Genomic DNA, 108,985 nt, shown 5'->3' with positions numbered 1-108,985 from the left:
GTCGTTCACTCTGCCCAAAATTAAATTGACCTTCCAGTTGTGGGTGTGAGGTCGTCTCTTTAGAAAGACAATAATAAAAAGTTTTACTTTTTGTATGTATATTTCTAAGGAGATACAAAGCAGCAGCAAAGGTTTACCCTTCCACTAAGTCCTCTTTTGTCACTGGAGAAAGGACACAACTATTTGGCAGTAAAGTAGACAATAAGACAAGTGTGATGCAGGAGTTAGATTTTGTGACAATGTAGCTGTCAAAATCGAACTTAAACGCTACAGTGTATTTATGTGCAGTCTTGGTACACAGAGCCGAAACGGGGACAAGCATAAAACCTGCCTGCAGCTTAAAGGATGTATGCTCTCCTCAGAGGAGCTGAATTCACTTTCCACTGTCTTTTTATTACATGTAAATAACCATGTTTTGTTTGTCTTGTTGTTGGCTAGAACAATCCGATTTCTTTGGAGGAATATTACTACTTTCATTTCACTGAGATGATAATTACTTTGATATTTGTGTTTATTTCCTCTTTTCTAAGGGTTTTATCAAACAGTATACCTCATTTTGGTAACTTGTTTATTATTTTATTCTGATCAGTTTCTTGATACTGCACATTTTTCTAATAAGTAGAGCATCTAATTGTAACTGTCCCGTTCTGTGAGCCAAGAGAGGACAGGACTGACTCACTGTTTCATTTTACCTCAGTGAGAGTTTCTACTCATCACAGGGGCCCCGGTGGTCCAGTCAGTGGTGACGGGGTCAATGGAAGTTATCTGAATGGACTTACTTTGCTAATTGCAATATGAGTTATTACTAAGCTTTGTAAAAAGTGTAAAGCATGGACTTACTCACGTAGCACTCATACTTTAAACCAGAATCATATGGGGGAAAAAAAGTATCTGCTGTACTTGTTGAGTAAAAAAAAACACAGGCAGAACCCAGACGAATGAAGTGCTAAGCAGGGAGAAGGCTAAAGGGACGTCCTTCCCAGGCCGGTCATACCTCTCAATGCTAACTGCCGTTTAAACAATATTTGTCTCTTCTCTACTCAGGTGAACCATCTTTGCATAAAACTGTAGAGGATCATGCCAGCATATTTGACTCAGTTACGTTCCATTTGTTGTCAAACAAAGCCTCATTTTGTACTTTTGGACAGTAAATCAAGGAAACCCTTATGCATACATGAGATATATAATTCGTATTTCTGTCTCTCTGGCTTTTCTTAGTACATTCTGGTGCTTTGGTGGTGAGCTGCTTTGTCCAGTGATGTCACAGTGTCTTCTTCGGTAGTATTGTGCGTACCAGCGCAGTCGTGCTTTTCAGAATGTGCAAGCTCAGTCTTTACTTTTTAGCTCTACTTTTTGGACACAACAACACCTTTGTAGTCATTGTGTGCACAACAAGAAGAACTTATCCATGTTAAAATGTGCTACATTAGGATCGGAACTCTAGGAGCACTTAGATTGGTAGTTATTTTTGGGCCATGAGCAGCGTTGGAGTGGCATCTTTACATTGCTAGAAGTGCAATTTTCTCCATTAGTGAAAAACAGGTTACTCAGTGTTAGTCACAGCGGCCGTAGTGATGACTCGTGATAGAAACATTGCTTTTCAGCGCTATCATCCCAGGATAGGTAGTACTTGTGGTTTGTAGAAGGAATTCCACTGTGTTGCCAGATGGGAAAATGTCAAAACTCATCGTAAACTTAAGTTGTCTGTTGAAACTACTCTTCTGTAAATAAACATCCAAGAAAAAAAGCAAGACTCAGTGTGATTTTTGAATACATCTTAGCCAAACTGTATATTCCCTTCAACCTAACTTGAATTTAACTTTTATAATATATATATATATATATATTTTATATATATATATTTATATTTTTTTTATATTCTATATGATATTTTATATCAATAGTTAGTTATTGTTATTGTCATTTTCTGATGAGGTGCACCATCATGTTATAGTCTATATACACTCAGTGTATCACATTGTGTAGGTTTGCATGCATCTGTGTTTTCCTTTATCTTTGAGTGAGTCTGTCATATCAGCAGTATCAACAGTCCTTTGACAAGTCGTCTGTGCAAAGTCCACTGGAGTGCTTTGACATGGTGCAACAGTAGGCTCTAAATTGGAAATACAGTAGCTACTAGAGCCTTTGATATTTTTACTTTACCAAAATAGTTCTTTGACAATTTTTTTGCAACGATGGTCATGTGATTGAGTAGAGAACCGTATTACCGCGAGCCGCTGACTCCAGTGTTACCTGGGCTAGTTCTTCCTGCTGCTAAGCTACGTAGCTGCTGACTGCAGCTTCATACTTAGCATCCCAGTGTGAGAAGGATCATTAGTTTTCTAGTATGTCGTTAAATGACTTGTTGAGCTTTTTCTAAGTGAAGAACATTTACTCATATTATTTTACTCAATGTGAGATTCAGAAATTGTTATTTGTGAAATTAGAAAATTGTCAATCTTCACTTGAAGGAATCAAGGATATATTATAAATAAAACAATATAGTACAGCAATACAAAGTGTTTTTTAAAGTTACTAAAAAACATATCAAACTGCCACTGAACAAATCCTTGTTCACAATAACAACAAACATTAGTAAAATTCTAAAACCAACAAGGCAGAGGTTGTTTTTGTTATTCCCATTTCTTTATTTATTTTAGTAAGTTCTTGTTATTGTGTTTTACTGTGTTTTTGTAATTGAGAGCAAATTTAACTATGCATGAGCATACAGGGCAAATAAAGCTGATTCTCACCATCTTTTTTGTATGTAAAAAGCTAAATATAAATAAAAGAAAATATTGATATATAGTTGATGGAGTGAATTGTTCTTCATTAAGCAGCCTGAAGGCTCTCCTTGTCCCTCACAAGAGAAACTCTTTAACCAGCCCATGTGCTTCACAGCATGACATAACACAGGGTCATCTTTTCATGCTTTTTGTTTTCCTCCTTCTTAGTACTTGTCGGATTTTACTAACTTTAACGGCTGTCTTTTCCTATCTCCTCCAGAATTCTCCTTCACACATTCCCTTGACACCACAGTATATTCCAAATAGGTTGAGGAAAAGTTATTTGAAATAGAGTTGCGCAGGCAATATTTTGACTTTTCTTTACGTTTAAATGTGTTGTTCACGTTGTGCGCCACTCGAGGGCAGTGTGATTCTTCCCATGGGCGCAGGAGGAGCAGCATTGTAACCTGGTACCACTCCCATTTGGAGGGATTGCCTCCAGCGTTTTGGACCTCGTGCTGACTTTAAACCTACCTTGGCTGCAGGATTGTAGAGGACATGGAGGATGATAAAAAGTATTCCACCATCGCACCACTTTCCCCTTAAAAATGGTGTGAGAAATAAGCCTGCATGTTTACACATTTGGGTTTTTTTTGTCAGTATGTCCATTCTTCTTCTAGTCTATGGGTGTGTGTGTGTGTGTGTGTATGCAGGATGGGATGGGTGTGTGTCTGGGGGGGGTTTTGCGTGTGCACAGAGGAGACAGGCTGACACGGGAGAGGCAAGTGATGGAGATAAGGGGATGAAATAAGGGCACAGAGCTAAGACAGGAGCAGTGAGGTGACATCACGTGGCACAGAATTCCCTGAGGAGTTGGATGAAAGCTCTCGCTGAGCGTCAGCGAGGTCCTGGTCACTATCTTCATCCACTCATCACTGTTAATCAGCGTGTCGAGCTGTGAGAGAGGACACATATGCACAAACCTACACATGAACACACAATAACATGCATATAGACAAATATATGCATGCATGCATGCGTTCTCATACTTTACTGCACTCGACAACACTTCCGTCTGAATGCGTAATTGTGTGAATTGTCTCTGCGTCCTCCAGCAGCAGAGTGGTCTCCTGACTAGTTTATCAGGCCTCATATTTCATCGGAGAGTCAGGTGAGGGACTCATGAGGCACAGTTCAACTCACTGCCTGTGGGGAAATGGGCCAAGCTCTTGAATCAGTCCAATCATTATGCCTCCACCGCTATGGTTGTATTGTTTCGTAGTACTACATCTCCACATCCGGCCTCAGTTCTGCTTGTCACTGAACTTTATGTGCTCTTCGAAAAACAATCCATTAGCAGAAATACCACAAGTTTCACCATTAGTTCCCAGTGATACCTTGTATTTTTAGACCCTATTTCTTGAACATGAACAGTGTGTGCATTAGGTTTGAAAAGTCAGTTTATTTATCGTTTAATATCGGATCGTTCAGGTTCGACCTCTTAAACTGAAAGCACTGCCTGCGTTCCTCTCCCTGGTTTACATCCCATTTAGAAGCTGCAGGGGTTTGTGTAGGTGTACGGCGTGAGGATGGTGTCATGGTAACCGGTCTGGCGTATGACTTTAGCTCTGCTGTTTGCATTTAAATGAGACAGAAAACAAACCGGAAAGAAATAGAATAAATTCCTAAGAATACGTCCTTTGTATATTGTAGTCGGGATACATATTCTGCCATGTGTGTCGTGGGTATTCAAGCCTTTTTCTTCTCATCGTGAGAAAACTTTATCCTGAATGATTTCAGAAAAGCATATACACTCCACTTCAGGTACTTCAGGTTTACCTCGCTGGTTGCGGGTCGGACCCCCACTTTGCCTTTAGAACTTGAAAATGCCAGTAGAGTTTTTGAAATACTCGGACCAGCCCGTCTGACACCAACCACCATGCCACTTCCAACGTCACTAAAATCCCTTTTCCTCTCCATTCTGATGATGCTCGGTTTGAACTCAATCAAGTCGTCTTCACCACGTCTAGATGCCTTCATGCATTGAATTGCGGCCATGTGATGCGCTGATAAAGTGGTCGGTTCAATAGGAGTCTTATTGCATCGCCCTGTTTCTGTCATCGTCAAATCTCTCCGCTCGCTCTCCTGCATTCGGCAGCTTTAAAAATCATTGTATACCAATTCTACATACTGGAACATTGTAAAAAAATAAAAAATCACACTGTTATTTAGAGTGAGGAAGTGGTGCATCTGTCAGCAGGTTGAATGAAGAGGTTATATTAAGTACAAAGACAAAAGGTCCATTGTAGGATTTGAAAGATTAATATAGTGTTGCTTTTCACGTCCACCAGTCTTAACCTTTCTGCCATCTCTCCTTCAATCTAAACCACACAAAGGTCGATGGCTGATAAGAGAATGTCTTGAAAGGGACTGACAGCATGCCTGCCTCTCTGGCGTTACATAGGGGCCAACAGTGAGTCGATCCAACTAGAGCTGCGAGCCAACCATCGGGATGAAAGCCGTCAGCTTTGGGCGACGCATGTGGCATAAAGCTTGCGTGGCGCCCGCCGGTTAGGGCTTGCTCAGAGTAAAGTGCTGGCCCCCAGCCATCGGTCATCCGACAAGGCTTTTACTTGTCCTTACATTATAGCTGACTCTGACCTGATGTTAAAGCTGCGAGAGTTCACATCTCCGTGAACACAGAACCAGGCCCGGGCCAAGTCATGTGCTCAGGTCCTCCAAACACGAGGGATGCAATTGTACCGGCAAAGTTATGTATTTGTTACCTTTTGCATTCAGCTACAGCAACCTAAAACTTGTGGCTGTGTGGCTAACTCTTTCTCAAATATGGTGCTTACACGAGAGTTTATTAGCATATTAGCATTTCCCCCCTTGTTTTCGATGTTGGCTTTGTTGCATAGAGGAAGAAGAAATGCGACAGAATGCTGCTGAAATGACTTATATTGTTTAACTGCCAATGAAATAAAGTCATAAAGCAATTCCTCAGAGAAAACAAAGGCTTTATGGGCTTAGGTTGCATCCCTTGACAATAACCACAATGTCAAATAATTGCATTAAAAAAAACAGATTAAATTTAGTGCACAAGCCGAGCCTGCCATCCATTAATGGTGGATGGTTTATATGGAGTATATCCACTAAATAGGAAAACAAAATGAGCCAAGTTGGCATAAATGCATGACTCTTTTTTATTTTTATTTTATTTTTATTTCAAGGATGGACTTTCTTTCTTGAGTAAACAGCCTGGAGCACCACGCACACAACGCAACGCCCTTTAAGCACGCGTTGAACATTACAAAACAATGACTGTGGTGCCGCATTGTAAACAAAGATGTGGTGAAGATGAGACTGTGTCGTAGAAAGCCGCCTGCTCGTCGTGGCAGTGTTTGGTACTGCAGCCCTGCTAGCCGGGCCGGATGAAGGAAACCACATTTCCACATCAGTGAACGCTGCAGACTGAATCTCAGTGGGCTGGTTGACCCACTTTCCAGCTCTCCAAGTGTGTGTGCGAGCACTCGGCCGTTATCTAGATTCACTCGCATGTTTCTGCCTGATTGTCGTGGCAACGGGGACAACAGCAATTATCGTTGTACCATAAAGAGCACCAAGAATGTCAATAAAATGCATTTGTTGTATATCTTGAGGGATTTAGTGTGACCGCAACAGCGCTGATGGAGAAGCTTTGTTAGTGTGGTAGACTGAATTTAAATCAAAGAGCGACGTCGGGAGTTGGCTCATTGGTAAGGACACACTATTCTGCGATCGTTGGGATCTACTGGATATCTCCTGTAGGTGATACATGTATGCCAACTACCCGACTGCACGTGAACTGTTTAGAAAGTACTGTTAAAGTTGTATTTGTACACTGTTACTGCAACTGGACTGAAGCCCCATGAGCTTCACAGGAAGAACCAAAAGTGTTTACAACAAAGATTTAAAATAGTGTTTTATTTACATTACACTGGCACAGCTCTCTTTTCCGTGGTCTATCAGAGAAGTCCGAGGCACAAAATAATTTAGCTAATTAGCATAGAGACATGAAGCCGTCATTGAGATTAAAGAAAGGGTTCACAGTGATGCAGGGCTGTCTAAATAATGCATATAAAATCATTCCTTATTCAACGCTGATCCTGAAATGATCATCATACAAGATGGGGAACAACATCCGGAATTGTTTCTGGGAGTTTGCCCTTCGGGGCAGAGAGGGAATAGGCACTGGTTAGTCTTTCAATGTACAGTGGAAATGGGCATGGGAGTATTGTTTTGATATAGAGTATGATCCTGTTGTTAGTTACATATTAGCTTTATCTACTGTCACTCAATAACCTGAAAATACCAAGCCGTTGTTGCTGAATAAACGTCTGTACAGGTTGTCTGTGAAAGCAGATTATTCCGATGGTTGTTAAGTGCTGGCTTTTAGTTGGTGTATTATTTATTGTGGAGCAGAGGAAGAAGTCGGTGAAATGATCAAGTCTGAGGCGGGTCATGGTGACTTTCAACAAAGGGGACTTCTGTTTGTGTCCTCTGTGAAACCAAATGTCAAGTGTTGAGTTATTGTCAAGTTACGTACGTAAGTGAGTTACATAACCACCTGATGTCATTCTGATATTTTAATCCAAACCTAAATCTGTTCCTGAATGTCACCAAGCAGTTCTGTCACCTGAACATTATCAACTTACAACACAACAAGATGTTCCATCTAGAATCATCATTTAAAAAGGTTGAAAGGCAAATGTTTACAATGAAAGATGTAAACCTCCCAAGAAGAAAAGAAAACTGGGCCACAATAAATATTACTTTCTATTCCATTCTATGAAAAGGTATTGCTGTGATATCTCACGAAAAGCAGTATAGATAAGTGGAACTCATTTCTAATTCCACAGTCATTCAACATATTCTTACATTAGGAAAGAGGTCATTTGACGACATTTCAACTTAACATTGGAAAAGGGAACTTTCAAAAAGACTAGAAGACGAAATTGCAGAATTTGTATCGGGTTGGTCTGAAGAACTAGGTGGTGTGTGTTTCCACACGGGTTGTAACCCTAACCCTAACCCTAACCTACCATATCTCTACCAGGAGATTTGAGGTAATGTATTGTGTGAATGTATAAAAAAAGGATATTTTCAGTACATGTGGTGTGCGGGATAATGCATCCAGACTCTTTCCACAATAAACACATATAATCAGGATGAGGGAAAATGAAATGATGAAATACACCCCACTCAACTGTCAAACGTATCAATAATGCTTTATCAATTTCAACCCAGGACTGAGTGCACCAACTCAAACGACTGGAATTAGTATAAAAGTTGAAATTGGAACATCACTAAATACAGTAAAAGATACATACATTTCATCTCTGCTTGTTTAGTAGTGGCATGTTTTAGAAAATATTTAGTACATACTAATTATGGATACAGGCTGTGTGTCGGCCGCTGTCATGGTTCCCGGCAGGAGAGAGCGTGCTGGATGGTGAATTTATATAATACTTACAGCTGTATATGTGGTTTAAGGTTTATTGAAAATTAAAAACATTATAAGCAAAAACTATAATGCTATAGTAAACTATAATTTAATTATTAAGATTTTAGCATAGAAACTACAATTCAATTTCAGATATGATATTGATACCAACAATATGACTATGGTATAGATTAATAATACCTTCAATTCAGGTTTAAATATACTGGGGGGGGGGGTGCAGGTGCACTGCAGGGTTCACTTAAAGGGCGGGGTATATAGGCAGGAAGTGAAGTAAAAGCTACAAAAGAAGAGAGTAAAATGGGACAAGGAGGCGGGTGGGAGGAATAACCGACGAGATGAGTCTCATTACTTCATGCGTCATTGACGGTAATGACAATATGGAGGCAATTTCCTATAACTGTTTTCTCCTTTTCCCCCAAATTGTCACAAGTGCATTATGGTTGACAGACAGACATCAATATTTTATTTGGTTTGGCCAAAATGTATGAATAAATGAATAAAGTACATTAATGAGGAATACCTCCAAATTTGGAAAGTGATTACACTCACTCAAGGGGAAGAGGGTGTAATTCAGATCTCTGAGAACAATAATAATCTTTGACATCCATCTCTTATCGGTAATTATTCTGAATCTTTACATTACATTTGGGATTCAACATAACTTCAGTGATCAATTCAATTTCATTGTTTCACTTCTAATTTAGGAGGAGTTAGAAGGCTGCAACAAAAGATTAAACACAGAGGCTGGGGGATGTGAATCGTGGTCATTTGGGATGCAATTTAAAAAAAGAAATAATTCTGATCAATGTCGTTTCTGCTGCAATATTTGAAGGTAAATGGAGTTTCATTAAACATACTGTTTGAAAGCATTAACACATTGCTACTGTGCATGAAGCTCAGGGGTCAAATACACAGCATACTGTGCAAAATGAGCATCATTATGTTGATGTTTTGGACCCCCGTTCATTTGCATAAATTAATGCAACTTTAACCCGAAGATGTTTTGATTTCATCCCCCCGACAATCACACCAAACAAAAGGGAGCGTATTTCAAAAGGCTGCCGCAAAACACCGGCCACCATGAAGATGTTACATCATTCTACCAGAAACCGCTGAAAGCAACACGAGCACTGCGGCGGCGGTTGTCAGGTACGGCAAGCCGTCAATCAAAGAATCTTTTATTAAATTGACTTCCATATAATACAATGGCTTAACCTCGTCCCAGTGGATATAAAGCATCTGCAGACACTATTGGACGTAGGTCCGCACAGCAAGATGACAACGGCGTATTGAAACGCTCTAATCATTTTAAAAGCGTCCCATCTCAGACTGATTCCTGAGGCGGTGACATTAACAGAGTACCATTGTCCACGAGAATAAGCTCTAAGATGGCCAGAGATTACTTGTGCCCACAAGGCCACCTGGACACCAACGCTCAGCTGATTTATGATTTCAACGCTCCACGAGCCGAGATGATCATCAGTTCCTCGCGCCCCGAGCAACCATAAAGGTTCAGCATAAAGAATATTGGTTGATCTTTGACAAGTTTCTTTTTTTTTAAATTGAGTTCTAGCTTTTCAAAGTTTCCCCTTTTCACGCTATCTGACAGCAGCGGAGCCCAACCAAAAACCTGAAACCCTGCGAGTAAGGACAGTGGGGAGAGAGGGAAATCCATACGGGTTTGACTCTCTTTCCTTCGCGCTGTGTCTTCAGTTTATTGATAATCCAATATCTTCTTCTTTAGGAAAATTTCACCTCATTACTCTCCATGCTTTGTGAGAGGATTCTGCGTTGAACAAATGAGCAGACGTGTAAAGGCAATGAATCTCTGGCCTTCCCGATCTATTTATCCAACCGAACACGTAATTACATCTGAGCACAGGTTGAACCAATTCGTTAAACACTCAATCATATTTAATGACATATTTAATGGTACAATACTATGATCATTTGTCTTTGAAATACTGTAATATCAGATTTACGAGATGTTATAGCATACTATGCATACTAAGCATACTATATTTACTATAGTTACGCGACACTTTCATGGATAAAGTACTACGCTGTGATATTCTGTATGATGTTTAGGCAATAACGGCTTAAGAGTTGTTCAGTATTATTGTATTCATTATTTATAATGAATTAATGAATTAATCCCCATCATGAAAGTTCATTGGTGCATCAGTACACCCTTAAAATGCATTATTCAGGCATTTTGTTGTAGTAAGCTCACTTCTGGCTGCAAGAAAACCAATATGGAGACAATCCATCCATCCAATGGATCCAATCCAAGGAATCGAAAGCCACAATGCTGAAGTCAATGCTTGGAAACAGGAGTCCACGCACAGACACAGTAGCTTTGTTCACTTCCTATGGTATGTGAATCATATCTATATAAACGGTAGAGCGCTTTTCTCGTCTTCCAGCGGCTCAAAGCACTTTTACGCTACGTGTCATTATTCAGCCATTAACACCCATTCGTGGACTGATGGTAGGAGCTACCACACACATGAGTGACTAACAATCTCCCACTGCCATCACAGCTATGGGGGGAAGTGTCTTGGACACCGACATGCAGGAGGACTCCGCTCAGCACGTGTCTGTTAACTCGGCTGTGATTTACTCAATTCACGTTACTCCCATTCAGTGCTTCAAATGATCCGATAGCCGCTTGACACTGAATCAAAAATATTTAAATGTGGAGAAAAAAAGCATTGTCCATTCAATTTATTAATAAAATTCTAATAAACAGCAAGTCATCGGTTCAACTTTTTTGTAAGCGGCGCTGGAAGCAACACAATGCAGCCGTCCTCTCTAGGGTCACGTTTTACAACTCATTGTGGCATCTTTCCAAAGCATTTCATTACTTCACGGCAGTAGCAGCCCCCCGTCTGATGCAAGCGATATCTCAAAGGACATTCTAATGAGCCGTCACTCCACCAGCTGAAACAAACACGTTGTCATTAACAACTCACCGTTGTATGACATCACCTGGCTGGGTTTCTTCTCTAAAGGAGAGATAAAGAGAGATACTTTATTTTTTAAATGACAATCCGAAGGACCACGAAAGCAGTATTCTTGTATATACGGTTTTCTGTATTTGTATAGTCACTCTGAGTGTGACGCACCCCCCTTTTGGCTTCAGCCATGTAACACTTTACATTAGAGTACATGACATTGTGAGTGCTTACTATGGAAAAGGGAATGTTATGTGTGAACTGGCACTTTCTTCCTCATTAGTTCTGGATTAATGAGGAATCAACCTCTGAGTGCCGCAAAACCACCATTACTTAAATATTAGATGATCATTAATTGCTTGTTCTTCAGCTCCCTTAAATAAAGTGATGCATCAAACTGAAGTGTTAGTCAGACATTCCTTCATGACAAAAAATATAGATTTTAATGCAAGTAATTGCAGTAGCATTAGAGATCTATAAGCCTTAAAAATGTCGCAAACAGCACCTGTGAAAGTTAGCTTAACGTTTTGACCTTGGAAACGTATCTCTGAAATCAGAAACTTCTTTTACAAATCCAGTGCAATGAAAAAAAATGTAATACAACATAGTTCAACGACAGCGGGAGTATTTATTGTTTTTCGCGGTCATCGCCACCGGCCCGTTACGACTGGACATTTGTAGGTCTGTCTGGTTGATTTTAATTAAGCTGGAGACGGTTCAGGTCATATTAGCAACAATGATCCTGCTTACTGACAAGCAGCATTAGAGGCTCCTCAACAAGTCTAAATGTGCATCGCAGTCACATCGTTAACTTATGTTGTGCCCTACATTTACCGTCTGCCGTCACTATTGCGTTTGACGAGGGAGAAACGTCTAAGCTGTAACATCCGATGCTGTATTGATTGCATTGTTCTTCCTATGTGTTAAGATGGAGAAAACCGGAGATTGCCGCGGTTTGTAATCGTAACAATTACCTTTGAAAACCAGGAGGGCTCGTTTTACATTGACGTCTTTTTTTTTTCTATCTTAAAGCCTGATCCAGTCACGTACCGTCCAGTATCGCAGTAACGAGTCGTCCAGGTTTCCGGCCCACTTCCTCTGCAGGGGGCGTGTGTGACCTGCATGCGGACGCACTGAGCACGTGTTGTTTCCCCATTAACTACATATACAGTATTTACTTGACTATGTGTTTTGAGACTGTCCTATGGGTGCCCCCCCCCCCCCTCTTCCTAACCAATCTGGCTGAGCGTAATTACAGCTCTGTCTCAGTGGGCACAGGGAGCCTGCTCCTCCTCCAGACATTAAATTAAAAAAAATCTGGTCTGCAGCCCCCAATGGGGGAGAGAGCGAATTATGAAAGCACAGAGGTGGACACTATAATTATAGAGCACGAAGGGACGCACCACCCTGGAAGCACAAGGCGAGGTGAGGTGATTAGACACGACGAGGGAAATGAAAGTGAGCACCGAACTGGCGCTAACAGTGCTGTGTTACTTCTGCCGGTTGACACTTTTACAGCAAACACACATGGCAACAAGGGAGGGGGAGACATCATTTATTTTCCTCTGTGATACAGTCATCTGGGTGTGATTTTCAGTTGACTGCGCACAGTTTCATTTTGCAGCTTTTGATTAAACGGAAGTGCCCGCAAATGGAATCTGGTCCCCAAATCGCTCAATGGCAAGTACATCATTTTGATTTGACAAATCATTATATTTTAAAGCCTTGAGGTGTCTCATTGCAGGGTCCTGGAAAATGCCTCAATTTGGGCCCCTGCAACGGAAAATATCTACAATCAACCTGTTTGCACTTGAGCTCTGGGGCGCCTGAATCATTGGCGAAAACGCCCCTTGGCCCTTTGCATAAAACTTTGGTAAACAAGAAAATACATTATGTACGATATTTGGGGTTTTGTCCCCCTTTGTTGTCCTTGCCTGAAAAATAGCTTGAAAGGAATGTGTTTCTGTTTCCGTCTGCACTCGGCCACTGATACACACAGCAGCATTATTTGTATTCCCGAGTCATAAATCACAGAGAGAACACAGGACGTCTTTTTTTTTCATCTATTATCGTTTCCCACAATTTTTTTTATCTCACGGGAGGCCACAGAGAGACTGTTGATAAATAACAAGAACCCTGGACTGCGAACTCTGGTTTTGTTCTCACTGCCGCGGTCAGTGAGTGCAGTTAGAGAGTCAAAGCTTTCCACGTAATGTCCAAGAGGCGTCTCATGACTACAAGACATGCACGCATGTTTTTTTCTGAAGGAATTTAAAGAACCTCTTTGTGGCATGTGTGTAGGAGCAATAACACAACATAAAGCTGCCGGAATCAAATAGTTTTACATACCGCCCAAAGACGGTTAGCCATGCAGTGCCTGTGTCGGTGATGCAGCTCATGGCTCCTGCTAAAAGAACCATCTCCGCAACTGTAAAATCAACCTGTCAGCCCCCCCTTTCATGTGCAACATCATGGATGTGCAACAACGCCTTGAGGGCAGCGAGAGACTCGGTGCGCTACAGGTAGCCGCTGTGAGCAAAGCAGAGATTGAGGCAGCGCGGTCCTCCACCGTGGACATGTGTTCATGTGTGATTACAGCTTTGGGCCTCAGTTGGATTGTCCTCTTGTCAGTCTGAATCCAGGGTCCCCGTCACAGACCTGAGGCCTGGCTGAGAGGTACGTGCTGGCTTTGTCTCCTGCTCTGCAGCTTATGGTTTTAAGTCGTGGAATGAGCTGTTAAATACCTCTCTAGTTGATGGGATTCGCGTATGATGGAAATCTATAAAAAGAAGAAGAAACGTGGTTTCAAACAAGAGGTAATGTGGGTTTGTTGGCCAATCTATTCTGCCAATTTATGACAAATATCTCATTGATAGTTGTTGAACGTCATGAACTACCTGCCTATTATGTCGTTAATAAAATTCTGCGTATCATTGAGGGCTGTCTAACATGATGAATGTTGTGATGTGTGAGACGATTGTATTCACAAATTCCCCAACAGTGGGACAAATCTCATAAAACCTATACGTAATATTGTTTACCAGGACTCAGCAATAGCTGTTACACACGACAGTTTTGCTATTAATCACGATCACTGGAATATACCAACCTGTCACACTGTCTGCTCAACGTGTGTCATCACAATGAGTAATGGCTGTTCATTTCTAGTGTTTCGCTCATATCTCTATACAGGGTTAAGTCTACATTTGTATATGCATGAGGCCATGACTGTGTTAGAGTCCGTGTTTGTGCAGCACGGCATCTTGGACTCAGCCAGGCCGTCAGACAACAAATCTCAGCTGTGACAGTTTAAGATGTGCAACTTCTCGGTGGCGACGTCTCCGACTCCGACCACCAGTAACCAGGCGAGGATGCGCCGTCCGGTTTGAAGTCTCAAATTCGACATTAAGGCCACCGGACGGCCTTTTGCTTCTGTCCAGACCGCAGAGTACAGATGAAAGCCCTGCGGCAGATGGTCGGAGAGAGCGGTTTCATCGCTTTCCACCAAACAGATTATGCGTGTGTGGTTCTCTACGTGGACATATGGCACCAGAGCGTCCCGAGCCAATCGCTCCGACATTTACAACACGTCTAATTCCACTCCACAAAAAACGTGCACAGCTACATTTACGTAACATAGATTACATTCCTTCACCACTTTGCACAGATGCTGTCTATAGCTCGCGCAGAGAGGTTCAATTGGGTATTTTAAGGGAAATATAATTGTAACTACTTCACAGATGGCAGACTTTCGTGGCCCACTCGGGAGGAATTATGGAGACCTTAGTTGTCCTTATCAAATGCTCGAAAATTGAGTCTGACTTTTTGCTCAAGCACCGCACCTAAATACACCCTCACCGAACATGGCGAGCATGGCCGTAATATTGGTTGTTTTATGATGATGTCTGTACATTACTTTTTGTGGTTTTAATTGTAATATCATAGCACGAGTAAAATAATAAAAATAAAATAATCAGCTGTGTAGATTAATAGCCAACACTCGCACACTTGTGTATCATATCGCCAACATGAATTCAGCAGCAAGGTTTTTGAAAACCTTTCTCTTTGGCTCCAGTTTACATGATATAATTGTTCAGTTTACTGACTGAATTCTGGATGCAGCCCAGGTGGGATTTGTCACTATGGAGACTTAGGGAACCTCCCGAGGCGCTTGATCACATTCATCTTTCCCTTCGATGCAAGTAGAGAGAACACAAGACCATATCTCTGAGGAGAAAATAAATTTCCTGTCCTTGACCTTTAACCTTTTAAGCCCTAGCCCGTCTTTAGCCCTCTGTTCCGAAAAATGCATGCGCACACTATCACATTTTCAACATCAGTTCCAAAGGTGACCAGCATTCCTGATTGTGAAGCGATAATGTGATTTGTGTGGCTGCTGTTTGTTGGCTAATATCTCGGCGATGGCCTGACTGAGAGAGACGTTATGGACATGCGTGTAATCTCTGTGTAATCTGTGTGTAATCGGCTTGCTTTCTGTTGTAGCTTCGATCGATAGGTCCTGAAATGTGCCGAGTGTGCTCAGTCTTGGCAAAATCAGGACCCGATGTTTTGGTAACTCTGTTTGTTGTTAGTTTGAGTTGTGTTTGGAGCAAAGTCAAACAGTTTAGCTAGTATTTTAGCGCAGGTTCTGATGTATTTGTTGTGTGAAACATTATTTATATTCGTTTGCAATGAGTGCCTTTTTGTGGTCGGTACGTGGTCCTAGGGTGCAAATTTTGACTCATCCTTCAAAGTAAAGACAGAGGTGTATCTAATGAGATTACTGCTCCATCTGATTTAAGTGAGTGAAACAGATTGCACAGCGTAGAACTTTATAAATGTTATTAAGTCAACATTTAGTTGAGTCAGGATAGATTAACCACTTGCCCGTCCAGAACTGTAAAGTTGTGCTTTTCATTCTACGACAAAGAAAAATAGTCTGGTTGTATATTTTGAGGGAATTTAACGAATTCTATTGCATAAACTTTCTCTTCATGAATATAAATAGTGTTTTTCATGCCGAAGCACTGTTTCCCCTTTCAGCAAGACTATATTTGCCTTCTAAAACCCTGAATGTATGGTAATTGCATTTGATGAAATTTTAACACTGTAAAGCTGGATGAGCTTGCATTTTCTCGCTCTTTGTATCATATCAAATTAGGTTACATGAAGTGGTGATAGAAGTGATTTTTATTGTGTAGACCATATATATATATATATATTGAACATTTATTGAATTTCACCTTTCCACCAGTTTGGATATTTGACCTGGATTAAAATACATCCTGCTGTGGGTGGCGGCTTGACTTGTCTTGGTACGCTCCATTCAACCAATCACAGCCCATTTAACGACACGGTCATTCACACCCATTAATCGCGACTATCAAACTATTCATACAATGGAGGAACAGCCTACGGGAGCATTTTGGGCATGACGGGGACTAACAGCTGGGGATCGAACCGCCGACCCTCTGATTGAAGGACAATCCGCTCTCTCCCTCACTTGCCACCGTAAAGACTGATCTCTCTTTTGAAGTGAGCTCCATCAATCGTGCCCTGAAGAATAAACATCCCTCCGGTTTGAAGGACACAGAAAAGTACAGGTTGTTCATGTCTGTCATCGGTTAATCATTTCCAACAGCTGGCTGCATCACATCATCACCCAGTTGGACACAGTTCTTTTGGGCAATAACTTCTGGTAAATAAATTGTCCTCTTGTTGAGCTTCATCCTCCTGTCATACGCTCGATCAGTTGCCCTTTGGAAATCCTTTATTAATCTAAACCAAAAACATCATGGGAGAAATCTGCATCCAGGTGGACAAACACACACACACACACACACGGACCATGAGGTTAACAACACGGATGTCATCCTTCCATAAATTATGTCAACCGGCTCCTCCTCAGCGATCGGTTTGTCCTTTGAAACGTGCCACAGATGACTACAAATTCCTGGAGGAGTTGACAACATGCAAATCAAGGGTCAAGGTCGTGGAGGAACGTTGCACCTCGGCTGCTCTACTGTTGTGGATGAGTCAGGTTAGTGTTTTGCTCTATTTTTCCCACCTTCTGGGAGTACATGAGTGACAGTGCCCCCCCCCTCCTCCGCCTCCTCCTTCCTGCTTTATCGGGCTCTTTGCTGGTGTGGAACATTAATATTGAGTGCAGATTTTCAAGTAGGCCGGAGGATTGAAGGTTTCTGGGATATATTTTTTTTAAAACAATGATGCAATTCGCTAAAAGGGTTAGAATGGCATTTCAGACACATTCAGCCGTACTTAACGCCTCTGTGACACGCGATTAGCTAAAGGGAATTCATGTACTGCAGCTGCTGAAACAACCAATATAAAACCTACAATCTATATTAAATGAAAGCTTGTTTTTCTGTTTTCTTATATCATCTTGAATTTCAAACATCTATATATAAAGCATACATTTTAGAGGTTGTGGGTTGAATGTTGCAAAATGTTGTGGCTGCTATCTTCTCTTGGGGAGAGTTGGTTGAAAAGATAAACACCTTTCTCATTTAAAGTGGTCAAAATTATGTGACTCAAAAAGGTTGTAATACTGCTCATCAGTCTTTGAGGAAGACTCTTTGTTTAGCTGCTTTTACTTTTTCTTGTGTGTGTGTGTGTGTGTGTGTGTGTGTGTGTGCGTGTGTATTTTAATGCTTAAATAGAATAACGCCATATCATGACAGACGTGTTTAATTGTTAATAGCGTTAATAGTTTATTGTTATTGATTACACTTTCCTGCTTTGACATTCCAAACTGTCTGCTGTGAAAAAAAATAGACTTTTCTTCACAAACCGAAATGTTAAAAATAGGTTGACAGCAACTTGGTTAAAATGTTCTTTGTCGACATTCTAACATCAAACTATACCGTCAACTAAAAAGTAAAGAAATACTCACCACAAACGTGTCTTTATTAAATCTGTGTTGAAATCCCTGTGGAGAAACAAACAGTGTTGTTACGTCTGCGTGACAGTAATTGATCTGCCTCCCGGTGCATTATAACTAAAAATATCCCATCCTTTTTTTGTTTAGATCTCCTCTCTACATCTTCATTGCGCTCTCACAAGCCGTATTTTCTGTCGACCTCTTGGTAACTCATTTCCTTTCTTTCCACTTCTCCTCCAGTGTTGGAACGCTGTAGTAAGAAACAGACAGAAGGCGACACTGACAAATGGACTCACTCTGATGTGCTGGTTCCAGGTGATTAGATTCACTGTGTGGGCTTTTGATCAAAGGACTGGCTGTTCCTAATTGCTTTCAATAGAGAACAAGTTATTTCCACCATTGTTTTCTTTAAAATAGTAGTAAAATGTGAATATTTATTGTAAAATGGACCTACGTTCATACAGTTGGAATTTGCAACTCATTACGTTCTTCACACATTTACCCAGAAAATGAAGTGCTCTTGTGCGTCTCTGAAGAAACACCGACGGCCCAAATGAACACATCAAAACGTGACATTAAAGTGTTTGGCAGGTTTTTTAAAGATCTTTTCTTGTCACAGTTGTGCATTTTTCTGGCTGTGGATGGGGAATGATTGACAGTGAATAGAGCGTAACTAATCTCAAAGCAAATGTTTCTTCCACACACACTCATCAACACAAGACGTGTGAACAAGGCCCACCGTGGCCGTGGTATGGAGACCTGGAGAGAGTCAAATGTTCATTGTGAGGGACAATTAAGAGGACAATTAAGAGGAAGCCTTTACAGGACAAAAGTAGGAGTGTATGCTGTGTGTGGGTGAGAAACGTGTTCTACCAGGCGACCCTCTAAGTGTTTATTATTATTCTATCTATTATTCACCAGAAAAACATTAAGCAAACATTTACCTTTTTTTTACCTTTACCCTAATTATCCACTTGAGGCTACAGTATGTCAGTTGCTACTTGCACAACCCACCCAAAGCCTCTGACCGAGCTGCCGAGCTCTTTCTTCTATCCCCAAAAAACAGTGCAAATCATTTTTTTTTCTTTCTCAAATATCAATATCAATTGGTTTCTCATTTGGTGTGAGATGCATCTCATTATGTCTCGGGATGTTTCTCATTATGTCTAATGTAAGCTATGAAGCTAAAGGGATGCTTACAGGACAATTCTTCCAAAATGACCCAGATGTTTTAACATATTTGCACATACTTTATGCACATTAAAGAAAAGTAGACTTTTGTACAATATCTCACTAAATATATTTACATGACATACAATTCGCCATCAGTGCAATACATAGGAATGTTGCATATTTACCAAATGTTAGACTCTTTCCTTTATGAAGAAAAATAATTCCAATGACAGAAGCTGATATAACTAATGTGTACAGTAACATGTGCAACTTTCATATTGGTTAACAGCTTCACAAGAAATAAAAAAAATAAAATCTTAGTACCGTCTTATCTATAATCAAATATTAAGCATTGAAAAAGTAATAGATCACATGTACATATTTATCTTCATACATGTAATGGATTGCTTTTGTACAAAGATTTCACATAACTTTGGCAGTTATCGGAAAAATATGAAACCATAATATCAAACTGTCAGCAATGTCATGTAAGCTTGCCTTCCAAAGCTCATGTTCACAGTGGTCATTCAGAAAGGCTGGAAGCCGATGGTCAAAAGCAAGGGAAAAAAAGCCACAAAAAAAAGAAAAAGGAAAATATTTCCATCCTTTCTGCTAAGACTGTTAGTACTGGAGGCTGTCGTCATTGTTGTCATGGTTATAAAATTACAAACACCTATGAAGGTTCACATAGCAGTCATCGCCATTTAAAAAAACATGGTCTATTTTCAGGTCGACTTAAAATACAAACAGTTTGAAGGCAAGGGGACAGGACCCTGCTCGGTGGTCACTGTAGAATCATGGGAGAGACATGACTGAGAAGAGGACATGCACAACAGTGCTTTGTGGAAGAACGTGAAGCCAAAAAACGAGGATGCAAAATGAAAGACTTTGCAACAATCAAAACGCCACACTGTCAGAAAATGACTTACACCGGACAAAATAATCGAGCAAATTCAAACATACAAAGTTCACCATAATTCATATACGTTGGTTTTGTTCTTTTTTTCACTGGTTTGGCACTTTATTGGAACAAATCTCTGTTCAAAAAAGACTAAATGTTGTACAAAAGGTATTTCATGTCTCGTTAACGTAACTCGTAGAATATAGTACTTAATAGTAAGCATACCGTAAGTAAACACTTGTACATACTGTAGATTTAAAATGAACATTCCAACAGATGTTTTACGCACATGCACAAAAACAAACAAACAAACACAACTCTCTCTCTCTCTCTCTCTCTCTCTCTCTCTCTCTCTCTCTCTCACTGTGATGCTGCCTCGCCCCATTTTGGGCCTCCTGTGCTCCTCTTTGGACAACCTCCCTCTCCAGCTTTTATCCAGAAAGAGAATCTGTTGCTACAGCTCCTTCTCCCTTTTCTTTTTTTTTATCTCCCACTAAAGACAACACAACTTTTTTTTTAAACACTGCAATTTCTTTGCACATTACGATACTTCCTCCGTCGAGCGCGTGTCTGTCTTGAGACGCACAAACTCTTTTGCCACCTCGTCATTGGTCCTTTGGGAGAGTATCCTCATGATGGTCAGGCCAGTTTCGTCCATGGAGATGCTTTTCACCAGCGGGTAGCCCGCCGAGCAGCTGCCCTTGTCCGCTAGCTCTCGTAGCTGGATGACCGCCATGCCGATGATGCGGTCCTCGCGGGCGAAGCAGTAGTCCTTTACTGAGACGTGCAGCTCGTAGGCCTCGGGACCGTGTTCATTGCTCAGAACACTGGGAGAAATGACACACAGAGATCAGAAAGGTCACACTCAAGAATTTAAATGGGTTCACGTGAAGCAAACTCTGTGGTGTTTTACTACACTGTGGTACTTCAGTATTAAAAAGTTAACTATTCGTATACTGATACTTCACATCAGACCACTCGCAGGTGCTCCCCTTTATTCTGACGGATAAACTTTTTCAAATGGACAAATCACTTCCAGAGATGTACTCCTTTTTATCGTGGGTATGCAATTTTCGGAGCAAAGGCCCAAAAACCGCCTACAGGTTAAACCAGTGTGGATGAGAGAAATGTGGTATTGACCTCATCGTGACAGTTAAGACACTGTCACGATAATTCACTTAAATAATAATAACGTGACTTTAATCTACTTTCTTAAAAATTGCCACGATAAAGAAATTATATACGAGTGCTAATGAACACGTCTTCAGGACAGTGAGATTTTGCATTTGTTTCCAGTGAATATAAAGAGTCAGACTTTGTCTGCGTGATATTTTTCCACAGCTTATTAAACGTGTGGCTGTAATGAGACAATTTAGTCGTGTTTTTTGCGAGTAAAATGAATCTTTCTATTTAAGTGAGCCATTATTCGGAGGCAGATTGTTGTTGCGAGTCACAACATTGATTCACCTTCCACCAGTCATGTGTGTGTGTGTGTGTGTCATTGTGGGTGAGCGTTGTGCGGTCCTATAGCCGCGCTGAGCTGAGTCTGCTCTGAAGTTGCAATCTGGCATGGATGGACCCTTCAGCTCAGTGACCTAGTTTTCCTGGCTCAGAATGACTAACTTCAACTGTTCCATTCAATGTCTAGAAGTGCCGGAAAGCCAAATCCATTCCATTCCCCCAAATTGAAAAATTGAATCCAAGTTTGAAGATACTTCAAATATAGCACAGATACTTAATGTCCATTCATCTTCAATGGACAGCTTTTTTTGGGCTGTATGCAGCATAATATTACTAATTACAGTAATAACGTAGCCTTAGCTCCCTGTGAATAGGGTACATGGTTACTCACTATTGGAATGTTTCATTGTACTTTGGTGACCAATTGTTGTTCTTGGTCTTGGTGCTGAATTTGCGCTTCTTGTCAGCCAGGTGGGGTCCCACGGCGTTGACCTCTACAAACGGCCGGAACATGGCGTTGGTTTGCCAGAGGAGGTTGTTCACCTCACACACTGAGAAATACAGAGAAAAGAAGAATCAGCAATATTGTAGAAAGTGTAATATGATGCATCGTTACTGGCAGAACAAATACAACGCAGTTCAATAGCTGAACTTATCTGGAACGTTAAAAGTAAACGTCTTTGGACGTCATGTTTGAGTCACACTGAAATGGTTTGTTGGAAGAGCATTTTGAACGCGAACAGTACGCACGTATTAATCCATTACACAGGAGACAGAAAAAATCTCACCCTTAACGCTGACTTTGTGCTCTCCTGTGCCAGGGTGAGAGATGAGATTCACTTGCATTGACACCTCCCCCACGGATCCGTTGGATGACTGACCTGGACACACACACCGAAACAACGAGCGGAGGATTGAAGAAAAGAAGCACAACAACAATCGCTGAGAATAGAGCGGAATGGAGAGATGAGGAAGTAGAAATAAAAGAGATTGTAGAAAAGTGAGAGTAGAAGAGAGCAAGAGAGGCAGAGTGCTGTGTGTGGAAGCTTTACTAAATGAATGAAGAAAAAACTAAACCAAAAAAGAAAACAGTAGGGGAGTAAACTGGAATTCACCATATGGCAGCCAAGTTGCATGCAAAGCTAGGGTTTCCTTTAGCTTGACGCTGAACATGAGCCACAAGAAGAAGAAGAAGGCAGATGGGGTCGAGGGATGCACGGAAAACAAATATGTTCTGCAATAAAAATCCTGTTCCAAACAACAGAAACACGAAAAAAACCTTGCATTTGACTGTAGTGAAATGAAAAGTGAAATGAAAAGCAAAACAACCTATAAGAAAGAAGGTAGAGGGGAGAAGTGAGTGATGGCAAAGATAGACATTCGAAGACACCACAGCCTGCGCAGGTACATCATCACATACACATGTTTAACGCTGGAAGGCAAACTGCATGTGTGGTTGATGAGTGGGAGATGTTCATCTAATAGCCAATCAATATGTGCCAAATATGCAGCGCCTATTACGGCTGGTAATGGAAAATAAGCCCCTTGATTCAGTGTAATGAAAATTAGGTTGAGGACATCCAGGGGAAATGACCTGGGCAATGCACCCTGCACAATTACCTCAGCTGTGGGCAGACGTACATTCTGAATAGATTCTGCATGTTTTCGGACTGGATTTGGAGACAAAACACTGGGATGGGAAGTTTGAGGCAAATGGGAGAGCAGAGCGTGAACGCTGTGAACGGCGCATGAGGGAGATGAAAGAACGCAAACACGGATAAAAAACAAAAGGTGGCAGTGACGAGGGTCGGAAGATCGAGGGAGGAAAATGCCAACGAGAAGAGGTAACAGATAAGAGGGGCCAGTTGTCGGAATTAATTGTTGCGGGGTGGAGGTTTAATTGATTTGAATTCCCCCCCTCGCTGTTTGGAACAACCAAGATGGTATCTCGAACCAAACAAAGTGACTAATCAATAGACTTTTTTTTTTTTTAGCACAGTCCTGTATTGAAGCTTGACGCCGTTATGGAGCAAACAAACACACTCATCTTGTGTGCAAAGACACACTAGTGCAAGCAATGGTCTGTGATTAATGAAACAGTGTCCGCCGTCAGCACATCTCCACGCTGCTTACTGACCTAAAGCACTTCATCCGCCACTTCACTAGCTCCACTCACAAGCGTCACATTAGACCACCTCAGATGAAGAGAGACAACGTGGTGTCAACTCAAGAGAGAGGGGCCGAACAGAAACACATCAAGCAAATCTCAAAATAGCACACAGGCGGAAGCGTCTGTGCCCATCTGCTGCCTGGCCGCCTGTACACACTGAGGCACCCAGGACGCCCGACCGGGCTGAATCCCCTCTCTCGAATCTCCTCGTGCCCCTGAAGCTACTTCCGCCTCGTTGTTCAGAGCGACTGGAACAATTGCCGTATGGCGAGAGATGAACGAGAAAAACGACACATTAAAGTGGCTCAGCGATGACGGAGGGAACAAGAGAGAATCTACACGTCGACACGACACGTGTATGTCATGAATTTGTCATGGGAACGTTTTGTGTGTATAAGGGATTGGAAGACGTGCTTGTTTTTTATGGATAGTGAAAGAGATAAAGGTGATAAATGCTATCGCTGGAATGCCACTGCACGCATAGGTCAAAGGTTATATAGAGAAATCCTCGGAACACATTAACCGCTTAAGTTAATACTTATTAGACCGATTATTCCCATTATTTTCAATCACTTCTAATTACCAATAGAATCAGCTTGTGATTTGGTGATAAAAAAAGCTTTCCCTCTACTATAAGCGTATAAATGTTTAATGTTATAGAAGTAAAAGCTGCAACTACAGCAGCACCATAAATTCTGAATTTAAATACCAGAGTTTATTAGGTTTATTATGTTTATTAACTAGTATCTGAAGTATCCAGCCACTTCCACAATTTAAGCATCTTGTTCTTGCTTACATTTGTTAAATAAAACTACCTCATATATCTGGCTACAGAAAGCCAGCTCTTAACCTTTAATTAAGTTTTAATTACCTGACTCATGAGCTAATGTTCATTACCTTGAGAGGTTTGGGTGCATATATATTTCTTGATCAAGGCATCTGTAGGTTGAGTGTAAAGGCTGAGAGCGTATTTGAGGGACTTCATATCGGGGCTTTTTTCGAGGAAGGTTTTCTTCAGCCCATTTCCACCAGCATGGAAGTATTGCTGAAAAACAAAGACAGAGAAAAAAAGCAACTCAGATTTTAAAATGTTCCAAGGCCAACAGAAACTTTGGAATAGCTTTGAAAATGACGGCAACCTTTTTGTTGTTGTTTGTAAACGCCAGCAGGTTCTAGTTGCCTGATTGTAGCCGAGGATTATGTGGACAGGATGCATTTAAATAGGAGGCGAAAACACTTACAGACACTAGACAAGAGGCAGCAGTAATAGCCACTTTTGTAGCTAATTACATGCATTTACAACTGAAACCCATGATGGTTAATGCACCGTTGTGCTGATAAGCCTGTGTCTGAGGATAGAACGCTCCTTGCTCTGTTTTGAAGTGCCGTCACTCCTACGTGTGGAAGGTGAAAGTACTCGGAGACATATGACTAAACCCTGTATTCTTTATTATGTGTTAAGCTTTCTCTCCTCTGGGACGAATCATCGTTTTAGAAACAAAACTGAATTTGTTCAGGTTTTTGCAGAATTAGTTTAGGATTTATCGCTGTGATCCACGTCAGAAAATTGAAACACTATAATCTCATACCCTTAGAGTATGAAATAGCACAGTAACATTTGAGCCGAATCATCTCATCACTCACTGAATAACGGCCCCAGTAGAGACTGGTTGGGATGCTCCACAGCAGTATTGACTGGTTTGGTTTTGTTCAATTATTAGTTTGTTCAAATAACAACAAATCCATCCTAATACTCTTATCATGTTATTGCTGTTTATTGGTCCAGGAGTGTGCTGCTGTATGTTGGAAGATGCCCATAGTGTTTCTCCCAATCTGCAATGCTAATATCTCCTTCTGACAGGCGACTGGGCAGCATCGCCCCACATGCTCCAAAAACCTCTCTTCCTCGGGCAAAATTACCTGCCAGACTGCAATGCTTCACACGCGTGCCAATATTTCTTCTATCCGGTCTCTTTAGGACTAAATGTCCTTCTTCTCTTCCTTATAAATGTAACCTCCATCCTTAATCTCATTCTTTTTTTCCTTCAGCATTTATTTTTTCTTTTGTTCTCCTCCATCCTCCAGGCTTATCAGCGTTAGGCATCCTGTGGTGAACCACTGGAGGTTACTTTCCTCTCCTACACAACCAGGTACTCCCATGTATTTCCCATTCAGGCTGCTGTATTTAAAACCTATATCTGATTATGTAGGGAAAAAACGGGTATGTTCTTAAAAAAAAGGCGTAGTCCGATGTGTTCTCCATCCGTGTAGCATAAATGTAGGGAAAAACAAAACTGTATTTGGTGAAAGAAACAGCTGCCTTCATTTTACAATCCATCACAAGCCAGAGTTCAAAGAAAGCAGTCCATTAATGTGACTCAGTTGAATGTACGGCTTGCCATCTGCCGTCACATATTAACTCCCCTATATGGATCAGTGCATTTACTCATTATCCTACTCATTACGTTTTGCCGGATCAAGGTTCAGTCTGGAAAAAGTATTTTTATTGGGAGAATCACTAAATACACTGAAGGCAAAATGTTCAAGTAGATATGTTGGGTTTCAGCCACTCCGTAAATGTGCCTTTAGGGTAACATTTGGGCCCATTAGTGAAATAGGAGAATATTTATATTTTTCCCCTTTCAAATGCAGCACATTTATTTTTTGCCAGCTTTAAAACTGTTGTGCACACAGTGTGAAAATATGATGTAAATAATTCAGAAAATTCAGAAAAACATTTCGTTGGTCTGATCATCTAACTCTCCTAAGGCTGATATATGTTAATTGACTGTTCTCATTGGAATACTGATACGACTCCAGCGACATGATTGATCTAAACCAGCAGGTAGTTTCCTTGGAGACAGAAGAATCAATTAGTTCTGTCTGCACTTTATGATGCAGTGTTCCCCTAGTGGCACCTCAGCATAACTCTCTTCTTGTCCCTTTATAATTGAGGCTTGGTCTTGAAATGGTCTCAAATCCCTTTACGATAACTGAGAGTATGGTGGTAAATTAGCAGCGGCACATCTCATACTTCCTCCTGCCGAGAGGCTGAGGACACTTTTCCTTTTCCCTGAATGTGAATTCATTACACATCCTCTCACATACTTGCATGTATTGAGATCAAACAATAAACATCAAGGAAATAGATATACTATCGAAAAGAGGACATTTAGAAAAATGTATAACAGCTCATTTGCAATTGGCGAGGTGACACTGTAGGATTAAATCCTCATTTAAGACCATTTGCATATGTCTACTCCGCTTTCCCCCATGGAGGCTCTCCTGTCTTTTCTAAAGGTCAAGTTTAGCCAGCGAGGTGGCTCTCGCTGTTTAACCAACGCTGCATTCTACATAAAACTCACCTTGATGGTGGGAAGCACAAGGTCCATGGCTGCACACTGTCGTGGAGTCAGACTCCTGGCTTCCTCTCGGATGACATGCTCCTGCAGGGAAAGCAGCTCAAGTCAAACAGAGTTGCATTCAAATGATGATGAAGTATTAGAGTTTCTGCTAAAAACCTATTTTAATCGTGTCAATCTTAATGGAGGTTTTCCTGATTTGGGAATTGATTAAAGCAAATACCTTATTTCACATGTACTTGCCCTAGAAATATCCTTCATGTTCAATGAAAAGGGTTTTGCAAAAGACTAAATCTAAACACCACAAGCATGGTCGTAATCTGCAGTGTCATCAGCCTGGCAGCTCGAGCGCACAGAAGCAAGTCTCGCTGTTTGTTGGTGGCATTTGATAAACCTATTCAGAAGAGGCCGTAGAGTTAAGAATGCACATACCGTCCCTGAAACTAGATAGTGAATACGAAATACACATGAACTGTATTTCTTCTGCATTCAGAATATGACATGTATCTGGCACTAATCTGTTTGAAACTCATTTTAAACAGCTGGTGTGAGACAGTAAATGCGTTAATCAACATATGCTCTAAAATTTGGAGTTGTTAACGGGATTCATGATTTCTTTACTCATAAATCTATTATTGAATGTTAATCTTCTACCATATTTAAGGGGGGAAGCAAATAAAAGACTACACTTGACATACTGTATGCTTTAAAAGAGCAGCCCTGGTAAAAGGATTCGTGGTCTAAATACTAAGATTGAGTTAAGTAGCGTTTCTTTGGTCAAAGTTCTTTTAGTATAGTAATTTGAGATGTATCCATTTTGCATTTAGGAAAAGAAGTTATATATTAATGTAATGTTAATTGCATTAATAGCACAATACAATTTCATATTATATCATTAGGAAGTCATCGGACAACACGGCAAGTGATATAATGCACTGAGCGACATAAACAAATTCTGTGAATTGAGCTGAAGATTATAAGTCATAAGAGGATGAGGAAACCCTTTTTTAATGCTTTGGGAGTGAAAAAACACTGACGCAAACAAGTATACATTAAAAACACTGTTTGGATCTCCTGCATTACTGGGACGCAAAATATCTTTGTGTGTAACTTTCATGCCGCTGTTGTTAGTACGACCACAGTCGAACCGCTGATCCGTTGCATGCCTCACTACACAGAGCTCGAGGGATTACACATAGTGGGTCACATGAGCAATTAGATATCAGCCTGACAAGTATTGCACCGAGTTACACTGTGCATGTAAAAGCCTTCAGTGGCTTACATAACAATGCTTTCAAATTACATAATCCATCCATCCAAATGTGCACATAACGGGACTCAAAGTGCACAATTGGGCGCAGGTGGTAACTGATCCTTTTTATACCCTACAAACTTTTTGAGATGAAAGAAACGTCAATCTGGAAAGCTACAAAAAGAGTGGTTATTCTGTATTATTGAATGCCTCTGTTATCCTGCCCACAATATCACACTATAACTCCAGCATAATTACAGATCATAATTACAGCGGCCAAATTTTAACCAAGATAAGCGAAGCTTGACTTCGGTTCATCCAAAACTAACCTTCAGTTTGGACAGCTGTCCCAGGTCCTTGGCGGCATTGAAGATCATCTGAGCTCCTTGCTGTTGGACGGACAGATATTCTCCCGTTAATTCGAGGAAAATGAACACTAATTGGATGAACATGATTTTTTACATTTTTTTATATAAAGTAAATCAAGGAGACAGAAGATAAAATGGGTAAATGTTGAACAACAACTCATTAAGGTAATTGAGTTTTAATGGTGGAATTTGTAATATATAACGTCCATGATTTGGTTTGGCGCAATATCTAAACTGGAACTGTCACGCTCAACAGCTCAACCCGTCCTGCTCTGTCCTGCGATGCCCCTTGATATTTGAGAGGCTCTAGTGAGTTGCAGTGGAGGCCGACCCGCCCTTATTCCAGAGAACAAAGAAGTAGGGCAGCGCCGAGGTCTTGTCAATAATACATCCACGCTCTGTGCACGTTTTACTAGTTTAAAAAAAAAAAAAAGTAAACCCCAGCCCCTGGGTTTCATACAGATGGCTGACCTATAGGCCGTTGCCACACATGGAGGTTATAAAATAGCAGTAGTGTTATTTTGTTCACCTCTCAGTGTTACAGCAAATTTGGTCCAATGTCAAGTGGTTGGCTCCTTTTAAAAAGAAAAAATCTTTTGGATTGTTTGGACCAGGGAATAGATGTGAAATATATATCCACATACAACAAACCTAAAACGTTCCGGAGATGAAAGATGTCAGCCGAGCTTTAAAAGAAGTACTAACTGTTCACTCCAGGTGTGTGAAGATTTAAGGGATGCCATGTTTCATTTCCTGTTAAGTCATTTGTATCTCATGCTGAAGTATGAGAGAGCTGAACAGATGGAGGGATACGGGAGAGATACCGAGAGAGAGAGAGAGACAGGCGGAGAAGAGGAGGGAGGTGGAGGGCATGCCGAGAGATAGAAGAGTAAGAGAGTGAGGAAAAGACTGATGATTGATCAAACTCACACTCTGGTCATTCAGTGGAGGTAGAACAATTGTTCTCTCAATGGTGTTCAGCACAATTTTCCAAAGCTCTTTGAGGACCCGTTTGAGCACAGTCTTCTCACAAATCTTGGCAAATAACATCAAACTGCAAAGCGGCAAAAGAAGGACATTTGTCAGGTCAACACTTGAAGCGCGTGTCACAGACTGAGTCAACGTGGCTAAAGACAACAACAAGGGATATGATGAAAGAAAAAAAAGCACCTGTGATTCATAAAACTAAATGCAGCAGCTTTAGGATTTAATCTGAACCTATTGTGCAAGCAGGGTCACACGGACAAGAGGAAGGATTTGGTATTTCCATATCATTAAAAGGATTCCCTGTAATACCCCATTGGCCTCAATGTTCCTTTGACAAATGGTTTGGAGCGATTCCTTGACTTCAGCTGCAGCGTTTCAGCACTATGGCTCTTTCAAGAATAACAGCAAATACAGTCCTTGAATAATGATTACTTTTCCATGTTATGTGTCTAGAAATATAACATGGAAGTAATCATTATACTGCTGTATTTCATTGTATTGGATATTATATTTGGACTGGAAATATTGACAACAATAACATAACAACAATATCATTTCTGAGTACCTATTGATTCAACAACACATGCGCTTCTTTAACACAGCACCATCACTAGCTACAGTAGTGATGGGAATCATCTTATTGTAAAATGAAACCGACAAGCCATGAACCAGGAACCTTTGGCCTCTACCAAAACTAACATTGATTAGAGGAACGATTAGTTCAATCTGACTTCCTTTTGATACCAGTTAGTTTGAATGATGTGGTGGGATCGGACAACCTGACTCACTAGATGGATCGTTACATAGGAAAAAGGTTTTGAAGCAGTAACTCCTCTTTGGCATGCAGATGTAACTGCAGACATAAACGCATCAATAGATGTCTGACAAGATGGACTTTCTTGTGATTTGTGATCCTGGCGTCACCTAATAGCGTCCCGATCCTCCAGCTGCCGTGTAAGATAAGGAACTGGGACCTTCTTTTATCATGTGTGGTAAAACTGAATCAATATTATTACACAAATGCAGTGGGTTTGATTTTGAATTGGTTTGCAAAGGGGATCTTGGGTGAGGCAGAGAGGATAAACTCAGACCTTTCATCCAGTGAATACTAACTTTTTATCCAGGAGGTCCATGAGAGGCCGAAGAACAGTCTCTGCATCCATGGCAGCATTGCTCCCTTTGGCCGTACCTTTCATCTGAACCAGCTCCTGGTTCATCTGCTTCACACAATCCTCGATCACACCTTTGAAACTGTGAAAAAATAGAATCTCTTAAATCCTTCATATTTTAGAATAACGTTAAGGAGGTGCTCCCCCCCCGCTGCTGGAACACTGGAAAAGTGCTAAGAGCACGGGTGCCATAATCACGATGAAATGTTTAGCGATTGGCTGTGTGTTACATGACTTTAGCTCATATGTTCTGCATTCCAAATGTTGTTGGAGCTCCTGTACAAATGACTGAGATCTGAGGCGAACCCGCTTTCAAAAGACGCAAGCAGAGATGCTCCCCGGTGCATCGCAAACGCATTCCACATATCCAGTATGCTAAATATCAGAATCTGTTGGGGAGGCTTTCGGGGACAAACAGCCAATGATGCTTAAAAGGAAACCTGGCGGGGGTTTGCATTTGGAGCATGAACTAGAGTTGTTGTTGTTACGCTCTCTTGCAGACATTTTGATCCCTTCAAGCAAAATTCCTCTCAACCTTCCTTTCTGTCTGAGGGAAATTACCCACAACTCACAGCGTTGTGAGGACAAACACACAGGTTACTGTTAAAAGAGAAGCTCAGAGACGGAGAAACACGGTGTATATGTGTGTAAGTAAAGTAGACTCGTAAGGCCAGAGATCACAAATGCTTCATGATTTCACACATTACATGTCTTGGTGTCATCAAGGTAACGTGATAAGACGGCAGATGATGAATGAAGCAGGTGAAATCAGTCACTAAGGGTTCAGGTTCATTTGGGAGGTGTGATCAGCAATCAGAAAACGTCTACATATGAACTCGACTTAAGCATGGTGCACAGCGAGACTTCAAGTCAATTATATCGTAACTACGAAATAAGAAACCAGGCAGTCTTTCAACACAAATTCTTGAAAGAATTAACCTTAATGAAAATGATCCACTGTGAGTCACACTAATGCTCACCTGGAGCCGAACACTCCGCTGAGCTCATCCAGCACTGTGTTGAGTTTATTCTGCAGCTCCTTGAGTAGATCACTGGCCTCTGCATCCAGCTGTCAGGGGGGGAGGAGGGGGGAAATGGACAGTTACTACATTGTTACGCTGCATGCGGTTAGCTCACACTGACTAGAGCTCTGGATCTCTGCCTCGACTTGGGTGTGGGTGTTAAATGGCAGCAGGACATTGGAGAGGTAACCTGCCTGGCTGGTGGCCTCCCACACATTTTTCCTGCCATCTGTGCCCGAGCGACGCTGTAAATACAAATGGATGGCTCGCCTACCAGCGCCGCGACGACGACAACGACTGCCTGAAGAGCCGCGAGACGCGGCGAAACAGGCAGTGTCTCAAACGGAAATACGTGTGTGCACTACTACACAGTAGAGAGAGTTTACTGTCAGGTAGACTTAACATTGTAGTATCTTACTGTGATTTATACATGAAACCTGTTGCTGTTTACATACAACATATGTTGTGACAATTAACTCCTTTTCTTCACTGTTTTGATCAGAAAGGAAATTGAAATTGATCGCATGTGTTTGTTTGACTTGATTATTCGAGCCATACAAATTTCCAGTAGTTTGTTCGTTATTCAGGAGATGTTGGTGTGACTGGATAAATATCTGAAGCTTACATTACATGTTATACTTTGTAATCATAATCCAACGTGACCGTGCAAGGAAGAATCTTCCGTGCATCAGCTCAAACAAACACATTTACAAAATAGATTCACACCGTGTGCAGTACATGCCAATGCATGACATGTTTTGGGGTTTCTGCAACGCCGTCTTTATGCAAGTGCATGTGATGCATGTGCAGATGCTTGTGTTCTGTGGTTTTGGTCCACAAATTATTCACGGGCAAATTTACGGGGGGTATATCGTAAGTTTGTGCGTGCAAGTAAGCAACTGCATTGTGTGAGTGCATCTGTATCACAATTTGTGTCAGTATTTATGGCCAATGTCCAAACATTGATGTTTTGGATGGGAGTGGAGGACACGCGTCGCAGAGGCTCAGTGCCTGAGATGGATGTGTCAGGCCACATGCATGACAGATCGCCAGATTGGAAACGGTAAGCTCGGCCATGGAGCCGCTCATCTCGCACGTTATAATGGCGAATGGCTGAGCTGGGAAGCAGATGTGTAAGCTAAACCTTCGATAGACATCGTTATTATGAAGACATGCCTCTATGTGCGGAACACAAGGGATGTTTGTGTATTAGTCCCTTTGATTGCAATGATCGCAGCATTCAAGATTTTCCCGAGCAGGACGGAAATTGACCGTAGGGGTTGGAGGTTTGAGTAACGGATAACATCTTTTCTAGTGATAGCAGAAACAAACTGGTCTTTTCTCGGTTCTTCTTGGCCAAGGGGAAGGTTTGTGTCTGGGCTCTACTCGGCTGCTTGGCAGTCTTTGAAATTGAGATTCTCTGTTTCATTTCCAAGAACACTGTGTTTAAATGTGAAGGCTTCTGTAGGAAATTCACCCGGCTTTATAATAGAAAATGTAATTCTGTCTCCACTCAAAGCTACTGTAACTTGCCGAGTGAGGTAGGGTGTAGTATCAAAGGTTCATCCTCTGAAATGTCAGGTTAATGAAGGTCTTGGATTATCTTGAAATGGGATATAATATTGAGAATATAATGATACTTATATTAATGTTTTTTTTATAGCAGAATGGATCTGATGTCTCGTTCACTCGCCATGTGCACTCGAAGGAAAGTACAACAAAACATTCAAATCGTTGTATTGCAATTAGGGATTACCTATATTTTAAATGATGGTGATTTGTCATGATGCAAAGGAAACGTATGGAACACCTGGCGCTCTCACTGGACGCTGTCTGATTTCCAGGTACGCCCAGAGTGCACCGACTCTCTCCTGGCTGACAGCCTATCAGCAGAAGCCCAGCTTTGCTTCCCCTTGCCTGTTTTAACAAGACAATATCTACTCTCCGGCAGGATGGCTTTTTATTCGGATATACACTTTGTGCTGAACAGTGCCAAAAACATACGTAACTGCCATAACGAAAGTGAGAAAAACATATGAGCAAACATCCCGAAATCCAGAATAAAGCCTGATGTAAATCTAAGGAGATCAGTCCACGTTAATTCCGTGATCGTGGGCAATGTGAGAGATTATTGCTAATCTCAGTTATTGGTAATGCTATGATAACAGTTCTTGGTAATTACATTTGCTCTCTCGGAGTTAATTGCTGATAGGAAAGTATTCTGTAATAAATAGGCTACTGTTCGGAGAGGAAACTAATGAAAACACGTTTTAGCTCTTAACTTAACACCTCAGCTGCATAATATGATGATGATGTTCAAAGGGAGTTGAAGAATTCTGCTGTCCTTATAATACAGACAATAATGGTCGACCAGGACAGGTTTAGAACTGTTAACTGTGGGGAGGTAGCAGCACATCCCGTCAGAAACATTTAGTGTCTGCGGCCTGGGGAATGGACAGAGACGACCAAAACCACACCCGGCAACGCGATCAGCCTCTCACTCCCTCTTTGGCGCCAGAAAAAAAAAAGAAAAAAGAAAGAGGAACAACGGACTAAAATAAATACAGCAATTCTAAATTAGCTGTGGCTAAAGAAGTGGCAGATGGGGGGAGCAAGCTAAAAATAAAGATGGGGATCGGGTTGGTTGACCCACTATCCCCAGAGCGCTGGGGATGGTGAGCTTGAGCTGCCTGTCCAGAGGGATAATGGGTTATTCAGATTCCATATGCTCTGTGGCACATGCTGCCGAAGGGGTTTGGGGGAGTGGGGTGAGAAGCGTGTGAGGTGTGGCGGGGAGGAACAGGTGGGAGGGGGACGGGGGGTGCTTTTTGCTATCATTTGGTAAATGGCGGAAAGGGGGGTGTTGACGGGTCCTATTGCACACACCTTACAGAAGGACACAACCCCCTCCTCCTGGAGACAGAGAGAGAGAGCACAAAAAAGGAAATGGGGGGGAAAACAGAAGACACAACGACGGGAGACAAAACGCAGGGCGAGACAGGCGTTAGATACTGGAGAAGAGAAACATGCTTGTAAGTCATGAGAAGGCTTCTGCTTCTCAGGTAAGACAACACGAGGGGAGCCAGTGGAAGGGGAACAGTGACTAGGTACAGAGGAAGGTAATGCAGAACTTTACCCGAGGCAGAAGTCAAAACGGTCATTTTAGCAAACATGTCCGATTATTCTATTGAATTGATGATTGCAGAACTGAGGGAAGGATTACAGCGGATCACTGTTTGGGTCAATTCACTTTCACTTCATATAAACGTTGTGTGTGCGTGATCTTTGTGCATGATGTGTTTCCCGGCGCAGCACACGGCTGATCTGAGGGTGGAGGTTCAAGTGTTCTTTTGAAAGACACTGAAACCTTTGAAGGCCCTTCAGCTATAACCCTGCAGTTTAACCTTCCGGTGGAAGAATGCAGGTATTCGCATAACTGCATTGTAATAATAAATATATTACCCCCCCCCAAAAAAGTTTAGGTGAGGATGGAAAACCTTTTTTTAATTGAAAGTGAATTGGCTCAAAACGTGAGACGGATACGGATACACTCCAGTAGGCACAGACCTGTTTGCCACCCATGGACTCAAACATCTTCTCCAGTTGGACACGGAGCTGCTGAATGTTGTTGAGGATGATGCAGGGCTGCGAAAATAGATTGTTTTGCATATTACAACCAACTGTAGAAAATAAATTCTACATTCTACAGAAACCTAGACAGTGAATTTCCGTTTCTTTCTTTTACAGCTTATTGACATTGTACACAAGCCCATATAATTGCAACACATTGTCAGACGGGTACGACAAGTACAATGGTTCTGATTTTCTGGCACTTCCTCTTTTGCAAAGATGGTAGGTGTCAGCATGACAGTCAGCAGGGAAACGCGTTACATAATGAAATGGGGAGAGGAATGTCTGCGGTATGTCAAGCATCATCGATCCTCAGCTGCACAACAAGTTTAACAGATGACAGACATTAATCACGTTGCCTTTTATGTGAGGAATTCTTCAGAGCTTTCAGTGCATTATTATGTCCCCCCAAAAACAAATGACAAACAAACAACCCCCCCCCCCCCCCAAATGATGTTATGGATGGTACTAAAATGATTAGTAGGTGCCCCACAAGACATGATTGGTGTATTTCAAACCACAAAGCAGCCAATAGAGTCTCTGTGGAGGCACAACACGGCTTGTTCTCCAATAAATTGATCAACATATTTGTACGGGAATGATAAGATATTTACGATTGAAATAAATGCAAATGCGATCTCTGGCGTACATGTTTGTAGCTCGAGAGAGGATGAGCATCTGGGCCAGCGGTCTGCATGTTCTGTTACTGTCCATCGTGTTCCCTGCCTCACCCCCAATGCCTAACTGCTGCTTTCTTATGACAATCATTGTATACTTGAGGCTTTTGAGAATACTAAACTGAAACCAGAGCAAACCTTTTGGCCTTTGTGGAAGCTTTCGGAATTGCTAAAAATATATAGACCACAAACAATGGAAAGCACTGCTCCAGATGCTCAACTGAACCAATGCAATAACCGCGCTCCTTTAGTCTACGTGTGACAGTTTACCAAATTAAAGCTCAGATTTGATTTCATCTGCCTCTTATTTCCTTCTTTCCATCATCTGTCTGTTCAGAGCTGTCCCGGGGGGGGGGGGGGGGGGGTTTAATGCTTTCTCTGGAACAATTGTAATGAGCCTGCAAAGTAGCAGCTGCCTCCTCCGCCAGCATCCTGTTTGTTACCTTTCACTTCAACCTCAAAGTCCAGCAAGGATAGCAAAGCAACAGTGACTTTTGGACTGCGAGATGAAAAATTTGCAATTTGGTTCAGAATGTTTTTTGCTTTTCAGTTTACATTTTTGCAAATCTTTGCTACGGATGCTGGGGATGCTAACTGAAATTAAACCCACACACACACCACTGTTATGGACCGCCATCATCATTACGACGAACCATATGAAATCTATTTGTACTAGCATACTTAGAGTGGGGACTTACCACGTTCTCCTTACTCAAATACAAAGGAAAGTCCTTGGATATGATCACAGCATACTGCAGAAGAACTTTGTTGATAGTCTGTAGGGATGGACGGAGTTGCTGTTGTATTATTTCATTTCTGGAACTCATTAAAATCATGTAAGCAGTCACAGCCTAATAACACGGTAATATTAAACAGAGTAAATAAACCACAGACGCTCTTCACCTCGATACCAAACTCTTTAACCAGGAGTTTTTACTCTCCAAAGAGCCTAACCTTTGCGAAACGGCACATGAAGTGAGCCAGGGCTTGTGGATTCGGACACTCCAGCTTCTTGATGATCTCAAAACTCTGGTTTAGTTGAGTGAACACGTCCACCACCGAACACGAAAAGAGGGCGTGCTCTGAGGTTTGCTGGAACTGTTGCAGGAAGAGAGGGGGAGAGAAAGAGACAGGTGTCTGATCTCAGGAGCGAAGCCCTTAAAGCGCCTCAGAATTTATGAGACGAGTTATTATTCCCAGGAAAGAGAACATAGACCAACTAACCAATTACTTATGACATCACTCGCAAAGCAAAACAGACCACGTGCCACCAAATACCAAGTAGAACGTGTGAATAGTCAGCTAAGGTGCCCTGTAATCGTTTGTCATATCTTTGACACGTTTAAATGCCTGCATCAATTCATGACTGAGATAAAAGTAATGTTTAATAGCGTGTGTTAAAGTAATCGTGGTTTTAGCTATACTGTATAGCAGTTAGGAGTTTAGGTAAGACAAATCAAGATGAAGTACTCATCAGAAATATACGGTGCTGTGCAATGATTTCATTTGATTAGCTAGAAGATGCACCAATATATTGCAATGATGTCTGTGCCAAACTTGATTTGTGAAAATTGGGCGCATTTCATCTCATCATATGCATTTTATTGGCCCAAAAATGTTTTGCCTCATGTTGTTATCACGAATGATACTCATGGGGGATACATGCATACACGCACAAAAGGTGAATTCAGTCCAAGTATTCTTCTGAATAAGTAAACGTCTTAAGTGGCTTGGGTGGTTAACTGAAAAGTTAGATATTAAGAAATGATTCAGGGCGATACTCACGCCATCTTTCTTGTCCCTTTCCAGTGCTCCGTTGAGGAAATCCATGGCAGCTTCCTCGTTCTCATCAAGCCACTGAATTACAAATGGCTCGAACCACCTAGAAAAGAAAACCTTCCTTAATTGAAGAATCAAATTCTAGTGGAGAGTTTTTGTTGTTATATTTGGCCCCTCTCTACTTTCAGGAGGACCAGAAGAGTCAGGGTTTTAGTATACAAGGACATTTTAAAGGCTCTTGAGTTATTTAATGGATTTTAGGAGAACCCTCTGTATTCAAGCAGATTTTAGTGTGGCTGAAATCCATCTAGGCATTGATCTCAGGTTTCAGGCTGTGGACGGATTAGACTGCGAGGCTCAGACAAAGGACGGCTGAGGTCAAGCCACGGGGGGAAGTACATTTCAAAGTGGAGTAATAATGCCGTTCTGTCTGTTTCAATTTGCCATTTCCTTGTGTTATATGTGGCCTGAGCTTCTCCCTCAAAGCAACGGATATGCCGCCCAAAACCGCTTTGAACTTTGGCAAAGGGCATCTGCTACAGGAGGGACAACGAATAAACAGATTTGGTGCGGTGACAGAAAAACAGAAGAGACAGACTGTGTGTGTGTGAGATAGTCTCTTGGCTTTAGTTATGTATATAACTCTGGAAGCAACGTTCGGGTCTCCAAAACCTGTTCGTAAAAATGTATACAAAATATTTGACATAGAAATTTGTAACAATACATACTAACTGGCGGTGGTTAACCACGCCCCTTGAGTGAACGTCTCTCCGCCATGTTGGATTTTTTGAGGGGGTTAGGGTTAGTATTATATTCTTACAATTTAACATTGATTTCTCGTTAAAAATGCAATCATAACACGTTATTTTACATCGTTAGACTTCACGAAGTGTGTTTACGGGGTGCAGGTCCGCATTCACTTTGAATAGGGTGACGTCATCAGTTGCAGTCCGTATTTATTTAGTATGTATCACTACGAATTTGCACCTTCAAGATTTTTGTATACATTTTTACGAACAGGTTTTGGAGATCAGGCTGCTGGAAGAGTCCATCCTGCAAGATATGGTGTTTGAGTGACTGGAGAGGGGATCATTAGATTGTGTTCATGTGTTCATTACACATGTTTACATCCTGCTTTTTGCACATGAGTATGCACGCACAGTGGGAAACAGGTATGTAGGTAATAAACTGTTTAGTATAAGCAGAGAAAGTGTGACCATTTTAAAGATTCAGTCCCGAACTGCGGGTTAAGTTGGCAGTTTGCCGATTCCCCCGAGCTCAGTCATGTTGAGAAGATAAGACCAACACATTTGTCATTCATCTGAGCATCGCCACGTGTTTCTCCTCTCTGTGAAAAGAGTGTGCGGCTGTATTATTTAGTGTTTTTTTTCCGTGTTTTGCTTGGCTATCAATCCACTATCAATCAACGACACTTTGAGCCGTTACACACAAGTGTGTGACTCGCCCGCCACAAGTGGCTTTAGTTCATAGGCGATTTAGCCCGCTGCATGTGGGTGAAAAGAGAGGATACTTACAGAGAATACTCGGGCGGAACATTCTTGAAGGCCGGCAGGTCACGAACATACTCATTATGGAACCATTTGACTTTGAAGTGGAGATTCATGTATTCGGTACTTTTGCATAGGCGGTGCTTGTCGTGCTCTGTAATTTTGATTAAAACATGAGAAGCATAGATTAGCATATGAAGTGTCATGCTGTGGATTGACCATAAAGCATAATAAATAGTCCGTCTGTAATATGGTTAACAAGTGCAACTCCCTCCAAAGGAAAAAAATCCTTGTATGAGTCCAGAACAACTAAAGCTAAAATGGATCAGACTGGATTTGCAGCAGAAAAGGCTGCTGAGTCATTTAATTCATCTCAGAGTGGACATTTCTGAACGAGATTCATACATTTCCACATCAAAGACTTTAAATCCATGCATTGCAACCTGGCTGTTGTGTCTTAAGCCTGATAGGAACCTTTGTGCTTACTCTCATGAATAGTGAAGAGCTTACCAGCCTACACACCTCACTAAGCTTGGAGGGAAATATTTACATATGTGTAATTAACATATATACCTGTGGATAATTTATTCAAATGCACAATGCAACATTTCACTCTTGGAATGGATAACATTTGGAATACTCCATTCAAGTTACTGCTTTTCACAAAACCGCTTTAACACCGAGGTAAGATGGTCCTTTACAAAACAATGCATTATAACAACATGGCAGGTTTTCATACAGAGCATGTATCTGTGTGAATGTGTCTGCACACATATATGCATGGTTTTGGTCTAGTATTTCTTTGGTAGAATTTGTGGAAGACAATTTGTTAAAGGCATAGTATTAGTAAATGTAGATTGTAGGAATTACACACAGATAACAGAGTGTCAGAAGCAGAGTATTGATTGGCTGAAAATTACAGTCTTATAGAAATGCATCACGGACTAACGTATTTAAATATCCCATGCATTGCTATAAAATTAATATCCACGTAGCCACTGCGTGTCCCATGTGGAGTTTGCTCAACCTGCACATTATATTCCAAAAATCCCAGGAGCCACACAGGGGACTGTCTAACGTTTTGCAACGTCTTGCCAATGGCTGATATGAAAAGCCACAAATCACATCGGCACCTCAGAGTCATTCATATTTTTTTGGGGAGCCAAACAAGTGGAAATGTCAAAGTTCACTTCTTTCATCAAAACTTTAACCTTCACCGCCAAAGTGGTTCTGATGGCTGAAATTGCCACGGGATTCATGGTTTCACCCGGATTCACCTGGTCAGTCTGTGTCACCGGAGGCGCAGGTGGCTTAAACACTGTGAATATTGAGTCGAGATTGTTTCAGACGGTCTGCAGGTATTATTGCCGCAGCGGTTGTGTAATACCTGAGCTGAGCCGTCAACTCCGGCTGTGCCACATATGGAGGTCAGTGGGGAGACAGTAGAGTGGAGGTCGTTTAGTTGTGGTGGTGGTAACGAACTGTGTATGTGGAGTTGTTCTGTCTACGCTGCATCTTCTCAAACACCTACTGACAGTAGTACATACCTGTACATTATCAATGTAGTACAAGTTTGACTAACCCATCTTACAATTTGTCTATGTTTCCAAAAACTATATAGCACTGGCTGACTTGCCTCAGAGTTAAGACTTGTTTACAGATAAGTGGAATAAACATACTATATATGGAGGAAAGATTCCGTTTCTGTAACAGCAAGAAAAACAGCATGAAATGAGTTGGAGCCGTGTCTTTGTGTATGTTACAGTAACAATGGCCTATTTTGTTTTCAACTAGCGTCAATGTAATTGTTTGAATAGGGGAGATAATGCAGCAGGGGGCAGTGTTTAAAAAATACAGCAACAAACTAACTTCATCTGATTGCTTTTTTAAAAGTGTTTTTTTGTGTGTTAAGAGTTCATATAAATCCAGCCTCCTTGTGGTGTTACATGGATTCATCACGATCAATAATGCAAGTTTAATGTAATTCTAGCAGTAATGACCTTATGATCCCTTACAATCGCTCCATATTTTCAGCCAAAGATATCAGCTTACTGGCTGCAACAGCTGCGTGCCTCATCGCCATCTTTCCAAAAGATTTGATTGTTGAATTGTGAATAGCTTCGTGATGTGACACAGCAGCATTTTTTACTGTAATTGCAGAAAGGAAACTGCATCATAATGGTGGTTTCCTGTGTGTGTAATTATGCGAATGGCTTGTGGCGCCATACATTTGCACCTTACCACTCCACCTCTTCCAGAAAAATACTGTATGGTTCATCATTGAGAGATAACATTTGTTTCCATTAAGGGCCATTGTTCTCAGAACAGCTAATTAATAGATAATGTGAAGATAATGATTCATCTCCATACCCATCCCATTTATTTTTTATTAAACCTGCGCTTTTGCTAATATAGTTACACAGATGTATATGAACTAAAGTCTGACGTGTGCTTCAATGCGCTCCCATTGTTTCTTAGGCATACATTATATAGCATGCAATCAAATGCTGCTTATCGGATCAGATTATGCATGAAGCACATCTGTGCATGCATACAGCATGTGTGTGTGTGTGTGTGTGTGTGTGTGTGTGTGTGCCTTTGTGCCCAGCTGGTGGTAAGCAGTGTGGGCGGTCCTGAGGGAGGAGTCGGCTCAAGGTCCCTTGTGAGGATGTCATCTTGTCTGACTCGGCCCACAGGGACGGACAAACTCAGAGGGGACTCAACCACTCTTCGCCTCATTGATTTAAAAGTCGAGGATATTATGATGAACTGCAGAGGATCTCCACAGCCTTTTCATACTCAAATGACTATTTAGTGAATGTCTATTAGGTGCATGTGTTTGGACAGGATCATTCAAAGGTCTAAAAGGTCGGAGGGCACACTGGCCTCAGTGGCAGCTGGATCTCCTGTTGACATAATTCCCTCATCTTGATTTCTGACCCAGTTCTGTCAATGGACTGTGTAAGATGTATTACAGGGGCGGACACACACAGCTCTGCTATAACACCAGAACGCGCAGAGACACTAACTCCTGTTGATGTGGCTCAATCAGGGAATGCAATAGGACGTATGACTTAATAATACATGAGTCCATTTCAGTCGGATGAATCACCACAGCACAGTTATGTTTTATTACAAAGGTCCACACCAAAATGTAACATTTGGGAAGTTAAGCTAAACGTATTCAAAATAAAAAAACAATGCACAGAAAGATCAAAATAGAATGTGCAGTGTTATGTAATGCTGGAAAGATGAATTAGAAATTGTTGTCGAGCACAATAACTACGTATGTATCTTTTTTCTGTAGGAAAACCCCCAAAAAACTACCCTTGCAGAAGCAATTCAATTAAAATGTTCTGAGTAAAACTGTTCCAACAGGCTGCAGATGAGTAAATGGGCTGCTGGAGCGTTGGATCTTTAATGACTTGCTCCAGGGACCACAGTCATTAAACAACTATACAGTGGATGTGCATTACGTACTGTAGAATCTCTTCACAGAAGTCTAGAGGTATTATTACTTGTTCTACATTATATTAAGTATAACTGTGATCATTTCTCCACTGTCCCAGCAACTCCTGCAAGTACAATCTGTAGGAAACCGTAAAGTGTATCTCTAATGCATGATGTTGGGTGTAGGATTTTGGCTGACATTTCTGAACAAACAGATATCCACTATCTCCTTGCATCCCAGGGCTTTTGAAGCGTTCCCCTTTGGGTGCTTCTCGTGTAGGTAGTAAAGAATAGAACAGATGATTGATTTCAGCTGCAGCCCTGTTCATTCACTCTCTCCCACCCTCCTTTTCTCGCTTTCTTATTTTATCCTCTCTCTTTTTGTCTTCCCTGCTACGTCTTGCGATGTCTCTCCTCTCTCCCTCTCATGCAGTCAGAGATTCACAGAGAGATGCTAAAATTAGCAGTATCCACTTGTGCACCAGCTCTGGCACCAAAGCCCTCCGAGCAGGAAGCAGACGATGCATTAGTGATTTTATTAAGTAATGCACATGCAGTAGTGCATACGCACACACACACACACACACACACACACACACACACACACACACACATAAATAAAGATTCCTCTGTTTGTCACATCAATTCATTCGTTCTTACTTACGTGTCCAACCGAACACGGGGACACAGCAGAGAAACACGGACCAACAAAGCACAGCGTTTTGGCCCCGCCTCCTTTAGGTGGTCTGTGTCAGCTGCATCACCACTTACTTATATGTGCCTTCTTATGTAGGCAGGTCACACTGCACTTCTGTCTGTGAAAGGCTCAGTCTACCTGCACACTATATTTTCATTCACTGCATAAAGAGCCAATATATATATCTATACACACACATACATATACACACATATATACACACATTAACTAAAAACAAAGGCACTGATATTTATTGAAGAAAAATCCCAGAAGGAAAGAAGTGGTAACTTTTTTACACAACCGATATAAAACAAAGATGACCTAAGCAATCAACTGCTGCTTTTCCACAGACAATTGATATTTACGACTGTTTAACCAAATACTTGTTTTGGGACTTATCCGTGTTGAAAGCAGTGAGCCATTGTAAATAAATCTTGTCTGGTTTTCCTGATTTCCGACAGAATAAAAGAGAATTTTCTTTTTCGCAGCCACATCTTTGGTCTCTACAGCTTTAACACAGACACACATGCACGAGACGGATACATGCGTCTCTGATCCAGATAGTTTAAAGAATTATCTACTTTTCCTTTAAAACTAAAAAACCAGAGACTTCATTTGGATAAGATTTGCATAAATTATATTACTCTGCGTGTCAATGTTATCAATTCCTGATACAGAATCATTCAGCTGCACACTGTTGCAACCAAGTGCAGCAGCATGGGTCTTTTTGAAAGTTGATGTGACCTAATGTGCGACTGATCTACAGTAAAAACAAAACAACTACAAAAATCATGTAATGCATACTTTTCTATTGTCGCAAACAGAAAAAAAGACCATCTAGTGATGAGGCACAATTTGAAGATTAAAGGTTTTTTCTCCATACGTAATAGGACCCCTGAAAACCGCTGATATGTAGCCATAATCATCACACAGCAGCAATATATTATGAGGCCCTCTGTAATGTTTAGTGGACTGTATAGTCAGATTTTGTTGTCAATGTATCATATACTGTAGGTATATCATCATATTCTGCAACCCAGACTATATAACTCACATATTTGTGATATTACGTAGACAGATTGAGCGTTTGAAAGTGTGCTCTCTTTTTAAATTTGCCACCGGCGACATCCCTTTTGGTTTTTTATAACCCGTTGAGTAAAACATTACGCCGTTACGCGGTTTCTGAGCTGTCGTTTAACTATTAACCTCTCGCCACCGAAATAAACCTAGGACGCCACCAGCCAGCAGGACCAACAAGAAATGAGCAATAATTCATACAAGTGCTTCCTTAAAGAACATGGCAGTCGTGTCCCCCCCCCACCCCTCTGGCACGTGTCGCTCAGGGCGGTTAGTGATGTAGTGACAAGATGATGCAATAGGAGACACTGCAAGGGAAGATGATTTGGACTCAAGGAGCGAGAAGGCGGGCTCACGTGACTTAGTGCATCCACGATTTTCTTTTTCTCCTTTTGGTAACACGGACGCCCTCAGGAAAACACACACACACACGCGTACAAACACACACCCAAAACCTGCTGTGACAGCAGTCAGTAACACCCTAGGTGGTCACATGTCCAGCTGCCATGACTCAGATATGCACACATACACACAGACAGTAACACTTGCCTTTGTGTGTGAATCTCTATCTCTTTATTGATCTGCTAAACTGTGTAAATTATCCTTCATGAAAGTATAAATACTGGTTATTTAAAGAGTAATGGCAAAATCATGAAAATGGGCTGTTCAGAGGTCCAGAGGTCTTGTAGTCATTTGAAAAAAAAAAAAATTCTGTTAAGGTTAAAAATCCACTGTTCACTTTTCAGTGGACTTACAGAGCTTCTGGTGTTTACGCGGGAAAGGACACATAGAGGGGGGGCGACACACTTGCGTGACGACACCAGGGATAAATACTCTACGCGCAGCCATTAGCTAGTCAGTGTGGTACAACGGAGTCGGACTCAAATGGACTAATAATCATGCGTTGCCATGGTTATGTAAGCGATGCACAAGACTCACACACGTGCTGGCTTTGTTTGTTACAACCACTTAGGAACCAACAATTTATTATTATTATTATTTTATCATGAATTAAAAAAAAAAAAAGAAATCCTCCCCACTTATTACTACAAGTAGGATACTTTCTGCTACAACACGAAACTCAGAGAGCTCCCCACCCTTCCAGTAAAGGGACATAGTTTCAGATTATTGCATTGCCACATGATAAAACAAGGTTGATGGGTAGGTCATATTCACAATGCCTTTTAAAGATAAATGGTTTCTCATCTCTTTTTGTCATTTAAGTCTGAGCAAATGTAATATTTCCATTAACATGAAATAGAGGCTACTGGTAGTCTTGACTGCTGACCAATGTATCAAATTACACTTTACAAGGATATAGTGGATACATGTGGAGGTGTGTAAAGTGCTAGAATCAGTGGTGAATCTCCAATTATCCAAATCCCACTAGAGTGCCACAGACCTATGATGTTGTATCTTTAAATAAAAGACGCTGATGCACAGGCCCTTTTAGATACATTCTGTAGCTATTCTAAGTTAATATTTCTTACAACAACACATTTTAAATCATATGTGTAGAATCTCTTTAGTCCTTTTGTGTGGGTATATCAAGGCACAGCAGATTGGAGTGCCACCTGGTTACCATAGCAACCCAAGATGGCTTAGTACTTAGAAAGCCGCAGGTATGTGCTGTGGAGATGAGGATAAATCACCAATAAGCTCTTTTGGTGCATCGCTGCCTTTCTCTCACACACAATCTCAGAAGCATTTTCGATCCTTGACCTCAATCGGATCCAAAACCCATCTTACCCCATCTGTCATCATTAAAGTTGCAAATACCCTGGCCTCATCGATTTATAGTTCAACAACCGGGTGGTTCTCAGGTTCAACTTGGATTCAAGGAAACTATGTATGAAAAAACACCTGCATAAACATTAATATCAAAGTGGGGCCAAAGCTTATAAGAGCAACACATTACGAAAAATAAATTCTCTTCAGAGGAAGTCTGAATATGGTTCGAATCGAGCACGAATGCGAGAGGACTTTGCCGTGTGCCGCTTAGTAGTGTCAACGGTAATGTCATATTGCATGATTTTTCGGTAATAAAGCTCAAGCTGAGTTTGAAATAGAGCAGGATGGAACGGAAGCCATAACCCACGAGCACATCCGTCTTCTTGCCAGCAGAGAAGATCTGACGTTTATTGCTTGACCACTGTGAGTCTCTGCTTATCTTTGGAAAATAAAAACGTATGTTGACAAAATACTGAACTATTAAGGATGAGATGAATCCGAAATACGTTTTGCAGCACATTTGCTGTGAAAATTGTGAACCGTGTGAAAGAATGACGGCTTTATACACTTGAGTAATCAGCGATATTGAAAGAAAGGGATGATTTTGGATCACGCTGGGTTACAGATTGTAAATCACTTGCCTCATGTGGTGCAAAATTAACTTTTTATGTCTTTACCCTGAACCATTCTTCTTCTGTACAATCTTTCCAGGTATGATTTAATATCATTTCAATATTAATTAATTAATTCAAAACCAAAATGATAATCATTTTAATCTTAAAATGTTAATATATACATAAATAATTAAAAAGTAAACTCTGTAGTTTGTCCTTTGTGTGTTGCTTCAGAGGAAGATTTGACCACACAGTCCATAGCACACACACACACACACGCACACACACACACACACACACCTAAACAGACAGTAGCACACCAACCTGAGTATCTCCTTTGTTTTCGATCATAGCACTAATCAATTGTTTATCTTGATTAAAAGTTCCGGATCTCTGTAGTGATCAATAGAGTGAATCGGGGGAGTGTGATCTGGACGGACAGCGGAGCTGACCATAGCCAGACCCGGCTGATAAACAACACCGTGACACCAGCCAATAAGCAGCAATCACATCCAACGAGGTGCAGCATAATAACAATTAACACTTATTCCCCAGTTGTTACACAGAAAGAAAGAGGGAACATTACAATTAACTGTCAATTAGGAAACAGCAACAACACGTAGCAACTCATTCGGCAGTGACTTCTCTGGATGTTTGCACATTGTTTCACAATCAAGTGCAACCTGTTACACTAAACCAACACACAATGCATGCACCTCATTCACCGCCGTACTAATACCAGCGTGCCTCCTCGAGCAGGAGACGGTTTGATCAGCAGCACGACTCACCTTCCATTGCATACTTCATATCCAGGGCAAAGAGGCTCCACATGATCTCAGCGCTGATCTTGCCTGCGTTCAGCTCCTGCGGAAACCTGACGGAATTGAAACGGATTCCAATCAGACTCATTTCCGATACAATGGCGCGCTCGACTGGGTGGCCTGAAGGCTCGGCCCGAATCTCTAACAAATGACTTAACAGATGCATGCAGGTGTGTAGGTGTGTCTCTTGATCTAATAATCCTGGGTTGTTTTCAAACCTGGTGGGATTTTGATGAGAGGCTAATCTGCTGTTTTGAATGCCTATAGATTTTCAGTCAAAGCTGGAGGTGTTGATAGTTTGGGCAGCTACAGGAGGACATTAGCAGGGAAGGGAGCCCAGGCCCGAGAATGGCAAAACATTTCCAAATAAATTGACCTATCTGACAACAAAACGTATTTGCCTGCTGATTTCCATTGAAACAGTAATAATCCGGACCCCGATGGCCGAGTGGGTCCGCACGCTTACAAACACACGCTGACATGTGCACGCACACTTTCCTATTCCTTCCCCAAAAACCACACAGCCTTTTACGGAGCAAAGGAACAAACGCTGAGATGAGAAGGCAAATTTATACAACTGGGAAAAAAATAACAATAATAAACATGAATCCCAATAACAAATGCTCCCTCTTGTATTTCTATAACTCAACCTCTGTTTTTCTTTGGTTTCATCATGCGAGTCTGTGAATTCACTGTGGGAAAGGCATGTGAATAAAAAAATAAGATCCGCAGCCACTCTGCGTGCTTGTAGATGGTTTACAATCTACTTTGATGCGGTGCAATGAATGATGTTATATGGTTTTACAATCCGCGTGATGAGTATTCGTGGACTTAATCTCTAAAGCTTCTTATGGTTTACAGTTTTAAAAACACCTGCAGCGTCCTATTTTATGTTTCCAATAATGAAAGAAATTGTGTAGATCAGACTCAGAAAGCTAAGCAAGATGCCCAGTAAAAAGAGAGAGTAACATTTGGACACTTTCCCCTCTGGCGACAGCTCCCATCATTTAAAAGCAACAGGTCCACTCCTGGGTTTATTGTGAAACAGCAACAGAGTAGCTGTCACTCTGGACGTTGACCAGGGGAACGTGGAGGAAATGGGCATGAATATTTCAAATCTATCATTAGACACTGTAGGAGAAAGAGCTTAGGGCATCAACAGTCTTAACAAGCATCGTAAATCAGCAAGAGGATGGAGAAAAGGAAAAAAAGGGGGGCATGCGAAGGCGTGAAGGGATACGTGTGAGCGAGACCAAAAGAGAAAAATAGGCTTCATCTTATTTCATCTTAACTTTTTTCTTTTCAAATTGTTATTAGTAACTAAACCATCAGAAGGATGCAAACACAAAAGTCCCCTCAACACCATCACCACAACCAGCCCTCACATCGCACAAATCTATCCTCTGATATTTAATTGAGCAACGCCCCTTTTAATCCATCCACAATGTAACGGTGCAAACACCGCTGGCTTCTCACGCTGCCTTATTACACAACGCTGTGCTCATTCATGTCTCGACTACTAGCGAGTAACAAGGGTTAGTGTCATGAAATGAATACACGATACGATGTTTAGGAAAGGTTTTCTCCCTTGCCCTTTGAATCATGTGTAACAAATAATGAAGGATAAATTGGTCCCAATTAAGCAAAATAAATACAGAAATAAGGGAGAGAATCAGTGAAGCAAATATGGCATTCACATGAGTGCTATTAAAGACCCACAACCCCTTTTCTATTATCTTGTTTTTTTTAACAACATTTTCCTGTACAAAAATAAATTCGTACACTTTCTTCACCCTCATTACCAGTCAACCACATGTCTGTCCGCTTGACAGCATGACACTTTATAGTACGCGCTGAAAACTCTGTCTCTGGTTTTATCGTGGTCGTGTCCAACAATGCATGCGTGATAATAATGCCTCACTTCTGACGGAGCAAATGATGAAGTACACGTTGAAGACGTATTTAATCCGAATGCTGGCTAAAACGGTGTGATGGTACAATAAAGAAGCACATACTGGTTAATGACTGGGGTGTAAGCTGTCCGATCCTCATCGATTACCGAGACCATGAGAGTGATGAGCTTGGGCCAGAAGTCCAGGTTCTTTATAGACGGACCCTGTTCCTCTCGGGGAATGTCCTGCTTCCGGCTCTACAGAGAATCAAACAAGAACAGTGTCAGCGTGTTAAAAGTGAACCAGAACATTTTGTTATTCTGGGATTTTTCAAAAATAACAAAGAGAAATCCAAATAAGGATGGTTGATGTTGTATGGTGATGGTGTATGTTTAGTAACAGGTTTTAACACATTGGTTCTGGATTGCATGTCATAATATTTTCTCGATAAGGCTTTTTAGATAGTATACAATTCATAAGATAAATGCAACTTGATTACAAGTAAGGGTGAGAATGTCAGCATTATGGTAGATATCCAGTGAATCAGCTCTAAAAACAATTGAAAAACCCAACAAATTCATGAGATATTGACCTGAAATCAGCGTCAATCTTAATCAATCACACAAAACCATATTATAAATGTTATACTTATAGTTTAGTGAATTCTAAGTCAGTTTTTTTCCCTGTCAGAGTTTTTTTTTTACAAAACGCTATCAAAAATATGTGAGTACTGATGATATTTTTCAAAATAAGAGAACAATTTGGCATGGTGAGCTGCCAGAAGGCAGCTGCAGGCTGTGAACCTTCAACTCATCATCATTGTAGAAGAACTCGGGTCACTGTGCCCCGCTGCTGTGTGGAACGCCACCCTCGCCCAATGTGCAGTAACCAATCGGAACGGGATTGCTCACAGACATGATGGGAGACGTAGATTATCAGCTGAGCTCTTTGTTACAACAATAATAGTTTGTCTGACGGCGTCGGAAACGGATCCGACTCGCAGTACGTCATGAGGATTACGACGTTCATTTTTTAAAGCGCAATCACCCTCAGTCATGTGTTCATTTAGCTGTGTGTGTGTGTGTGTATGTGTGTGTGTGTGTGTGTGTGTGTGTGTGTGGAAGTGTGCCGCAGAAATCTCTGGGGTTGAACTTGGTGAAAGGTGTTAAAATATGAAACCTCTCACTGACTCTACCATCTGCTCACCCCCACGCTGAGCGCCAACACACTGATCTCCGGTTAGCACCTAACAGTCACGGTCATTCACCCTGCCATGAACAGGTTCCACAGAAAATGAGCGAGGCTGAGTGCACATACTGCAACACAATCGGCCATACTGGCAGCTCTGTATAATATGCAGACATGACAACATGAAAACACATTTATGAATTATCTACTGTGTACTCTGCGGACGGACCCTCCCAAAAGAACGCAGTTCACTCATTTCTCTGTGTAATTCTAGCTTAAAGCTAAATCTAATGGTGGGTGTTTATTGGTTAAGAATATAAATGAATTATGTTCCAATTGGTTGTTGCATAATTTAGGTTGAAATATTTAACAGCCTTACGCCTGTTGGCTCCTGAGAGAACATGTTCTAGTGAGAGCTGAGGAAATGGAAACGCAACAGAGGTCAATTCATCATCGATCCAATTCTTACAATCTAATCAGTTCATACAATAATCAAATTGTGTCTCAAGATTTAGACTCTGGTCTGAGTAGGAGGTGATTCATGAAGGTTTAAGTTGGAAAAGCTACAGAATTTAATCTCACAGGGACGAGTGACGCAGACGAGGCTTACAGCTGATTCCGTGACAGTCATGTCGGCCCCGCGGTTCACTACTTTAATCATCGGGGGTTTGAGACTGCAGTCAAGTCATCGAATGTGCCACGGCCATAAAAACAGATTACTCCTCATTCCATCGGAGGTTCCACACCACGCATCGTATTGATCAAAGGCTCATTCAATTTCTAATTTGCATATTCACTTGGGTTCCCTACGCGGCACCACATGATGAATGCGCTGGTTTTCTATGTGGTGGCAACGGGGAGTCGTATATGTAGCAGAATCAATGACTGTGTTGGGACCTGTTTGCATGTTGACCTTCTAGTTCACGAACCCTGTAGAGTAAAGTAAATCATCTACAACATGCACTGCTGGAACCTGGGTGAGAATGTCTGAGAGGCAAATCAGCACCTTATTTGATCCATTGATTATAAAATTCAAAATGTTGGAAGGTTAACAAGTGATTACTAAAGACTATGGGGCATTTATGAGTTTCATAGCTATAGGAAATAGGCGTGCAGTTGAGTTTGGCCCCTAACCCATAGTAAAAAACTGGGAAGGCCTGGGATGGGAGACCTGAGCCATCAGGGGGGCGAGATACAACAACAAGATAAAAATATCTGTTAAATTGGAAGCACTATATGCAGTATAGAAACTAACCATCTCTAACTCTGCAAAACCGGTGTGTGGGTGTATCAGAGCTGTATGCATGTATGAAGGACACTGAAGGTTGTATCATCTCTATTGCATTAGATCCAGCATGCATCCGGCCAAAACATCTCCCTTTGCTCATCTGTATTCACCTAAAGAAGGTACAAGCCCATTGTTCAGGGTGATTAAGAAGCTTACCGTCTTTTGACGGTCGACAACACACACCCATGGGCTTCACTCTAAGCTGCACTCAGATGAATACTGTACTGAGATCAACGTGCAGCTTCCCTATACTTCCAATGCACCATGGTGGAGGTGGGGGCACCTGCAGGAATATTCACAGCAATCCCTCCTGCAGAGGGTAGCTAGTGGTTTATGTGTATTGTTTAGCACTCCCAGCCCCTATGCGGTAGTAATCAGCATTACCATATCACTGGCTCCCCATAAATTCTCACAATGTGACACAAATTACAGAGTCTCTGATTTAAAAGATGTTGGTGGAGAATTTGATCCAATTTCGAAGCGAGAGTGAGAACTGAAGCTATTGTCAGTGCATTCTAACGCCCTAAAGAAAATAGGCTGTATGTGTAACTATTGGAGGAAAACAATTAAAAGGCACACATTCTAATCAAACCATTTTGGTATTGTTGGCAAATATGTGATAATTTCCACAGAGATAAAAATCAAATCACTTTGATTTGCCTTCTCAGGAACAAGTGGAGCAGTATTGTAGCTCCTCTGGGACTCATCTTACAAACAGGCACAGTGGGTCGCTGCTCTGGCACGCCAATCACCAACCTCTTCCAAACCTGATTGCTTCTATCCATCCGTCTACTTATGCATTAGTATTTGCATAATGAATAAGAAATAGTGCACGCCGCTAGGTGCTTTTGCACCATCATGTGCCTAAACCACATTAATTCACAGTGGACGAGCCAGAAATCCAATATGGCCCCTTTTTCCCTTTGCCCTTTTCCAAGATCCCTTTGCCTTCTTTCCTTTTACCCTTCGCCTTGCTTTTTAAAAAGCATACTTTTCCTGGCTCGACTAAAAGAAAAAAAGAAAAAAAAAAAGGTTAAACCAGACTCTCCCAGTCCTTTCTCCTCGCATCAATTTCACGCCTAAGCAGAGGCAGAAAGCTTTGTTGTTTGTTATGCAAGATGCCTCGTTGGAGCTTGGATATTTCCATGCTTGCCCGGCCACCGTGTCGGCTCTTGTGTCGGAGCACTCAGTCATTGTTAGCGAGCGGAGAATTAGGGTCTGAAATATGTTCCATCCGCTGAGTCAAAGGCTACCAAGTGTGCGTGAACATGATAATTTAGAGTCACAGTGAGATTTGCTCTGGAACGTAGTTGATGCCTTTTTCTTCTGCCGTGGAGGAGACAACGACAGAAAGGATGTCAATTGTGAAACCGTGGTGGACGAACATGTAATTAGAGAAAGTGTCTATCTCTCTGGTTTGGTAATTGCTTACAACCCCTCAGGCTGTTTAAACAAAGAAAGCTTATTATTCAACTTTTGCGCAGATTTCGCCCATTATCTGAAAGGACATTATCTCCTGAGGTGGGGAGACCATTCGCGCTTGTGAAGTAAACCGTAAAAATTATTCGGAGCCGTTGCCTGTCGCCTGATTATTTACTCAGGCGAGGCTGAAGCAAGTAAATTACCCCGTGTAAATATTCATGTGTTTGGAGAAGCAAACTATAACTGAGGACTGGATGTTGCTGTGTTTCCTGAAAGAATAGACGAGTGAGTCTATGAGTTCTTATTATAAGAACATGCGTCCTGCAGCTATAACAGACACTCTCTCGACAGTTTATTTGTATCATTCACATTGCCACTTAGTTTTTGAGCTCAAACTGTACAACATTATCATTCGCAACTCTTCACAGCCGAGAGAGCTTTAAAAAGGTTGAGAGATTTGAACCAGGTAGGTGTTGCCTGATGCTGTGCTGCTTTTATACTATTTCTTATGAAAAGGTTGAACTCAATCATGCAAAGTTAGCAAAGTTAGAGAATATTTGTATTGTCTGGTTAATGTCGGTCATGTCATATAGTCCCTTGTTTGCTAGCCTCGTTGAATTTGATTCATTTATTCCAGGTGTTGGAATAAAGGACATTAGAGCTGAAAAGGGATTGTGAGAGGGCAGCGGCTGGGCGATATACAATATGAGGAAAGTGCGACAGGAGGGCCAGAACCTCGACGTTGAGTTACAGCAAAATAGATTGCAATAAGGAAAAGGAAAAACTCCCATTATTGTAACCACTTTTAAATCTTTAAATATATTTTTTATTCCACATGAATTTATGTAAACTACATCATTTAGCTGCAGCTCCCTTTTTGCGGTGATGCATGTAGTACGTTCATAAAGACTCCATTAACGTTGAGTTATCGGGTTACTGTCTGCCTGGCTAATTAACAGATGTTCAGTTGCTAGTTTTTAGATTTTTAGATTATGTAATTACATAAATCAGCAGAGCAGGTATATTGTCAGATGTTTTCAATTAACTTCAGTTCTTGCTCACACCGTGTTTACTCAGAAAATCCAGTTTCACGAAGGCAGACTGTATTGGTAAACATATCCATAAAACTATTTAAAAAATAAAGGGTCTTTTTAGAATTTTTATAATATCTTGCTGAGTCCTGGCTTATGGCTTCCAACCGAGAGAAGTCATACGACAAGCATAATAAAAGAAGCAACAGGTGGCAGACTTATCCCATTAAAAAATAGGGTAAAACGAATACGTTTTTACAACTAAGGTTGCATTTATATTCAGCTTTTCAGAAGTACACAAATGTTGCTTCCGCCACAGATAAGGCAATGTATTATAATGTGACAAGATAAAAAAATGTGAGCTATGCCCTGGATCAAATAGACAACACAAGACAAGAAACAGCAGGAGAAGATACAATAACTATCTGATTACTGGTGTGTTTCTAACGCAGCCGGAGGAGAAGCGATCGTGTCCGGGCTTTAGCTGACCAACGAGCCAACGAGCCAATCTCCAACGAGCAGTGTGCGATGATTCCATGTGATGGTCCCGCGTGAGAACCATGCAGCAAGCATTATTTTGATTACACAAACAGACACCTTATAGCTCTTCCTTCTCTTTTCCACGCAAATGTCTGATTGTTGATCTGACTAGATTTGAGAGGCTCAAGACACATGCAAACATAATCCATGTGTGAACGGGACAATTGTGACACAAAAGTGACACTAGTGGTTGTGCGTCACTAAATCTGCAGTGTGCTGATGTGTGAGGAATACAGAGATGTCAAAATGTGTCTTTTGGTACCTGTGAAACAGTAGAAGTCGGCCTTTTAATGAGCTATAATGTCTGATGGTGGAAGTCAAAAAGATCTAGGAGCGGTTTACCTGGTCCAGGAGTTGGTTGTACAGTTCATGACAGTTGTCGAAAATGTATTTGTACGTGGAGTCCAGACACGCCTTCACGCAGTCCTTCACCACCATACTGGCTCTGGGTGGACTCTGGAGCTCCTGTACCTGCGTACACACAAAAATACACGCTGATGATTAAAATGCGTTTTGCTGAGTCTCAATTATTACTATATTAAATCTTCAAATACAACTTACGACTGCACGATGAAAGTTACTGCGTTCTTAACTGGATTACAATAAAGGGGAACATCCATCAGTGGACTCATAATTAAATTATATCAGAATACCTAAATATGAAGTATTAATCCCAAGGTATCACTGCCTTGTAGAAAAGTGAAATTATGTTTCATAATCGACATGTGGCCCGACTGTAAATGTGCATTACATCCTAGAGTGACGCTGTAGCTCCTGTGTGTGAGCAGCTGTGCGTGTGCACAGTGCAGTGCAGCACGGGCACGGCAAAGACTGAAAGCGTCGGTAACATAAAGTGACAGATTTCATTTCTTTGCTCATAGCTGCCATCTTAGCTTTGCTCCAGTGCACCAGCGCTACACCCCCCCACTCGCTCAAAAGCGGCGGCGAGCTCCTCGTATAGCGGGGCACGTCGAGGCATACTGCTGGGGAAGAGGGGGGGATGAAACCAGACAATGGTGGACGCGTTTCAAACAAACAGGCTAACTGAAGCACGTGGGTCAACGCGCGTTACACAAACACGGCACCCCCCCCCCCCCCCCCATCGGATCAGCCTGCAGACAATGAAGCGGTTACGTCATAAGTCATTTGGATTTAAAAGGCCAATGGTGTTTGAGAGGGACAGGTGTTGAAAGTGTGTCAGTCACTCAGTAACTGCACTGCTGGGATGAAAAGGTCATAGATGACGTCTAATAAAAAAGGATAGCGTTGTTTTCCAATCAACGCTGTTTCCTTTAATTCCTTTTCAAATCGAATGCCAAACTCCCACGTCGCCTATCAAATAGTGCTCCCCGCCCCCAAACGACCAACGCAATGGTCTCGCACACACACACACACACACACACACACACACACACACACACACACACACACACACACACACAGGCTACCTTCATCCTGAAGAAGGTGATGCTGGTCAGCAGATCAACAGTGGACTTGAGATCTTGGAGACGTTCTGGGTTTCCTGCAGGGAAATTATCCTGGTGTAATGAAGAGAGAGGGGAAAATAACATGAGGAGACGTTGTGTTGAAGGCAGCCTTTTAACCCCCCCCCCCCCCACCCCTCTCGCCCTCTCCCCCACCCCCCACATCCACTACATCACATTGTTTATCCTGAGACATTGAAATTGATTGCAGAACCATGTCCAGCAATCATCCCGAAATTACTGTCTTTCTAATCGTTTAGTGGACGAGGGAGGTCTCCGCCGATGAAAACTTCTATTTTGGGGCCATGAAGTCATCAGGCGGAGCATAGCACCGTGACGGCGAGCATATAAAGCCCTGACAGCACTGAGGAAAGGCATCACGGTCCAATTTTTTGTAGTACTTCTACATTCCGCGGGCCGTAATAAAATGAAGCTCGTTTTTTTCTAACCCTCCTCTGCCTTGTCGATAAATGCACAATGGGGATCCATGAAATAGAACCAAATCCTCCCAGCAGCCCGTGGGCCTGACAGCACGAGCACAGGAGAGGTCTTTCTGAGATCAAGGCCGATCAGCAGAAGCATAACCCGCCTTGCACGCTTACGAGCGGCATAGAGGTGTCTGTTGGGTTGATAAATGATTCAAGATGAGCAGCATTGAAAGCACAATTAAGGAACAGGGTCGAGTTTTTAAAGAGATTATTTCAACGAAGGGTCAGTGGTCTTAAAAACCACAGTGGGGATGAAAAGAATGTGGATCAGAATCAGCTTTGTTCGTTAATGGCCTGTTAATGTCTGACAGACAGGCAGCTGTCCACCTAAAGGACATTTCTCAGGATCCACCATTAGTACGAGGAATCAAATTTACAGTTGAAAGTCTAGTGCCCAGTAAAGATTAAAAGCCTCCAGGAAAACAGGCTTGACACACATTCTGCACAGGCACATGTGGACCAGTTATTCTATATTTGGCTGCTGGAGAAAAAAAATTTGAAAAAAAAAGAAAAATCTGTCGGGAGCCAGTTCCAATAAATGCAGCTTGCATTACTTCTTTTTTATATTAAGAATATTCATCACTTTTTCCTCATTTTGGATTTTAAAACGTTACGTGTGTGTCCTGTCTCAGCAGACATATAATATAAATCCTTCAATTAAAGGAAAAAAAATCTGCTTCTGCTGCACAAGTGTGTTTTACAGGATGGAGCCCAGGAGCCTGCTGACATAGACAGTTCTTCCAAAACATCATCACATACATGTAACCTTTAGATAAAAGTGAGAACATCAGTCCCTTTGAAACATGGACTCGGCGTGCAACCTTGAACTTCACCATTAGTGCAACTGCTGATATCACAGCTACGAAAACAGCTGAATATGTAGTAAACATGCAATTTTTATTGAATGCAATTTGTAGCTAAAAGGATATTTTGAAAAAATCACACGGTATTCTCTAAGAGCAATACACCTCAAGTGCTGTCAAACCAACATGTGATTTCTTGCTTTCCAACTAATAAAAGAAATGAAATTGCACAAAAAAATGTAATTTTAACTACTCATTTTACCTTTCAATGATGTTGGTAGTCTGATCTATTGAGCTTACTTAGTTCTTAAATTAAATGATGATTAAAATTGCACGTTAAAATAATATTTTATATAATATTCAAATGGAGAGAAAAATGGTTCACAGTTTGCCATTTTAAATCTGTTAATCAGTGAATGATGACTTCAAGCAGAAATCTAGCTGTGAAATGATGGTGATTGAAGTCATAGAAAGTCAAGTGTTCATTGACACTTGTGTCTGCTGCAGAGGATGTACTGTAGGTGGGTTCTTCTCAAAAAACAAATGTCTATCATGCTGGGAACCAAGTCTGGAATGCTTATATACCGCTAGCTTAAAAAGACTTAGCAAGTTGTAGTGGAACCGCACCTTACCATACACTTACTGTACAGGCAAAGGAAAAAAGTACAAAATAAGATATAATAAGAAAAGTATTCCAGTACTTTAGTATACAATTACTGAGGCAAACCTTTTCTCCTCTGTAGAAACCCTGCTGCTCATATTCATGTTTCTTCAAGGTCTAACTCACTTTGACTAACTTTAACAAATGTTCTGCCTCAATACACAAAGACCGGGAATGAGAATATCTTACTTCATTAGGAAAAAGAACAAAGCAAAAAGAAGCTTATTTATTACCGTGAACCAAGGAAGCGTGACACAGAAGCAAAGCATCCATCTCTGAGTCAAAAGCAGAGACAATATCAGCTCTTCCTTCCCAGGATGACAGAAGCCACATTATGAGACAAAGAGTGAGTGATGCTAATGAGCTTTTGATTCTTTGTTCCAGTGTACAAACCCCCCCCCCCCCCCTCCAACTTTACAGCTAATATTTATTAGCATAATTGTTTAAAAAGTGGTGTGTCAGACACTGGGAAATAAGCGGAACAAGTGGAGGTAATTATGTGGATAAAGAGATGAAGCAGTCATGCTCTGACGAGCACCGGGCCTCCGACTGCCACGGGGCCGCTGGCCTGGTCACCCTGCGCTCTGACCATCCCGAGCAGAGGCATATGTCTGCATATGCGTGTCTATGTGTGGCTTGGTGTCCTTCGGAGTTGAACATTTTAAAATACATAACTTAAAAAGGTGGGGTAAGCAGTTAATTTGAGGCGTCGTTGGTCGAAAAATTCCCCCGACAATCTTTCAGCATATTAATATTCAAGGACGACGTTTGAAATGAGCCAGTGCTCGTCTGGTTCGGGGAGGATAGGAGAGAGTAGGGACAAATGCACTATAAGGGTTGCATTATCTTCAGGATGGGGGGTTATTTTTTGTCATTTACTGACAATTGTCCAACCTGGAGTACCACTTAAATTACAATAGTCTTTAAATGTATTACACAATTTTTTTGCGACACACTGCAAAAACGAACTGCTGACCGCAGCAGTATTGGGTATCCGTTTGAGATGTTTTTTTTCTCTGAAGCTGCACGCAACCGAGCTAAGGTTCGGATATTGTGCAGCATCATGTTACATAGAAAAAAACTTCTAAATTTGTATTCATGAATGATTATTAATTTCCCTTCAGAGTTGGTACACGTTAATAATCTGCAATGTAGAAGGTGCTACTAGCAATTTGTCTTTTTACATCGTCTTCGATATTTTATTCCTCAAATATCAATGAAAATATAACAAAAGCAGATTGTCATAGAGTACGGATAAGTACATCTTGTTGTGGCACAACCTGGTAGATTCTATCTCAGCAGTCTACTTTTTTTAATGATGCCTGAGCAGCTCCATTTACAGCTCGATGTTCCTTAATATGACACAATCGTGTCACCGTGTACAGTATGAAACAGCTAGTTTCTTTTCTTTTCTTGCTACTGCGACGTAAAATGCAACAAAAACAGGTGTTTGCATTAAATAACCTTTTCTCTGGAGGCCCACTGTAATGCTTCACAGAGTTTCATTCTCAGAAAATATCCCAGAGGAGTTTTCTGAAAAATAAAAACACAACCCTTTACATCAAACTGTCCAAACTAAGCCAACAGCTCAGATCCTGAGCAGTGTGCTCTGAATGCTGAACCAGAGAAACCTGTAAATCCCAGCTGAGACCGATTGGCTGTGGAAGGTGTCACTGTGCATCAGGACCGCTTGAATAAAAAGTACACGGGAGAAACGCATATGTAGCAAAATGTAAAGTGGCAGGTGCAACCCGGCTCCATCTCTGCTGATTCAAGCCCGCTGTTTTGTAAAAGCAAACTCAATCTCGCTCTGCAATGTCATTACAGTGAAATCCATACGGTGAACGGACGGAGTGGCCGGATCTGAATCGTATTACTGTCCAATAGTGGCAGGCTGGCCGGCTCCGTGGGACGGCTTCAGAGAGTGAGAGAATGAACTGTGTGAGTGTGAACCACTGGCCTGTGGCAGGCTTGACAGGAGAGCAGCACGGCAGCTCTGGCAGGTGGAGCCAATGTGATATTCCGTGACTGCTCTCATCAGCAGACGGCCCGACCATCTTGAGATGACAGGGGGCATCTCTCCTTCGCTTAACCCCCCCCCCCTCCGTTGCCAAACCACCATGCCGCCTCCTCTCATTCTTCGTCTGTTTCTCTTTCCCTCCAACTCTCTCCGCCTTTGTCCGAATCCCACGTCGTCCAGCTCACTCTCTGCAATCCTCTTTCTCCCTCAGTAGCAAAGTCCTTGCCAGTAACTCAAGTCCTCTCCTCCTCCTTCGTGGCATCTACTTCAGCATCCGTAGCCGGACAGCAGTGTGGCTGCCTGCTCGGCGGTCGGGGACTGTGTGCGAGAGCCGGAGATGTGGGTCGGTGTGCCTGGGAATGTGTGGTGATGAGTTGTGTCTAACAGGTTTAGCTCTCCGGGGGGGGTTGCTCTGGAAGATTATGTGTTATATGTCAGGTTTTCAATCTGCATGAGTAGAATACAAAAAGCCTTTAGTGGCCTGCGAGGGGCAGATCGCTAGAGATTAGGGAGGAGTTTTGGATTGCAGGATCCCAGTTTCTTCATTTCACAATTGTTGGGGGTCGTTCATTCTGAGGTGTATGTTCCATTGGCATCTATTTGTCATTTATTTCGGGTTAGGGAGTGGTATGAATGTTTACTATTGTTGGTTCAAATTAAATCACTATTTATTAGTGTGAGGGTTGTACAAGATTCTGAGTGAACATTCATTTCTACTAAAAGAAAAATAATGTCATTGTGTGGATCCATTCCTTAGCATTAGAGAATTCAAACAGCTCTTATCAGGGCCACTTACACTACTTCCGGGTCATTTCACTCAGTTAGGAACCTTCCAAAGCAAATTTGAAAATTCAAATCCAGCCTGATTGTCTGTCGTCTCCCTGATTGTTTCCTCCTGTGTCCAATCACCTGCACCGCCCCAGTGTATTTAAAGCATGTGTCCCTTGGCCTCTTGTTGGTTCGTTAGTCATTTCAGTGAGTCCTATGGTTGTCGTGTCGTCCCTGTTTGCCCTGAGACAGTTTGTATTTTAGTTTTTTGAGATCTCCGTGAGAGTCTTCCGTGTCCCTTGTCTCCGGGACTTACCGTGAGATACAGAGTCTATTTGTTGGACCATGAGGAACACTAGACACTGTAGGCTGATTATCTATTATTTTTAAGTGCTTGTGCTTCTTTCTGCTGACAACTGCAAATACACAGCAAAGTCAGCCTTTTAATTCAATTTGATGCAGTCATTTAATTTAAACAATTTATGACATTACGTCTCTCTGTAAATACAGTATGTATCCGATTTTTCAAATCGCACTTTACGAATCGTCCTTCGTTATCACATCTTAAAACGACAAACGCCATATGTTGTTGATACTATGGGCACATGGGAGTGGGACACACTAGATGGTATCACACCATCACACCTATTAAACCTAAATAGACTTCGTAACAATATTTACGACACCCTAATACCTCGCATCCACGTGCCCGATGTGGGATTACGTTGTGGGAGTCGGACAAGGCAGACATGCATGAAATGCATTCTCCACCGTATCCCAGAAAGAATAGAATCCAGTCAATATAAATGTGGATGGTGACGAACACACATTTGGCATCAGAAACAAAGTGAAAATGGATTCTTGCTCCAAGTCCGATATAGAAAGCACACAGTGTTCAATCCACCCTGAAGCCTATTCGTAAAGTCAATTTTGAAGTAATCATTAACGGACCATATTAAATGATAACATGCATTTTTCCAAAAAAGGGCAAATTGCTCTTGCTCCTTCAGTCTAAATCCAAATACTGTTTTATATTTAAGGGGAATATTAACATCATAGTGCAAAGATTAACATTATTTAGAATTTAGAAAAGTCACAGGGAACAAACACACCAGAAGCAAAGGCTCATACATACCCGATATTTAGACAGGTCGATCCTTAGTGAGTTATGCAGCTGGTCCAGTAATTTGACAAACTTTTCCCTCTGTCAGAATGAAAAATTACATAATTCAGTTCAGTGTCCCCACACAGAAAGCAGCAAGTCTGAAAATGTAGAACTTTGCGTGGTATGTAACATTTCTACGCCCGCAGTGATTCATTTTTACTTCCTGGAACAGAGTGTAGGGATTTAGCGATATTGGCAGACAGGACGTACTGCCTGGAGATATTATTTGAGGATGTACAACATTAGTTTATCAAAAGTTCAATCTGAAAGGACTGAAAACCTGAGATCTGGTGGTTCTCAAACACACAACTTGCTTTAAAGACCGCAGTAGATGTTACGTACGTCTACCTGGAGCCCATAGAAACCCAAATTTTGCATTTGGCACTCAACTCAGCAACAATAGTAGGTGTGCTTACCCCGAAGTTTGAGGCGGCAAATCGGTCGGAGGCGGAGGCAGTGGTTGTGGTGGTGGTGGTTGTGTGGGCGAAGTAGGAATTGATATTAGCGAGCAGGTTGCTCATCACCGCCGGCACACCGGGACACATGTATTTGGCGGACAGACAAGAGAAGTGCCTACAGGGGAGAAGAGACAGCTCTTATTCCACATAAAAGGGGGCCAAAATAGGGACAGTTCCACAAAGATAACATTATAAAGACTCTTTTCACACTTAAAAAAACATTTCTCTCAAAATGTAGAGCTAAAAACTACATTCTAAACCCTGCTTCTGTCCATGCTTTACAGTTAGCGTAATATACAGAAAGTGAAGTACAGTATTTCATCACTTTCATTTAAATGGCCGCCGAAGAGAACATATTTTGAATCTTCCAAACATTTACTTCTGATGAAAGAGGTAATGGACAAGTGTCTCACTGCGCTCTGATCTGTAACCAATGGTGTCATAAATCACAGCTCTATAACCTACACTATTAAGAACATGAGGCTGCAAAGTAATAGATGGAGCAGGTAAGTCTATGTTCAAGGTGTCCTGTGGGGGCTGAGATATAATCCATTGCAGGGGAACAGAAGAGAGAAATGTAAGTCACGCTACCTTCCATTTAGCCGATTGGCTTGTTTCACTATGTAACAAATACAACCGAGACAAACCCGAGCGCAGCATGCACACTTGCCGAGGTTACTGTTCTTTACTGAGGTGAATCCACAAATGTCAATACTATGCAGTGCACTATAATAACACAGAGGATCCTTCCCAAGGGAAGACCTGCAGCGGGAGCCTCTTACTGCTGAAAACTAAAGTGTCTTCTGTTTGGATAAATATTGTTTCCTTGTCTCCTGTCTCCAGCACTCTTTTAACTTCCTGAACTTTAAATGTCACACAGCAAGACATTTGTATCGTGTATTGCCACTTCAGGTTTGTGAAGATTTTTCCCTTTCGTTTTTTACAGACACACACAGACACACACACACACACACACACACACACACACACACACACACAAACACACCTGGTTTGAGCAGGGATCTGTGACGAGCATATGTTCCTTTTAACACTTCACGGTGCTGCTTCTCAAGCCATGTGGAATACCTCCCACATTATAAATCACTGGTACAGTGAATATAAAGCCTGGCTGCCATCTTCAAACTCTTTCTCGCAGCAGACAAAGGATCATGTTGTTCTTATCCATGTGCAATAAACTGTATATTTACTCTGATGTGGCAGAAAGAAATAAGTAAGGCTAAGGCTTTTTTTTCAGCCTCTGGCGAGACTCTTTGCAATAAGACATGTGGGCGCATTGGACGCTCTGCCTGAGAGCTTAAACCTTAATCATAATGTTTAAAATTCTTTACAATAGAAATAACTTTTGGATAACAAGACTAAGCATTCATTTTACATATATATTAATCTCTTTTTTTTTAATAAAATATTTTTTACGTCACAAATTAGTGGTGCGGAGATGCTTTGACAAGCTGGAGATGTTTTGAAACCAAGAACATCCTGCTCAGTGAGTCATCGCAAAAGTGTTGGAAACGGACCCGCGTTATGGGGAGTAACGATTCCAGATTTACTCCACCTCCTGAGTGCAGCCCAAGTCCACACACACACGCTCACAAATAGAAATACAAACATGTTCTCATCTGGAGGCCTATTTAATTACTTTGCTTTCAGCCTCCAAATTACCCAGCAGCACTTGGGGTTAGGCGAGCAAAGAGAGTGATGCAAAGAGAGTGATGATGGCATCCGCTGAATTCCCATGGTGCTTTTAGAGCTCGATAGCCTGAGCCAATTTTTGAGAGGGAAGACGTTGCTTCTCCTCGTGTTACGCTGCCTCGGTTTTTACCAGCAGATGAGACACACTACGCACTCTCACACACACACACACACACACACTCATCTCATTTTACCATTTCTGATGGCTGGGGGGAATTGGGGAAAAAGGATGATGAGAAACATGATGGTGGGATGTGACGGAGGTAGGCAGTGATGAAGAAAAACGAACACAGGAAAATGTTGGGGTTTTTGTGTAGGTTCAGGAGGGATAGTTGAGTCTTTGCAGCTACTGTGATTTATTCAGCCATCACGTGAGGAGTGGCCGAGAGTTAAGGATGTATGATGAGGGAAAACAAGAATGTAGGACCTTTCATGAATTGCTAAAGAAGCACAATAATCGCTCCTATGAGAACCGCCAAGCTTAACAAGGTTCAAGCCCGAAGCGTTGCCCCAGTGAGAAAGCTGGTAATAAGGCAACTTGTCTGCACTTAAATAACCCTGCAATCCCTCACATGATGCGATAGCCTGTCACACTGACACAGCCGTCTGTCACCTGGCAGTTTACAACACTCAGACAATCAATTGTGTCAACCCATATACAGTATATAGAATGCTTTATACAGGTTTTTATTGGGGCAGTTCCACTCCTTACTTGTGTGAATAGAACGGCTGTACGGAAAGTGAATGTTGACGAGTTCAACAAACCGCTAAAGCAAGTTTTAAAGGGCTCAAAAAAAAAAATGGGCCAGTGGGAAGATCAAGGAAGCAGCTGCTGTGGGACATTTGAGTTTGAGTCATAATCACTGCAATCTGAAAGGTAGGAGAAGAGGGAGCGGGGGCTCAAACATGCCTGGGGCCTTTTGGGAAAAAAACAGAAACAGTGTGAAGTAAGGCTAACGGTAACTAGTCCTTGGTTCCCGCTTTGCTGCAGAACATTTAAAGCAACCCAATTTGTCCGTTTTTTTTTGATCTAGCAGATGCATCCGGCTACAGTCAAATATGAGCTGTTCCTTTCATTCTATTTGCCAAATCTATCTGTGTGTGATTGGAGCCGAAGGCACCAGCTTCTGGTCATTCACATTGATGCGATTATACTTACTTACGCTTGCTAACAATTAGAATGTACTAAAGCAAACTATTAACAAGAGATAAAAGAATTCATCCAAAAGTAGTATTTGTCCATCACCCTGAAATGTCTGTATTTGGATTGATCTCCAAAGTAGGCATGGACTTCTACCAACAACGGCTTTATTATCCAAATGCCCAAACAGACTAATTCAACTGTGTACTTTGTTAAATTCTAAAGCGTGATTTGAATAAAACTAAAGATTTGTGGGGAAAGAAGGGGAGTTCTTGTTGAAGGGGGCATATCTGAACTCACCAGACTAAATACAAGCTTTGTCTCAAGTGTTTACGACGTCCACAAATACTAAAGGGCTACAACAGAAAGGCTTGACAAAAAAGAAAGATAAACATTCCAGATGAAAGCTCAGACCAGAGTGGATGGATGACTTCGTTGACTCTTCAAGTAAAAGCAATCAAAAACTATTTCAGAATGGCTTATTTTTTTTAAATGGTTCTGTTCTTGCAGTTCCACACAAACTCAGTGAGACGGTTTGAAGCTCAAGTTCAACAACCTTGTGGCCACAACTGCTCTTATCGTCTTTGTCTAGAGTTGACGCACTATTCTCACAGACTTTTCAATCAACATAGTTTAAATAGTATGTACTAGTACCAGAAAAAGTTTTTTGAGAAAGATTCTGAATGGAAAATCCTTTTGGATGGGGGCAAATCCATTTCATTAGGGGTGACATAAAATTCTTTCCATCTGTGAAACCCTGCATTTGAGAAGAGGTGCCCAGAACGTATTTAAATTTGGCCACCAATTTCTGCTGTAGGAAGGAAGGAAGAGACAAGGATGGATGCATGACGCAGACTTCTGCAGTGGCAACCATTGCAAGCATGGCATTGTAAGACCTTCATTAATATTGTGTCTTTGTGTGTATGTTTGTGTCTTTGTGTGCTCAGGAAAAGAGGGAGGGACACATTTATGGACGGACAAGGCCACAGAGGATCAGAGAGAAGGAGACGAGACTTTTTATGTGTGTCCATGATCAATGTGACCATGGCAGGTTGGGAGTTTTTCCAAGGGACCCGAAATGAATCAATCAAACTCTGGAGCTTGATCGTCCTCCAAAGCTGTGATTCTGCTGAGGAGACATCTTTACTATTTCTCGTCTCCTTCTGCTCTCCTTATCTCCTTCTCTCCTCCACTCTACCGGATGGAACAATGACAAATCGGCGAGGCAAGGTGGCCGTGGATCGGAGTGGTGCTCACGTCATGGCCTGATAGATGGACTCCACTCCGTATCTCATGGCGAACTCATCCACTATCTCCTGAGACACGTCGTCAAAGTAGACCTTCCACGCCTCGTCCCCTTTCACCTTCGGGATCTTCACCACGCCGCCGTTCTTCACCTCGGTCAGGCAGTGGAACAGGTTCTGTGAGCGGCACGAGAGATGAGACAGAAGAGGTTACGGTGAGGGAGTCCCAACAAGGAGCTCCCCAAATGAAATCACCGGAGCGAGCGGAGTGAGAACCCGTTTCGCCGGGATAACGGTTACCTCGTGTAAACAGGTGTATTGGCCATGAGGAGGAACCACATTCTCCTCCCCTTTCATTTCCACACTGATCTTGAGCCTGATGGCCCCAGAGACCGCAGACTTGTCCGTCCTTTTGTCTGTAACACATGACCGAGCTGGGTTAGTCATAGACAGATAATAACTGGGGAGTAACTACCAATTACAAGTTGTATTTTTGGTAGGTTAGACCAAATGTGACTACCTAAATCCACAGAATTCATATCAAAGTGGGATTAATATTTATTTTAAATTCCACAATCTCTTTTATTTTAGTTTATTTCATGTATGCAAATGTCAGCACCCATACTATTCAGTATTTGCACACATTTCTTGCATGTCCACATATATACATATATATATATATATATCCCTGAATACACACAACCACAAAGATGCAGGCTTACACATTCAAGCTTTTGAGAGCAAATGACTCCACTGCTATCGGGGTTCGCCTGCTTTCATATTCAATTCATCTCTATCATATTCAATTTGGGAAAAATCCTCCTTACTACCGGTTTGTTTAGAGACAAATTGAAAAAGAATAAAGTGGCAAAGCAAAGGAGACTATCGTTGTAAACCCAAAGCCCAGATTGGAGAGGAGCTGAAGAGGCTTAGAGAGGACAGACGCTGGAAAAGGTGGAGAAACGCAACAGCAAAGGGCTGTTTAAACATTTATTGTGGACATTTAAAAAGGCCGAGAGCAGCAGCATTGGTCAGGAGTCAAAATTAGCACAAATGGCTTCCTTTTGCAATAGAGCGACAAAGACAACACCGGATAGTCATTACACTTGAACAGAAGTGGGAGCTTGCATCATGTTGCACATTCAACCTCATGTAAAATGGATACGCCGGTGATGTTTGAGAGTAGCAACAGTGAAAGGCTCTGCATCAAGAGCGGCAACTAAATCAAAGGTCTCTGTGGCTCAGATGTGTGTGTGTATATGTATACATATATATACATATGTATATATATATATATATATATATATATATATATATATATATATATGTATATGTATATATATGTATATATATCGCTTGTATATGTATATATATATATATGTATATATATATATATATATGTATATGTATGTATAACTTTTATCGTAAAGCTTTCAATCCTAAAACTTGCAAAACTTGCATGTCATCTGTGTTGTACTGCATAAAATAAATTCAACAAACATCTTCAGAATAAGCATAGTAAAAGCCAACAATGTTTTGAGTTAATCTGTGCCCCCCGTAGCAAGACTCTGACACCCAATGGGTAACCTACCTAGATTGTACCAAACGTCCATCTCTCCACTCAGAGTGCGAACCTCGATGATGGTCTGGCCCAGGAAATCATCAGACTCTCGCTTGAAATGCTGCTTCACCCTTGATTTGATGTCATCATCCTCGTCCCACACGCGCACCTTGATGCGGTCGGTGGCGTTGTGACATTCACTGTCATTTGGAAGATGGTAATGTCAGTGCAAAACAATCCACAAGCTAAACAACAACATCATCAGCAACAGCTTATTCAGACACAGCTCATCGGGCTGGTGCGGGGGGGTTCAGAACAGAATGACAGTGCAAACGCATGAAGACAAGTTCAGGCACCTCCTTTGATCCTGTGGACACATGTAGAGGAAAAGATGTTGCTTAGATTCAATCGCGTGTATTTGTGTGTACGAGTGAGTCTGTGTGCTCAGCATGCGTGTGTGGAGGAAAGGACCAATTCACAACAAGACATTGCATGACCTTTACTCTGAATCTACATGTTCTTACGCCCCAACTCATGCTAATACAATCAAAGGAAAAGCTCAATGTTTCACAGGAAACGATTTACTGTGCATGTTTGTGAGAGCTTCAAGTCGGCCTCTTTGCATCAGCGTGGCTGACAGACGCTTCGCAATAACGACTTTGCTAAATAGAACGGAGGTGGCCATAGCACTTAGCTTCTGATGGGGTCAGACTCTTCAGTACTGGAATTAAAACCAACAGATTACATCTAATGACTTCTTGGTTGCAGCAGCCAGAGAAACAGTATCTGCTGTATTTGGTTTTAACTAATCCGTTTCCGGCGGGGTGGGGAACACTAGCTGCTGCTGCTGCTCTAATTGTCCAGGACTCTGCTCTCCGACAAGCACACAGTGATACATCGCTGGATTTAATCTACATCCTCGTGGCAATGGGAAAGAGGACCACTGGAGGCACATTGCAGGTGGGTAGGAATTACAGGAATTTAATACAGACAGACAACTCCAAAGGAATAAGCAAACAAACCAATGCAACTAGGACACTGTACATTTGTTCTTTCTTCAGGCTTGATGCAGGACAAAGTTTAGCAGAACACCAAGAACTACTAACAAATATTTAGCACCCGGGTCCAAATTGAGTTCTTTAGCTCCAACTAAAATAAAGTAAAAGGTTTTACTTCAACCTCCTATCGCATATCCTTCACTGGGGGCTCTCAAAGGCTCCAAATGCCTACATTTTTTCAATATACTCATTGGGAGGGGGGGTCAATATTTAAAGTTGTGTCCTGGGAACTGACTTGTCATTCAATACATTTGCAATCTGATCTACCAGCTGTGAGTTGTATTTGCGTCTGTGTGTAATTACGTGTGTGTGTGCGTGTGTGTGTGTGTGTGTGAGAGAGCACAGGGAATCTCAAAGCGGATTTGAGCAGTGTGGGACTCTACAAATCCTCTGCAGTGTGTTTGGCGAGTGAGATGACATAACTCACAGTCATTTCCCAAGCTATTAAGTCACCGTCAGCAACATAAAAGAAGAGAGAGACGGTCTCCGTATTTACTGAAGCTTTAAGATTCCCTCAAACCGACGATTCTTAATCTCAGTGCAGATTGTCTGGTCGGACACAGGTCAGATTGATAGAAAGCACTCACAAGAAGAACTTCTCATCCCAGACCGGGTTGAGGTTGCCGAAGATGGTCTTGGTCCTGCGTTTGGTCTTGCCCACCTGGACGGTGACGTAGGGGTCGCTGGAACCAGTCTTGTCTTTGGCCTGTAAACCCTGTGCACTCATCACTGGAGACAACACACAAAGAGTGAACTGTAGATGACAAAAGCAACACACATGAACTCCTTTGGGGTTTCATACATCATCCTGAAATTAAACTTACTTACTGCTCACTTAGTTCACAGTGGGCATTTGTTTGTCAAAAACCGAAGGCATCAGCGTTGGGTGGGGGAGGGAGGGCCAGGGTCAATGCATCTACCTCTATATTATATTTTAGTGCTTACCATTCAGTTTCCTGAATTATATTTTTATATTTCTAGGGCGTCAACTCAAGAATTGAAGCGTTGTTAGTGCCTAAAGCAACTTTGAGCTCTCAGCCAAAAGCTGAGGCGACTAAGCAGCTCTTTGGTTCTTTGACAACAGCAACAGCCATATTAAATGTCCTTGTTTTTATGTGATCTATTCATTTATATTATTCTACATCACAGCTATAGTAAGATCCCATCCCTTCTATGCTGTGTTAAGAATAAGATTTTGAATCTTACACACACACAGACACAGGGAGGTGCAGAGGAGAGACAGTAGTATTTCACAGCGCCATAAAAGGGAAAAAGGACACTGAGGCATTAAATATGCATAAGTGACAGACTAAATAATTCAGGGTACATATATATCCCTCAGCTCAATGCTGACAGAAGTTGATGGGAAGAAAATAGAGGCTTGAAGAGCCATGGCCTTCCTGCTCCAGGAGTACTAAAAAGCAAATGCTTCCTGTAGTTAAGGTGACGTAGCCGACATATAGCGAGCTTCAAAACCAACAGGGTGCTCGCCACATCATCCAGCGGACCTTAAACCCCTCTAAAGCTATCACACCTTTATATCCAAATCCAAAACTCTCTGCCAGATGTTTTACATCTGACACATTTCCAATGTTCCAAAAGTTTTTCCCTTATGATTACCCCCCTCTTCTGTTTGTGTGACGGACAGCTTTTTCTCACTGGCGTCAAGTGTGGCTTCATTTTGCACATCCTCATTCCTTAAATAGAGTAAACTGTGGGCAGAGTTTGGGTTTGATTGCCTTTAATCCAGAACTAAATCTGCTTGGGTTTTAGGGTCTTCACAAATTCAAACAACAAAAGCTGGATATTGTAAGCTCTTGAAAACTTGACATGACTGCCTAATAGTACAAAAGCTGCGGAAAGAAGAAGATTTACATTGATTTCACAAGAGTCGAGTAACAAAGATGGGAAAGCCAGAGGCATAAACCAATTGTGGTATGTAGAGTAGCAACTGAACGGAGGAAAGCACTACTTGTTTTTCCATTTCATACATTAACGTCTGTTGCGGTGAGCGGTTGCAGTGAAGCGACGGTTCAGAGACAACTTCAGTGAAGGGAAACACTACTTGTGTTCCTCACGCACGTCTGTTTGATAATGGCGTGATCGGGGCATTGGAAGGGTACAGTAGCAGATTCTGTGATTAGTAGAAATGTTCTAATTAGCCTAGCGTAATATATCTGGTCAAGGTTACCATTCCCTGCCAAAACCCCCTAATGTGCACATTAGCCAGAAACAGAATACCTCATGGCCGCTGTGCGAGTGCTGCAGAGTCAATGTCAGTCTGTATTTATCCAATGAATAACACGTAAACAACAACTCAATGAGTATGCTATAAAACGGGACGTTCAATAAGGAAATTGATTGAGGCAACCCTGGCGCTTCTCAATGTCTCTCTTAATCCCGTTTTCCTTTCTCTTCTTTGTTTTTCTCTTCCTCTCTTAAGAGTCCCCTTCCTCGCTATTTCTAAACTTTCCGTCTCGCTCTCTATTTGTCTCCCTCCCGCTCGGTTTCCATTTCTCTCCTGTGTATTGGCACTGTGAGAAATGCAAGGTGAGCATTAAATGAGCTGAGATACCACACCGATAGATTGGAGTCCAGGTTGGGAGAGTGCAAAGTTAACTTCCTGACCTTCTTTCTGCCAGTTAACTCTGAATAAAATGAAACCGGGTGATTCTGTGACGGCGTGCACCATGTGTAATGTAAATGAGGTTAGTGAAATGAAAAGAAGAGCCTTGTAATCCTCCAGGATGATTATTCTTTTTAAGTTCACGGTCTTTGCAAACAGGCACAACAGCAAATGTTATGTAATCAAACAGAATGTGAAAAAATGTGCTGGAAATTAAACTGAAAGAGGAATATAAATTCAGATTTACTTCCTCTCATTAACAGGGATAATAAACAAAGACAAGGGAGGTTAGGTACATAAAAGGAGATGTACTATTCTATAATGCAAATAACATTATTTTATCCCTGCAAAGAGATATACTATACATGTGTGAAAAATGAAAATGAAAGTGCCGTACTGTCACACTTCACTAAGGGACTTGACGTTTTGATGGGCATCTCCAAGAAAGCTTGCAGGGCAGCTTTGAGGGGTTCATTTCCAAAGTACATCCTACAAATCAGCATACTGGTGAGCTCAAGAACTCTCCCATAATAATATGTCACCATTGCCTCTTTAATACCTCCTCTCAGATGCTTTGTATTCAAACATATTTAAAATTTGGAAAGCATTGTTGCAATTTGATTATAGCCCTGACTGCTTAAAATGCTTGAAATCATGTTACACGGACGGAGCTCCTGTACAAAATTCACTTACGTACTTGACAAGGTACATGAGAAGAGTAGATGGTAAATTTAGTCTTCAAATTTGTATCCGGGAGAATGATGACCAAAAAAATCATCATTGCTTTTCTACAAAACAATTAGCAACCATCACATCATTATCAACAAATAACTTCCCAAAATATAATTTCAAATTGTTTTTTCTTTCTAATTAAATATGCAGGGATGATTGTGTCTCAGTGTCAACGTTTAATGACCAAGATCTCGAGGTTAATGACAAGTAAATACTAATTCTAATAACAATTTGTGTCATTCCAGATAAGCCTAACTTGTAAAGGCAAGTTTGTTATTTTGGTGATCGAGTAGAGAGCAAAAGCTCACAGATCATGTAGCAAAGGTCAAGGGTCACATGCAGCATTATAAGGACATTCATCACCATCATCCGTCAGGACACAAATTAAGATACACAATCACCATTTCATCAGATGGTTTGAAGATCGACTTTCTGAACCCCGCTAACCTGTGATGGTGATTTTGGCAGACCACTTGGAGGTCCCATCCAGAACAGCCTGCTTGGCTGTCTTCAGGTGGCTAGTGAAGTCTTCTTTGGAGACATGAAACATCTCCTGGATCACTTCGAACACCTCTGGAGTGTTCTTCTCCCGAATCTTCATGCGCTCCTTCATAGCCATGATGATGTTCTGGGTCTTGTCCTCCGCCCCGTGCTTGGAGTTCTTCTCCACTGCCCCTGACAGAAGACAAAAGTCAGTGTTTTTTCTGCATGTTTAATACCCAGGAACTGTTAGAAATACTGGTGATCCATCCCAGTTTCAGAGTATCCATCATATGTACTCGTATCACAGGATCATTTCTCTCTGACTTCTATTTAAATGACCATGATTACATGACCTTCTCTTCTCTTAAACACTGAGTGTATGATACTGTGTTACATCTCACGTGTGCCACCGTGACTGTTTGACTGAGTGTGTTTAGAGGTTGGGAAATCACAAATCACTGCTACTAACTACTTCATTATTAGTAATACAAATGACTTGTATTTTATTATGTGAATGTGTCTCGGTGGGAAAAACAACAACATTGAGGTTCATTCCGCGTATCTGATCACGGCATCGTGTATCTAGACTGCAGATCAAAACGTGATTAAGATGAATCACATTTTAAACATTGTAATGCTGTTGAAAAGAGTAATAAAACATTGAGTTTGATAACAGCCAGTGTAGCTAATCCATTTGGAGTGTGTGAGGATTGCCTGGGGATCTTCGTCACATTGTTTCTATTGGACCATGCTGTAACATTGAAAACGATGATACGGTACTGTGATGAGTTCCACTGAGCAGTGTAAACGCTACTCGAGTGCAATAAGTGCAAGAGGATATGTAATAATGTAACTGCATTCCCCCGTACTGCAGGACAGAATAGTGTTAGTTATTGAAATGTGGGGGATGAAGGGTAACAATAGCTTTGTGGGCAGTTATCAAATTTCTACTTTTAACAATATGTTTAAGAATATGCCTTTATTTTTGAATAAATTTGACCATTTGTTTGATAATCAGTGAGTTGTGCAGAAGAAAAAAGAAGTAAATCATAGGAGAAGACTGTCATGTTGCAAAAAATGAAAATCAAGCCCACCCGTCGAGTACTCCTCTCACCAAGTCATGTTTGTGACATCATAGCTGCGTGTTTCTTTTCTTATGTGAGCTGTACACTGAAGCATTCTGGGCTTGATCTACTTTCTTACTTTGTAAACAATCTGCGTTGAGCAGGTCCTGGCACTTCTCGTGGCACTTAACGCCGCACTCTGAGCAGCGCATTCCCTGACGGGCGATGCCCCACAGCAGCCCCTCGCACTCATGGCAGTAGGTGGGCGCCGTCGCCGTCCACACCTCGAAGTTATGAGGCGTGGTGGATGAAATCGGGTAGATCAAGGCCTGAAGGGTCTTCTTGAAGACGTGTAGTTTCTGCAAAGACATTTTTTTAAAAAGCGTTGGGCAAATTGTGAGGAGCGATAAAAGGAAGAAAATGATGGACAAGGGAAGTATACATGGTTGCAAGCAGCAGAGAGGTGTGGCTTAATGAGCAGGAGAATAATTCCTTAGAATGAGTTTCAGAAACATTCAATGCATCCTGAGATTAGATAGTTTTGCACGTTCTGAGGGATGACAATGTACAATAGTAGCACACATAAAGTTAACAAGCTAAACAGAGACTTGCAGGCTAAATTTAAACACGATCTGCAGTCTAAATAGGATCAAATGTAGACCTCCGCATTTTAGAAACCTTTATCAGAATGATGTAACTTGTAGCAGCTGCGATTCATCAGCACAGGAGCATCATTCAACTTTTGTTGTTGGAGAAAGCGATCTAACACGTTACTTTGTTCCTCGAGACAACAGGCGGGAGGCTGTTTTGATCCTTTTCTGATTAGCTGGTCACCAGCGGAGAGGGCAGCCGTCTGACAGTGAATCGTCCTTCCGTCTCAATAAGCTTAGCTTAACAACATCCTGAAACAGCCCACAGCTTTTGTCCTCATTGAGTGGTCGCTGAATAAAGCTGCTGCTGTTCAAACACTGAAGTCTTCCAGAGGCCCGTTTCGGACCGACTGCTCCGTAACAGAACCCTCCTCAAATGGAGTGCTTTACTGCAGCAGCCCTGACATCCAGCGGGGCTGGAAAGCGGGCCGAGGCTCGCCAACTCTGGGAGGCAGAATCGATGGGCGCTGTAAATAAGGTTTCTAAAAGTGAGCATTATCCAAATTGAGAGGGAGAAAGCGCAGGCAAGGGATAAACTGACAGAGGAAGAGAAGAAGATGATGTATGGTGGTGAAATACATTTTCAATAGGTACTTGCTCTCTGCTTCTAGCGCGCTCCGCTCCTCAACCCCGACCCCCACCCCCCACCCCCGCCCCCTCCATTTGCTCTCAACTGAGCGTTGACAATGGGCTTTAACACCTGGACAGTAGCTCCGCACTTTAACACGAAGGCTGCTGCACTGCTTGTATACACACACAGACACACTGGCAGAGATGATTAAATGACACCAGATGACAACAAGGCCATCTAACATTGCCGAAGAGCGTTGATGCAACCGAGAGGCTGCTGACTCCTGGAAGACCTTTAATGAAACACAGCAGGGAGATGGAGAGATTTTCCCTTTAATCTGAAAATGATGAGATGGAGCAGATGTCTCTGATTATCCCACAGTTTGCACACAAGCTACATTGAGGCCACACCCGGGAGCCTGCTCCTCACCAAATGAAGTGCTGGACTGTTGAATACTGCAAGCGCCTGCAGCAGATGACTGAGCCAAGATGTCTATGAGCATGGGATATCGACAGTCCTCTGCATCCCTTTTTTTCTGTGCACACTCTCTCTCTCTCTCCCTCTCTCTCTCAGTCCTGACACGACGTCACACTCACACTCTGTGCAGCAGATGTGGGAAGAGTGCATGTTGTGTGAGTCGCATGTGTTACGCTGGGAGGTGACCCTGGTGGTTTTGTGCAAGACACAACTGGAATTGATTGACAGCTGCAGCTTCTGCCCGAGAGAAACATGCCCGGAGGAGAACGCTGTCTTCCTCTAGCAATCTACACCTCCATACCTTTATTTGAAATACTGTGCCAGCTTGGGCCTCACCAGGAATATATGCTGCAATTTAAACATTTGAGAGTATTTAAACTCAATTTAATGTTTATTTTTTATGTGGCAACATCCTAAATCACTTGCGGGGAACTCCAAGGCAAGCATTTTCAAATCAAGGCACTGGCTGGCTAGTAACAACTCGACCCTTTGATATCTGAACTGACTTAAAGCAACGCATCAGATGTTATTGTCAGACGCTACTTGACCCACGTCAGATCGGGGCTCCCTTCGCTCTCTGAACACCTGACAGAGTGCCTGCCTTTGTCTCTGCAGGTAAACACAGACACAGTAAATGTCGCTGTTTAAAAGGCCCGGGTGCTTGGATCACGTGCAGCACAGAACATTGAGCGGACACACGGGCCAGCTCACACGTAATGCTCCTTTCTGCTCCAAAAAGCATGTCAGCTTTTTGGAGCAGAAATGTCTACATGTCAGCAATGACAGAGTAAGATATTCTAATCAAATTCAAATCCATTATGTTGACAGAGGAAAAACAATGGAGGAATTGGGGCAGAGATGAGACAAAAAGAGGATGGGAGACCTATTCACTCTAAATCGGTTTTAAACATCCTCCTCCCTGGAGTCGTGGGCGGATTGTTCAACATGACTGACGCTCACGGTGACAAAAAAAGTGGTGACATTCTGTGCTCTGATCCTCTTCTTGTTGCCCTCCTTTTCTCGCCTTTCCCCTCTTCCCTTAACTCCGCCACACTCTCAAGCAGCATATAGTCGTTCACTGAGTACAGTTTCAGTCCGCACAGGAAAGCGCTCTCCTGGACTTAATGCTGCAGATAAAACTCTGACATCTGCCTGTCCTACTTTGCAAGACCGCGCAATCTGCAGCTTCGCTCGGCGAATCAGTTTCCCCTCGGCCAACAATTATTAAACTATTCCTCGTTTGCCCCGAATCGGAATATTGGATCCCTCTATCTATCCCTGTGTCAAGTCCTCATTCTCCCACCGTGGTGCAATCTCCAAATGTGCCCACGACCTCAGCACCCCTCTTACGCCAATTAACACCGCGCATCTACCGCGTCATTTCTCCGTCATCTGGAATATGAGTAGCTCATCCCTAAAGCCCTTTTCATGAGAAGCATATCAGTCAGCAATCAGGACCCTGTCACTGGAGGACAACTGGGCACGTGAAGCATGAGGACCAAGTCAAGTGTGTGAAGTAGATAAGTGATACACAAATTGAGGGCCAGATCTCGTGTTCGAAAAGATGAAATGTGTGTTCATGCTGAGCAGGACACATTTAAATCTAGTAATTGTGTGGGCTTAGGCAGCCTCATGTTGCACAGAAGTGGCAATGAACTTGTCTGCTTGTTTGTCTTGCTGAAGAACGGCTTTCTCCTGCTGTTTGCATCCTATAATGCTCTCTTGCCTCTGGGAGGGAAGGATTGCAATCAATTAATGCAGATGGAGCTTTGGAGGTCAACACAAAAGTGTCTCACACCATCGACTGAGAGATTTGGCCTTTTCTGCATAACTCTGTCTACCGTAATTATTATTTGGAAAAATTGTAAGTACTTATTGGCAGGGAATTTCTAAACGCGCCCAAATAATCTTACAAGGCGAGAACAGCGGAAAGAGAAAGAAGCTGTCCACAAATACCATTTTAATAAACTGCAGTGTGTTTTATAGATACGAGAGTGGCAGAGAGACAGACGCATGCAGTAGATACATTGTGTGAAAAATCATTCGGCCACTGATGACATCCACCAAAATTTCATTTCAGAAACCTTGGGTTTCGGGTTCCCTGATGTTCTGTGACTGCAGCAAACAGCACAGCTATAAATGTTTGTCGGAGCTCCAGCACCCTAAAAAATAATGAGCAAACATGGGTCCGGCATGCCGTGTCCCTGCAGAGCCCTCCATTACTCAATTAGACGCCACAATAAACAGACAGCGACGTTCCATGCGGGCATTGCGGCCATGTCAGTACTTACCAGATCCTCATTGTTTAGGGTGGACCGGTTCACCAGAGCGAACGAGATGCCTGCCTTTCGAGCAGTGAGGGTCTGAGAGAAGAAGAGATAATGAAGAGGGATGAATCCTCCGACCCATTTTTTTCCTACAGTTTCTGTAGTTTTATATAGAATATCAATGGATTAACACAGAGGGGCACTATATATAGAGTTAAACACCCTGTGAATGGGGCATACCATTTTCTAAAAGCAAGAAAATAGATATGGGACATATCGGGTAAAACACATTAAGTCAATAGATCGAAAAAAAAACGACACTCCAGTCTTGCGGATGCAGACTAAGCGTTCAACTCTTACTCCTAGCTTGTGCAGAAAAGGCAGACATAGAGTATAGAAAGCTTACCAAAGCCTGTGTTTTCCAAGAGGCCGGGAATAGAGAATGAAAGAAATGAAGAACTTGAATTAGGCAAAGAGCAGGACAGAGAATGCTTAAAGCACAAACAGCAGAATAATTGTATTAAACTATCCATTCTGAGCGCATCGGTGTCTTAACTGCCATGCAGTACTGCTGGTTAGGGCACAGAGCTCTAGAAAAGTTCAACTATTCATCAAGAGAGATTAAACAGCCGTTGCATGATTTTGATCCACTCATGCACTGGAAGTTACTTAACTGCAGTCATGCTTGGCATTTATTTTCAGTTCTCTGTTGGATGAAGCTTTGATCATATTTTCTGCTGTCTGCTCTGCACATTAGTTTGACACAAACAGAGAAACACAAGACACACACACTAACGTATGGGTGAAGCCAGGTGTACTGCACAACACAAATTCACACAGACTCACACTTGAAAAGAAAAAAGACACACACACACAAGTTCTCAAACCTTTAACAGCACACGCCCATACGAACACAAACAGGTAACACACGGACACACACAAATACACAAATGTAAATTAGCTGTAGTGTTAATGTCCATTGAGTTTGAGTAACCAGAGATCGCTAAACGTGTATCCCATACTCCAGGAGGTTTTGTAACAGAGGAATGCAGACATGGACAGCTGACAATATCGGATCAGTCTTTACCACGACCCTCTTTGTTTGTGCGGCCCAGCTATGGTAAAGATCCATGGAAGCCATGGAGGATGTAGGAAGGAACGTGACCTCTACATGAACCGCGAGTGTTGATGTAAGTTTATCAACATGCACCAGCACTGTTGAGGTTGCTACGGGCAATACAATGAGACCCTGCGTCCAGATGTTATCCATCCATCTACTATGTAGCGTTCAATGCTTGGTGAATCCATTCACAACGCTGTTTTTTTTTTTTCGTTTTTTTTTTATGCTTTTCGCGTCCCGCCATAGTAAAGGGGGGAACCCTGACGTCCGTTTCCAATCAAACGCTGCAGCTGCCCGGAAGCAATCACACAGCAAATGGGGGACATTGACAAAAGGAGAGGCATGAAAGGGGACCGATTTGTTTGCTGACAACTGACTTCATCCCACGCGTAAAAGGCTTGCTCAGCGTCACTTTTACATGATTTAAAAGCCTCACACAGTTAAATCAGAAGTCAGAATATATTTTTGGGTTGAGTTGTCAATATTTCAAATTAAATAAAATTTATAGAGACCTGCCGAGCAAACGAAAAAAAAGGGAAGAAAAATGGCCGAGCATCGGCGAGGCTGAAATCTGACAACTCACTGAAAAATATCACCCATAGCTGTTATGGGTCTATGTAGGGATGGCATATATACACGCAAAATCCAAAAAATATATTTAAATTTAAAAATGACAACCCATACTTACCAAGACATTGTTGGTTATTAATTTCATGAGGGATATGGACAAATACAGCATCAACTCATGTTGTTCACCGTGATATAAACATTCATCAGCATCTATGTGTATGAAATCAAGCTGCATAGTCATATCATTTCACAATGAAAATCCAAATGTATTTATTTTTTTGGAGTAGAATGCTTAGTTATTACACAGCTGGTCTGTAACTCAACTTAATTCTAGATTTCTGATCATTTCTTCCATCCTTTGGACTAAAATACACAAAGATGATAAACAAACAAACAAACAAACACAAGACAGACACAATCTGTGCTCACATAAAGGACAAACAGTTATAAACAGACATTTATACGGTTGGCATCACGACAGAACTCTGTCCCTCAGACAGACTGACCATGTGGCTCAGAGCTGGAGTGGACTCCACTGAAACAGGCCTCTCTGCAGGATGTGTTACGACACATTATGTTCCAATAAAAACTAATGGAAGAGCATCGCTGTGATGCAATGTGTTAAACACCCTCTCCGGGCAAATGAATCAAGGCGTGGTTATGGATAAGGTAACATTAGTAATGCTTTACACTGTAGCCACAGCTTTAACTGGTTGCTTTGACTACCCTTGAACTCCTCGTTAGCATGTTTTTTTTTTCCTATTACATTTAGAGTTAATGTAACTTTGCAAGCTGTTTTTAAACTACACAGCGAGGAAAGTATCTTCAATCATCCCGAGCCTAGATAGCCAGCAAAGTTATCATGGTCTCCTGCAGTCGTCCATACTCACACGGCGCAGGATTCCACCAGTGTGGTATAATGTGGGGTCACTCATATAAATAACACATAACCTTGTTGAGGCCAATGACTCACCAGGTCTCGGACAAGAGGCACTGTCCTCTTGCGGCGTAAATCTGGCATGCTGTCAATGCCATAAAGAATACTGCCAGCCCTGGAGAAGCAGACGGATTTAAAGTGTATTAATAACATAATAATGCCATGTTGTGGGAGACATTACAACAGTGGAAGAGGAGCACGGGGGGGTTTTGATTTACACAGCCGGCAAATACCATGGATCATGCCTCCCACCTAACCTGTCTCCCCCCCCTTGGCTGGTGACGAACACTTGAGCTCCATGTAATCCCCTCACCCTCGGCTGTTCCCTTGGGCTCACTCTTCCACGTTATCTAAAGGTTTGTCGGCGGTTGCTGCCATGATAAATGTCTATATTACATTTTGAGGATTCTGAAGATTCTTCTAAACTTAAAAAAATGAAAACGTCTAGATGAATACTAAGACACTTCAGTGAACAGTCGACTCTCTTGTGCAGGCTCCACGGCTCCCCCGCCGCTCTCCCACCAGTCTTCCCCGTGAGGCTCTCCGTGGCATCACCTCAACTGTCACTCAAAGACCCTCTAATGACCTCAGCATTACATCAAGGCCCCAATGCATCCGCAAAATGAAGCTCCTTAAGCTTTTCTGTCTACCCTCCCAACAAAATCAGTGGTCTGATAACCTGCCCCGGCCCTTGTGCTCCCCCTCGGGTCCCTGGCGCACCCTGGCTCTTTACTGCGTCAACCATGTGTGCTGCAGATGGCTGCAAAGTCAGAGCGTATTCTGAGGTAACGGAGGTTAATTATGCAGAGTTCCCTAACAAAATCATATAATATCATTGGGCTTCATATATCTTTAACCTGGACTCTCAACCCTATTTGTTAAAACAATCAGAAATGTGGAGCCATAAGCATTAATTCCTCAAAAGATATTGTGAAAGCATCAGGCATCTTGTATATGCATTTTCTCTCAGTTGTACATCTCATACAGGGAGCATGCCCCCTTAAGTGGGGGAGAGTGCCATAGAATGAGCAATGTCTGCTGTATAGAGCTCACTATGGGGGGTCCTAAACAGCAGAGCGACTGGGGTGTATTTACTTGTGAACTGATCAGATCAGGAAGTGAGCAACCACTCACCCTCCAGTCTGCAAGCCAAGCAACTTTGGGTCCAAAATACTGTGAGGCTGCAGAGAGAAGAAACACACAATGTAAAACCCAGAAATACAAGGTAAGTGCACACGGCACAAAGCAAACATCAGCAAAATGAAGACAAAATAAATATATAGTATGATAAATTGTCTTTGGGAATATACAGTATGTTTGGAGTTCAGTTGAGGCCAAGAGGGAGGAGAGGAGTACAGAACGGGGAGAAGGGAGCAGAGACACCGCAGGCAAAGGACCAAATTGTTCCACATCAATGTAATTTGTCTGCTCAAGACTGAGAGTTTTGCCGCTCTTGCTGCTCCAGGCCAGATTTGCCTATTGTGTAACACTCCCATTCACTGACCAAATGGTCCAGTTTAAAATACAAATCATTTTTCCTCTGAAAAGGAATAACACGATGACCATCACAAAGTAACAACAGCAGGGCTCGATGGAACATGCTGCATTCTCTTTCACACCTACAGACGTCACATGAAGAACAAACCCACTCCCTCAGGTGGATGAAATGTTTAGAATCAAATTCAAGTGAGATGGAAAAAAAACCAAACACCATCACACCATATACAAACTTGGCAAACATACACACAAAGCCATGCACATGCTATCCACGTGGTTGATAATAAACAATGACTAAAAACCTGTGTGTCCAAAGCACTGCTGTCTGAAAGAAGAACATGACAGCAAGGTGGATTGTTAAGAAAGACCAGCATACTGGAAAATACAAAAGCAGTGGAAAGGGCTGAACAGAAGGCTCTCAGCTCAAGGCCGATCATTCTGAATAAAAGAATATATACCTTTGATCGATAGCATTACATGATTTAACACTATGGAGAAATACCACATTGGTTAAACATAAGCAATTTGCATTTTATTGCTTATTTCTTTGCCGTTCCCAAGCGGTGTAATTACTGTGCTATTGATCCATGGGTGATAAATGGCAGCATAATCATAGTCTAATGTGCTGCAAACAAAAAACAGCTGTTCACAAGAGAAAATATCAAATTGTGTCTTAAAAAAACACGATACACTGTTGGTTGTCCGTGTGCAGTGTCTGCATCACTGAGCAAAAGGCTTCCTTTAACTCTGCCGGTATCGCTTCGATTTTGTTGAATCAGTTCAGTTGAAAGTTGACACCTGTTAAAAAAATCCCATCATGAAGGTATTAATTATTAACCTTTAATGAAAGCGATAACTCCAGAGCTGTACATTAATAGAGCGCAGTGTTTGGTGGATGCTGTACCTCAGAGTGCTCTATAGTACCATTAGTGTTTTTAGTGGAAGTCACTGTGCGAGTGAATATCTGTTTGTGATTGATGTTACTCAAAACATTTTAAATTTCTACAACCTAATGTACATTCTTGAAAAGATTGATGTTTGTAGACAAAACCTTTTTTTAGTGCGACAATAACTTGTCACTCGGTGACGTGAAATCAAAACGCAGATCCACGGCATTGAAAGAAGGAGCTGAGCTGCAGGTGGGTACGATGGACGGCAATCTGCTAAGCTTCTTTCAGCACGGCACACGGAGATAGTGCCGTCTACCCGCAAGTCTGCAGCTGCACTAGATAAAACCAGACCTCAAAGATAGGGCATAGGCTGCTGATATGAACCGAATTTCCCAGGTGCCTTAAGTCCGTGCAACAAAAATGTAATTGACTGGTAAGGAAACCCTCTGTGTGTGTGTGTGTGTGTGTGTGTGTGTGCTGTGGGCAACGTGTTGAGGTTTCAACAGGAGCAGTAAATTCTGCATTTCAGTGCCGACACACATGGTTACAGCGCACATAGATCAGAGTTTGCCAGAGAAGAAAAGCCTGCACATGGCTGATAGTAAAACAAGGACCTGTGCCACACACAGGGACATCTTCTTCTAGTACAGAGATGCACTGACATACACGGTGGTGTTTGATTTGATTGTCCTTTATTAACGTACAAAAATCATTGTTAAATAAAGAAACCCCCAAGATGATATATATATATATATATATATATATATATATCCGCAGAGAGCCTTCACATCTTCCGCCATCTAAAGACACACCTCTTCAGACTCTACCTCGACTAAAGACTAACAAATTGGAGCACTTAAATTGTACTGGTAACGTCACTCATCTATAGCAAATTGTAAATTGGCTTATTTGAGGAAATTGCACTTTCTTGTTTGTATCCCTATGGTTGAATGCACTTATTGTTAGTCGTTTTGGATAAAAGCGTCAGCTAAATGACATGTAATGTAGTATATATATATATATATATATATGTGTATGTATGTATATATATATATGGCTCATATTTCCGCGGTGTGTCGCGACAGTGTGACCTTCACAGTGGCATTAAACCCACAGGTTTATGTCCACAGCCAGCAGCCACTATTGGTTTTTTCGAGGTAAATCTTCCCCGGTTGTAGATGCTTAACTTGACAAAATGTTCTTCTGGGCTTGTGCATCTTTAAACCAAATAAATACCTATTTCCTCCATTACCAAATAAATCCATACATTGTGAAATGCCACGGCAGAAAGAGCCCACTTGTTATTAACATCTTTTACCTTGGAACCGAGCCATCACGGACGTCACAAACACCTGTTCCTTTGTTTCCTACTCAATATTCATAACGTTGCCTCGGCACAAATGTTTTACTCAATAGTGTTAACGTTGAAGCATTCAGTCAGCCAGCGCAGCTCAACCGACGGTGCATTTTCATCTCTCTTTAGTCGCCACTAAGACACCCCTCATCTTTGCTATTTAATGTGGTTGGCAACAAAAACTCATCAGCTACAACAACGTAGAACACTTGAGTTACACTTAGCTCTGGCTAAGCGATGGCGAGCAGATTTTGGGGTTCTGGTTAAAAATGTCTGTCTGCAAGACACTGAACCAGCTCTCCGTTAAAAAACGGCTCCAATTATTCTTTTTGAACTGTAATTCAACATGATCAGAATGTGAACATTGTTAAATAGTAACTTATTACAGTTCAAAATATAGATTAATATGATGTGCTTGGGAGTTTCCTTCTGTTTCCAGATTTGTGTAGCAATCATCACATAGATAGACAAAGCGATGTATTACTTGTACCTCTTTTGTCACGTAGCGGTTGTGAGGACCATTTGTTCACTTTGATACTCGCTTGAAGGACAGGAGAGCAAAACTAAGATTACTTTGGTGATTACTAAGATTAACTTTAAGTTTTACAACTTAAAGTTTTCCTCAATCTGTGCGTCATTAATAATCATTGTGTTACAGGATTTGTGATAAAAAGCGAGACATAAGGGAAATGTGTGTGTGTTCAGAGGATGTAGCCCTCGAGGCTTAGATTAAATAAAAATATGGTGCCAGTTTGTAGACATCCTGTTCATCTGATCTGAGCCTTAGACAGTATCACATAACCAACCCATGTGCGACTGATGTCTGATGGCAGAGGGTTCATGTTCTATTTTGGCAGAAAAAATGCAGTCCTTGTAGGCACGAACAAGGAATAGAGCATTGGGGTAAAATAGGGTTTGACCCTCATCTTATCAAAGATGCACTCCTTTTTTTGGGAAACTGAGATCTAAAATGTACCGAAAGTAAAAAATAAAAAAAGGGATACTTAACTAGTTAGGGCTTTGAATTGGATCTGATCACCTACAACAATAACCGACAACAAAACATGTTTCAAACACTTTCTCTGGAAATGGTGAACTAAGCATAAAGAGGGTCCACCTTCTTTACTCTCCCAGGAGCAAGCAGCAAACCTCACTCGCAGCAGACCTCTATAAATATTCCAAGCAAGGCTGACCTGGTTACAGAATGCCCTTGGGAGTGTGAATTAGCATCTGAATAAAGACACCGCTGTAGCCGGTTAAAGACAGGCCTGGCAAAAGTGGCAGCACAGCTGAGACTCCCTTAACAGTTCCCGCACAGACCGGCCAGCACGCTTCCGAGCACGAGGCGAAGGCAAGGCGCTAATCAGGGGCGGATGCACAGTGTGCGTGTCTACAGTCGCTCCCGTGTCGAGCCCCGTTGGCTAAATTGTAGGTGTAGCATAACTACACTTTGACACTTATTTAAACAAACGTCTATTTAGAGCATGAACCATTTTTTACATAATATGAAGAACCTCAAGGGATTCCAACTCTTTTTAAAGTGTGAGCTGTTTGCAGGATTGTAAACTTCGCTACTAGCTAAATAATAAAATGAAACGGGTAAATTAGGAATACGTCTCCACGGCCATACAAACGGGAAAATCCAGTGGGTTTATTTTAATCATGTTTATCGTCCATCAAACTTATCAATTCTAGATTATTATTATTTTATTTATGTTTTGTGCGATATTTCAGAGGGAAAATGCATACAATTACTTTTTTTGTTTTGATAAACTAAGCTGTGTAAGAAAGTAATTTAAGCTCAGGGTGTTCAGCAGATACAATGAAGAGTTCCCACTAACAAGTTGAATGACCTTTCATTAGCAACATGGGAATACAGCTAAAGAAATAATCAAAACACACTTCATGTGTAGGAGGATAAGCAAGCAGGCGGACTTTGTTATACATATATGTTAATTAAAGATCTCACTACACACCAAATTAACAAATACAACATTTGTCTTTCTTTGCTTTATAGTGATGTCTCATTCTGTCTCAATAGTGTCTGATTTGTTGGGTAAACTAACAACTGCTATGACATGTGGATACATTTCGTTAATGTTAAAACAACAGGAAAACACTAATAAGCAATAAGTGACCATCGAATACTAAAGACAACTAACTAAACGAAAGATAAGAAAAGAACAGAGCCAATAGCCATCGGACAGTAATGACAATTGGTCACACATTTAAATCTGGAGTCATTTGCCCGCAGTCTGCAGCATGCCTCAGTTCGCACATGCACGGGTCAACGATGAGAAATCACTACACACAATGAGTCAAACACGCTGTGAAGTAGACTGTCGGATAAACTCTTAGCTCTTCTCATCAATGTATAAGAACAAAAACGGACGATTGTTCAATAAAAACCACGATTGAGGTGATTTAGATTTCATTTCACCATTACATGAATGTGTGTTTTTCAACTGTTTCACCGAGTGCGATGTTTACATTATTGAGATAATTGGTGCATCCTTTATGCCTATATTATTAAGTGTTAAGGGCACATTTGATAAGACTGAATAATGAGGGTAATGATGTGTATATAAGACTAATACTTTTGATGATTATGCATACTTTAGGTTTACTATCTCTCTTATAAATTGCAGATTGTCAGTCCTAAAACATTGTTAGGAATACCAACGCTATTATATGACAGAGAATCACAGCTAACGTAAGATTCTCAGTAAATAACATTCTGTGCAGGATGTTTGGTGAAGGTGGCCTCTAAAAGGGTTTATGCACTGATCCGTCACACTTCAAACGTCTTGAGGTAACCTGTATTCTCTGAACAACAGTGCCTTCCTCACCATGAGAACCAAAGCTGCAGCTACACATGTAGGTCAAGAGCCTTTTCCATTTAAGTAAGAGTGGTTATTCCCTGGTCTCTTTTTTCATTTCTATTGAAAATGTCTGTTTCTTTTAATGTTTAAATCTTAATCTACGTTGATTTCCAATCGCATCTTTTTTTACACAAGCCGTAAGCTTCATTGCATTTCTATTCAAAGATAGTGCAGCAAGCCAAGACAATGACACAAAGACTTTTAAGAGCATAGAACACAATATTCTACTAAATGTAGAAACTGAAAAATATCTTAACACAACGCAGTGCAAACAGAACATTCCCTGTGGTAAGTAAATTGACTAAAGCACTTTCCAATTGCTTTAAATGTCTGCCAGCCAGTGCCAACGTAATGACACCCCATAGCAAAGTTGTGGTTATCTTTTTATTCATTTTGAAGAGTTGATGGCAGTTTTGGAGGCCATCCGACTCTATAATGTAAAATCTTTAGTGGATAATGAATGATAAACCACCAGAAAAACATTTTCATTAGCCACAATCCTCTATTTGAGAATGTAGAGTTGTATCATGGGCAAACAAATACAACGTCAATACCACCTGTAATACTGCCATCCAGGGAGAGTCCTCTCATTAGTTTGTTCCACTCAAAATAAATGAAAATCGGAGAAAAACAAGATGATGTAAAATACGTTTGAATATCACATAAGACATAGTTAATTGGTGCATCTTTCCAGTTAAACCAAGTTGCCCTTTCCCTGATGTTCATGTTCGCTAGTTGTTTGTCTCTTCTGACAGGTCTCAGACAGCAAACTTGAATGTCCAAACAGTCCATTAACAAAACCATGATTTTTCAAAACAGCCAAAGCTGAGATGTTGGTGATGGTAAGGATTAACAACTTGTGGTTAGTGCACTATAACACAAGAACCTTCTATCAAGTTCTTTGACTACAGCTTTAAGTTACCGTTATGGTTCTACCGTGTATCGCCATCGCAAAGCCTTCTCAAACTATACAAAATGAAAGTGACACTGGCAAACAAAAAATTGAGAGTCATACCTCCTGCCAGGATCTGCTGTTCCAGTTCAGCCATCTGTTTCCTGTAGGCCCTCAGTGCTGCCTCCTTGAATGTGGGTCTCACATGTTTCTTGGGTGGGGCCTCCGTAGGTTTCTCCTCTGGAACATTTTTGTTTTCATCCTCCCGCTCGACTTTTTCAGATCCCTCATTGTCCTCCTCTATGATCTCCTCTATGTCCTCTAACTCCTCGTCCCCGTCTTCCATCTCCTCTGTCACGTCATTGTCATCCGGTTCTTCTACATCCACGTACTCCACCATGGCGTCATATTCAGCAGTGTCCTCTGTTAGTTGGTTTTCAAATTCCTCACTGTACTCTTCATCTAAACTGCAATCATACTCCAGAACACATGCTTCTTTACTTGTCTCGTGGTCTCCTGTTGCTTCAAAATCTTGAGGCTCCTCAAAATCTTGAAAGGCGTCATTGTCCTGAGAGCCCTCAATGTCATCCGACACGTCATAGTCCTGAGAAGTCTCACACTCCTGTGCAGTCTCATCCGTCTCCCCTGTCTCGTTAGTATTAGATCTGTTCTCCAAGTTAGCCAACACCTGCTCCATTACTTCAACATAGTGCGTCTCGTCGTCCACTTGTTGTTCCCCGGCTTCTGCCTCTGCTCTTGCTTTATCTTCCTCTGCCCTGTTGAAGACGGGCTCCGCGTCGGAGTCTGTTGTACCACTAGAGGTATTTACACCAGAGGTAGACAGGGTGCGGAAACGTCCCATAAATGATGAATTGGTAGTCTCCTCAGGAGGAGCAGCGGTAGGAGTTTGAGGGCCAGACTTCCAAACAACCTCCAAAGCTGACTTTGCCCTTTGCAGCGTAGAGCCGAAGCCAAAACCAAAGGACTTCTCACTGAGATCTATGCTGAGCCTACTGCTCCAAGACTTAGGCACCTCTTCCACCTTCTCTGTTCGAATCTCACTCTGACTGCGGTACATGGTCGTAGACTTACTCTGGTTCTGGTGGAAGCTATGATTGATATCCAGTTCAGGGAATTTGTCTTTAGGAATGACTTTGGGGGTTTCCTTAAGGGCATCTTTAGAGACTACTTTAGGTCCTACTTTGGGGGTTTCCTTGAGGGCATCTTTAGAGACTACTTTAGGTCCTACTTTGGGGGTTTCTATTGGGGAGGTTTTAGGGGTCTCTTTGGGGGATGATTTAGGGCTCTCTTTAGTGGCTTCCTTTGAGACTTCTTTAGGTGGAATCTTAGAAACTTCTTTAATGGGTACCTTACTAGTCTCATTAGATGCTTCCTTAGGTACCTCTTTTGATACCTCCTTTGGTGGAAGTTTTGCAGCTTCTTTGGTAACCTCTTTAGCAGCAACTTTCAGACCTCCGATAGATGCATTTTGTGGGAGATCTTTAGCGATGACTTTAGGAGACTCTTTAGGAGATTCTTTAGGGGACTGTTTAGGGGTCAGAACAGGGCTCTCAATCGGGGTTATTTTGGGACTCTCTTTAGGTGACTGTTTGGGACTTTCTTTAGGAGTCATTGTAGGGCTGTCTTTTGGGATCAATTTAGGTGTCACTTTAGCAGCCTCACTAGAAGCTACCTTTGACGTGACTTTAGATATTTCTTTAACACCGGGCTTTGTTGCATCTTTAGGTGTAACTTTGGGGATGTCCTTGGGAAGGGATTGAAAGGACTCTTTAGCTGCAGATTTCTGAATCTCCTTGGGTGACTCTTTAAGAGCCGCTTTAGTGGTCACTTTAGATGAAACAGTAGTAGATACCTTTAAGCTTTCTTTAGGCAATATTTTGATGTTTGCTTGTTCTTTAGGTGCAAGTTTTGTCTGTTTTTGTGCAGTTTTAGCAGCAGTTTTATGTATTTCTTTAGATGATGTTTTTGTGTTTTCTTTTGTGATCTGCTTATTTCCCTCCTTGGACTGCCTGGCAGATGTCTTGATGACAGGCTCACGTTCTGTGACGGGAGCAATAATGTGGGTGGTTATAGGTGGTAGTGAAGATTCTCTGTCGAGCATCATGAAATCTTCATCTCCCTCAAATTGCAAATCAACCTCCTGACATTTGGTGATGTTTTCTGGAAAACCAGGGATGGTTGATGGGTCAAAGGGACTGCTAACCTCTATGGAAGCTTCCAAGCCAGAATCAGCACCCTGCTCTAGATGATGCCAGTCTTTCCAGGGTGATAAGTCTCCTTGCAGGGACAGCTGGGAGCCGCTGTAGTGGCTTCTGTCCCCAGATATGCCGACCAATCCATTGCTCACCCCACTGTCAACAGTTTCCGTGGTCTCAACCTCGTTGTGTTCATATGTTCGACTAAGTTGGTGACTGTCGCTAGCGTACCAGGAGGAAGCCATGTCTTCTTGTTTTCTCTGCCACAGTTCCTGATCTGAGGAGGACAGCAGCGGGCAGCCGTTAGCCCGTGTGAAGTACTGACTCTCTGAAAAGTCTTCCGAGTATGACTGGCAAAGTTTTGAGCAGTCAGACTCAGAGCGGCTGAGTTTAGGGGTGGAATAGTCACTCTGAGAAAGCCAACCTGTGGTCAAATCAGAGTAGTAAGCCTTTGCCTGCTTGTCTGGGTCATAGTAAGAGTCATCAGCATAGCGGACAGCGCCTGAGTAGCCCGCTTCCTCTCCTGACCGGCTGTGGTCATGGGATCGCCTCTTCTCTGATTTGCTCTTGTGTGTGGGCTTTGAAATAACCATTGCATATTTATTTCGGCTTAATTCATCTAATTCTTTATCACTGTCCATTGAGTCCCAGTCATCACTCTCCACCACCTTATCCTTTCCTGAGACCTTTATATCCATGCTTTCATAGGTTTGTGAGGAGGACATTGTTTTGTCTTTTCTCTCCTTTCCATCAGGAGTTAAGCTATCAGTAGAGACTGTAATGCCTGTTCCTTTGAGTTTATAGCACTTTTTCAAGACTATGTCCCGCTCTTGAGTTGTTGCAAAAATAACAATGATAGGCCGGGGTTTTGAATTAGAACATTCTCGTTGTTGCCCTAACCTGTGAGCAAGCTCAATCTTAATTGTTTTATGGGCATCAATGAAACCCATTTTGTCTTTTAGAATTTTATAAATTAGACACTCTGTTTTTTCTGACCTTTCTTCGGGAACATTAATGAACCTCAAGGTTGAATTATTGGCCTGGTGGCTAATTTGTTTGATATAGTCATGAATATCTCGCGTTTCCCTTCTAGACTGGACAAATCCTGTGCGAAGCTGCTCAATCTCACTCTGAACTACTTCCACGCTGCTGGAGATCTCATCAATGGAGCTTTTCAGGGCATTTACATGGCCACGTAACTCAGACAGTTCCGTTTCTATCTGGCTGATCCCCTGGAGCTCCTTAAAGATCATCTCCATGACATCTTGGGTCTGACTGATGCAGCCTGTGGAGGAGGAGCCAGGCTCCAAGGTTGAGCTCTTTTGCTGGCGTCCAGCGCGGTCCAAGGACTTGCTCCGGATTCCCAAGGTTTTCCTCCAATTGCTCACCTCAGAGTCCGAGGAGACACATTCCTGACTCTTTTTCCATTTTCTTAGCTTCCGTAGGGCACCCAGCCTAAGTGTGTGAAGACTCGAGCGTTCCACTCGCTCGCCCTCGGAGCTGCCATCAGAGGGAGCCAAACTGATGAGGCTCTTCCTGTTTCGTCTTACTGGCATAGTGTGTGATTTATGCTCGTCGAATCTCCTGACAAGTTTTGGCTCACTCAAAGAGTCAGAGTAACTAGCATCGATTGAAAGAACTCCCGGAAAGATACTTTCATTATTATTCAAAAAAAGCGAGTTTTTCGGCAGTCCATTTGCGATAGCTACACGATAACTGAAAGTGGGTGACAGTGATGAGCAGTCGTACTTTCCGTCGTCGTCTTCCAGCGAAATGTTACGTGCCGAAGAGCATTTGGAAATCTTTTTGACTGTGGTTTTCAGTGTGGTAGAGAGAGCTGGATGGTGGGCTTGCAAATCATAGGTCAATTTGGGCTCTTTATTTTCGCTTCTCTCTTTCTTCTTTATTGGGTTTGCCAATTTCTTTGTAAACATTCCTTTACAAATCTTTTTAATGTAGGATGATATAGTATTTATTAGGGCAGAAACCATGGATGGCAATCCTTTGAACAGTTTTCATCATCTAGTGAAAGCGGCTGTCGGATCCCGGCTCTGACTCGCTAAAACAACCGTCCAAGTATAGAGTCACAAATGCTTTTAAATCCAGTGGCCTTCCTCCCGAAATGGAACATCCCTCTGAAAGATGGAAAAAAATATTTAGAATTTAGCTGCAGATACCAAGTTAACACTCAAACACTAGCAGGAATAACCCTTACTACTTTGCAATTACAAGAACAGCGAACGGTTTCATCTTTCGCATGCATCATGTAAAAATGTCCTCATTAAGCAATTCCCAAACCTATTATTCAAGGAAAACCCTGATTAAGATGCAGGAATAAATCTCATTATTCATTTGAACATTCAAACACTATTTTAATTTTTAAAGAATGTATGTTGGGTGCATGGCAAATCTCACAATACATCCAAGCCTCCCGTCCCTTCTATACTTATACATCACCTACACCTATTCCAGAGGTGCTGACATAGAGAGAAGGAAAGAGAGCGAAGGAGGACATTGGGTATATGAGCGTATGGTATTGGGTGAAGGGGTTGGCAGGTTAATCAATTGCATGTCTACATGACTGTGTGCAAATTCATGAATGTATACACTGCAAGTGTCAGTCAAGGTCAGTAGACAACGGCTACATGGATGAATCCAGCTGCTAAAGCAGGAGAGTCAATAATTCTAAATGCTTTGGTGCAACGATACTCTTGTCGGAATGTGTTCCTCATAAATGAATATTTGGCCAGATGAAACAACAAGGCACAAGGCGTGGCTAAGTCTTTATTTACATCAGGTATAGAATCTGTTTTTTTTGTTTTATTTAACGTTTTTGCTAACTGAAATGATAGGTAGTGACCTATCTGTGTTGTATAATTTAATGTAACCAATTAGTTTAATTGGAATGGTTCAGCACCTGAACCTTTTCAGGTGTCAAAATGTAAATGCGCCGCAGACTACAGCTGTAGCTGCGACGAGGAGGAAATGCCGGGCCATCTGAGTCTCAATAAGAAGTGATCATGCTGCACGCAACGTCAAGCTTTCAACAGCTCGCAGTCGCCCTGAAAGGTGTGAGCTTCATATAGAGTGAAACTGGCCAGCTGAGTTGAAAAAGGGATTTCTGTGTCGAGAATCTGACAGCTGCTCCACATTAGTTCAGGGGTACAGACCTTGATGTGTCTACAGTCTCATGACCACAGAGACATGAGCACTTCAAATGAGTGTGCGAAACAGAATCATAGTATACTCTTTAGGTAAGGACCAGGTATTAGCGAATAAAACTTAATGCCAGGTTGTCAAGCATCTATGAATCCTTCATATTCATGACTGATGAAAGCAAGGGGCTTGACTGTATGTCACTCTGACAGGTCAAACCAAATGGATGAGTTCACTAACTGATGCTATTAAGATACTTTGACCTACAGTAAGCTTTTACAAAATTGTAAATTATTGACTCCGAGAAAATGATTTCCCCAAACAGTCCTGGTAGGTTCAAAGGTAAGTATTGTCTCGAATCCTATGAATACAAAAGACAAATGATCACTTGGGCATAACATAAATCGAATGCAACGACGAAATGAGGAACTTCATGACTCAGTTTTTTGTTGAGGATTGTAAAGCCAAGAGCAGCCTTTTCCAACTGATGGGTCACAACACAAAAATGTCCCTCTCATAAATAATTCACACGAGATGACGTTGGAATATGTCCTGACATTACCTCAACAATTTCCACTGGCATTTCTAGTTCTCATTCAGATCTCTATCCTCACGCAAAAAAAAAATACAAACACAGGAAAATTGTGTTAATTATTAAGTGTCGGAGGGTAAAGTGCCTTGCTTAAAGGGCACCTGTAGTTGTTACAGTAGGAGTGTGATGGCATTTTCACACAGATAACTGAATAGACCACAGGTAAATCAGCTAGATCCTTGTTGAATTTACTGTTTCGTCAATGGTATGGTGCATATTTCCTACACTAATGATAACACTTGCAATTAAGTTGAAAATGTAAGACATGAACACACCAACGCAGGTCTTCCTAGTTTGACTGACTTGACCTCTTCAAATAGCGTGTGGGCGTGTAGAGGCTGCAGTTAATTGATATCTCCATGGCATGTCTTGTTAGTGTTGATGAAACTGTTATGGTGACAAAATTGACATTTGTGTAACTTTAGGTTGTCAAACTGTGAAAAAAGAGTTTGAAATTCAAGGTGCCCAATTCAGTAAGTCATCTTCTATACTGCTTATTCTTCGAGGGTGGAGAGGGGGCTGGTGTCAAACCCAGCTAGCATCAGGCGAGCAACGGAGTACAACCCGGACTGGTCGCCAGTCAATAGCAGGACTGACATAGAGAAAGACAACAAATAGTCTCACATGCACAGGCAATTTTAGAGTAAACCCTACACTACATTAATTGGAACATTGAGAAAACCTCAATGTCCATCCAGAAAAGCTCTGGGCGGGTTTGAACCCAGGACCTTCTTGCCGTGAGGCGACAGTGCTAAAAACCAGCGCCCAGTAGTTTGTACATAAGTAGTTTGGAACATAAGTAGTTTTCCAAACTATTTATGTTCCAAACTACTTATGTAGTACTTGAATTTCAAACTATTTTTTTCACTGTTTGACAAAGTTACTCAAATGTCAATTTATAGTTTGGAAAACTACTTATGTGCAAACATAAGTGGGAAGTTCTGTAGAGTTTGTGGTCAATCATTTTTACTTTGCATTCCGTTTACTATTAATGCTTCATTTCATTATCACAAAAAATGGATTTTGCTTCAGGGGACGTTAGTTGAAAATGAAAACGTAAGCATTTCTGAAAATGCTTCTTGTTGAATGACTCTACCATCATGGAACATTATATCAAAAAACGTTCCACACACAACACACCTAATAAAGAATGATCATTTATTTTGAGCAAATGTGTTTGTGATGTCATTCACCCTTTTCCATAGAAAGAGATGAGACACAAATCACTTGATGATACCCAAAAGGTAAAGTCAGCATCATGTGATGATGCTTGTTTTAGAATGACAGGATGACAGATAACCAGATCACCTTATTCTACTCATGCATTATCAAATGACCATAGAACCCGCATAGACTCAGACTCAGAAATGGGCTTCAAATTGAATAGTACCATTTATTTCGAGCCATGACAAGAAAAGCACATGGGAGAATGGAATTGCATTTAGGCTAATCTAGTATGCCATTATTGTTCATCCTCACTTTGTCTTGTAATAGAAGCAGATTCAGTAGGATAAGAGCCCATTCTACTGCCCCTATGTCAAGATAAGTGGACAGCCACTCGTTTGTTGTATCAAAGGATAATTCACAAACATTGCATTTTTAGTAGTGTGTTCTCACATACACACACCCTGCCCACTAATGGCCACCACGTATATCCCTCCTGCAAACTATTGAGTTATTTTACATCATATGTGTTCAAGCATGTTATATGTTTTACAGGCCTGTGAATATATAGTCTTTGTGTTTTTAGTTTTTCTACAGTTTCTTCATAAAAGGCCAGTTTCATAATTTGCCAATCAAAGGCTGTATGTCCCTTTAAGCAAGGCACTGAACCTCCAACAGTCAATGTAAAATAATGATCCTGAATAAACTTGCATGGCAAGATACTGTACTGTACAATTAAAAAAAATACTCTCCTGCAACTGTGACAAAATGAATGCGGGAACTCCTGTGGCCCTGAGGGAGAGCACCTCCCGTTTAGTCAGACTAAAGATACCTCCAGAGAAAAGGCCGCCACACCCACCCATCATACTCTGAGACATTGCTCCCCCAGGCCCTAGTCTGATGTCCAAGGACCTGTTTCACCCACTTTTTTCAAATCCATTTGATTAGCGGAGCACTCTAAAGCACTCAATGCCTCACAGTTGTACAGTCTCCTCAACTCTCTTATAATGAAAATGAGTGTCAGTTGGAGGCATGCTAACCTATTTCTCGCAATAGTACAATCTGATCTTCTTTCCTGATGAAAGCCCAACTGTGCCAATTTAAGGTTATCATGCTGTGAGCAACGTTGCGACGTGATGTTCAATTCCCTTGAACATTCTCTCTGAGACTCACAAAAAGATGCAAATGAGAAGATGCTCATGTGTTACGTCATGTCTCCAGAACACATGAGAATGGTTTATCGCCCAGTGTGCATTGGCGTACATGTGTAATGTGTGCATGCCTGCTGTGCAGCCTTGCATGCACACACATGTCTCTGTGCATTGCTTTTAAGCATGCATGTGCTGCTTTTGAGAGAAGAGCGAGGCTTACCAGTGGGGGATGAGCATGAGAGGGTGTGTGCAGATTGTATTGTCCTCACGCCCATCCTCAGCCTACACTCTGCATCTCTTCTCCTAACCTGTGTATTTCCCAATAGTGAAATAACTGCCTGCAGCCCAAGGAAACCAGCCAACATCACAGCAGATGTCTCACCTCATGAATCAAAATATTACCTTTTTCTGCTGGCATGATGAGAACCAGTCTCATCGCGTTTGTTCGGTGTGAAACAGCAGCACTGCTCACATACATTCATGTTGTGCGTGAAGCATAACGTGGGACGCGATCGGAATGGGAGCAAAGGGACATTTGAGGATAAACTACAAGACGATTGAACACCTTATTTTTTCAGTATTTTTAACCCGGCTAAATCGACAGATGATGCCATCTGATCGCATCACCCTCAAACAATCGTTTCGTTATTCCACTGACAGGGCCACAGTGGGAGGGAAGCAACAAGACGGCATATAGGCTGAAGTCACAGTTAAGATCCCCGCGGCCACGACCACCGGCAGCAAGCATGCGAAACACGCACCCGGCGCCCGAATGGGCTCTGTTGCTCCACCTACCTGGTTAGGTCGAATCCCCCCCGTGCAGGACCCCGGCGGGCAGCGGCGAGCCGTGTGGGGTCGATTCCCCGAGCGAATGGTCGGACGGGGAGGGGGAGAGAGACAGCGAGACAGAGAGAGAGAGACGGCGAGCGGCTCGGTGCGCAGCCGCCTGCTAGTACCGGAGCTCACAGCGTCTCTCCGCGTCCGTCAGACACCACAACCCAGAGCCCTGCCTCCGCGCGCGGACGAGCACGCCTCCTCCATGCCTCCTCCTGAAGTCTGCACCCCCCCCCCCACCACACACACCTTGCTCTCGCTCCGCCGCGGTGCCCCCCCCCCCCCCCCCCCCTCCCACACCTTCCCCTGTACGCGCTACGGGGTACCGACGACGCTACCCTTTAGTGCCGCAAGCTGCTGACAAACACTCACACGCGCGCGCACACACACACACGTGCACACACAGCCAGACGCGCTTGCGCGTGGACCTTGACACAGCAGGGGGTGTCTGGTCCAAAATGGGGTGACGGCCGGCTGGTTGTGGCGCTGATGAAGAGGCAGACGGCGCTGCTCGCGGCTCCCCAAAGTGAGGCTGCGCTGCCCGGCTGGAGAATGAGTGTCCCTGCCCTTGTGCAAAAACCCCCCCCCCCTCTTCCCCCCCTACCCACACACACGCTTAAGTGTGTCCCTTAGTGTGCATTTCTTTTGGTCGAAATGCGTTCACGCCACTGCGAAAACTAGTCCGATGGGAACATTAGGGTGACGCAATGGGTCAATAATCCTCAAACACCACAGACAGGCGTGGAAGAATAATGTGCAATAAATAAGGCGGCCTTTAAAGTCTCCACCGAAGACCCCTCCTATCAGTGGGCTACAACCCAACCAATGCGTACACACACACATCATCTAATTACGTCGCTCACTGGGAATGTCGTCATACATGATTGCGCATCCCCGTTGCAGATTAATCGTCTATATTAAAAGACCATCGCCGTCGAAGAATGCACGTGGCTAAATTCCACAGGTATAACAAAAAAGAAAATACACTTTCATGCAAGACACAGCGACAGAAGGCATTTTCCGAAATGTGTCCTTATGTAACACTTTGCTAATTGCTTCATGTTGACAGGGAAAAAGTAGGACGGACACAATGACGTGGGAATATTGCAGGTTGAGTATCACATGATGGTCCACATCACTCCACAGCCTCCCCGTGCCTTGGTGTTGATTAAGCACTCAAAAATCCATCCCATCTTCCTCGTCTCTGTTGCACAGCTGCACCCCCCCCACAACCCCCCCACCTCCATCCCCCACGTGCAGTATGAGTATGCCTGCCATTCGTGCAACCCTCTCCATCCTGAGATGTGTGTCACGCGTTCCTCCAACCGCCACTAATTGTCTGGCCTCCTAGCGAAATCACTGAGAGAGAGAGAGAGAGAGAGAGAGAGAGGGAGAGAGAGAGAGAGAGAGAGAGAGTCTGAGGGGAGATGTTTGTGCGCATGCGGGTGGGGGTTGGAGGAGGATGGAGTAGATGTTGGGCACGGCAGCGGCTCGCCCCCCACTGGTGGTGAAAGCAAATGCAAAGATGAACCTCAGCTGGTTCGGAGCCACTCTGACCCAAATGATCTCCTCCAATCACTGCGGCGCACTTGTGTTCAGCCGCAGATGAGGCTGATTTGTGTAAACATTCAACACGGTGCCGCTCGAGTACAACTACAAATTTAAGTCTAGTGAAAATTGAGAAAGGGTTTTTTTTGTCTGAATAAAATGATGAATACTACATTGCTGGGTGAACCCATCTTCTATTGGTAATTTCGTTCTATTTCAGAATAGCCATGTTTCGGTGTGTGCCTTCAGCTGCCAAGGGACAGCTCCAGCCAAGACTCCTGAGGTCTTCTCCTCCTCCCTCCCCCACCTCCTTTCCTCTCTCCAGCCCTTGCCTCTCCAAGCTCGTGTAACAAATAGCATCCTGTTCTTTCTGAGGTTATTTTGTGCACTCCTCGCTGTGGCCTCATTAATCTATTATATGAAAAGCCATTATGCTTTAATGATGAACCCTAAAAAAAGGGTTGGCGCCTCCCCCCTAATGTGTAAAGCTATGACCAGTGCTCTCTATAAATCTCAGAACCAGAGAAAGATATCTCCAGATAACCATGTTAATGATAGTAGAGGCTAATGTGTGTGTGTGTGTGTGTGTGTGTGTGTGTGTGTGTGTGTGTGTGTGTGTGTGTGTGTGTGTTTCTTTTTGGGTCGCTGAGGAGATGCTTGCAGATTTCACGTTTGTATGCTTAAGAGCCGCCGTGTCAAACAAGACTTGAAGATTTCATCTTAACCCAGAAGAATCAAAACGTCAAGACCTTTTATTCTCTTGAGGCCGAAACCCAGGAAAGCTGGCACTAATGAGTCCGGCAGATGGCCTTTATATGGCCCTTTAGTGGTTAAAATCCTTCCACCAAAGCATAAAGGGTTAGCTGGGGGTTGATGAAGTATTGAATTTAGCACATAAACATTGACTCGAAGGAAAATGTCTTTACATTCATGTTGAGAAGAGAGGCCACATTTCAAATCACACAGCTGTTGACGCAGCTGGAATCAATTCACACTGCCTTCAGCTCAATAGTGGATTATTATTTTCATCATATTAGCACCTGGTGAACCAGAAACCAGAAACAATATAAAACCAAATGGTTTTATATTGTTTCCGGGGGTGTACAGGAGGAGAGGAGAAGATGCTTTTGGATCAGTCATAGCGTGCTTAAGTTCCTGGAATTTCTTAATTGAGAAGAAATTGGAAAAATACAGTCTGCAAATCGGAGTTGACCCAGGAAACAAATGTAATGCTAGTTCTCGACTTTAGGTGCCCATTGAACATCACCGTTACGATACGATCAGTATAGTTATTTACAAAATAAGACAATTCTGGAGCAGTACCACATCATTGGAAACTTTGATAATGTCGACCCTCAAACGCTTTGCAGCTTCTTTTTGTGTCAGTGTGGGTCTTCTCCCAAAAGGTCGAAACACGTGTAGGTGAGCTTCTATAAGACTGTACACTGTTAGTGTTTCAAAGGTTGTTTGTGTCTGTGCATCAAAAGGAATGACAGACTCACTTGTTTGCTACACTCGTCACATTTATGAGTTTAAACTGAACCAGGTCTAACTGGAGCACGCATTTTAATATTTTGTAGGTATGGTTTATTAATGCAATGCCATTGGGGGTGGGATGCTTCACTTGAATTCCTTAATTGCACAGTAACGCCAGATGAAAAAAAATAAATTCTGAAAAAAATGTCCTTCGGGGATATTTTGTAATTATCACTTCAGGGCCGGTGTTAATGTGTCTTAACATGAATGCGGCATTGGAATAAACTAGTATATATACATATTATATGCATTACCCTTAATACACCTAATTGAAAACAAATGTAAAATTGTAGACAAATATCACCTTTGCGTTTCATCGTGATACGATTCCCCATTAGCTGTAATTGTAAATAATTTAAAATGAGGAAGATCATTCGGTACATTTCTGCTGCAGGTAGTCGAGGAATTTTTGAGAAAGTCTGGCATAACACTGAATACTTTGAAAGGACAATACAAATTAACTCAGATTCCTGTTTTTTTTCTTTTTCCAATTCATTTTCACTTGTACATGAAACCTTTTTTGCAACCAATCATGACCTGCACCCCTCAGTAGGAAAGTAATGGTATTGCCATTTGACCTGTCTTGTTGGATAAATAATTGGGATGAGAGTTTGTGCCTGCTCTGAAACCCCGCGCTTTTTTAATTAAATCTTTCGTAGCTGGAATCCAAATAATTATTTCTGCTGCTCACGCTGCCCAACAGCAAAATGCAAACATACCAAATGCAACTAATGTTTACACCCTAACCTTGATTGGCCGTCCGTTGGAGTTGGAGGTGTTTTTTCAGACTGTAATCCACAATGGTGACTGTAGAGATGAGTTTTAGAGGTGAGCTGCTATCCAAAGCTTTATATTAAGAAAACAAATAGGAGCGTAAATCAATCAACCCAAAGCTCAATATGCTATTCATTTAAAAATAGAATTCAATTCAAAACTAAACCTGTTGTTTGAAATTCGTTATTTTTAAGCCTCCTAATTTATTAACATGTATTAACACCGACAGATGCTTTGCTTTATTGGCTAACAACACATGGAAGAAGGCATCCAAGACGCGCTTCTTTGTAGTCCGTCTTCGTAGAGATTGTAGTTCCGTTGCTGACGTCAACGTGCGTCTCCAGTCTCATTATAACCTTACAGCTTGTGAAAGTGGAGTCGGATTCTACAAAATCCACTGCTGTCTTTTCCTCACTCCTCATGAATTCTCTTAACCATCTTTCCTTGAACCTGTGACGTTTTCCACAAAGATCAAGGATTAGCGGCTGGGAATAGACCCTGTTATATTACACAAATATTAAACGGCAGGGTGAGAAATCACCAGTAATGTAGGTGAAAAAAATAGGATTGTTTTGTTTTCTCCTGATAATGGCAATAACTACTTCCTCATAGTCATATGGTCAGTAGAGCAGTGTCTCTTCAACTCTGAACTGTGTTTTATACTGTTCCTTAGTTGCTAATAAACAGGAATCCATCTGTGGATCTCTTAGTACTAGAATACTGGCTGTGAATGTATTTGTGTGTGTGTTTAAAATGTCTGTGGACCAAGTCCAGAGGAAAGCCATCTGTCACGATCTCACCTCGCCTGTCTGTCCCTTTGCAAACGCTGTTGTTTATCCTCCCACGGCCTGCTCCTCTTTCTCTCTCAATAACCTCACTAACTAGCGCCTGCCTCCAGGAACTAATAGAAGTCACAAGCTTTACATATTGATGGCACTAATGGGGCCCGAAGAGGACCAGTTGTTTTAATGTTTTAAGACACTATGTAACTAGAAAGTGAAAAGGTCAGGACAATTAGTTCAATCACTTGTATTGAAGTCAGCATATCAATTCTCCTAGTTTTGTTGCAGTATTTTGCATTGACTTCTTATTTTGTGTGCATTAATTCAATTCTACATTGAGTAATTAATAACACCTTTTTAACAAATTGAAAATCAAAATGTTCACATGCAGTAATTCATATTTGATGACCAAACAGTTAAGCTGTTAACTAAAAACTGTATTGGTTGCTCAGAGCACTACATTTAGAAAATACTGTACCTAAAAGTTGGTTTAAGCTTACAAATACACTAATACAGTAGTTGCACTTGTTTCTTACAGTTAAATCCCTCCACTAACATCTATTCCTGTGCCCTTAATTAAAACCTTTCCATACGCCCAAAATGCAGTCTGTCTTTGCAAAACTGTACTCACTCAAATTTAAATGTAGCCGTCCAGTTAGAACACACAATGCTACAAACACTGTTCTCCCTCATGCACATACAACTGCGTATGTGCACCTGACATTGTGTGTACATGACGAATGTGCTGCTTAATAGTCTGACCTCCTGGGTGGTTGCTGTCCCAATGAAGCTGTAAGTGTCTTTGCATATGTCTGTCATCGGAGAATATGCCTGCCCTTTGCAACAACAGGCTAATTACATTTCAGCCTCGGTGATGAATGTGTCTCTGTTCTGATTTACCTGCCCCCTCCTCCCCCCTTCTCTTTCTCTCTCTCGATCGAATCCCCCATGAGGGCAATTATCATAGAATTCTACAGTATGGCTATACAGCATTTTCTGTGGATATTTACAGAACAAGTCCTGCAGCCTGTAATTAAAGGCACAAACAAGCTGATGTAAAGAAAACCAAGCCGTGTTCATTGGCCGCTGTGGTGGGGGGACGACTCAGCTCAACAACATGAAGAATCAAGTGCAGTCACTAAGCTGCCACATTGTCACATGTTCAAAGGAGCTTACGGTATATATGCGATGTAATTAGTGGGTTTTTTACACACTCCATTTATCTCTGTGTTGTGCTAACTTATGAGGGTCTCTCCAGTTATTTTTCTCTTAATCACTATACGCTCTCTGCACAGGTTATTCGGATTCTTCTCCTTCGGTCTTGTGCTTCCCTGAAAACAGTGGACAGCTGTGAGAGGGACCCAAAACACTATTTGCTAGATATTAAAAAAATCTGCTGAAAAATGCTGTAGACGCCATAGAGCTTAGGCAAGGCAAGGCAATTTCATTTGTATAGCATATTTCAACAACGAAGCCATTCAAAGTGGTTCATATTAAACCATTAAGAACATCGAAACATAAAGCGAGAAGATTTACAAACAGTTTTTTCACCCCATCTTTGCCGTAACGTACTCCGCTCCCTATCTTGCATCTCACCCGGGGCACCGTTTTTGTACTGAATTGTTGAAATTAATGCCACGTTATACATTTAATATGCATGATAACAATGTCTATGCTGTTTAATTCTTTTAATTAGTTTAGCTGTTTCATAAAAACTCTATTTGAATCTCATGTTGAATTGCGTTAATTAATCCAATGGTGTGTTATGGTGTAAATTGAGTACCATACTTCTTTTATATACAGTTCTGAGTTTTTAAATCTAATTTGAACTATTTCTAATTGTTACATATGTTGAGATTTATTTTTTCATAATAAATTGAATCTGCTAAAAGCAATAACATTTCAGCATCTTATGAGGCCGAGCCATGTTGTATTCAAGAACATCCTCACAGAGTTGCTGGACTGGCTGCCGACAGTTTGTCTTCTTCATTTATGTCTGTTTGGTGTTTAGAAATAGGGGAAAGTGTGTATTTATTTCACTCTCAAATTAAAGAGTCAGCTTTTTGACTTCATAGTCGTATTTTCATTTTGGGTCCAGTATGCTAAACTGCAGATACGCTAAACAAAAAAGCACCGTTATAGAAATAATCCAGAACCCACATTTCCATGACTTTCATAAAAACAACTGAATCTGAATCAAGGCTAAAAAAACAACCTGATTGTGACAAAAATGCAAGCCCTTCGCTTTGGATTTAAGTCGGTGGTCTACTGTACGAGTCGTCTCTCTAGCTTTAGACCTGCTGATATTCTTCTCATCCTTTGGTTTTGAGCAGGACGTCATTGCTGCCTTCCTGTCAGGCATCAGAGCATCTGTCCGAAACGCAGTGGTGGACCAATCAGCGCCACGTGAAGGGCTGCTGGCGGCTTAGGTGTGTGTGAGAGACAACACAGAGAAGTGACCGTTTGATCGGGGGGAAAAAAAATGGCAGCTCCTCAAAAGCTAATCGTAGATGCTGCAGCAGTGCTGATCAGTTATATCAGAGCTGGAGGGAAAGATGCTTTCGCTTCCCTCCCAGCGGCTGATGCCACATCAGGCACAGGAAAGGCGCTACGGGGGCCCCAGCTGATTCTGTGACACTTTTATCTCCCAGCATGCTTTGTGCCTGTGTTATCTGGCGTCTGCAGCCGGCTGCAGGACTAAACAGTAAAGATGGAGTGCTACGCTGACGCAGCTGTGCCGCTAACGCTGTATTGTAACGAGCCTTTACAGCGCTTGGAGTAAATTCTAGTGATAATCATCAATGTGCCCTCTCATTGCTGAACCCAGACCTGAAGAACTCTCCTGTGTGTGAGCGAGAGAGCGAGTGGAAGAAATTAAAGTTACAGTTGATACTGATATGTGATTATTTACACAAGTTATCCATCAGTTAATTAGTTAGTTTTTGAAATAAGAAATCAGGTACAAGAGCATCACAATGAAGTGCAAATTGTGTCTAGAGTGCTGAGTCACGCAGGCGACATAAACAACCAGGTTCAAAGTATTACTTTATTAATAAGGGTGCAATATAAATTTGTTTTGCTAACGGTTACTTCACACAATCTGCGGTTCTCTGTCATGATCATTATTTCTCGTGAACGGCTGAATGATACGTTGCTATTTTGTGGGACTTGCGGGACGTAATTAACTCCTTTCCTTTGGTAAAGGATAGTCCAGTGGTTCCTAGGCTAAATGAGCTAAGAAGGGAAGCATTGAAGCTCCTTTCCTTTGCATTAGAGCATTTTGAACAGCTTACCACTTACACAACTTCCCGGATCGTTTCCCTCAGTTATCCAATTTGACAATTCCAATCCAGCCTTATATTAGGTTGAAATTCCCTCGTGATGTACCATCTTGGTTCTGAAGGGGACGGGGGATGGGGATGGGGGGAGGGGGGTTGTTATGTAGTATACCAATTACTACATAAAAACCAAGCAGAGACAGATTTTAAAAGTATGGTGAAGCACAGTCAACATAGAAAAGAACACACCCTTGATTCATTTATTTACAACATTTGAACTACACAATGATCCAGATGGCCACCAACTCAAACAGGGGAGTGTAAGTGGATCACATCCTATAATCAGAGGAACATAAATAAGCATAAGGTATAAAAATAATGTATTATTAGATCGTCATTCTGTACACATCACAATAAATCTAAGGCATTTCTCATTAGAAAAACAACTTGTTCATTGAACGTGTCACCTCCCCTTGCTAACATGTACTAATTGCAAGCCGTGTCTTAAAGCCCTTGTGTATTTTTGCAAATAGGAAGAAGAAAACAGGTCACTGTTTGCTGCTGAGGTTGGACGAGTGCCTGCTAAGACTCTCACTCCAAACCAACTCCTGCCAGAGACTTTGTGAAGGAGAAACCACTCTAAATTATGATTAATCATTTGAGAACTTCTCTGAGTATTAATCAACCAGTGATGCAGGAGACCACAACCAGCAGCTACGCTGCCACTGTTTAGTTTAATTTATACTGTTTATTTGTGATGTCACATTATCAGAGATTGGACACGCATGAACGCCGATGTCTAAACCGCATATTTTACATAAAATCCACAGATACCGATTGGCACTAAAACTTTATTTGACACTGTGATGGTCAACGCTAAACTGTGTAATCAATCCGGGGTTCACATGCGCGCCGAACCGTGACGGAGGAGCCGTACGGATCAACAGCGGTCCGTTACACCGCTGCACGTTAGCCATTACACTTGAACACTTGAACAAATATCCAGAGACACCTTTTCACCACCTCCACCACCTGGATAATTGAAACAAATAAAGTGAACGTATCCCCCCTACATTAATCGATTGTGCCAAGCTACACACACCGCTTCAGCAACTTAGACACACCTATCACGATGGCTCCATTGATCCCACGACAAATATGCACTCATTCCCCCTCAAAAAATCTGTGCAGCCAATTAAATAATGGTTAAATTCATTAGAGTGGCAACTGGTTGGATCCAGCTGTCAAATGCTTTCTGCACAACGTCTATCATGCTCAATGAAAACACTGACTAATATGTGAGCGCAGTACAGTTGGCAGTACAATGGTAAACCTTTCTGCACCCATTCGAGGCCCCTGATGCACAGTATTGCATGTATTAAGATATTTGATTAAGAGCCTTCGATGAGAATAAACTCCACCACGAGTATCAGCAAAGGTCTGTGTCAGAGTCAAAGGACCGTTCCATCTGGGTTCATTCCATTATTGTCCGATGAAAGCAGTCGGTCATAAGACCCGATTCAATATGCTTGATGTTAATTATGTTTGCCTCCAGAGACACTGGCGGACGCCAAGACGTGGTTCACTTAGTAGTATTTTCATGAATTTTTGACATTTCTTCTTTCAGTAATCTGAATATAAAGGAAAGTTACCGAGTTACATGACTTACTAAAATTGTGACAATAGAATTACTTTATAATCTAAGAGAATGCATTGTTAGAGTAACCTCAGGGAATTAAAAATCTCCATCTACGTTACAGTAGGTAATACGCTATTGATATGGGTTTATGTACATATATGTATCATCACACATTATCCTACAACGAGTCATCTGGGGAAAACCTTCTTAGAACTACTCGGAAAAAGAGCCTTTTGGCGCCAAAATGTCCTGAGAACATTTTTCTAGTTTAATTTTAACTAGTTTTTATGAACTAGTTTTATAATAAACACAGCTGTGAAGCTGTCAAAATAAAATAATGCACTCGCCCTTTACTTTGCAATGAAAATGTTCTTGCCCAACTTGATCCTTGATCAATACCGAACATTGATTCGGCGATCAATTATAACGTGCATTTTTCATAACCTTTTTGCACTACAGCACTATATGACGTTTCCCATTACAAAACCCTTTGAAATCCATTCAGGCTAATGGCTGCTGCAACATGTGAAACAATCTATTGCTGGAACATATTTCAGATTGTCTTTAGTCGTGTTCGGGTGTAACCATGCTCAGCATCCAAAGCTACAATATATTAACTGGCATTATGAATAGATAAGCCAGTCAACACTGTCTTATATTTTGATTGATTTTCACCACAGGCTGTTTGAGCTGAAGGTCTTTCTTCATTTTATCATTTTAATTGGCCTGACATGGGGGGAACCGTGCAAGTCAATGACATTCAGAAATGGTCTCTTTATACAAAAATCTTAACTATGCTGCAAATCTCACCATAATACACAATATTCATTGTTTGTTAGAGTAGCAGGACATTAAAGGTTTCATATTAACAGTGTTTTGAACAAGAGTCAAGATGATGACGCGTTTTTAAGGCATTTACCTTTCCATGAATCTAAAATCTGTCATAATTAAACTTCTACGTACCGCTTTTTGAGACTCAGCTTTATTGCTTTATTGTGAGCATCGCGTAATAATATTCAAGCAATTTAATTTGGGAGGAATGGTGTTGATTTCATGCCTCATTAACGTCGTACTTTTGTACAATGTGCCCACTTTACACATTTAATCAAGGTTGCAACTCTTTTACAGGCTTGATTACCATGTTGTCATGGTAAACAGGGTAAACATCCTATAAATCCCATCTTTCAAGCCCCATAACTGTATAAAGTATTTGCAAGACCATCGAGTCTCAGGGTTTGATCCGTGCTTTGGTAGTTAGTTTATTCAGCTCATAGTTTTAAGTGCTGGCGCCCCTCACTTTTCAGCAGCATCAATCTATCAGCAACCCTCTCGTCTCGGCCTCAGACCTCTTGGTTTACAATGTAAGCTCCACAATGTGATTAACACACATGAACGCACATACATTAACAAAATCAACCAATGCGACAGAATGTTTGTTGATT

General features: G+C 41.9%; 1 protein-coding gene across 5 annotated transcripts; it reads right to left on the bottom strand.

The window, feature by feature from the left end:
- Positions 1–19,325: 19,325 nt before the first annotated feature.
- On the bottom strand, positions 19,326–98,745 carry unc13c (unc-13 homolog C (C. elegans)). 5 transcript variants are annotated; one of them, XM_078085252.1, is made up of 33 exons: positions 97,948–98,745; positions 88,997–93,224; positions 83,158–83,180; positions 82,493–82,539; positions 81,395–81,473; positions 78,756–78,827; positions 74,906–75,125; positions 73,667–73,894; positions 70,449–70,590; positions 68,834–69,003; positions 67,543–67,658; positions 67,256–67,419; positions 63,106–63,262; positions 62,660–62,728; positions 56,749–56,838; positions 55,643–55,771; positions 49,955–50,088; positions 47,907–47,992; positions 39,577–39,703; positions 38,048–38,144; positions 37,217–37,360; positions 36,961–37,038; positions 35,523–35,600; positions 34,842–34,868; positions 31,914–32,002; positions 30,878–31,015; positions 29,708–29,831; positions 28,739–28,798; positions 27,161–27,241; positions 24,693–24,840; positions 22,414–22,506; positions 22,017–22,176; positions 19,367–20,991 (listed from the first exon to the last, which is right to left on the bottom strand). In XM_078085252.1, exons 2-33 carry the CDS (start codon positions 93,078–93,080, stop codon positions 20,706–20,708), a joined length of 7,740 nt encoding a protein of 2,579 aa, XP_077941378.1. In that variant the 5' UTR covers positions 93,081–93,224; positions 97,948–98,745; the 3' UTR covers positions 19,367–20,705. The 5 variants fall into 5 exon arrangements, with proteins under 5 accessions (XP_077941379.1, XP_077941380.1, XP_077941378.1 ...); XM_040201058.2 differs by having other exon boundaries at positions 78,756–78,809; XM_078085253.1 differs by lacking the exon at positions 34,842–34,868 and having other exon boundaries at positions 19,326–20,991.
- Positions 98,746–108,985: the final 10,240 nt, after the last annotated feature.

Source organism: Gasterosteus aculeatus, chromosome 12, assembly GCF_964276395.1.
Source record: "Gasterosteus aculeatus chromosome 12, fGasAcu3.hap1.1, whole genome shotgun sequence".
Lineage (NCBI taxonomy): Eukaryota > Metazoa > Chordata > Actinopteri > Perciformes > Gasterosteidae > Gasterosteus > Gasterosteus aculeatus.
Note: the sequence above shows the minus strand (reverse complement) of the source record. Positions and strands in the feature narration are given on the sequence as shown.

What these genes read in the sequence shown, in the direction of transcription:
- unc13c (XM_078085252.1), bottom strand. Translation starts at nt 93,080, where the DNA reads ATGGTTTCTGCCCTAATAAATACTATATCATCCTACATTAAAAAGATT. An exon ending in CAACGCAGATTGTTTACAAA is followed by an intron (nt 73,895 to 74,905) that starts GTAAGAAAGTAG and finishes GTCTTCTGTCAG; the next exon opens with GGGCAGTGGAGAAGAACTCC. An exon ending in GGACGTTTGGTACAATCTAG is followed by an intron (nt 67,659 to 68,833) that starts GTAGGTTACCCA and finishes CATGTGTTACAG; the next exon opens with ACAAAAGGACGGACAAGTCT.